At 36.6% G+C, this 144,179-nt stretch overlaps 9 protein-coding genes across 9 annotated transcripts; 1 reads left to right on the top strand and 8 right to left on the bottom strand.

Moving 5' to 3' along the window:
- Positions 1-1,634: 1,634 nt before the first annotated feature.
- LOC121431396 lies at positions 1,635-11,696 on the bottom strand. Its single transcript, XM_041628961.1, has 4 exons — positions 11,229-11,696; positions 6,550-6,654; positions 5,855-6,163; positions 1,635-5,262 (listed from the first exon to the last, which is right to left on the bottom strand). Exons 2-4 carry the CDS (start codon positions 6,611-6,613, stop codon positions 4,919-4,921), a joined length of 717 nt encoding a protein of 238 aa, XP_041484895.1. The 5' UTR covers positions 6,614-6,654; positions 11,229-11,696; the 3' UTR covers positions 1,635-4,918.
- Positions 11,697-26,014: 14,318 nt separating this feature from the next.
- LOC121431333 (lactadherin-like) lies at positions 26,015-33,769 on the bottom strand. The gene is made up of 3 exons (XM_041628870.1): positions 33,579-33,769; positions 27,083-27,247; positions 26,015-26,172 (listed from the first exon to the last, which is right to left on the bottom strand). The coding sequence occupies exons 1-3, from the start codon at positions 33,726-33,728 to the stop codon at positions 26,017-26,019; spliced, it is 471 nt and encodes a 156-aa protein (XP_041484804.1). The 5' UTR covers positions 33,729-33,769; the 3' UTR covers positions 26,015-26,016.
- A 102-nt stretch (positions 33,770-33,871) lies between these two features.
- Positions 33,872-46,056, bottom strand: LOC121431167 (EGF-like repeat and discoidin I-like domain-containing protein 3). The gene is made up of 8 exons (XM_041628674.1): positions 46,014-46,056; positions 45,200-45,217; positions 42,772-42,891; positions 41,935-42,039; positions 40,923-41,090; positions 40,153-40,326; positions 38,821-39,155; positions 33,872-33,925 (listed from the first exon to the last, which is right to left on the bottom strand). The coding sequence occupies exons 1-8, from the start codon at positions 46,054-46,056 to the stop codon at positions 33,872-33,874; spliced, it is 1,017 nt and encodes a 338-aa protein (XP_041484608.1).
- A 9,408-nt stretch (positions 46,057-55,464) lies between these two features.
- Positions 55,465-67,437, bottom strand: LOC121431404. The gene is made up of 10 exons (XM_041628969.1): positions 67,128-67,437; positions 65,002-65,151; positions 63,777-64,106; positions 63,230-63,307; positions 62,277-62,645; positions 61,502-61,782; positions 59,866-60,004; positions 59,323-59,451; positions 57,903-57,996; positions 55,465-57,404 (listed from the first exon to the last, which is right to left on the bottom strand). The coding sequence occupies exons 1-10, from the start codon at positions 67,243-67,245 to the stop codon at positions 56,327-56,329; spliced, it is 2,766 nt and encodes a 921-aa protein (XP_041484903.1). The 5' UTR covers positions 67,246-67,437; the 3' UTR covers positions 55,465-56,326.
- Positions 67,438-74,187: 6,750 nt separating this feature from the next.
- On the top strand, positions 74,188-88,640 carry LOC121431208. The gene is made up of 7 exons (XM_041628719.1): positions 74,188-74,846; positions 78,847-79,005; positions 80,523-80,803; positions 83,130-83,217; positions 84,515-84,646; positions 85,418-85,514; positions 86,586-88,640. The coding sequence occupies exons 1-7, from the start codon at positions 74,762-74,764 to the stop codon at positions 87,967-87,969; spliced, it is 2,226 nt and encodes a 741-aa protein (XP_041484653.1). The 5' UTR covers positions 74,188-74,761; the 3' UTR covers positions 87,970-88,640.
- A 290-nt stretch (positions 88,641-88,930) lies between these two features.
- Positions 88,931-91,843, bottom strand: LOC121431429 (XK-related protein 6-like). Its single transcript, XM_041628998.1, has 3 exons — positions 91,425-91,843; positions 90,775-90,959; positions 88,931-89,905 (listed from the first exon to the last, which is right to left on the bottom strand). The coding sequence occupies exons 1-3, from the start codon at positions 91,835-91,837 to the stop codon at positions 89,157-89,159; spliced, it is 1,347 nt and encodes a 448-aa protein (XP_041484932.1). The 5' UTR covers positions 91,838-91,843; the 3' UTR covers positions 88,931-89,156.
- Positions 91,844-92,942: 1,099 nt separating this feature from the next.
- On the bottom strand, positions 92,943-98,180 carry LOC121431430 (XK-related protein 4-like). Its single transcript, XM_041629000.1, has 3 exons — positions 96,892-98,180; positions 95,413-95,597; positions 92,943-93,787 (listed from the first exon to the last, which is right to left on the bottom strand). Exons 1-3 carry the CDS (start codon positions 97,617-97,619, stop codon positions 92,967-92,969), a joined length of 1,734 nt encoding a protein of 577 aa, XP_041484934.1. The 5' UTR covers positions 97,620-98,180; the 3' UTR covers positions 92,943-92,966.
- A 4,892-nt stretch (positions 98,181-103,072) lies between these two features.
- On the bottom strand, positions 103,073-114,138 carry LOC121430766 (XK-related protein 6-like). The gene is made up of 4 exons (XM_041628156.1): positions 114,041-114,138; positions 106,179-107,054; positions 105,091-105,275; positions 103,073-104,493 (listed from the first exon to the last, which is right to left on the bottom strand). The coding sequence occupies exons 2-4, from the start codon at positions 106,673-106,675 to the stop codon at positions 103,511-103,513; spliced, it is 1,665 nt and encodes a 554-aa protein (XP_041484090.1). The 5' UTR covers positions 106,676-107,054; positions 114,041-114,138; the 3' UTR covers positions 103,073-103,510.
- Positions 114,139-120,557: 6,419 nt separating this feature from the next.
- Positions 120,558-124,976, bottom strand: LOC121431428 (monocarboxylate transporter 6-like). Its single transcript, XM_041628997.1, has 3 exons — positions 124,832-124,976; positions 122,567-123,487; positions 120,558-120,721 (listed from the first exon to the last, which is right to left on the bottom strand). Exons 1-3 carry the CDS (start codon positions 124,956-124,958, stop codon positions 120,594-120,596), a joined length of 1,176 nt encoding a protein of 391 aa, XP_041484931.1. The 5' UTR covers positions 124,959-124,976; the 3' UTR covers positions 120,558-120,593.
- Between the last annotated feature and the right edge of the window lie 19,203 nt (positions 124,977-144,179).

The following is a 144,179-nucleotide window of genomic DNA, read 5'->3' as shown; positions in this document are numbered from 1 at the left end:
CACCATTTAAACAGTATAGAGAGGCAGAATGGCGAATGATAACTGAAAAAAAAAATATCGGTATGAAAACCAAGAAAGCAAAGCCAATATAGAAGAGTTTTTTACCTTCGAAAAATAAGAGTTTTCTTCTCACTTATAATAAGCTATTCAATATCAATATCATTTACTTAAATAAATCTATTGTGGTCTTCTTTGACAAATACATATATATAGCATGTATTCATCCAACTTTAATTTTATTTAATTCAGTTGATTCAATTTCTTTATTGTCCATTATACAGTGCATTGAAATTCATCTTTATACTTTGTGTACAAAGTCTATGGGAGATGAAATTCACGAAAGGTGGTTATTTTTCGTTCTAATTGGTCTGCCCTATTAATTTAGGGTTTAGTTTAGTTGTTTAATAGTCTGTAATAATTTCCATTGAAAAAATAAAAAAAATTAGAAACAAAAGTTGAAACAACAGAAAATACATAGAAATTTTAACTAAGAAATACGTAAGGAAAATAATTAGATGCTATCCATGGCAGGCTTTCATTACGTAATTATCATCTCAGCAATTTGTGGAGGATTCGTAGATTTATTGATCTTAAGACATGTCACCATGCTGTGCGAGCACTTATCCTTTCTCGGTTAGATTACTGTAATAGTTTATATACTGTTTTGTCAGCTAGAGATAGAAGAAAACTTGAGGTTATACAGAATCGTGCCGCTCGATTAATTTTTGGCTTTGGATCCCGAACTCATACTATACACCCCTAATTAAGGAACTCCACTGGTTACCTCTATTCCAACGCATTCAGTTTAAAGTCTGTTTATATGTATACAAAACTCTAAATCAATTAGCACCTGAATATCTTAATAATACCATCAAATTATACACATCCTCTCGTAATCTTCGTTCAATCACTGACACATGCAGACTTTGCATTCCCTTGTCAAAACTCTCCTCTGCCGAAAAACGGTTTGCTGTAGCAGCTGCCAAGACTTGGAATGCTATCCCTCTTTCAATAAGAAATGTTTCCAGTGTTCTTGGCTTCAAATCATCCCTTAAGACATACCTTTTTCCTCAATAATTAATATTTTCCTTTTTATCTTAAATATTGTATAGTAATCATTGCAAATATTAAATGTTTCCTACTTTTGTACGCGCTATGGTACTTTTTGTTTTTAGCGCCTCTAAATACCCATTATTATTACGTACTCTTATCAACTTTATAGGTGCAAGTTTATCTATGATGTCTTGGTATAATTCTTCCAAACGGCGACGCTTGCCTCGCTTAAACTGAGCACGACAACACACACATGAGGAAATACAAACCAAAACCAATGCAAAGTTTCTATTTTTTGGTAAACAAAAGAAACCAACTAGTCTGTAGTTTCCAAACTTATATCGTTATGGTTGTTGTTTTTATTTTTAGCCTTCCTCCTTGGAAAGGCCCTTTTCTTTCAAGGTAATGGTATACCAAAGATGAACGATAACTTGCCGGAAAAAATGATAGGCATGTGAGTCTTTTCTTCTAAGAAGTCCTGTATTTCAAATGTATTTTGCAACGCTCGCTCTCATCCCTGTTCAACGTACACACCCTCACACCCCCACGCATGCGCACACCCAACCAGTCCCCCACGCAGGTCCACCCACAAAATATCTACACCGTTCAAACAGTAAAGAGGGAAAGAATGGCGAAAATAACTGAAAAAAAATATTGGTATGAAAGCCAAGAAAGCAAAGCCAATAGAAGAGTTCTGTACCTTCGAAAAAAAAAGTTTTCTTCTCACTTATAATAAGCAATTTAATATCAATATCATTTACTAAAGCAAATCAATTGTGATCTTCTTCTACAAGTACACAGCGTTCATCCGACTTTATTTTTTTACTCAATTCAATTGATTCAATTTCTATATTGTCCATTATACAGTGCATTGAAATTCAGCTTGAACACAAGTGATCATAGTACATGATACATCACATAATATTTGTATATAATTATTATATCATATAAAACTGATGATTGTCAGTGAAAGGTGAAGGATGTAAAAATAAATAGAGTTTTATAAATATATAAATATATTATTGCATTGATGGGTATATATCTATTTAATAGCATTACCCTAATCTGTATAGTAGGTTTTCCTACATTTCATTTCCTCTCTAACCAGACAATCTCAGTGGCACTGACCAATGCGATGTTTATTCTGTTTTATCTTGTTATCCCAATTTCGTTTACAGAAACTTGCCCAAAGCTTTATCATTTTCCCATATAAATGTGAAATAATGAAACAAGTAATTTAACATTCCAGTTATGACATTGTATGAAAAGGGTTAATATAGTCATGATAGCAATAACCACAAGGAAGACATCTAACATACCTCTTATTGACATGTATAAAGAACTATGGTTACAGTAAGGTTGCTACTTAAACATTTATTATCAGTATATAACACTGATTTCATGTATACTTGTTGAAGACACTACATGGTATATTACAATATATATCAGAGCTTCATTATACATGTAAAACATATTGCAAGAGTCAGTTTACGTATAAATAACGTAAGTAAGGTAATTAAGAATACAATATTTCGTAATATTAACGTCGGGTGGCGTGCATGACGTCCGCTACATGAATCAGATATATGCCCCCCGGCATATCACCATATCATAGCTGAAAGAAAAAAAAGGGGGGGACATCATATTTTGAGTTAAAATACAGTAAACGGTATACCCAGGTAATTTCAGTCATTTCAGACATAGGTGTAATATTGTTTGAGGACCGACGAAATAATACATACACAGGCAATCAAACCACACCATAACACGTTATAAGAACGTATACATCCCATCATAGGTCCATGATCCCACACAGGCCTACCTTCACTATAATGTATCAATGTTCGGGGGAATCGACCCTCGATCTTGAGCAGATTAAAAAAACAAATGTCTAATGTATGGCAAGCTCATGTTTCAATTTTCCAATAATCAGATCGCATACGTCACTGGCAGCAATCAGCGTGGGGGGATACTTGTATGCTTGCCCACCCCACCCTCCTCGATTTTCGTGTTTCATACAGGAGCATATGGAAGATGGTGGTTTATGAAATCAAATGGATGAAATCCTCCTATGGTTTAAGTTATGAATAATGCTTTTGATGTTTTTAAGTAGTCTCACTCCAAGCACAGTGGCAGTCAAGATATTGATATCAACCGCCTCTGATTGCTGTGAAAAGGACATGGGTTTACTGAATTCACTTGTTTATAAATTTTGATTTGATTATTCGTTATAATAATGCTTGATCATCAGTATCTCGGCGACGCTGATGATAGTTACATTTGAGCATTAACTGGTGTGTGAAACTCTTTTCTATTTTTTTTAAGCCTCGAAAAAAAAAAGGAAAATCAGGGTACGAAATACTTAACTGCAGACATGTATGCTTACCTGTTTCCGTATGCCCAACATTGCAGGATCAACGTTTAAAATACTCATGTATGTAGAAAGTTTTGGTTTCATTTGTCTTCTGGGCCATAGCTCGTTAACTAGATCAGTGAACTTTGTCAAACTTAAAGATTGTCGGCCAATGATCTTAATAAGAGGATTTTCCACAGGGGGGGGGGCAAACCGTCCGCCAAAAAAAATGAAAAGCAAAAAAAAGGCTTCAAGTTCGTCGGGGAGGGGCAATAAATAAAGGTATTCAATCTCGTCGGGGGGGGGGGCAAAAAAGGTATTTTAAGCTCGTAAGCGGCGGGGGGGGGGGCAGTCTGCCCCCCGTAGGTACGCTAGTGACTGATACTAATTTTATATTAATCAAATTAAGGCTATACTTCTCCGAATACAATATACATTTTATTATAGTCTTGTTCCATTAAATAACGAACGTTTGTGTCATTTATTGGAGCATAGATTAGTAAGTTACGATTTATCACAATTAATTATATAATTCTTTGAACTTATGTTATGTAAGGTGAGATAGACATGGTACAGATTACATGCAGTAGGGATGTATTACAATACATATCAAACCTTATTTTAGATTTGATATGTATGCAACTTTACATATAACTATAGGATTGCCCTTTCTTTGTTCAAACCGAACAGGCCTAATTATAATGCGATCGTAAATGCATTTTGTTTGAAACAGATCCTAAACGAACGGTCGATTGATTGAGAACGGATGTAAAACTGATTCGCTCCGTAGGACTGACTACCTAGCGCATGCGCAAGTGATAATTGGCCATATTATCCAGCGATGTGAAAGAGAAATCTGTGTTACCATGGTTTCATATTCAGTCATTTCAATTTAATTATTCAATACTTATCTTTTGATAGCTCAGTCGGCGCTATCACATTGCATTGTGGTCTACATATTGAACAAGAAAAAAGTAGAATATACGCGTTCTCTATCCGTAACGCCCTTCCGGGTATTGATACATGGAAAATGTTGTTTTAATACAATTTCATCTGCTTTGACATTATCTCATGCGGTTATTGCCTTTGATATGACGAATTTCCCAGCATTCTACTAATTTCTTGAGAACTTGGCCATGTCTTGACCAACAGAAAAAAGAGGAAAATTTCATTGCACCTCTTGTTTATCATTGAACACGACAATGCAAAATAAAGCTTCCATCTCACTAAAAGAGAATACCGTTATCCCTAGGAAACTTTGGCATGTTTGGAGCGATAATTAGCCCTCTTAGTCTCACATACACACCTATACCTCTTCCCACAAACATGACAAAAGAAATAACACAATGGAATGATTAGTCCGAAGTATTATTTAGCGATATCACACAGACCGTTGCAGTCTTTTCATCTGAAAGTCTGTCTTAATAATCGGTTTGTAAAATTGTGAGAGGGCCTTTAGCGCTGCCGTTACGTATATTTCTTCATTTAAAATATATTATTTATAACCTAAATTCAGCATCCACCCTCTGCTCCAAGAAAATGTTCTTGGTTAGTCCCATCGTCCATGACCATCATTCCCCTATTCGACTGCCGTTCCGTGGTATCTTGGTTACTAGTGCCTTGGACATCGAATTCGTTACCGCTGTCAGATGATGTCGATGGGGACCCCCCGGGGATGGATGATTGAGACGCTGCCATCCACGAATCGACGATGAGTTCCGATGCCCTTTTGCTGTTCCTGATGACCGCGCGTCGTCTGTTGAGATGGCGGTTGTAGAGAGCGAACGGGAGTGCGATGGCGATGATGATCACGACCGTAGCGAGGAGAATAAGCATAAGCGACCACCATGGAAAACCTACATTAATAGGATTTGGATATGACAATATAAGAAGGTTTGTATTGTAGGTGAAATAGATTCAAATTAAAGAGACAATAAGCCTGGCTCCTAAAATAAGAGCTTATGGAAAACAGTTTTAATTTCCTGAAATTAATAATAATTGGAGTTTAATCATTTCGTGTATCAATAACACAGTCATAAACGTTCAGGAAAAGAAGATTCTCTTTATCATATGACAATGGTTCAGTGTAAGAATTGTGTAATTTCAAGGACTGTTTGTCTTATCGGTGATTGGCTATTCCAGCTAACTTCTGAAAGCTACTGCTGGAATCATATTGGGCTATCAAGCATGTATTTTGTTATAAAAATTTTGACGGTATGCTTTTACATGTTCTATTACCCCCCCCCCCCTCTCTCCCTCCTTCATCATGTTCATGTCCTTCATGCTTAATTCCATTAAGTGAATCATAGGCATACAGGATTTAAATGTATATCATTGGTGCTTGCAAATGAAGAGAACATATGGGGCTAATAAAGTGAATGAATAATTTTCGGAATGAATCCTTCAATATTACAAAATGAAATGTATTATTCTAATCTTAATACTTACCGTCCTGGGACGTAAAATCATTTTTGTTGCTAGGTGTGTCGTCACGGTAAATACCGGCCTGGGATAGATCCGCGACAGCCCTCCCGACATCGGAGGCATCGTCCACATCGTTCGTAGAGGCGTGATCGATGAAGTCTGTATCAAGAAACCCTGCACCGGACGTAACATCGTCGTCATCAACGAGGTTCGATATGGAGGTAGAGGACGGCGTGGCTGACGTACTACCAAGACCCTCAGATATATCCCGATTGGCTGACACTTCTATGACGTCAGCAACTGTACTTGGTGTTAGTGTGTCGTGTGGGAAGCCTGAAATTCGTCGAGAAAAAAATATCGAAGAAGGGGAGAACATATTAAATAAGAGAGTTAGATATTATGTGTTACGATGATAAAAAAATATTATCAATGAAAACCGACTACAAAGAAATTTTAAAACGTAGAAGAAGAACTAAGCCCTATAAACTTCATTAAGAGAAATAGTAGAAGTTTGCAGTGATTCAGGTCGATCAAACAATGAACATCTGTTTATATAAGTTCGAATTAAGCTGTGATAGATGCTGAGTATATCTGTATAAAGATTTAACAGAATGAACTTGAGAAACCTCAGGGGAAAAGGTTATATTTTTTCCGAAAAGGTCGACTTTTTGACAAATGCCTTATTCCCTTTATCAATATTAACGAATTATGAAATTTACCGTAATTTTCCGACGAAATCGATGAAAGAATAAACAAGAAGAGGTTTACGCACAAAGAATGCATAGTTGGTTCTAGACCTGACGTCTGCTCCAAAGAAAAGTAATCTGAAATAAGAAGAAAATTGGGGTACAAAGTAAAAATCCAGAAAATCTTAAAACTTCAAAGGATCAATACAATATCATTTAGACTCAGAAGCATAGGGGGGGGGGGGGGTGGAGGCATATAGCTTTATTTTTATGAAAGTATTGCTACCACAATTACAGTGTAAAAAGATATTGGGTAAATTCTAAATTTTCCATTCGAAAGTAATTGCTGCTTATTTTTTTTATCTCTACTGGACAATATGTTTCCCGCATTGGGTAAAATACTGCCCAAAATTGGTTGGACACAATAATTACCCTCGTGCTAGTTTGAATTTTACCCAATATTTTTTTTACAGTGTAGAACTATACTTTTAATGATTGATATACCGCTTTTCTGTCAAATCTTTAAAGACATTTTTTTTGTACTGATATCTCTTTCCTTGCTGATCAAAAAAAAAAAAAAATCTGCAAGCTATGCTTTTTTTAGTGTTTCATTTGTCATTTTTTCTACATCATGTGTAATCATACTATTGATTTTGTACATGTATCTATATAAGATTTATTGCCAATTTTTTTCAACTTTTATGTACCAATTTTGTGATGTTTTAATATTGTATTCTTTAATAATTGATACATGGGAAATAAAAACGCTTGAGCTTGAACTGAAAAAAAAACTTTATGAAAGATGGGTACAGTTTTTGAGCCTTCTATATGAAATAGGGGGTGTTCCTGGTGAATTCTGGATCTGCTCATGGGTTATCTTGTAGTAAAAACTAACAAAAACAGTCCAACAAAAAATTTTTAGTTATGTAGCTAAGTGCAATACCACTATTACCCACGCTCAGTTCTTTCTGTAAAACGTAGACCTGAAATTGAGCAAGAACAAAAACAGTCCAACAAAATTTGTTTAGTTATGTAGCTAAGTGCAATACCACTATTACCCACGCTCAGTTCTTTTTGTAAAACGTAGACCTGAAATTGAGCAAGCGAGAATCAACGCTTTGATCTTACTCTTCTCATCTTAAGAAATAAATTGTTTAAATGAATTAGATGAATGAAAATATATCAAAAATGATAAATACAATGTAACGTAACATGTTAATGCTCAACTCTTACTTTTCTTTATTTTGTGAAAAATCCTTTGTGACAGTACATTTTTAGTAAGAATTAATGCTGCTTTTGCCTTTGAATTTTCGCAATTGAATCTATGTGATATAAAAGGGATTCCCCGATTTCCAGTCCCCAGAATTAGAAAATCAAATCTATGACAGAATTCAACCACAGATAGAGAAAAGAAAAGCTATAATGTCACAATTAAACAATCTGAGAGTCATATGGAAGATAAGGTGGAAATCAGAATGGATATCCGGAATCCGGCAAACGGATGTAAGACAGTCAAGTGATCTTTTACATGACACCGGCAGTTTTCTTGAACCTTATTTAATAGTTTCAAAAGAGAGCTAAACATTGACCCGATAAAAGGGGTTCAATTTTCGGGATTTGGGGTAATTATTCGTAACCTCTTTGTACTTTATTCGTTAAAGGAGAATGAAACCATTGGAACAAGATAGCCTGTGTGGAAACAGAAAAATCAAAGAGACAGATCGTCAAAAGTTTGAGAACAATCGGACAAATAATGAGAAAGTTGTGAGCATTTGAATATTGCGATCACTAATGCTATGGAGATAGCAAATTGGCAATGCGACAAAGATGTGTGATGTCACTTGTGAACAACTCTCCCCATTACTTTAGTATATATTTCACTTGAATTGCCTCTTTTATCACATATATCCATAGATCATGTGTTCTTTCTACATGAGGGCATGTAATACATATTTTTTAAGAATACATCATGGATAGAGAGTTTGTATCATCATAAGAAAAAGCAAAAAAGAGACATTTTGAGGGTATTTTATAGTCCACCAAAGGGAAAGTTGTTCATCAGTGACATCACACATCCTTGTAGCATTGCCAATGGGAGGATCTCCATAGCATTAGTGATTGCAATATTAAAATGCTCATAACTTTCTCATTATTTGTCCGATTTTTCTCAAACTTTCTTTATTCTTATTCTTTGATTTTTCTGTTTCTACACAAGCCTATTTGTGACAAAGGTTTCATTCCCCTTTAACAGATTATTTCATATTTCGAAATTCAAAGTTATGATGTGATAAGATAGTACGGATAAGTCATTACAATATATTTTTCTAGTATCATCAACTGTAATCCTAAATGTCTTGTATTTTAATTTGCAGCTTCAGGGAGGTTGTAAATTTGAATCACTCTAAGCAAGGTATTGGGTGAATGGTTAAAGTACGTGTAAAATGAAGTCAAATGTTTAGCTAGTATGAATTGGTATTGATATCATAGTCAATGAATATGTTTAAGTGGAGATTTCTCCCATTAGCAAATAAACATTATCTATTCTCCCTAATATTCCATTGCATTTAGTGACCTTTGAAAGTGATTGGATATCTCTGCTATCTTATTCAATGACGTAAGGGGAATCGACATGTTAAACCATCATCATCATGAGGACCCATATCTATTATGTGTATGGTAGGGATAAGTCCCATAATCATGATAATGACGTCGGCTATGTTGTATATCATGTTTAGTGGGCGATTCAACGTTTAGTCGCGTTACATTATACGTGTCTTTTCTAATACTTGGTGCTGTCAGTTTTACAGGGGTGAGTCTTTTAGTCAAGTTTATACTTCGGATTCGAATTTATCTTGACAACCGAGGTTTTATACATGTAACAATACACACAGAAAGGTTGTATGCTATATATTCCGGACGCCATGACGTACCCAAAATCGGTCAGTTGCATTATACAAAAAGGACATGGAAAAGGTGTCTCATTACTTCTTAATAGTTCTTTCAGATCAAAACCTGCAAAACGTTACTATTCAACATAAATTATAGAAGTCTTAAATAAGTTATTTGAATGTGGAGAAGCAACTTCGAGTTTGTTTTGTGGATACAAAAACCCAAGTCCGTCGCATTAGTGTCCGGCATCACAAATTTGACATTTTTTAAACTCTTCCCGCAACCTATGTTTGAAAATTTTTCTTCTTATATGATGTAAAACGATGACCTTCAGATTTCTGTTAAATTGACATTAAGTAAAAAAAAAGATATAGTTCCATGTATATAATTGTTTTTATGGTTCGGATTCTCATATAAGGAGATGCGTATCAAAACATTACGCCAATTGTCACCACCCTTTGTATTTATGAACTTCCATATGAGTTTTGATAGAAAATTTTAATCCAGATTTGAAATAGAGCCAATTTGGAAAATGTCTACTTTTGCTTGAAATCGAACAGCATGTATAGTTCCCGTGCAGCCATTGCTCTACATGGTCTACTTAAGGGACATGTTCTCCAAAATTCCCCCAAATTATCTGTCCTTATTATTTAGTACTGACCAGATTTTGGGGGAATTTTAATTTTATTAGAACCAGTCGTGCGAAAATATTCCCAATAAGAACAAACTTTACCATGTTAACGGTACTTAATCATGATACACTCTTATTCAATGTTACGATGTTGGTAAAACATTGCGAATATTATATGTCCAGTCCACACCATAAGAATGTTGATTTGTATAAGAAAAATAAATAAGCATGCATATTTCTGACAATCTCATAAAAATGGATTTAAAAAAGAAAGTTATGACATTTCAAAAATTTTGCTTATTTTGTACAAAACAGTAATATGACCAACTCAGGGACATTTAAACAAGAGAGTCGATGATGCCCCTCATCCATATATATATTTTTTTTATTGTTCGAATTATGCAATATATATGTTAAAAGAAAACAAAAAAATTACCTGGTTGAAAATGAATCCAATAAAATTAACAAAATGTTGCCGGGAAGGGGGGGGGGTAGGGTTTAGGATGTCTGATTGTCTTGTTACTTCATTTACACTTGTATTTTTCAATTCCATGTGTGCCTATTACTTTTTCTATTGTTTTGTGTTTTATTTTGTATATATTTAAGAAACGTTTTATGTAAATTTTATTACCTTTGGGAATAACCCTGATAAGCCTTTATCAATTCTCACCACATTATGATTCCAAACTGAATATGTTTCATTTTATTTTTTTTATTGTATATATCTATTTGCATATGAATTTGTACTAGTGTTTTTAATCAGATGTGGAAATAAATCAACCGACTTGACTGAACAATTAGATGTTAAAACAATGATAATTCCACATGTCCAGAGAGGAATAATGTTTGAATTTCACACGAACATGAGGAGAAAATTAGAATAGTTCATAATAAGATGTAAAATAAATTATGAGTGGTCCCCTCATTATACAATTCATTTATCTATTTAATAACGGCATATCCACTGCAGTTATTCAGCGAGTTCATACAAAAAGTGGAAAATCACTAGAAACAAAGAACATAAATAAAACAAAAATTATTTCCTGCTAAACAAAAAGGAGTGCATGAAAAATAACGAAGAAAAAAATAATCAACAGCAATGAACAACACAAAATAAGGCAAAGGATCTAAAATAATCTTTCATTGAAGTTTTTCTGAGAGAATATGAATTTCAATTAAGATATATACTTACTCTAGTGACAGCCGTCTCTTATCTAATCACTGGATGAAAATCCCTGTGTGTTCAATCCCTCCTTCGCTAAAACAATCGAGTTAACTTGACAATCTCTGCTCTGTTGGTGATATATCAGGTAAGGTTTCGGCGTCAGATTCCAGATCGAAGAGTTTAGTAAATAAGATCTTTTAAATCTTACTTGGATGTGAAACTCCCCACAGGGTCCGGATGGGGTAGAGTTTTTTTAATATTCAAATATTAAAGTTAAAAGCGATTCGTCACAATAAAAGGGTCGTTCAAAAAAATTGATTTCAAATGGTACGCGTCTAATTGTTCGGGCTTATCCGACTTGGAGAAGAAAATTACGAAATGTTTGCCGAGTTCGCAAACCAGACTTAACTAAAGAGCCGACTTCTAGGTGTTACCACGGTGGTGTCATCAATCCTTTTGAAGCATTGATGATAAAGGATGTATAATTTCTATCATACCATACATGGTGTGCGATGGAAGTTAAAACTGTGGTTTTATTTGGGGACACGTGGTTGAGAGGTCCTTTCCCGTCAGCACTATTGCAACACGCTTGGATTAACCGTGAACTGTGCCTCCTCTATCGGATATAAACTTCCGCTTTCTGTTTTACATGAGGATATCGGAATGAAATGTTAGCTTAAATTTTCACTGTCCTTAAAATAATGAGTTCAAATTAATTTGAACCTGGAGTGAATTTAATGTTTGTTATCACTTTGTCATGAAGTGTCCGAGCGTGGCATTATAATTTGCTGATACTGTGAGGAGTTGTGATGGAAGTGAATAAATGAGTTTGGTGAATTCACTTGCTTGAGAGGGCCCGGGAGGGTAAAGGGTTTTTAAATTCATATGTGAAAGTTTGGAGGACTTAGAAATGACGAGACTATGAAAATATGTATCTGTAAAGTTTTTTTTAAGAAATGATAAACCTTTTAAAAAAGCTGCCCTTTTGATAATTTCTGATACTTTTTCTGCTGTTGTACTTGGATATGCCCTAGAATCAGAATGTGCCCGAAGATACATCAACCTCATTTAAACAAGGCTAAACCCCAGGCTAAACCCTTCGATGCTTTATAAGTTTAAAAAAATCTAGACACCAACGGGAAACCAACTCAATAGAAACAAAGAGAATCGTTTAAATAAAGAAATTAATCGTTTTTACAATATCAATCTCGCTTCATTTTATGAGACGTTGGTTTCCTTTATTCCCAGGCAGACAACGCTTCGTCGCAAGTCAGTTGAAAGATTCAATGTCCTACAATGTCCCCTTGTTCAGTCGGTGTCGAAAAAGTTCGAATTGAAATGCAATACAAAATATTACCACAACTATAAAAACATGACATTTTATTAAGATCTAATTTCTTATTGTATTATTGTAGAAAAGACAATTGAACTAGAATCGTCTAAACATTGACCATAATATAATCATCGACCCATGTTATAATACAACTATCAATACTGCCCCCTTGGTTTTCATCTCCCGCCGCCAAATGACTTTAACATGTCGATATATTTTTTATTATAGGGTTGGATCAAGGGAAGGATCAAGGAGTCCAGGACCCCCTCCACCCCCCCTTCCATGCCCACTTTCTTCTAACTTACAAACTTTCTTCAACGATGCCACCTGCGACCTTTTTGCCAATTTGTCCCATGCGTTAGTAACATAATTATGACCCCTTTTTTCCTCCGCGTATTTTTTGTACACCACTGTCCGTCGGCCACTCTTAGCCCCTCCCCCTGTATAGCTCCGCCCTACCTTACCATCACGTTTCCCTCTATTCTTTGTTTGATTATTGAGTCGCAATGAACCTTTCCCAACCTCTGCAAAGTTTAAACAAAGCAAAGACTTGCCTTTGTTTGAAGCATAATGAAGGCATGATGAAAATAATACCATGTTCAACAAAACAAAACGAAAGATAAAGTCCACAAGATCTATTATCCTTTTACTTTTACTTTGTTTTTGAATGAAAGAAGCTTGATTGGAGACACACGCTAACAAAAGTTGAGAGCGATGTTGGCTCAGTCGGTAACGCGTCTGCCCGTCGAACCAAAGATCGTGGGTTCGAGTCCACCCGGGCGGATGACTGAAGCCAGTGCGTTGTGTCTAAACGTCTCTCCCATGTTTCATAGATGCAGGCTATGTTACAATGGAAAACACTCCGTCCCTCGGATAGGACGTTAAATGGAGGATCCGTGTAGAGGAGAGTCACCACCTTTGCACGTTTAGAGCCCACTGCACTATTCGTAGGGGGAAACCCCGGTGTAATGGTCCACCTGCATTCCCCCCAATCAGTTATATCGGGAGGAGAGTCCTGCGGGTCATAGTGATTAAGTTCGCTTTTCGCCTCCCAGGCACAGGTGACGCCAAACAAATAATAATAATAACAAAAAAAAGTCGCGCAAAAACCTCACTGGCAAACGGTTTCCTGATATCATGCAAATAAATTCCAAGATAGGTCATTTTATAAATAATTTAAGATGATATTCATCAGCATTACTTATCTAATAACACACATTTTCTTACGAATGAATCATTCAAAATCACTATAAACCGTAATTCCGTATGACATAAATATTTGAAGAGTTTATAGTTGCAAAAGGGGTTAGGTCCACTTTGGACCATTCCAAGAAATACCATATTTTTTATTTTCACTTATTGCAATATTCTTTTGAAAATCTAGATTGTCATGATGTATTACCCAATCATGAACATGAAATTCGGTATAAAAGAAATCTACATGTCTTCCAATTTTTTTTTATATATATATTGCAATTGTCATTGTTGAACTAACCCCTTTTGCAAGCAAACTGAAATGAATCCTATCTCTTTTGATTAAAAGTGATTTTTCTTTGCTACTTTCATCCACGCTTTTATTTGAATTTCAAATGTTCTTTGGTATCATCAGAACGACTACAATTTTTGAGGTTTAGAGGCAGAAAACAAGAAAATTTATGAAAAATTGACCTAACCCCTTTTGACAAATGAGTTCTTCAGAAGATTTTGGTTGCAAAATGGGTTAGGTCCACTCCAAGAAAATCATTGTTTTAATTACCCCACAATATATTGCAATATTCTTACGCGAAACTTAATTTTCATAATACCCTACCATGAGAATATAAATTGGGTATAAAATGAATCTACCTGTCTTCATATTTTTTAAGACATTCTTTTAAAAAAAAAATCTGTGTGGAGCTAACCCCTTTTGCAACCAAACTGAAATAGACCTAACCCCTTTTGAATAAAATACCCATTTTCTTTGCCATTTTAGTTCCCCTTTTGATGGGAATTTCAAATAGAGCTTCTAAAAATCTATACTTTGAGACATAAAAATCAAATTTGATGAAAAATGGACCTTACCCTTTTGCAAGTGAGCTCTTCATTTTTAAAATAAATTTCCAATGGAAGGACTACAAACTACACATCAAAATCATTTGAAAAAGATGAAAAAAAAAATTCTTGCACTACGATTAACTAATCGTTATATTGAGCACGAGCCTAATTAAAATAACTGAACATTTCCGTTGATTAAAAAGTGAAAATAATCTGTTCTGTTAAAACAATCAGGACTGCAAGTTCCCACTAATTATATTGAAATGACCGGTCGTTTCTCTTTGTTATGCTAATAAACGTGTTGACCCAAGACATTAAAATACGCACCCATACACACACTCGCACACACCCACAGGGTTATCTGGATTCGCGCGCATACAACCCGATGAGTGAGTTTCATCGCCAAGTGACGTGACTTGACCACTTTTTCTTTTGGATTGAGCGATGGAAGCTTAAAAGTGCCACCGAGATGTTGAGATAATTATCTCGGGAAGTCGACATCTTGATAGCAAAAGATAAGATGACGAGATCCTGGATCTCATCATGACGACATCTTTTAGAAGAGATGATGAGATGACAAGATCCCGGATCTCATCATGTCAACATCTTTTAGAAGAGATGTTGAGATGACAAGATCCCGGATCTCATCATGTTGACATCTTTTAGAAGAGATGATGAGATGACAAGATCCTGGATCTCATCATGTTGACATCTTTTGGGAGAGATGATGAGATGACAAGATCCCGGATCTCATCATGTTGACATCTTTTAGAAGAGATGATGAGATGACAAGATCCTGGATCTCATCATGTTGACATCTTGTAGAAGAGATGATGAGATGACAAGATCCTGGATCTCATCATGTCAACATCTTAAGAAGAGATGATGAGATGACAAGATCATCTCATCATCTCATCATCTTTTCTACAAGATGTCAACATGATGAGATCCGGGATCTTGTCATCTCAACATCTCTTCTAAAAGATGTTGACATGATGAGATCCGGGATCTTGTCATCTCATCATCTGTTCTAAAAGATGTTGACATGATGAGATCCAGGATCTTGTCATCTCATCATCTCTTCTAAAAGATGTCGACATGATGAGATCCAGGATCTCGTCATCTCAACATCTCTTCTAAAAGATGTTGACATGATGAGATCCAGGATCTCGTCATCTCAACATCTCTTCTAAAAGATGTTGACATGATGAGATCCAGGATCTCGTCATCTCATCATCTCTTCTAAAAGATGTCAACATGATGAGATCCAGGATCTCGTCATCTTATATTTTGCTATCAAGATGTCGACTTCCCGAGATAATTATCTCAACATCTCGGTGGCACTTTTAAGCTTCCATATTGAGCGGATTCGGTTCCTTTAAAATTATAGAACGGATTCAGTACTGAAGATACCGGACCGTTTTGGTCTGGTTTATGGCACACTTTTACCGCTTCCTCCCTATAGTGGTTTGGGTATGATAGCCTAATGTTAAGCATGGGTATATCTGAGCCATTAACCATACTTTGAATCTGATCCGGGGAGCGTTTCATCATCATTTTCGTCCGACAAGTTGTCAGATCTGACATCTTTCCTTGATTCTGATTGGCCGAGAGGCAATGTTACTATGCAACTGCCGGATAAAAATGGTACTTGTCGGATAAAGCGTCCGACGAATCTTTTCATGAAACGCTACCCAGATGTCATCAGAAAGAAATGACACTGCAGGCAGCAAACGCCTATTTTTTTTTATTCTGTCGCTCTGCTTGCTTGTATTGTAATCTCAGTATTATTATCTGATGCTTTCATTCGTACCTTGCAGTGAGGGAACAACAAGAGCCACAATTGGCAGTTAACATATCCGCTCTTATAGTTTCTCCATAAAAAAAAAAATCCGCGCCCCTACTTCTCCCAAGAAAGCAGATGATCTAGAACTCCTACTCCGACATGTCCGAGGAAATGTCGTCAGCAACCGTTCTAACCCCTCTGGAGATACGATTATCAATGGACTGGTAGTATTGCCCGTTTCACGGAAACGAGGAAATAAAAGGCGTGGTAGGTGATATTCAACCCAGATTTGTATGTAGGAAATAGTTTTAACACTAAATCGATTTTGTTATATATTTGTCTGATTCCAGTTTTCGATTGGGATTGTGATGATAAAGAACAATGACAATCTGTTCTATTTTAACATGTTTACTATGGCAATTAATGCGATGACATGTGAATTAATTGTTTATAATGATAAATATTAATGATGGAATCAGTCAATAATTGTTTATATCAGGCATGAAGTCGAAAATATTATATTAGTGTTGATAGGCCTATAAGCAAATAATCTTTGTTGATGAAGGTGATGAGCAAACTATCACTTTGGAGGCGAGCTGGATGTAGCTATGGTCCAGAAGTGTATACGTATTAACCATGTTTACTGAGGAGAGATAGCGGGTTTGTGTAGCTCGCTGATGAAGTGATACTTTCGTCATTTAAAATCAAGACGTGAGTAATTGCTTTTATTTCCACGTCTTGAACCATTTTATGACTTAACCAAAGTCAAAATTTGAAATCATGAAATTTCGAAATATAAAATAGATGTATGAAATAATGCTCTCCTACTATTAAATCCGACGCTTTGTTTTACACATTTCAGGTAACTTTGGTTTAATGTTGGGTAAATTTATGTAAATGTAAATTACAAAAATGTAAATTTCTACCCCTTCCAGTGATTATTACTATGTTTCCCACGACTGAACTTTAATCCAGAGATGTACATCCGATATCAAACGAACTCCTATAGTACACCGAAGCCCTTTTATCGAATTTGCCGGAAATTGTTTCGGGCTACTCGGGTTTCAAACATTTGGCTCTCAGCAAATCTACATTTTTTTTTCGTGCCGATGTACTTACTATTAACATTAAAGACACATAGAGAGACGGGGGGGGGGGGGGGGGGTGTTATGATGAGAGGGAGGCGGGGTTTTGGGGGCGGGGTGTTCCTAATAATGTCACAGATTTTTATGTGCTTAAGTAACATCTTGAAAATAATTAATCATAACAATTATACAAGAGACAATAAAATATTCAGAGTAAAAATCAAAAGGACAATTGCAATTATATCATAACGTCTATTTCTAGCCTGCATCATTCAAACGAAATATATTATACATTACATTATAAGGGAATATTTCCAAATTGAAGGGAGGGGGGGGGGGGTCAATTACAACAGCAAATTTTGATTTATTTTAAACCCCCGGTGTGGGAGCGATATTTAACTGAATCAAAGGTAAATAAACTCGTTGGGAAAATCAAGAACACCAACATCCTCACAATCCTTTATTTCCTAAATTTACACTTTGACCAGAAAATTTAATCGGAGATGAGTTGTTTGTAAAGCCTGAGATCTCAAAACAATGATAGAGATTAACCTCCATTTGAAGACCGGTAATACCGAATCCGAAGTTATTGAGTATACAACGAACTTAGAGGGGAATGAGACCTTTGGAACAAGTGGGCCCGTGTTGAAACAGAAAAATCAAAGAATAAGATCAAAGAAAGTTTGAGAAAAATCGGACATATAATAATTCATGAGCATTTAAATATTGCTATCACTATTGCTACGGATATCCTCCTATCGGCAAAGCGACAAAGATATGTGATGTCACATGTGAACGACTTTCCCTTTGATGGACTATTAAATGCCCCCGGCTAAAATGTCCTTTTTTGTTCTTTCTTATGGTGATACAAACTCTTCACAATGTATTCTTTGAAAATCTGCATTACATGCCGCCCTATAGAAAAAATATGATCTTCTGATAGATCTGATAAAAGAGGCAGTTTAAGCGAAATATATGCAAAAGTAATGGCAAAGTTGTTCACATGTGACATCACACAACTTTATCAACTTTATTGCATGGCCAATATATACACGATCTACATTACAAAAAGGATCGTAACTTCAAATTCTCATAACTTATTATTATATATTCAAATTTTCTAAAACTTTCGTTTATCTGTTTATTGTGTTTCATTGATTTTTCTCTTTCCCCATGAGCTTTCATTCTCCTCGTTTAAGAAAGGAATGTAATCTGGACGACTATGATTTCAACAAGTCAATGTTCGAGCTCGTGTGCTTTTAGATCCAACAATTTCAAGTTTTAATACTTAATGACAGAAAAGTGTAAATGAAAATTAAAAAATATCCAATCATGAACAACCCAGATAAATGAATGCAAAAGTAATACTCGCCAAAATAGAAAAACACAGTTGAACGCATCTGGACAGTCTCTCCTGCATCACGCAATTCGATATAACAGCAGTGCTAACTTTGAAATCAGATATTCATAATCATTTTTAAAAAAATCATAAAATACTATGTCAATTGACCGAAAGTGACCTTTGACCATGATCATGTGACCTAAGATGTGTGCAAAACAATCATTTACACTGAAGATAATGAAGATGGGCAAGGTTTTATCAATGCAACTACTTATAAGAAGGAAAGGTCAATAAGAATTGAAAGGACGTTCGCACTATGAAAATCTTTGTTTTTTATCAGTATCAAATTCGTAGATGGAATAAAGTACCCTAACCAGAATTATATGACCCGCGGATAGTTCTCTTTAAAAAATGTATTGGTATTTTACTAATATCTTACTAATTGCATTAGCATTCTTATGTTATTCGCTTGATATCGAAGGAGATTATTATCACAAAAGAACACGAATTCCGTTCTGTCTCTTTCAATCCCCAATTTAGGAAGGCTAATGTTTGATTCGATTCCTTTGTACAGGAAATCATTATGTTTTGAGAGGAAACGAATGCATGGAAGAGAGAGAGAAAAAAATGAACGGTTAATTTGCCCACTAAATGAAAAAAAGTACAGTCACCTTAGAAAGGTAATAGAGAGTTTTCGCATTTACCACGGACGGAGACACTCTATAATAACGCATTGGTTCCCTTAAAGTGATTGGTTAACATTGGTTTGACTTTTAAAAAATCTGAGCTAGAAGGTTCACACTTGTCACCTGTGTCTGTGATATGTTCCAAAAATGAAGCCCAGAAAAAATTGCTTTCGAAAAATGATTATTTAGTGCTTCCAAAATTGAAATATAAAGTGACCGGAAACACCATCTTAATTTCATCCCATACACTTATGTGTACTATTTAGGTGTCTATATGACGCCTACTTACAAAATCGGGGTTTGCCTTGTAGTTTTAGCTTTTCATTCTCAATAATGGTTGTTTTCAGGGTTTATTAGTTCTAATACATGCACTTGTACACATGTTTGATCTTGGTTTGAGAATTTTTTAAATCGGCTGCTCACAAAGTTAAATACCTTTAAAAAATGCATGTGAAATCACAATGGACAGCTGAGAGGCTTTTGTCGAAAGACGGTGCACCGGGACAGCAGATCATCCGAAGATTTGCACCTGACGAACAACTGCAAATATGCCATTCTTCAGAGTAAAACAGAAAAAAAACGATGTTGTCCCGGTCAACTTTTTTTTCGACAAAAGCCACTGAGCTCTCCAATGTGATTTGGCATGCATTTTCAAAGGAATTATTGCGTTATACAGAGAGTGTCCCCGTATACTCTTTACACAAAATTGTACGTAATGTTGCGTTGAAATAGCCCAATATGGGGTAAAAAAAAAATACCCAGCAAACATGCATGTTCCCTTTCTACTCAATATTGGGTAAAATTGGCCAAATCGTGGTTTTGGGAACCACTAGATTTGTGTACGCGCACTTGTTGTGTACAAAGTGAATGGAGGTGGAATTGGGGAACCGTGCGTGGGACTGAATAACGCGCTGCTGTATGAATTTAACGGTGGTTCCCAATATCACGATAATGCCGTAAAATTTTACTTAGCGTTTTTAGAGTGAAGTAAATGCGAAAAGTCCTGATAGACTAGTTTGGTTGTAAGTAAAAAATGATTTCTGATAATGATGTGAAATGATATTCGAGTGCCTTTATCTGCAGGATGTGGTGGTATTGTAATCATTTTTTTTTCTCCTTTAAAGGACAAGTCCACCCAACAAAAAGTTGATTTGAATAAAAAGAGAAAAAAACAACAAGCACAACACCTTCATCTAAATCAGATGAAAAAAAAAATTATGAAATTTTAAAGTTTCGCTTAATTTCACAAATCCTTGTCCGTATACAAATGAGGAGACTGTCATGTTGACCCCACTTACTCACTATTTTTTTATATATTTTATTATGTGCAATATGAATTATTGAAATTTTCTCCCTGTTGTCGTGTGAAACAGCGATTAATTCCTCCCTTGAACATGTGCAGTTAGCATTGTTTAATACTATATGGTTCAATCACGTTGGTCTTTATCGTATAATTCAAACAATAAAAAACTAAAGAAATAGTGAGTGAGGGACATCATCGACTGTCTCATTTGCATGTCACTGAGTTTTGCATAATTGTTACTGTTTTGTGAAAAATAAGCGAAACTTAAAAATGTCATAACTTTCTGAATTGACATCCGATTTTGCTGGAGTTTTCAGCATAATGCTTCGTTGATTTTTCTCTATCTATTCAATTGAACATTTTCTGTGGTGGACTTGACCTTTAAAGACGATGATTGGAAGGGTAGTAGTAGTATCTATCAGATTGTGTATTGACTAACATCATTGGCAACAGGCCAATAAGTTGGAGTCCATGACTGGGTTACGTACAAATATGGTTCGAAAAGTCAGCAAAAACCTTGGAGATTGAATCATAAAAACACGTGACTATCTTTTTTCTTTCTCTTTTATTATGGGCAGAATGAAGCACAATCTAAAGACAAATATACATGTGTATAGTGCCCGAAAAGTACATGTGACCTTTGCAATTCTTTACTTGAATTGAAGGAAAGCATACAACTCTCATTTATTCATTTCAAAATACACTGTAAAAAACATTGGGCAAAATTTTAACCAGCACGAGGGTAATTATGTATCCAACCAATTTGGGGTAGTATTTTACCCATTGCGGGAAGTATATTGTCCAGTAAGGTTAAAAAATAAGCAGAAATTACTTTAGAATGAGCAAAATTTTCATCACACTGGATAAATAATAATGCCCAAAAGAAATGCCCATTTTTGGTTGGATACATAATTAACATCATGGAGCATTTTTACCCAATATTTTTAAGAGTGCTATAGGGACAACATGCACAAATATAAACAGACATGTAGCAAGACATTTACACATTTAACATCAGAGGGCATAAAATGGTAACAGAAATACAAAGAAATGGAGCTAGTTTGTGCCCCTTGAAGCCTAATGCTCGTATTCTAAATTCGGGGTGCAGGTCAACTGTGAAAAGCCAATTGCAACAGGTTTCTCTAATTCTACAAGTTCAGTTTGCCAGTGAGCTCATTTGAGCTCATCCATGGGTATGATTACTGAATTAACAATCATCATCATTAAAAAATGAAGAGAGGGCTGAGTAAAGAAAACTGTATAGGAAACATAAATAGTTAATTTAGAATGTTTTTTTTGCCTCCCATAATAACACAGGGTTAGATGAAGGGGAAGTGCACTCTGAATAAAACTTTGTTGTAAAAATAGCACATCATATAATAAAAATATTGGTGAAGGGTTGAGGAAAATCGGTGAAAGATTCTGAAAGTTATTAGAGTTCAAAGTTTTGTATTTGTGACGTCAGTAAACGAGCAGCTGCCCCATATGTTATGTAATATAAAATGCATGAATGTCAAATTTTGTATGGTTCCTGATGAGTTAATTTTGTTTTCTATTCATGATCGGGAGTAAAATGACTTGCCTACTGATATACAAAAGGTATATTAAAAATCATTTTCAATCTTCTGAGAAAATGACATATCGTTGATTTTTTTACCCTTCGCTATAATAGGAATGCGGCTCGCATATGACGTCACAAATCAAGTAATTGAAATTCTAATAACTTTTTAATTCTTTGATGAATTTTTCTCAAACATTCAGCATTATTTTTTTATTATTTCTTCTACTATTTTTACATTAAACTTTTTGTCAGGGTGAACTTCCCCTTTAACCCTAATTCTCCCGGGGGCCATAATGCCCCCCCTCGACAATTGTCGCAATATCTGCTGCGCAAAATGTTTTGACCTCGCCGCTCACTGACATTTTACTTTTAAGTCTCGCGCAAATTTTGAGACCAAATTTGTGACGCAGTTACGACATTACGCAACATTATGTAAGAGCATGTCAGACCCAAAAATGCTCATAAACGTGATTTGATGCACAAATCCAATGCAAATTGTGTATTTAGCCAAAATTCATAAATGTATCATTATTTCTACTTTTACTGATTAAACTTAATTAATTTTGCCTTGTTTATGATCAGAATTAAGTCTGGAACGATTTCCATCGAAAAAACTATAAAAAAACGAAAAGTAAAAAAAACAAAGAAACATATAAGAAAAAAAGAATAAAATACATAAGAAATCGGTCTTGGTACCAGATTTTTTTCATTCACAATTGTTAGGAATGCTATAAAGAACATTTTCACCCCAAAATAGCATTCTAGGAGCTATATTTTGTGAATCAGAGCAAAAAGTGTGATTTCATGAATAAATTAGCATTAATTAATTCATATAAAATAAAAATATATGAATTCAGTGAAATCTACCAATGCAACTACGTAGATTACATCATTCTCTACCATCATGCAAATTTTCGTCGTGATCGTGCTATCTGAGCCGAGATTTTAAGGGGGGGGGGCAATATGGCCAATGGTGAGCAACTTAACAAATTTTGACAAATTGAATATGACATTTGTAGGATTGGGACTGGAAGCGAGCGAAGCTTGTGAAAGGGGCCCCTAAAGGGGCATTTACTATAATACCGCTCGATCATTTAGTCACAATTATAGGTAAAAAAAATTCAAGTTGAAGATTACTTTTCATTTCCATCATAAACATCCTAAACTAAAGCAAATCATATATATTGTAAAGAAATGGATGAAGAGAACAATGGTAGGCGTAGCTTAAATCAAGGTTCCCCAGAGCTATCTACCCTTTGGAAAAATTGGTGATGCCGAAAAAATGTCTCTGCCGGGAATCGAACCCGGGCCCCTAGCTTTGAACGCCGGTGCCTTAACCACTAGACCACAGAGACGGGTTAGTGGCTAGGGTGAGCCCGATCCGATTGACCGTCAGATAGACCATGGACCCATTAATAGGTCCATGGATAGACAGATTTTCGACACTATACCAATTATATTTTCCTTTATCGGGTGAAGGTGAGTTTTGAACAATGACAAGCCGCCATGCCTCGGCTGGATCAAAGCTATTGCTTTAATACAGTACACGTATGAGAGAAGAAATACAAATGTCCTGCAGCTAGATTACAAGACATTTGCAGAGCAACTTGTTTGGAAACAAGATAAATACACCAATAATATTAATAAAAAAAAAACATTTACAATGATGAATTAGAGATTTAATGAATTCGAATACAAATACATCCACACACATAAACATACGCAAAAACACAAAACACGTGACTTTCCAAAATTCAATTTAAGATATTTTGTAATATCTCAAAATTATGTTCACATATACTTTTTTAGTACAGGCAGTGTTGGACTGGGACTAATGCTTTGGGGTAACTTATTCCATTATCTGTTTCAAACTACGACAAAAGAAATCATAGCAGAAATTTTAAAAATTTTCAGTGAAAACTTTTTGTTTTTTGGTAACCAAAATCACCATTTTGAGGCGAAAAGCTCTTTTCTTTTAAAGAATGTCAGGATTTTCCCGCAAACCAGCACCCGCTCTTGAAGAATCGTCACCAGCCAACTGGTATTGAAATACCGGAATGCAGGGATACCTGGACCAATGAGGCTGAGGGTGAACGTGCACCTTCCTGCTAAAACAGAGGAGTTCTAACACTGGTAAGCAAAACGAAATCTGTACCCCTTCTTCTGTTTACATCAGCTGGTCATTTTTCAAACTCTAGTTCCACCTCCCCAAGATGTCCACCCCTAATATACCAGTTTAGTTCCACCTCCCCAAGATGTGCACCCCTAATATACCACTTTAGTTCCAACTCCTAAGGATGTGCATCCCTATACCACTTAAGTTCCACCTCCCAAGGATGCGCACCCCTCATACATGTATACCACTTTAGTTCCACCTCCCCAAGATGTGAACCCCTAATATACCAGTTTAGTTTCACCTCCCAAGGATGTGCACCCCTAATATACCAGTTTAGTTCCACCTCCCCAAGATGTGCACCCCTAATATACCACTTTAGTTCCAACTCCCAAGGATGTGCATCCCTATACCACTTAAGTCCCACTTCCCCAAGATGCGCACCCCAAATATACCACTTTAGTTCCACCTCCCAAGGATGCGCACCCCTCATATACCACTTTAGTTCCACCTCCCGAAGATGTGCACCCCTAATATACCACTTTAGTTCCATCTCCCAAGGATGTGCACCCCCATGCTCAAAACCAGACTGGTTTCCGGGGTTTCTTTAAATGCATTTATCGATCCAACTTTACAATAAATTAAGTGAGGCATGATGATACTATTGTAAGGGTTATTAAATGATTGCTGAGGTATTGGAGAAACGCACCATTACAATCATGGCAATACTTCTTAAAACCTTGGTACAAACATGACTCCATAATATAGTGATCATCAACGACTTTCAGAGATCTTGCCTCCAATTGATCGGATGACCTCCTATTAATAATGGATCAACAATATCAGTGATTCTTTTACCCTTCGTTCTACATATTAAAACAAACAACTCTAAAACTTTTTAAATATACATCCACTTTCATTATTTGTTGGCAAATATACATATCTTGCACACTATCATATACATCTATGTATATCGTGACAGGAGATTAAGCAGTGTCATTAGCAAAAAGCGAATAAGTAAATAATTGTACTTATTAATTTCTTTGGGATAAATCAAGAACAAGAAGGGACGCAGGACTGAGCCTTAGGGTACACCACAGGCTACTGCATGAACATCACGACTTGTATGGTCAAGGGATTTATGACGTTCGTAGTAATATCTTAACTCCTCATAAAATCCTCCCGTTATTTAGTGTGCCCACCGATAACGACCCGTTCATAAAACAAATAAAGCACATTAATAATTTTGTGATGTTATTGACAGTGACGGCATATTGTAATTCATAGTTTGTAATTTTTGACTCATGACTTGTCAACATAGACTTTGAGTAACATATATTTTTTTATTAACCCATTTCACTTCAAACCTGATAATTTTTTTCTTGTAAAACTGCTGACTGAAGTATTAAACCATCTCGTCTTATTATTGACAAAGCGAAAAAAAATAATGGTTAACTTTCTGTTCAATTTTAACATTCCTCATCAAACTTTTTAATTGTTATGCTTGTTTTGTCCAGGGATGTGTCTGTTCAGTAATCAATGTTTTTTTTTTCTTCCTTCTATGATGATGATTTAACGTGTTGTAATATTATGACCACCAAGTACCTCAAATCTCATGGATGGGTGTTCATGATGCGTAATAGGATGTATCCTGACGTATCGTGCGTTGATTGGTCCAGGAAAGAGTAAGGTCACGTGGGAATTGAAATCAAAGTTTGCTGCGTATACCTGTAAACAATCACATATTCAAAGCATCAGAATTCGGTGGATTCACCATATGCAGGGGAGAATCCAGCCTTCGCCAATAGGGGGGGGGGGGCGAAAATTGTTTAACCAAAATTTTCCCCGATCGGCCAAAGTTGATTTTTATTTGTTTCTTTGAAGGGGTAGTCCTAACAGTCACTTGTTCGCTTTATTCTCACCTGATATATAACTGTTTGCACTTACCCATAAAAACGATACATATGTCAACAATCAATAATGCGAGCGCGAAGCGGGAGCTGATTTTTTTGACATTTTTACCTAAACATGTGACATTCTCAGCACTTTTGTAATCATAAACACGGATAGGTATATAAACAAACATTTCCTGCGAGCGCAAAGAGCGGGCGAAAAAATGGAGATTTAGACCTAAAAATGGGACACAATATTCATGTTTCGCAAATCAGGAAAAGGATGACTAATTTGGTATCTTCCTACAATAATAGTGCGAGCGCGATAATTTTTTGATATTCTGATATGAAACGTGATAATTCAAGCACGTTTTGAATGAAAAAAGAACCCAAACGTTTCTCAAACGTTTACGATTGATCCGATCAATCGTAACTCTATGGAAATCCATCAGTCATAATATTTTCTACGAATAATTTACACAATATCTTTTGAAAGAGAAGCGCAGCGAATTTTCAAGAAAACAATGAATGGATGAATATACATCACTGCTAGAAAATATTTTGAACAAACATGCATAATAGATGTTGACGTTGCTGGCCGTCCATAGTTGCGATTGATCGGATCATTCGTAACTCTTCGTACAACAGGGCCCAGATTGCGCATTTTATGAATCCTGCCCCAACTCCCGGAGGAAATGTGCTGCCGTGTCCTACTATACCGTTAATATTACAATTTTCTCGCTTACCTTTTTGGTACCACACTCCTGCTCCAAAGCAAATACCCAATCTATGTCATCCAACGAGTGTGAGATGTACACTGACGTAACCCATTGCCTATAATATGGAGATATAGGCCTATTTCTTCCTTGAACGATAACGCCGGTGACATAGGAAGGCTTTCCGAGGTCGATCTGGGTCACAATGGGAAAATTTTGTTTGGAGAATTTCTTTACAAAAAGAAATGTGACCGTTCAAAGTTTCCATATCAGGACATACTGAAACCTACCATTCTTGGGTACATAAGAATTGCAAAATCGTTACGGAAATAATGTTTGATTAATTTTGAAGTTCGATCTTTTTGCGTTCGTGCTTGTAAAACATGGTAAAGATATAGGCTGGGTCATAATATAAGAGATTGCGAAGATTGTTTTCTTTATTATTTCCAAACTTTGCTTTTGCAAACGAGAAGGCACACCATATCTACAAGAAATTTGGGGAAAAGGGATGATAATGACAAAAAAGGAAGAACGAAATCACCCACTCTTTCTTAGTTATGTAGTGGGCGTTCATGTCATCGATTTAACCATGTTTGCAATACCGTCATATAGTAGCGTACCTAGGGTTTTCCAAGGGAGGGGGGCAAAGTCGTCCGCAAAAAGATTTGACAAGTAAAAAAAAGGTCTTCAACCACAAATAAATGATTTGATACCACAAAAAAGGTCTTCAACTTCAAAGGGGGCCACTGGTGGTTCGTCAGGGATCAGTTTTGTCTCGTCAGGGGGGGGGGGGGCAGTCTGCCCCCCTATAAGTTCTTTGAACAAACATACATTTTATATGTTGACTTGGCTGGCTTTCCATAGTTGCGATTGATCGGATCAATCGCAACTCTTTGTAAGACAGGGCCCCTGATAAACCTTTTCAGAAGAACATTAATAAATCTCTTTTCATTGACAAAATCATTCAGGAGAATAAGCCATTTCGTAGTTCTACTCTGCGCATGATCAGATGAAGGTCATTGGTACTAAAGTGACATGGCGGTTTAAAACTTATAGCCTCCTTTCGCAAACCACTACAACGCGACATTAGAGTCCGGTAATACAAAAGTTTAATAACGATTTATCATAGACTCGAATTTCTAGAATGATTGTACATTAAAGTCAATACAATCGAACGTAGGAAACTGTTCTACAATCATTGCTAAGCTTTGTGTTACAGGCCCTATAGATCTTGCTTTTCGTGTGCAAAATTCTTTCATACGATACCAGCATGCATATGCCATTTGCCTGCCTGGTTACAACCGATAATGTCGCACCAACGCATAATGTCGCAGCAACGCATCATGTCGCAATCTGCGACATTATGCCAAGAGCGTCCGACGCACAATGTCGCAGTCAACGCATAATGTCGTAGTTTTTCTAACGCATAAATAATGTCACATGTCGCTACGCATAATGTCGCAGCAAATCGTTAACGCATAATGTCACATGTCGCAACGCATAATGTCACAGCGGTATTTTCTTCAGGACTTGAGCTACAGATAAGATATAAAACATGCTTTTACTTAGTATTTTGAGACACGAAAAAGAGAATGAAATTATTTTGAAATCAGGATTACTCTTTGTATGGATATTTGTCGCTTTATTGCCATTTCGTCTACTGCCTTTTCCCCACTATCGCATGGTCTGATATCATTTCGTCTACCATTAGTTAGTCAACTATCAACATAGTCCAATAACCATTTCGTCTAATAGCCAGTTGGTCTAATAGCCGTTGTGTTTATTATCATTTAGTCTAATTGTATTTTTTTCAGTTGGTCCAATATCCATTTTGTCCAATATCATTACGTCTATTACCTTTTGGTCTAATAGCCAATTGGTCTAATAACCACTTGGTGTATTCTCATTTTCGTCCATGTTCCATTTGGTCTAACTTCAGTTGGTTCGCTATCACTTTGTCTAAATCCATTTCGGCTAATACTCATTTGGTATCGTTGCCACGGGTCCAATCACCAATAGGTCCAATCATTGGTTCTAGGACAATTACCCCACGGACAATCACCCTTCCGGACAACTAATCCCTGACAATTTTACCCCCCGGACAATTACCCCCTGAGGACAATTACCCCCCGAGGACAATTACCCCCTGAGGACAATTACACCCCGGACAATTACCCCCTAGACAATTACTCCCGGACAACTACCCCCTGTAAAACTACCCCGAGGACGATTACCCCCTGAGGACAATTCCCCCCCGGACAACTACCCCTAGGGCAATTTCCCCCCGGACAATCACCCTTCCGGACAACTAATCCCTGACAATTTTACCCCGGACAATTACCCCTTGAGGACAATTACCCCCCGAGGACAATTACCCCCTGAGGACAATTACACCCCGGACAACTACCCCCTAGACAATTACTCCCGGACAACTACCCCCTGTAAAACTACCCCGAGGACGATTACCCCCTGGTCAATTACCCCCGGACAATTACCCCCTGAACAACTACCCCCGATGACAATTACCCCCGAACAATTACCCCTTAGGAAAATTACCCCCCCCAGAGGACAATTACCCCGGATAATTACCCCAGAGGACAATTGCCAACGGGAACAATTACCCTGCCCCGGGGACAATAACCCCCAAGACAAAGGGGTGCACAGAGTTAGGGCCTAAATAGTAAAATTACAAGTCGTTCTTGTGTATATTATCTTTGCATATTTTTTTTTTGCTTACTTTATTAAAACTAAAGCCACATCTTAATCTGGAATGTGCACCAATTGTTTCATAATTCTTAGCTTCTTGTTAGATGAATTGTTTTAAAATAACAGGTTTATAGGTTCTTCTTGTCAAAGTAGTGTTGATGGTTTGCGTTACCGACTTTCAATATTTCTACCTGTGAAGGAGTCTTTTTAATGTTTTATCTATTTTCCTGATTTTTTCCTGAAATTAAACACCAAATTAATCAAGAAAAAAATTAGATCGGTTGGAATTATTACGTCTAATCGTGTCTTTTCATGAATGTTCAATTGTTCTATGAAAACTTAGTATGTGGGCCAGTTTACACATTTTCTGATGTACATATGCGTAGCTATATAGCGCAAGCCCCCACCCCCATTTTTCATGATGCAGAAGGCATTGCTAAACAAAAAAAAAAGAAAAAAAAGGCGGAAAAGGAAGAAAAAAAAGAAGAAAATGAGAGAGAGGGAGCGAGAAAAAGGGAGAAAGAGCGATATAAAAGAGAAAGTTATTAACATAAGATAAAGTAGAAAATATATTGAAAACCTGTGCCACCAACCCAGACCATTATAATGGTTCACGCCCGGGGGGGGGGGGGCACTCAGTATATAATAATGTGCAGCGGAGGGGACCCCCATTTTTACACTCAAATTTCCGTTCCAAGGCATAGCATCTTTGTCTTATTGAGAAAAAGAACAAATAAAGCCGCTCCAAGGCAAAACATTTTCTTCTTATCGAGAAAAAAGAAGAAAGAAATCCGCTCCAAAGCTTGTCACATTTTTCGTTAAGCCGTTCCGGTCGCATTGATCTGCTACAATGAGCTGCAATTTTGGTGAAATGCGGCCGCAGAGCGCTGTCCGACCATCACCTCTGCGCGAGCGCACCCGGCGGACGTGCCGCCGGGCGAGCTACATCATGCACGCATGTCCGTTCAACAGGGATGCATCAGCACTGACACGCTAGCGATCCGTTCCAAGGACCCCGTTTTTTGTCTCGCCCGCGGCACACCCCTACCACTTTTTTGGTCGAGTGCCCCCTTCCCCCCTGGGGTCACGCTTGATTCGATGCCAGAGAGAAGGTGGGGGGGGGGGATTCCGGGGGTAATTGTTTGGCGGTAACTGTCTGGAGAGTCATTGTCCTCGGGGGCATTTGCTGGGGGGGGGGGTAATTGTCTGTGAAATAATTGTCCAGGGGATGATTGTCCGGGGGTAATTGTCCTCGGGGGTAATTGTCCGGGGGGTAATTGTCCTCGGAGGCTAAATGTTAAGAGGTGGTTGTCCGGAAGGTGATTTTCTGGGGGGTAATTGTCCTAGAACCGGTGATAGGACCTAATGGTGATTGGACCCATGGCAACGATACTTAGCCGAAATGGGTTTAGACAAAGTGATAGCGAACCAACTGAAGTTAGACCAAATGGAACATGGACGAAAATGAGAGTACACCAAGTGGTTATTAGACCAATTGGCCATTAGACCAAAAGGTAATAGACGTAATGATATTGGACAAAATGGATATTTGACCAATTGAAAAAAATACAATTAGACTAAATGATAATAAACACAACGGCTATTAGACCAACTGGCTATTAGACGAGATGGTAATTAGACGAAATGGTTATTGGACTATGTTGATAGTTGACTAACTAATGGTAGACGAAATGATATCAGACCATGCGATAGTGGGGAAAAGGCAGTAGACGAAATGGCAATATAGCGACAAATATCCATACAAAGAGTAATCCTGATTTCAAAATAATTTCATTCTCTTTTTCGTGTCTCAAAATACTAAGTAAAAGCATGTTTTATATCTTATCTGTAGCTCAAGTCCTGAAGAAAATACCGCTGTGACATTATGCGTTGCGACATGTGACATTATGCGTTAACGATTTGCTGCGACATTATGCGTTGCGACATGTGACATTATGCGTTAGAAAAACTACGACATTATGCGTTGACTGCGACATTATGCGTCGGACGCTCTTGGCATAATGTCGCAGATTGCGACATTATGCGTTGCTGCGACATTATGCGTTGGTGCGACATTATCGGTTGTAACAGGCCTCAGCTCGGGATTGTACTATCATTACTATCATGACTCCAGCTGGCTGGAGACATGCGGTGAAATTTGGATCGTGACATGGATAAGAAAGTGTGTTTTTTTTCCAAACAAATCGAGTACATATTGAGTGAAGAAAAACTTGCTTAATTAAGGCTTAGATATAGATCATTACACTACATCGAATCGACGTTGCATCTAATGTGGATTATTGGTGGATCACTGACAATTGATTCCAGGGGTCAGATCACCTCTCCAGCTGAACCATTTCGCATGCGCTGATATGTACAAAGCATTATGCAATAGGCTTATTCGTCTGAAACTCTCCCAACTTTGCGTTTTTTCCCCCTTTCCCTGCTCCTACACAAACGATATGCATCTAGCTCACAATGTAATGGGCATTATGTATTACTTTCCCCCGAAATGGGTGATTTGATTCAAATTTTCGGGGAACCACTTCCATTGACGAGTGGAGACCAGGCGCGACCATGGGGTTTCAAAAAGCACATTTAACAATGGAAGCAAGTCTTTTACAGATTATGAAAATACATCCCTTAACAAGAATTTGGCTTGTGAAACCTTACTGACAAGACTTGTAATAGAAATGAATCCCCTTTCCAGTAATTCAAACATTGACACCCTAAACGTTACATACAGGCCAATACATAATGTACTTGCCCACTTTATCCATTTTACGCGTGTTTGCGCCAAGTATCCACTCGTCAATGGAAGTGCCCCCCCCGGGGGAGCACTTCCATTGACGAGTGGTCACGGTCCGCCACTGGCCCCTATAATCTGATCTTTTTGGTTGGTTTTTCAGGGGGTGGTCCTAACTAAAGACTGAAGTCTTAAGTATATGTTCGTTTTTATTGTTATAAACAAGATAATGCAAGCGCGAGGCGCGAGCTAAAGTTCTTTGATATTTTATGTCCTTAGAACTGAAGATTCTGAGCAGTTTTTATAATCATGAAAAAGATATGTATCCAACTAAACAATGCGAGCGCGCAGCGTGAGCTGAAATTTTTAATATAGCAGTGTAAATCAAACGAAATAATGAAAGCTTGATGTGCGAGCTAAATTATTGTGTGCAAATTGATTTCAGAACTGGATATATGAAGTATCATTTAATCCTCTTGAAAGAGATTCATTACACAGGCAATGCGGGCGCGAAGCGCGAGCGAAAATTTTATATAAAGTCTATTTACCAATTCTTCCCGTCACATTTTTCTTCTTTCCTTTCGGGGTCGGGCCGGCCGTTACGAGGCTGTAATTTACACATCATGGGTATGATACCTCTTTCTGTTTTCCGTAAATTCTATTAAGATGAAGAGTACACTTTTTTCTGCTGGTTGTCAAAAAATAGGGAGGGGCGGGGCCGGCTCGGCCCCCTCCTGGATCCGCGCCTGCCTGGTCTATTAAATATCTTCATCCTGCTATGTAAGGCATGCTTACGTAATATCTTGCTTTGAAATCTGCCTATCGCAATGAAAGAAATTAAAGCTCATTTGACCCAAAGCGTCCATGAACTAAGGACCAACTGGTCTGTTCTGTTTCCACTTTCTTTCATGTACGTAAATCAATTGTGACAACGATTGTCGAACGAAAGCAAACGAATTGAAACGCAGCGGACATTGAAATTAAATTGAATTTGATTGAATTGAATTATGGCATTCCATGTGAATCGATGATTATTTTCTTATTTTGGAAGAGCGAAAATGGGGTGTTATTTACCTTGACCCACGGATCGGAATCGTCCTCCGCTGCTAACCAGGCTCCTGCAACTAATTCAAAATCAAGCCGCCCCATACTGACCGAATTCGATGGCCAAACAGATGAGGAGGTTAGTCTTGAGTTTGGAATACGTCCATCTTTAACTCCCATAGGTTCACCAAGGATTGGAGAGGGACATCCGGGCACTTGGTTCATAGCAACTATATCATGTATATGATAAAATGACAAATCTTTATTTTATTGTTAGAAATAGAAATCTGATAATAGAAGTATTCTGCCCCCCCCCCCCCCCATTAATCGTGGGCCCGGCAGCCACTGGGTAGCGCCAGATCGGCGAGACTCTCTCCCTGTTGAACGCCAAATAAATGTAAGGAATAATTCACACATGGTCACTGTACAAGACGTGCTGTAAGGAATAGGCCTACATAGAAAAACCTTGATTTAGGACAGATAAGTACAAACATAGTCCTTCAATTTCAGGAATTACAGTTTGGAACCAACTTGAAAGTTCCGTTAAAATGTCACCTACACTTTTTTAAACGCATTCTAAAACCTCGGTTATCTGAGATATATTAAGGTATATATACACATTCAAATTTAAAGTAAAGTACTACATATCTTATTTTTGACACGCAGTCCACATCAATATAACAATTTCAGCGGTCTTGCAAGCAATATAGCCCCCCTTTCACACGGTAAGAAATATCGTAATTTGAATGATGATTTAAGTGACGAATTTTTAGCACGTGTGAAACCAAACTAGAATCACGAGTGCTTATCATAATCACAAATCACCAATTCTACTCCGGAGGTAAATTCTTGAAAAAAAACTTGAATTCACATCCTGTATAATACAGATTTAAAATAGTAATGTGTCGTGCGGACGCAGAAAAAGTGGCTTTTTTAGAAACCTCAAGTTTGTACCCAAAAGTCTGTGAGTTGGGCAGATAAATTTCATAGAAACTGAACTCAAATTGACATTCAATTACCCAAGAACGAACACATTCATAAAAGAAAGCAAAATAAACATTCATAAATAAATAAAGCAAATTATAAATTTCGAGAACATTGTGGCGTACGGGACATTCAAAATGTGTCGTACGGGACATCTCTAAATTGAAGCCAAACTTTCTTACTTTATGTCTCTTTGACTTCTTCAATCACATTATTTGGCTGATGATAATGATAATCCTATCAAACTAAGACATTCATTAGGTTAGAAACCGCTATTAGCTGAATATTTCTGTCAATATATCATAAACAAAATAATGTGTCGTACGGGACACTTGTGTGTTGTACAGGCACTTGCGTGTTGTGCTGGGCAGCCTGAATAATAAAAAAATAACTTTTTATCAATCAGAAGGAGCATTGCCCCTAAATTCTTCCTTTTTCATGAAAAATCTTTTAATAAGTAGTCATTCAGGACAAAATAATTAAGTAACCTCAATATATACAATCGGGGGCAATATGTTATAATTTTTTTCATGATGGGAAATGTACAAGTGTACACAGCATTTCAACGAGCTGAAAAACTTGAGGTTTTGTGTGAAGTTATATTTTAGTGAATTAATAACACTATTTAAACAATGAATGAATGAAACTTTGTGTAAATTATGGGGCTAAAATGTTATATTTTTTTATATAAAATGTATATCTACATGATATATGTCACAACTGTCACTTGTAATTAACAAAAAAAAATCTAAAGAAATGCGGTTCTACTTTTTCAAACCCATCTGCATTTCATGAAACCATATGGTTTGTCTTATTTTCCAGATTTGTTTTTACAACTTGAAAAAAGGTAAGGAGTTTCATATATAAAAAATAGTGATCATCAAGGGAAGTCCAAATAGATGATCATGATGATTGATTTGTATTTACATCTTATAATAATTCCACATTAGCATGCAAGAGGAAGTCATCTTCCAGGCTAGGTTGAAATAATTATAAAGGTTTTCTTTTCATGCTCAATGAAAAGAAATTAACCTGCTCTGATCAGTGAAAATCATCAGTTGAGCTGAAGGGATTCACGAAAGAATAAGCCTACATGAAATCAATTAAAATGTTTAGAATCACCTATTTCATGTTCTATGGATATAAACAAAGTACTTTTTCAGTTCACTTTATGTTAAATCAATTAAATGAATTTAAATATGCCTACTATTTATGGTTTCTGAATCCAAATCCTGCAATTAAATGCATTATATATTGTGTGTCGTACGGGACAACTTTTAATGGGACAATAATTGAAAAATGAAGGGCAGAAATTAGATCCTTATGGGATAAATCGATCACCCATGAGTCAAAGAAAAAGAAACTGATTTTATGAAATTGCATCATCAAAAATAAAATTGTAGGAAAAACTTTTGCATTGTCATGTGTCGTACGGGACATTGCCGAAAATAGGTTCGGAAAAATCAGGGCTGCCCCTATTATGGAACATGAAAATATTGTAGATATTATTTGGAACATTCAATGATATATTATTCTATTGACCTGCAATATTTTCAGTCTTCTCGTGCTTTGCAAATAATTATTTCAGGCGGTGTTTGTACTTGACTATTCAATTAGCAAAATTATTGAAAATTTAAAACTCCATTGTTCCCCCAATTAAAACTATATCTATCTTCACTTTGGTTAAAACTCATAATTTTCATAAAATGTAGGTATCATAGTAAAATATTACACTACTTATGACTTATTGAAAGCATGTTGAAATTTATGATATTTTTTAAGTTCTAGTGTGGAATCGCCCCAAAACGTCTTTTTTGGGGGCGGAGCTTACGTTAACTTTTAAGCACTTCCGTAGATAATTCAATTGTCATGCACTCATCGTAGTTTGTATTTGCGACGCAGTGCTTTGATGGAAAAAATCACCCAGGACACATACCGCCTTCGCTCAGGAATTAGAATTCAAATCACAGTTTTCCGGCGAGTGTGTGAAAGGTCCGATGATTCTTAAGACAAATTGCCATCATCATTACAATCCGTCCTTTCCCACGGCAATTTGAATGATGATTCCGGTGAAAAATAAGGCTAATGACGAATTATTAGCACTTTTGAAACCAAACTAGAATCACGAATTCAAATTCTTTACTCCGGCGGTGAATTCCAGTTAAGTTTCGCTCAAATTACGGTACGAATTTACCGTGTGAAAGTCCGATGATTCTAAATACGAATTGCAATCATCATGATTCAGGTTTTAAAAGGCCCAGAGTGTAAAGAAAAAAATGTAAATATGTAGGCTAAAATAGAATTCGATGGTATCCCCGTGTTGAGTGGTAATCATTCTCTCATTTGTGATGTGTGTTTCGTTCAAATTTACTTTATATAATTTCCATGTTATTTTATATCCTAGATTCAAAATTAAATTTCACAAATGTGAATCATATCGTCAAATTTGATTATCAAATGGATATAATTCACAAGGATACCAATATTTTATTCTTATAACATGCTTGCATACCTTTTGTATATGAACAAAATTTTTAATACTGTAACTCGCTTATTATTATTTCTATTCGTTTTGTTATTTCTAACTTGGCCACGAAATGAAAAACCACCATGTTTATTTCATGTAACTGATATTTTGTTAACAGGGCCTCTTGGGAGACCACCATCATTGGTGGTGGTGATGAGTGAGCCTGTCAAAATATCAGAAATAAATGAAAAAACAAATACATGAAAAATAAATAAATAAATAGATGAATAAATAAATAAATAGATGAGTGTATAAATAGGTAAGTGAATAAATAGATAAATAAATAATTGTCTTGAATCGAATGAAAAGCAGGATCGTTTTAAACCACTTTGTTCACATAACGGACACCACGAGAATGACCGGTGTGACCGTTAGGCCCCCTAGTGGTAAAGGTAACCTTAACAAAAGTCTGGTATATGAATGCAGCCTGGTACATGAATTTGTTCAGCCACTGCTCAGTGTAAAAAAAATGGCACATTAGCACTGGTAATATTTTAATACTTTTAATTGAATTGAGTACACTGGATGAAATTGAATATTGAAATTGAATACACTGGATAAAAATTGAATATTTTTAATTGAATTGAATACACTGGATGGTAAAATATAAAGTGATGAAATAAAGTGCATCGAAATGCATGCAATAACGGTAAGACAGTTTCATGAGAGAAGCAATATATTCAGCGTATTCCAATAACATACCGATTGTATCACTGAGTGGACCAAAACCGATTAGCTCAAATCTAAGACCAAAACTCGTTCGAACGCTAGTAACGGGATGAAGCCTAAAGTAACGGCATAGGAGAGGCCTCTCGAAAATATGTGTCACAGAAATGGTCTTGTTAAAATTTCCTGGAAAAACCTAATAAAAAAAATAAGCATTTATTAATCACGAGGGGATGCCTATTACAGGCGAGAACACTATAATCATAATGATATAATTATAAGTGAGGATAGATTTGATAACAATATTACATCTTTGCCCCGTCTTACAAAAAGTTACGAGTGATCCAATCAATCGTAACTCCCAGCCATGGCGTAAATTCCTTCAGCAAGAAATTTATCCACACTGTGCTGCACTCGACCCAGGTGAGGTAAATGGGTACCCGGCAGGATTAATTCCTTGAATGCATGAGCGCTGAAAGGCATCTCGAGCTAAAGCCGGGCTAACAATAATAATAACAACGATATATATTTCTAGAGAGATGGCGCTATATAAATGTCTATTACTATCATTATTATTATCTATGTAAATCCATCAGTGTCATAATTTTTTTCTACAGGAAATGTGCAAAATGTAGGCTTTGTAAATAAAGGAGAACACACCGAACTGTCAAGAAATCAATGAACTTAGGATATACATTCACATCTAACAAAAAAATGAACAAACATGCATTATGTTGACTTTGCTGGCTTTCCATAGTTGCGATTGATCGGATCAATCTGAACTCTTTGTAAGACGGGCCCCAGTTATGCTGTCATTCGAGGCTTGTCTTGTGAAGCGACCGATAAAACAGAGATGCTGGGACTATTATCATTGTTTAGAAGCCTCGTGAAAGGTTCGTAACACTAATAAGATTGCTCTTTTACATCATTATTGACAAAGGGAAAAGTTGTTCTAGTCTTGAATTGCCCATCTTCCTAGATGTTTCAATCATTAAATGTTGCCAAAGTTCGAGATTAAAATCCCTCTTTGTCACAATTCATCCGTTTGAATAAAGAATAGTAAAGTTAATCAAGATATAATGACAAGATAATTACCTTCGCCGTTCCTGAACTCGTATCCAAATATTCAATCCATGTCTCACAGTCAACGCTAGACGAGACAGTGTATGACGTCACTCTTAAATCACCCGATATCTTGTTCCCATTTCCTTGTGTTATAACCGCAGTAATAAGGTAAACCGAGTCAAACTTGACTTGGATCCACATACGGTTAAGCGAACCAATATCCCCAACCCAGGCTAACAGTCCGTTCAATCGTGAAAAGGAGGGCGGAAAATCGACATGGTGGCTAAAGGCGCTGATAGCCGCATCTGGAACGTTACCGTTTTCAAGACCGACTGGGCTGCCTGGAGGGTCGCAGAACTGGTTAACTGTAGGTTTGACAGAATAATTTGTAACTTTTTTTTAATAGTTGAAACCAAAGAAGTGGAATCACTTTTTTTTTTTGGGGGGGAGGGGTGAAATACAACTATTTGACGCAAAAATAGTCAAAAGTGTTCGGGGATATAATCCATAATAATCACTTCATACATATATGAAATTACTTTCCAAGATTATTTCCTGTAAAAAGAAAAGAACACGCACACACACAAACAAAAGCAAAAAACAAAAACACAGAGACACACGTAGCGGTTGATCACATATACAAATTCATATCACATCCCCTCGTATTCATATGTCATGTAGGTGTGACTTTATGGTGTAATTTTTCGTCTGTGAAAATAAGCTCTTATTCTGTAGATGTAATGTTTAATATATATATATATATATATATATAAAACAAATGCATTTCATGTTATATTTCGCTGTTGTGATTATTTTCAGTTAACCTGTAACATATACATGCAAGACTGTTACTCCGTCTATCTCATGGTTGAAAATTCCTTGAACATGTTGAGTAAGGCTATAGAAGTCGCTTATATCATGGAATTTCATTTTTGTTATCAGTTTAAAAGCTTTGATCAAGAAGAGCCCATGTATCTTTTTATATGAATATTGAAGGAAATCCTTGAGATTTTAATTTTCATAACTAAAAAAGCGTGTAATCATGTGAGATTTGATTCTAAGAACGACTAAATTTGATTGTCTAAAAATCACGATGTTCGACAGACATTTTACTTCATGCTCAGAATTCACCCCAGTTTCATCAAGGTTAATCCCGACCTCTCTCGCCCATCTGTGTGTTGCGACGCCACATGTAGACTTCATAGAATGCTCCATAGATCTCCATTTGGAAGTTATTTCATACATTTGCATACAGGTAGATATTCATAGACTGACACATTGCAATTCCAAAGTAAAGTTCGTAATTTTTTTTAAGAATAATAACTAATGTGTACATCCAAACTGTTTTCGGCAACTACTCACTTGAGCAACAGACGACTCCGATAGATTCATTTTTCATTTGATCACCCCGAGTGTCGTTATACATGCAATCAGTGATGATGGTAGCGTTAACTGGACATTCCACAAACGCTGATTTGGTGTTGTTTTTCAAAGATGACACATTGAAGTGGTTGCTAGTCACTGTCGCATAGACACCTTGTAACCAAAAATGAAATAAATTAACAGGATCCGATCGGGGGAAATATCACATATTCATATATTGAAGGGGGCGCAGAACTGGGCAGTCGTCGTGTTGGAGCCCCCTCTATCCTTTCGAATAAACGTGTTCAAAAGCTAAACATGACCAGTTGAATGTGTATTTTCAAGGTCATCACACACACACACACTTTCTAGACCATCCTGTGTCCCCAGTATTGCATGCCTTAATATCTGAAATTGACGAGGCAGGTTCAACCGAGTAGCCGATGGCGAAGGAGATCGAAGCTAGAACAGATAATGATTGGATGAACTGTAGGAGATTTGGATGTAGGAGATTTGGATGTAGAAATATAAATTTTCCCAAACTATGCTTGGTAAAGATCGCGTCCAAATTCAAATCACCTAGAAATTTGTTATCATGCATTGAAAGCAACATATGATGATTACGTACATATTTTCAACAGGGTAAAAAAGCTAAGATAAATTAAATGCAGCCAAGTTCCTAAATCTTAAAAAAAAAAAACAATGTCGCCTAAATTGAAAGTATGACTGTCGTGTCTAACTTCCGGCATATAGCTGGCATGAAATGTTACCTTTAAAACCCAGATACTGGCAAACTAGTCTAGAGGCATTGGAATTCCACCCATCTTGGTGTATCATCATGTATTTGGTCGGACCTCCAGCATCAGAAGAAGAGGAGATGGTTATTATTCCCTCACCGCGTCTTTCTCCAATGAGCAGCACTGATTGTATGAAGGGATCTAAGGAGAACAAAACAAAATCGTGTCAGGAAAGCGGGGTGAAACTATTGTAGCGGTTGAAAGTTACGGAACAGAATTTTTGTTTGCATTGATATAATTATCATAATTCAATGAAACAAGTCAACTAATGTCTAGCCTGTATCCAGTTAGGGATATTCCGTAACCTTTCTCATGCATGTACATGCATATGCATATAAACATTTGAAAGTAATAAAAATCAATAAGTAAAGGTTAATCATGGCCTTGTCGTCTTTTAAAAAAAAAATAAAACTAGAATAACGCTAAAAATGTCATCAAAATCTGATGTAAAATAAGAAAGTTAGGACATTTCAAAGTTTCGACAAGGAGTTACCAGCTGGTAACTCGTTGGTTTCGCTTATTTTTTTTTTTTAATGCACAATTCAGTAACATGCAAATGCAGTGGCGTACCGGGGATCACAGCATTGGCGGTACCAGCAAAAATTTTGAGTCACTTAAGCGCGCTCAGTTGCCAGGACTGTATACTGACCTAATAAAGATATATTAAGGACAATGACATTAAACGGATATGTATCTCAGTGATGAAATAATGCGAGCGCGAAGCGCGAGCTGAAATTTTTTGATATTCCATGTATTCAGACCTAAAAGGGACATAATAAGTAATCATGATATTTTCCTGTCTCGCTAAACAAAGAATACTTCGTATTATTTCATCATAATCAAAATATATCTTATTTTCCCTCGGATCCTGTCTTTCAATGAAGTGCTTTTGAACAGGGTGCAACTGCCCTGACATTTCTATATCCACATTGGCGATTCTGTTTTTACGTTGGTGTAAATTAGTTGAGTCCCCTGACATACTTACCATAATCACACAGCTCACCGGTAAAGCCTTCAGGACACATACATTTAAACCCTATCTCGGCCTCCTCACACGAGCCTCCATGACGGCAAGGATTTGATTTACAAACTACAAAATGGGAAGAGACCATACGATTTTGTTTAGTCGTATTGTCCTTCAGCTTGTGATTCCTTCATTAAACACGGCCAGGGACAGCGATCCTGGGGGCCGGGTGTCACAGCGTCTCCCACTTCTCGAAACAATAAAAAGCGTCTTTTTTACCCAAGAAAAATGCCCCTCTTGATCAGGGACGTGGTTTGTGCCCCTTTACGTGAGAATGACTCGTTTTACGTGTTAATAAGGGCCCCTTTGAAACAAGAAAACAATATTCTCATTTTTAGATGTTACTACTTATGAAGGAAAAAACTTGTAAGAATAATCATACGTGGATTAAGTTTCATGAGTCATGTGAGTGGGGTACATAAGCAGTGGCGTATAGATGGTGGGGGATGGGGATATTATAGCCCCCACTGAAATATCTCACGACCAACAAAAAAAGAGAGAAGGGTGAAATATGATGTTATTTCAAAATCTATCACAAAATATGATTTTCGTGTAATATAAAACTGTCATACTTTTTGCTCTCTCGCAGCTTTTTATAAATCTTACGTAGTACAACATATCTAGCCCCCTAATATTTTTGGCTCATTGCACCACTGTACATTTTTTTGAGTGATTTTTTTAAAATTTGTTTAAGATATTACCTTTCCGAAAGAAAAAGTGCCCCTTCTCCCCTGTGCCCCTCCCCCACTTTCAAATTTGCTCCACCGCCCTTGATCTGGGCCTAGTTTTTATGCTTACCTGTGCCAATGTCACATTGATGACAACTAACTTTGCAGTGGAACAACATATATCTTGGATTGACTTCACATTCTCCCACTCCAGCCCAGTATTCGCAGAAATCACTATTGTCCCTGCAATCTGTGAGAAAAATATGTACTGAATCAGAAAAATTATGATTAAAAAGGTCATTTGAACAAAGTACACCGACCTTCAGATCTTTAAATAATGCAATCAGTACATTGCTAGAAGCAGAAACTTTACAGTCAGCTGTCCAACTGAGCAAATATGCCTGGTGGGTGTTTCATAAAGCTGTTCGTAAGATACGAATGACTTTACGCACGACTGGTGATCCTTTCTTGTGCTATCTGGTATCCCTATGTAATTGAGTTATGACCCAAGAACAGGTTCCAGTCGTTCGTAAAGTAGTTCGTAACTTTACGAACAGCTTTATGAAACACCCCCAGATTCATCAAAATTCTCTTGTGCCTAATGTCTACCTACAAACTCACGTGAATCGAATATATTTCTTTATCTTTTTTATCTTCTTTTTTATATTGTAGCAGTTTTTTAAAAAGAGTAAATTCTACTCTTTCATATTGATCATTTATTTAGTATAAACTATTTTAATAAATAAGTGAACTGCCAAAAGGTACCATCGTACACATCCGAGCCGAATACCAAGCATATTGATTATAGGGATAGCGAGATAGTGCCCACTAATGTTTGAAAATGTTTATGTTGATTCGTCCTCATTTCCTTATGCATGACAAAACCCGCGACATTTCACGGAGTTAGTTACTTCAAAATATCCCAATTTGACCTGTTTACAGAATAGTCATATGTACAAGTGGAATGCTTCTGGCTGTCTCACCTGCATCACGCGAGTCAATATAGCAGCAGTGCTGACTTTGAAAACTACTATAAAATAATTATTCACAAAAAACACCATTCATATAATGATACAATACTACGTTCATTGACATTTGACCTTGATTATGTGACCTAACACTTGTCATTGATACATGATTACCCCTATTTCAACATTTTATACACTATATCCATAAACTTTGAAAGTTATGACAGCAATCTAATAATGACCTCTAAAATGGCCAAAGTTCAATGAAATTAAATGACCTTTGACTTTGGTCATGTGACCTGAAACTCGCATGAAATTTTCAGTGATACTTGATGACTCTTATGTGCAAGTTTTATGAACTAGACCAATACACTTACGGAGATATGATGGTAATTCAACAATATATACCCCCAACATGGCCAAAGTTCATTGACCTTAAATGACCTTTGACCTTGGTCATGTAACCTGAAACTTGGACGGGATGTTCAAAGATACTTGATTACTCTTATGGCCAAGTTTCATGAATCAGATTCATAAACTATCAAAGTTATGATGGTAATTCAACAGATACCCCCACTTTGGCCAAAGTTCATTGACCCTAAATGACATTTGACCTGATGTTCAGTAATACTAAGTTGATTAACCTTATGTTTAAGTTTCATGAACTAAGTCCATATATTTTTTTAAGTTATGATGACATTTCAAAAAAAATTTAGGTATCAAATTAAAGATAAGATATTGAACTTTTCAAGAATGTGGTTTTCTTTTAGAAACCCAGATACCCCCCGACAAATGAGTTTTTGATATCCTTTCTTCAAATTGTATTTTTTCAGTCATGCGTTAATGAAAAATAATCCAAGTAATATCAGATGAAAAAGGAGATTCTAAGCTTTAAATTGGTAGGTCATTTGTCTATTTTCCTTATGATTAAGTTATGATAAATGATCGCTTAATCTCGGTTTCGTTTTTTCTGGGACGCACTGTATAACCCATTCTTAGACATCTTAGAAAGGTAGTACGATATCACTGCATTGGAGTGCGCTATCTTATCATGCTAAATACTACCTAAGTTATAACAGAAAATCTCGAGATAAATTTGTTATAACACGCGGAAGACAAAATGTATATATTATCACCAACAGAACTGTACACAATGAATATGGCAAAAGTAGGGTTCATGCAAAACATGTTATTTAAAGTTAATTGTGATAGAAATCGGTATACATAATTCCCCTCTCTCACTCTCTATCTCAGTAGTTCGTCTCCTTATACTAAGCATAGGCGTTATGCATCCACATCGTGCCCCAAAACAATCGCAATCATCGTCAACACTATTATCATTATCATCATTTTTAGATTATAACCTCTTAGATAAGGAGTTGAGAGTGTCAATACTTCTTGGGAAAGGGATTCCCTTTTGCATGAGAAATCCTGATTAATTCATATAAAGCAATAGATTCGCCCAAACATTTTTTTTTTTTTGGGGGGGGGGCTTAATTATTGAATAACTTCAGGAAAATAGACACATTTATGAATCATAAAAGGAGTGCGAAGCAACATGTCTTTCAAAATATCAATTATGACACGTACCTGACATGGATGGTAGACCTGACAAGGGATAGATTATGATAAAAATGAAAGTTTTCATTAAAAAGCAAAGTTAAAAGGTCATACGTGTATATAGCTAAAGAATTTGAAACAAGAGGTTTAACATACAGCATTGATTCAGAAAAATGGTGAGTGCATAAATTACATACTTGTAAATATCTTGGGATATGTCGTGTGTGTATGTTTGGATTTTGTTTGCCATTTCCCGCTTCGATCAGGCTTTGTTACGCTTAAAATCACGCAATTAAAAGCTATACGCTTCATTCCGCGTGCGAAAATCAGGTATGTATTTTCAAAGGAATTGGTGCGTTGTAGAGAGCGGCCCCGTAGTAAACGCGAAAATTGTACGCGAGCGATTATTTCTTTTCGTCAATTTGACGCCGTCCCGGTTCACTTTAATGTAGAGCACAATTCTTCAAATGAATGAAAAAGGACTAACTATACACATCAGCTACAGCTATAAATGTAATTGAGAAATTCAATCAATATATGAGAGACAAGAAAAAAATTAAAAAAAAAAACTGAGAGACCGGGACAGCATCGGAATCTCTTGACTCTGGACAACGACATATTTGCTATTGTTCATCCCGTGCAAATCTTCTGATGATTTGCTGTCCCAGTCCACCAAATTTTGACAAAAAGCCTTTCAGCTCCCCACTGTGATTTTAATTGCATTTTCAATGCAATCAAGGCAATGTGAAGAGTTTTCCCGTTGCCAAAACGTCTTAATGCGCTGTGGTGATAGAGGACACTTGAGGATAATGTGACAAGCACCAAAATGATTGCGTTTACATACTGCTGTGACCATCCGAGAAAACTGTATCATCAGGAATATCCATGACATCAGGAATATCAAAATGTGTATTTAATTGCTCAATAAAACGGGTCAGCAAAATAGAACAAGTTGAATGAAAATTGTATCACGATTGGATTTGCAAATAAAGAAGTGTAAGAATAAAGTGTAAGAATAGAAATATTTACATATCAAATAACTGAACAAACCATTTTTATTTATCGAGGAATTAAAATGAGTTACATTATATTGGGACTATCCTTGCTTTTCTGTATATGCACATGTATATGGTTAATAAAGGTGATATAATTCGGTATTACTAGCAAAACAGTTTTTACTCCAATCAAGAATTCGAATGAGAAACGCAAGTATAGTCCTAGAATGAAGAACCATCTATTACAAATTCAATTTACAAATGTTTTAGTACCAAGAACACGAAGAAACCATTCTGAACAAAATGATGATATAAATTGATATATCTGTTTATAAAAAAATGTGAAAACAAATAATCGTCAGACAATTTGAGAATAAAACAGACAGAGCGACTAAGTTGAAGAATTCTATGATAACGATGTTGTAATATTACGTTTCAAGTTTGGGTGACTGTGTCTATCCAAATTAAATTGATCGAATAAAGTGTTAACAAATATCAAAAGCAGAAAGATGTCAAAAGTGGGAGGGTACATGGCTAACCTGGTTTGAAGTCGGTTTCATAAAACAAAAACGAAAGAACAAGCACTTGAAGGGGATAACATTTTTTTTATTCTGTTTGATACTTTATTAGAGATCGCTTACTTTGAGAATAGCTGTTTTTTATCGAATTAATAACATTTTTTTACTGTTTTATGAAACACAATATTAGTCGTTTGAAGACGTCTATTTACTGTTTGCTCTACTGATCTTTGTTTGATGAACACCCACGCACTTTGCTAGTTGAATTTTATGAAAAAAAATTATGCGTGAGCGGATGGGTATAAGTTTATTTGTTTGTGTGAAGTTTTTAATTGGTGATAAACGCCAGATGGAGAATGAGTTCGTGCCTAAGTGACTACAGCAGTTTATGGTATGTAAGAAAACCATGGAGACGTGTAGATTCGTAACGGAATATGCAGTTCAAAGTACTCTCACACTGTACAAACTGCGGTGTTAAAACTGATACCAATTGTTGTTAATAGAGGACCACACCCTGAGGTGTTAAAATTACACCCTAGAGATTAAACATAACACCAAAGACTGTAAATGTAACAACAAAAGGTGTTGTAATAAAACCTTTAGGTGTAAAACTAACACCAATTTAACACTGGTGTAAAATAACTGGTGTGGTCCTCTATGTACACCAGTTAACACCACAGTTTTTGCTGTGTAGAATGAAGAATCATTGATTACAAATTCAATATACAAATGTTTTAGTAACAAAAACACGAAGAAACCATTCTGAACAAAATGATGATATGAATTGATATATCTGTTTATAAAAAAATGTGAAAACAAATAATCGTCAGACAATTTGAGAATAAAACAGACAGAGCGACTAAGTTGAAGTTTGGGTGACTGTGTCTATCCAAATTAAATTGATCGAATACAAAAGCAGAAACATGTCAAAAAAGGGAGGGTGCATAGCTAACCTGGTTTGAAGTCGGTTTCATAAAACAAAAAAAAAGAACAAACACTTGAAGAGGATAAAAGTTTTTTTTCATTCTGTTTGATACTTTATTAGAGATCGCTTACTTTGAGAATAGCTGCTTTTATCGATTTAATAACATTTTTTTAATTGTTTTATGAAACACAATATTAGTCGTTTGAAGACGTCTATTTACTGTTTGCTCTACTGATCTTTGTTTGATGAACACCCACGCACTTTGCTAGTTGAATTTTATGAAAAAAATTATGCATGAGCGGATGGGTATAAGTTTATTTGTTTGTGTGAATTTTTTAATTGATGATAAACACCAGATGGAGAATGAGTTCGTGCCTAAGTGACTACAGCAGTTTATGGTATGTAAGAAAACCATGGAGACGTGTAGATTCGTAACGGAATATGCAGTTCAAAGTACTCTAACACTGTACAAACTGCGGTGTTAAAACTGATACCAATTGTTGTTAATAGAGGACCACACCCTGAGGTGTTGAAATTACACCCTAGAGATAAAACGTAACACCAAAGAGTGTAAATGTAACAACAAAAGGTGTTTTAATAACACCTATAGGTGTAAAACTAACACCACCAATTTAACACCGGTGTAAAATAACTGGTGTGGTCCTCTATATGTACATCTGTTAACACCGCAGTTTTTGCTGTGCAGTTTGAAAAATATATGGTGTCTGGTGAAAAGATAATGAGTTAGAAAATTAGTCGGTCGATATTATGGAGACAGGTGTATCTAAAACAAAGCGTCAAACATGGCAAAATGGAAAAAAAAGTCCTTGACTTGTGATCATACACACTATTTTTTAGAGTCTTTTCTTCATGTAAACGAGGATGGGGCTACATTCGATGCCTATATTTAAGAAGGCAATCTAAATTCTGCGTATTACCAGTCGTTTCCAACATGTCCAATGCACGCTGAAGCAAGTTTATGGTACATGAATACAGAACGACAACATGATTATACACAGCGCTTAATCAAAACTTTGATTAATTCATGTTTAAGGGGACCTTCGGCTGGAATGGTTATGTCCAAATGAATAAAGTAAATCCAACGAACAAAACACTGAAAACATAATAAAAGTCTGGTTTTAAAATAATAACAGACTCATCGAATAATGATGCTACACACTTATAAAGTTGGGAAACATACTGTCCACTGTGTTGGGTAATGTATGTCGGTAAAAATGTACATATTTTGGGCAATTATTATGCTATTGAACAAATTTATTATCTAATTATTTGTTTTTATTACCTAAATTGGGCATATTTTAACAAATAGTTGTGTGGAGAGTATGTTGCCCAGGGTTGGTTAAAAGTTGGGCACTTTTTGCCCTCTATTTTAAAAGTGTACAGGTACACCAACGAATGTCGTTATACTTAACGTTTTTCACACTGTGGGCCGATGAACATCGGTGAGCAATGGCAAACATAACTAGTCATAGACTCCTCACACCAGCCGTTTTCACATGGCTCAAAGGAACAATCTTTTTAGTTGAATAAAGAAAAGTTAACAGGAAAACATGGTTCATAAACCGGTCCCAAGAAAAACCAACACATACATGAAAAGAGAAAGAAAAAAGGAATAACAATTATAAAAATGATTGTTAATCATTATTATTTTCATTATTGCTGTTATTATTACTATTATTATTATCATGATTATTATTATCATAATTTATATTTCTATTACTTTCGTTATTGCTATCATTATTATTATCATCATCATTTTTATTATTGTCATCATCATTTTACATTTGTTGGTAAATTATGTATTTGCATTTTTGGATGATACACCTTGAGAATTTGATGGAAAAGAAAACGGTTTTAAAATCCCCATATGTATTACCCAAATACCTAAACACATTTACAAGTTATTGGAATAAATAATTATGGCCTTTCATTGTAATAGGGGCACATTCTTATTACCAAGTTCCTTGAAAATAGTTTAGTTCATATACACTGTAAAAACTGTGGTGTTAAAACTGACACCAATTGGTGTTAATAGAGCACCACACCCTGAGGTGTTAAAATAACACCCGAGAGATTGAACATAACACTAAAAGTGTAAATGTAACAACCATAGGTGTTGTGATAACACCTATAGGTGCAAAACTAACACCACCAATTTAACACCGGTGTAAAATAATTGGTGTGGTCCTCTATGTACACCGGTTAACACCACAGTTCTTGCTGTGTATCGTACCCGGAATTCTGCAGATACGCTTCCCCTCTGGTATACCCGTTCTGTTTTGTCTGACAGAACAACCATCTTCGAATGTTGGAGAAGGGATCAGTTTGGGTATGGTTTGTATCAGACCCATTTCAGGATCCTCCTTCATTGGACACTGGTTAAACATTGGTAAGGTGTAGTTCAGTTTGTATCCATCATCGCAGCATGACAGTTTCAATCGTTCGGCAGCAGCAATAGAGTGAATTGCTGGAGATGAATCAACCAAAAAATTACCAATTTTAATTGCGAAAAAAAATACACGCAGCACCCCCCCCCCCCCCTTAAGGCCTGGTCACACCGCCCGAGCGTTGTTGGAGCGGTCGTGGAGCGGAGAGAGAGAAAAATCATCTCCGCTCGCTCCCGTTCACCATTTCGATTTCGATTGTTTCTATTTTGTTTTCGATTTTTTTTCCCCAATTTTGTGAGCGAAATTCGACCCCCTCTCCCTACCGCTCCACGACCGCTCCGACGCTCAGGCGGTGTGACCATGCCTTTAATAAAGTCTTGGGGTCCTTCAGCAACCCCACTTCCTACGGTCATGTCATGAATCCATTATTGTAAATGCAGGCCAGTATTCAATTCAATTAAGATCCGTTTTATAATGCAATACGATGCTGCTTGATACTGCAACAAAGCTAGGCCTCCATGATAACAATTGGACTAACCATCAGGAAGCCTATGTACACACATTCTGTGTTTGGTTGGGGCAAGGGTTCGATTTCATAGAGCGAAATTTCTTTTTCGATCTTGTTTGAAAAGGGGACTGGAGGACAGCTCTGGCAAAATCCCACGCCTGCCACTTTTCTCTATTCCAAATCTTTTCGCAATATGCAGGACGTCCCAATCTATAATATACATGTATATAATATATATATTCTAGAATATATATATCTCATATGATTATATATATATATATATATATATATATATATATATATATATATATATATATATATTATACAGTTATATATGATTTATAAAACATCGATGATTCTAGGTGTTTTCTGATTATTATTCTGGGAACCAATGTACAATATGTAATACTCATACACACGCACACCGCGTACCGCACCCCTCCACCCCTAAACCCACACCCTCGCGCGCAAACACCCACACACACAAACAAATACGTTAAAAAACGCTTTGTACCGCATTCACTTACCCGATAGAGAAATAATAGCGATGCAGATGAACATCAGAGACGATGTTAGGCCTAACACATAATCCTGAAGATATCAAACAGATTCGTTTATTGTGCGAGATCTCTTTCACATTCACAAGTAACCAACATCAAGTTAGATGTGCATTATGAAAATTCAGAATAATAAAAAGTATATTTTCAAGAATTTTCACTCAGCAGTGGAGAACAACGATAAGAGTATCGTCGGTCCACTGGAGCATCAGGGGGGGGGGGGAAGCCGGCCCGTGCCCTCCCCTTCCCCTTTTAGAGGCACAACTAAAATTCATAATGTTAAAATGCCGTTAAGACAGAATTGTGCCCCCCAAAAAAATAATTTGAAAATGGAGACTTTATTTTGTTATTATTATTCTTTTTTGGGCTTGTTAATTTTTTTCTCGGGAAAAAGTACCCACCCCTCTTGGAAAATCCTGGACCCGCCCCTGCTATAGTCATTAAATATTTCAGTGTAGTTATGAGAAATAAATTCTTCAGATTAAGGTATACCGAGTAACGTTTCAAACCAATTAGACGTGGCCTGGTAAGTCGCTTGACCAATGTTTTATTTTGAAATGACTTTTACTATTATTCAATTATTCTGACAATCAATTTCTGTTTTTGTTTCTCTTTAAAACCCTACCGAACATGAATAATCCCTCCGTGGCATGCTAATGCTTCCAACTTAAGCAAGTTTCACTCTCAAATTTTGATCATTCTGGATTCTGTCAAATTTTCCAGCAAAGTTACCTCACATTGTATAGTTTTGTTGAACAGGAATTGAAAGTGAATTACACAGGCTTTGCTTTTCATGGAAGTATCTCCGCTGCGGTCTACATTATTTTTAAAGCCAAGAAAATGATCGCTGCTCACTTTTAATAGATTTTGATTAAGTTAATTAATCTTCAACATTAGTAATAAAATATCACTGAACTCAAAGAACTGTCTGTGTTATTTTGAATAATTATGCATTGTTTCTTCCAGGAAGCGAAGTTGAAAGTGGGAGGGGCACAGGGAAAAGGGGCACCGTCTATTTCCAAAAGGGCACTGTCTTAAACATGGGCGTAAGCAGAAATTGTTTTGCTGGGGACAGCACGCGTAAACTTTTTGGAAAGCGAGTGAGCGAAGCGATAATTGAGGCGCTTTCGGACGACATAAAACGGATCTTTCTCGGGTGAAAGGGGCACAGGACATATTCGTGAGGGGCACTTTGGGGGTAAAAAGAGGCACTGATTCGAGAAAGGGCACTAACAAGAAGGCAAGGAAGCATCTGCTCTGAAATAAAACGGATACTTCTCAGGTGAAAGGGGCACAGAACACGTTCGTTGGGGCATTTTTTCTTGGGTTAAAAGGGCCACTGATACGAGAAAGGGCACTAATAAGATGGCAAAAGGACACTTGCTACAAAACGAGTCTTATTCAGGTGAAAAGGGCACAGAACATGTTCGTGAGGGGGATTTTTTGGCAAACTTTGGCAATGATAAGAGATATGGCACTTGTTAACGCATAAAATTGGTCCTTATTAGGTGAAAAGGGCACAGAACACGTCAGTGAGGGAGCATTTTTATGAAAAATAGCACTTATAAGATAAAGGGCTCTGGTAACACCTAAAATAGCCTACTTGATAGAAAGGCAAATATTTACCTCCATCCTTGCAATTTATAACATTGAAACGGTCATCCTAGTCAAATTGAATCATTTCAATCTGCTGGAAACTGAAATGTGATAGTTTGGAGTGGCACACGTCTGTTCTTGTAGTCACCTTTTAGTCAACTGTCGTGAAGAAGAGCAACGTGAATTGAAGATTCATTTACTAATACATCGCTTTATTTAAACTTGGTGACGAACAATACAACTCATCGCCAGACTGTCTGGCTGGTTAGGTTAATGCACATGTTTATTAACTGTAAATTTTGTTTAAAGTAAGAACAAAATTATTTCGAAAGATCATTTCATTTTTTATAGGGTACCATTAATTTGGAATACTTTATCAAAGTAAATAATAATAATAATAATGGTATTTTATTCAAAGACTGTTCGCAGCAAGAGCTGAATTGTACAGAACTTTTACATAAAAAACAGCATGAAACATAACAGTATCAAAATAGAATTATAAAAATACACAAAGCATAAAAAATCTACTATCATTAATACTTTGGGGGTTAATATGAATCAACAGAATATTTTCAAATATAGGTAACTGCAGAGGTTTCAAATTTTGCTTAAGAAATGAAGGAAAATTGCTCTCTTAATATTTTAGGAGAAATTGTAAATACCAAATCATCACTACTTATTCACTTTTAATGTAATTATTATTCTGATTGTTTGTTCAGGTTAGTTAGGTAATTCTTTCCCCTTTTCTACTTTAATTGTTCTTAATGTATTATTTTATTTGGGTCGGCCGACTGTAAGGTTAACGGGGTTTTTTTTGGCAGCTACCCTTTCAGTATAATACTTTATTTATGTCTATGTTTGATTTTTTTCATGTTTGTACTATCTATATTGTTATTTATATTGTTTTTATACTGAGAAAAATAAATTGAATTAAATTGAAAAATTGAATTTAATTTATTTTGTTCGGTTGCTTAACGTTGGTTTAACGCTTTGCCAAATGACACCAGACCGCGGTTAGATTCGAACTGACTACCCTCTGTTTACAAGAGTAAGAACCGCTACACCACGGCTCCCCCACAAATTGTAACATAAATCTCTGACAGTAAAGGTTCAATATATTATCTAATGTGTCTCACTAATTGCTTTTAAATTTCTCCGAACAATAAATAAGGTAATTGTTCTCACCAAAAAAGAATAGGGAAGGAGCACAGTATTATGGGAAACATTAACAGATTAATGTAAATGCAATTATTACATTTTGGGCTTCATATAATTTTAGCACAGAGTTAGACCTGATCTAAGAATACGGGCCTTTAATATTTAAAAATGAATCTTTAGGATTCAAACTAAATCCAGAATTCGATTGATCCTTAAACATGTTAAATACATTCCATCTAGATTTATTCTTAATCTCTGCTAGTTAGAATGAACGACGTAACGTTAAATGTATATGTAACGCCGCTTCTCAGCATATCAATATCATTAAACAACATTATAATCGAGACAAGACACTCTGGGATATGAGTAAAAAAAATGATAATAAAGGAATGTACCAATTGATTGTATTTATTAAAATAAGTAATAAATTTTATGGTATAAAATGTCCATTTATTGTCAACAGTAAATTAATTTACACCTGTGTAATGAGAGACATGATAAACACATTTAAACTCCAAATCTCAGTTTCTAACTACGTGCATGCGTGTTACTTTAAATGCAATATACAAAGTTGTGTCTATTATCACGAATATAAGTTATTGCATTAGTTTATCATAAAGCTGATATTATTGTCTCAGCGGATCATTAAAAAAACAACCAAACCTCTTTCATTTTTGACACTGTGTTTTGTACTAGGGTTTCCTGGAAACGTTTTAATGGAAATTTGAATGACTTGAGTAGAGATTGTTATATATATATATATATATATATATATATATATATATATATATATATATATATATATATATATATATATATATATATATATGAAATCAAATGCAGAAAGACAAGAATAGACTGGAGAAAACGCAAAGTAAAATAACACAAAATTTATTTTTCAAGATATGTAAACGTGTGACTAATGCTACTATTGCATTTTTTTCTAACAAAATTTATGTTAAATATTCAACTCCAACATGACCAGGATTTCCAGCTTTCCAGGAAAGCTGGAATACTTTGCATTGCTTTTTAGTGGGTCCCTCCATTTCCATCTTAATTTAATTTCTATTGAAAAATAGTTAAAACCTCCAATGTGTTGCCCAAATCGTGTAAGTTTTTTCCACAACATATGTATTATTATTTTTGTTTCTTTGCATTGGATACAAATACTTATTTTTATATATATGGTATACAATTTGTTTTTGTTTGATGGAAGTGAAATAAATAAAATTGAATTGAATTGAATTGAATTGAAAACAAAATTCCCTGATTTTTCCCTGATGAAGTTTTAAAATTCCCTGATAATCATTTAAACACATTCCCAGTTTCGCATGTTTTCTGAGTTGTTGCAGTGAATTACATGTATGTTCAGTATAAAAACAATAGTGTAAAACTAATCAGTACCACCATAACTAGTCATTCAATGGATGTTGTTTTGATATGCAAAATGAATATTTATAAATAAATATGACTGACTACCTTGCTGTCGACTTTTAGGCTGATTTTTTTCCCTGACTGGAAGAAAGTAAAACAATTTTCCCTGGGGCCCGTTGCAGAAAGAGTTGCAATCAATCGCAACTCTAAAAATCATGCGCAATTTGATTTTCGACCAATCAACAACGCGCATTCGGAACTTGCGCATGATTTTTTGAGTTGCGATTGATTGCAACTCTTTCTGCAACGGGCCCCAGATGTCCCTGATGAGCTGGGATGCCATATTATATTAGATTTAAAGAAAAATGATAATGGAAAGATATCCCTCTCGTCCGTGAAACCCATGCACCAATTCATAACAAAATGTTCTTTTTTCTCGGCGGATAAAAATGTATATACAAATTTCGTCAACTTTGATTGATTCAGAACTTGTATCACCGACATATGTTTTTAATACAGAAAGAATGTGTCCGTAAATAAATGTTTTGAAACTCTTGCAAGATTTTGCGTACAAACAATTTATTGGAACAGTCGTTTAAATGGTTGAAGCTTATACATGTATAAGAATGACAAACCCCTGACTTTGAGCTTCGACAAAAGTCTAAATTGCTTCTCGATAATGAAGTTTACAATGCAAGATGTTCACTTATGTTCGAAAGCTTTTGCTGTCCCCTTTTCGATTATATCTCGAACACTTTTTTGTAGTTTTATAATAGTGATGATGATAATAATAGTGATGTCCGTCCAGAGACGCTCATGGCGCTGGGACAGCAGCAGTTCCTTATATAAATACATATAACTACAAATATAAATGTAAATGGAGTAAAAAAAAGTGATCTTAAGTTTATACTTAAGTACAGTTTTGCACCACCCACTGGCTGCATCATGGTGGGGCCTGGTGCCCTCCAGCTTGCTGCTCCATTCACATACAATTTTCATGATTTGAGGGGCGAGCCCGGTCAGCTAAGTACTCAGAGGAATTCTAGCAAATAAGGGCTCCAGCCCCCATAGGAAGCTAGTCAGACCAGTGAGTGATGATACAAAAGTATTTTATATCATTAGCGCGATTTACGTTGCTTATCGTGAAGCTTTCCGTAACGTTCATCTGGCAAGGGGTCCTTGTGTGCACCCCTTTGTAAGTGTGAGTAGGTGACGCCCTCACCGTCTGGTTCCGTCGTTACAGAGTCTCCTAAGGTCTGATAAGTATGTCCGGCATTGGGTGTTAAATATTCGTCATCCCCAATAACTATTGAATCTTTGGCTGTTGATTGGCTATTTGAAATCCCTGTCAACGGTGTGTGTTGGAGATTGTCGTATGATTCATCATCAGGTTTGAATATTGGATCATCATACTCCGATGGGTCGGTATATAAAAATGACTGACCGTCTCCATCTCTTTTCGCTGTCTCAATCACAGGACAGTTAACGGAAAGCGGTGATTGTTCAGTTGCGTTTGAGCCTCTCAAAGGTGCGCTCTTGGTTGTTTTGGTCAATTGAGAGCCAGATTTGATGGTTAAATTCAAGGGGGTATAACCTTCTCCGTCGGTCTCATGTAAATCTTGGTAAGTGTGATCAGTTATGGTTGTGCTTTGTAATCCGAGTGAGGGGACTTTGGTTGACTCGGTAGCAGAATCGGCAGATAATTTTAAAGACATAGGATAGGGTCCATCGTTAGTGTTATCCAAATCTTGGTAGGTATTATCACATATCCTTGTATTATTACCTTTGTCATCTACAAGCTCCTGAGATTGCTTTCTATTCTCTCGACCACCACCTTTCTTGTCCATCCTGCCTGGGTTCGTATCCCCTGAATCCCTTTTTACAGAGCCTGGCATGTTGTACACATGGTAGTCCTTCGTCTCCTTGCCACCGAACAGGACGTTATATTCTTCATCCCCGACCTCGTTGTAAATCGCCCGGTTTCCAGGCTTGGAGGACCCACCGGAAGGCATCTCGGTGTATTCGTGCTGGTTAACATCGTCGAGAACCTCTGAATAGTTGGCTTGATTTGATGATCTCTTTACGGAATCCATGCTTGTGGTATATTCGTGCTCGTCATTGCTATAAGTATGAATTTCACGGACTTCCACGGATTGGTGAGCTGATGATGACTTATGGTCAGCTGATGATGACCGTCTAAAGATCAACAAAATTAAGAAAATTGACGTAATTCAAACAAAAATTAGAATCAACGTTTCCACGACAATCACGACACTCTGAGGTACATTACAAAGAAGTTTATGGCAGTAAATGATTATTAACAATCTTAATATAAGTAAATTTAGAGTACCTGTAGTAGTAGTAAATGTAGTAGAAGTAGTAGCAGTAGAAGAAGTATTAAATGTTATTGTATATACAGAACATAACATTCATTTGTTACCATTTCCTCACTCATGCATTGTCCAAATGGATTGCTCAAAATAATTGATTGATGTGTTCGTGGTGTTATTGAATATATCTGAAAGTACAGATAAAAATTGGTTACAGCTTTCTAACAGATGATTTTTTTACAACACAAACTAGAATAGCAATTGCATGTGAGCATTTGTGGATGGAGTCAGAACTTTTTCTCCAATGCATTTCTTTCCTTCGACGACCAGCCGTCATTAAGACGGTCGATTTAAATCATTTTACCTTTTCTTCACGAACCACACGGCTCCTATTATCATAAATATGAGGATGAACGCTAAAAGAAGAGGTACTGCGATGTATAATATACTGCTTGAACCTGCGATAGAGTAAAAGAAAACAGCAATGACAACCGAGGAAAAAGACACACTGTGTACATGCGATTAAAGTGCAACCAAGAATAATAACTACAGAGGAATCAGACAAAACTCAGACAATGGTATATTCTTGGTGTGTGAATTATTTATTATATTAAAGCACCTGTTTCTGTTTTAGAAATTACTGGATTATATTGAATTGTATGTCCCAAAATTGTTATGGCGTAGATGTTTGATGTGGATTTCTATTCTATGTACTCTGATTTTACACGAATATTTGTCTGACTCAACCGAAACAAGCATAACTGTTATGTGTTTTTCCTTCTTTATTTCTAACTTGGTTTGGTTGAAAATAAACTTTTAAGGTTTTAACAGGCTGACAACTTTAGAATAATTTATGTAAATGTACACATTGTTTTTCAAACCATGCAATCTCATTTTAAACATAAATGTTTCTAGTGTAGGAAGTGCGAAATGACACTCCTTTAACACTATTCGTTTGTTTCCAAACTTTAGACGGGCATTAACGAGAACCAAACATTGGTTATGGATATATAGTTCCGATCGAAAATAGAATGGAAGGGGTGTAAAAATATTGTGTAAAATTTTGAAAGTGCACTGGGGACATGCAAACTAAGGGGTATTTTTTTTTTCATTTTGATGCAATATGAAAAAAAGTCAATTTCAAATGAGCAAACCGATTGTCAGAACGGTAACAGGTGGTTTTCAAAACTGTCCCTCAAAACGCGTTCTCCATAAAGTTTTTTTTTTTTTACTTTTACTTGGGGTGGTATTCACACTATGATATTAGTAAATAATATGCTAGGGTGAAATAAAAATGAAAGTCTCCTTTTGTCAGCCGGTTGACGTCTTAATATAGTTGTAAAAGATAGTATATTCCGGTGGCTCTGACGTACGGTCGACCGCATATGACTTTAGTCATGACGTTTGCAACAAAAATCGTAAATTTTTATGACTGAAATTGTGAAGTTTCCAACGAAAATTCGCTGATTTCACGACTGAAGTCGTGCATGATCGACCATACTTCGGGGCCACCACACAGTAGTTCCAGACGTCGTTCCTATGACATCTACATGTGTTGCAATTTGTTTAAATTTCCATAGAGAAAGTGATCTTTTAATACAATAAAAACACCAAAAACTTTCTTACTGTTAATCCAATTTCGATCAAACGTTCACTTGCTTACTTCTAAGAGTTATCTTATTTGTTTTTCTTCTCTTTATTATCTATTATTTTTGGCGAATAATGATGAAATTCACTTGAAAGTCTTGGATTGTATTTCCTTTTATCGAGACCCCCAACCTCACCTTTTGGTGATACATCAACTGGACTTGCCGTAGTATGTTCGGGAGTAGACAAATTGGAAGGCATAGGACTGGTACTGTTGGTTTTTGTAGTTGATGTAGTAGGCATATTTCCATCAGGTACATCGCGACCTGTTGGTACGTATGAATAAACTTCATGTCAATTGTATTTCATTAAAAAAGATAATGATCGAGGAGAAACTTCGTTATGCTGATTTTGATGATGGTGATGACGTGTAGATGATGATGATGATTATGATGGTGATGATTGTGGTGATGATGGTGATGATGCTAATAATGACGATGATGATTAAGATGAAGATGATGATGGTAACTGAGAAAAAAAATGGCAACAAAGAAAAGAATAACAACAAGACCAAAAAGTTGTAAGGAGAATAGAATGAATTATTAAAGACGCAGAAGAAGAAGAAAGGAAATACCAGAAGTAGCAGACACAAGAAAAGGAAACAAAATATAACAACAAGAGTCATGATATTGGTGAAGATGATAAATATCATGGTTTGCAGGGAGAAGAAGGGTATTTACCGGTATAAATCCGTCTTGTCCTTGTAGTATACAACCTTGTTGAAGGCGTTGAAGAAGGAGGAGATTCTGTTTCGTTGTAGATTAGAAGCTGAAAGTCACTAATCTGGACCATTCCTGCTCCTCTTGCTTGGAATGTTACCTGTAAATAGGGTATAATCATGATAAGTGATATACATTACCTTACAATCAACTTCAGAAGAACCCCTTGCGTTGATACAAAAACGTATCAGTCTAAATAGTGGCGCCTTTTAGCATTCGCTATGAAGGGTCAATGTCTTAAAGAACGAATAAAGCAGCACCAAGAACAATAGAAATCACTTAAGACATTCTTGTTAACATTTGGTACCTTCCGCAATCCTCACGGACGCTAGTATTAGGGTCCCCTAACACAAAAGTTAACGCTTAATCATACACTTGAATTTTAAGATTGATTGTGCATTACAGTCAATAGAATCAAACGTAGAAAACTGCTCTACGATCAATGCTAAGCTTTGTGTAACAGGGGGGTTACAGGCCCTACAAATCTGCTTTTCGTGTGCAAAATCCCTTTCCGCGACACCCGCACCATACATGCATGTATATTACGACTGATGGCTGGAGATATTCAAAATGCAGGACCTAAAATAGATTATGACATGGATAAGAAAGTGGTTTTTCAAACAAATCGAGAACATATTGAGTGAGGACAAACTTACTGAATGAAGGCTTAAATATAGATCATTACAGTCCATCGAATCGATATTACATTTAATGTGGATTATTGGTGGATCACTGGCAATTGATTTCATGGATCAGATCAACCTCTCCAGCCGAACATTTCGCATGCGTTGATATGTACACATCATATGCGATACCTTTGAACTCGTTTCCTTTTGTTTCTTTGTTTCTTTTGTTTACTCCTTATACACAAACGATATGCCTCTCGCACACGATGTGAGGGGCATTATGTTTTACATTCCCCAGAAATGGGGATTAGATTCAAATTCCGGGGGACCACTTCCATTGATGAGTGGATACCAGGCACGACCACGGGGTTTCGAAAAGTACCCTAAACAAGGGAAGCAATTCTTTTCCAGATTATGAAAATGCATCTCTTAACAAGTATTTGGCTTGTGAAACCCTACAAGTATTGGATATATATCCCTTTTTTTCAGCATTTTAAACATCGTTTTGACACCCTTATAACGTTACATAGGCCTATATACGTAACGTACCTGCCCACTCTGTCCCCTTTTACGGGTGGTCGCTACTGGTATCCACTAATCAATGGAAGTGGGCCCCCGGGCGGCCTCTCGAGCTCTAGGAGGAGTCAAATGTGGCTTTGGAAAGTCGTCCTCAATCGGATAAATCGCTGTTACCATAGTAGCAACCAGAATTTTGCACACGAAACGCATATTGAATGTTTCCGTCGCAGATGCGAAACGAAAAAAAAATCTCATGTCACACAATTTGCATTGCAGGACTGAGTGTTACGACCATGATGACGGGCCCAAAAAGTCCCTTCCAAAGTCAACTACCGTTGGAAATAAGCGTCTGCGTCCTCAAACGAAAGGTCAGGATTGTTACTGCAGCATCGCGCGTAAAACAGAATGCATGCGAGGTGAAACTAAACGAAGAGGTGACGTTTAGGACTTACCGTCCAGGACCTTGATGAAGCAAAACTTGAACTGCAAGATATTTTAAGTTGAAGACCATTTTGGGACACAAATGGCTCGTTTGTTGCTTGGCAGGTAGTGACACAGTTTCCGGACGATACTGACGTAGTTCTCTGCAGTCCTGATATTGACGGCAGAACCTGGTTGGTCTTGATTGTGTAGCTGAATTTGAGTAGGATAGCGCCCTCAGCACCAATGGTCGCTGGCAGAGTACCTCCATATGAAACACAGCCTCCATCGCTCGCACTATAACCATGATAACCTAGCATATATTTTTTAGACAATAAATAATATGCTTATTTATGGAATAAGCTCACTGTTGATTACTTAGTACAAACATAGATATGGAGAAGGGTCCATGGTATAAAATAATGAGCATTATGCCTACAAGCTTGTTTTGTTTTTTAGTATACAAGCTGTGCTTACTTTTTGTGTCTCACTTCTCATGTTTTCTTCATCGTGTGTAATAAGGTAATTAATCGTTGATATTACTATAATTATCTGTCTAAAAGCTACCAAGGAGAACTAGATGTTAGATTGGATCGAGACGTTAAGGGGAACCACATCTACGTTGGGTGGAGTTTCGGACAACGGGAGAACAAAAATACATCTTAATTTTCATTCATTTTTTATCATTGCAAATATTAGTATACAAATAATTTTTTTTATGTCAAAAATGTCTTTAAAACGGGTAGATGTTATAGTTTGTCAAATTAAATCGAAACTCTTTTGATCCGAACCTTGGATCGTACTCACCTAACTCTCTTTCGCAGATAAAAGCATGTCTGTGATCACACTGATGATCTTCCCAAGCGTAGTTTTCCTGCTGGCGAATTTGGAAACAATCTCGACCCCCATCGTTGGCTCCAAAACAAGAATATGTGATGGGTGATCCATCCATCCAGACCGGATCGCCATTGGAATCCCTCTCGATACCGATCCAGTGCTCGCGTGGTGAACGAGTTACCAGAAAGGAAACCAAGAAATCCTGTTCCTCGCTGGTGGTGATGTAGACGAGATGGTATCCCATTGCTTCGCAGTTCTCCCTAGCACGTTGGAAATCCATATTATCACTGCTGAATTTGTAGCATGAGTCGTCGGAACTATGCGAGCCATCTTCACATGCTGGAGTAACATGAAGATGACAAGAGAGGAATTAGGGACCTTGATTATCAATATTTAGGCAATTGAAATATAGTCAAAATTATGGATAAATGATCCTTTTACGCCACCTTCAACCTGGACGGGTCAGACCTAGACATAGACCTACCTTAAAATATGCCCTTAGAATTAAAATAGCGTTGTGTTGGCTCATTTGGTAGAGCGTCCTTCTCACAACCGGGAGGTCGGAGGTTCAAACCTAGGCCGCGTCAGACCAATAGACGTTAAAAGATGAAAGTTGCTGCTACCTTGTTTGTTTTAAAGGGATGAAGCCTCGTCGATCTGGCGTTGCACATCGGCTGCCGGGCCAACGATCAAGTGGAAAAAACAAATTTGTCGTTGTATTTCATTTCTGATGCATATTTCGAATAATAAAATATGGATTTTCATTTTTGGATTTTAATTTCTTAATATCGTTCGAAACCATAACAGACATGTACAACCCTTCCCCCAATTTGACAATAATGCGCGTCTGGTGCAGTGAACATGCATCCCCCTCTTGTAGTGTCAAATCGGTTATAGTAAATCAGAAGCAGAAAACGTCTTACCAGTATGCCATTGATTTAGACCAGTAACAGGAGGAGAAACCACACATAGCAGGGACGTAGGGGGCGCCGTAATGGTATCTAGCAGATTCGTGAAAGGATGGAGAAAACGTCAGAAGAATATTCGTTAGATCCTATACAGAAAAATTATTAAAACACTACAAAGTCATTTTTAAAGTGCAGAGATGTGAATATTTAGAATGTATATAGATGAAAGCAACAATAACGATATACGTCTAAAATGGAAGACTTCAAACAGCTTCATAATACTTCATAATCACTGGTTATGGGCACGCTGATATACGGGCAAGCTGTGAAGCCTACGAATAAACGTCATGGAAAAGGAATTACCATATACGGGTGAGTATTGAATGTAAATTTACTTTTAAAAATCCATGTTTTAAGTCAATCGAAATGATGTAGAAAATGTTTTTTTTTCCAAGAATGTGTTGCTCCACACTGAAGACTTAATGTAGCAGCAACAAGCCTCCTTTCGATGTAATCACAGTAACGATATTGGTAAAATAATTAGTACAAGTACACCATTTACCGATGATATCGAAAGACTGAGATATGACGACAACATCTGGAGCCTGAGCAGAATTGGTGAGAATAGCTTGAAGATTTACTTCATTTGATTCGGACAAGAAATAATCTCCCTCTGCGACGAAACCGTCAGTGTTGAAGAAATAAGCATGGTCAATGTTCTGCCCATCGGTTGCTCTGATGACGTTGTAAGGGTCACCTCCACGTATCGATACAAGAACTCTTGAACCGGGAGGGCCAAGGATGCCCAAGGTGTGTTTGTACGGTGATGTTGGGTTAGGTGTCGACATGGAGCAGGCAACTTCCGTTCTGATTCCTGGCATCAGAACAATCCCTGCAAGTACAGATAATTCATGAGGATTGATTATTCAGTAGACACAGAACAATTCATCCTTTATCACGTTAATGTAAAACATGGATTTATTTTACGAAGCATTAAATAACTACAACTTCATGATACATTCCCTATTAAAGTATTGTCCGTTATTTATAAGTTTTGAATATTTTGTTAGAAAAGGTTTAGTTACAAGTCCAACCTTTTTTTTTCGTTGAGTCGTGGTTTTAAATACCCATGCATGTTTGTTTGTTTGTTATGTGTTTTCCTGTGCAAATGTGTGTTTGAATCCATGTTAATGTTAAGGTGCATGAAGACAAAAGAAAACGCTGAGAAACTGTTTCATCACCACTGAAAAAGAAAAGTGACTATCAACATCATCAATATTGCGTCATTTTGCACCTTTTGAATTTTGACCTTGCCCCACACATCAAGGCACTGTACCCCGTATGACGGTGTGAACCATAATTATATCATGTAGGGTATTATTTCAAAGAGAATAAAATGATGTATTCATTGTTATCATGCACATTAATATTAAGTAAAAATCGAGGAGGTTTATCGATCAAAGTCAGATTTCCAATTTTTTTTGAGGAGTTTAGATAGTCACATGGATGCTTCAAAAATATTGTGAATAAGTTGTTGGTGTATAAATGATTATATTTATATACACACGTATATACACACACACACACACACACAAACACCTTTATTACACTCGCGCACGCGCGCGCACGCACACACAATCACACACCCACACATATATTGTATATGTATAAACATTATACATACAGAGAACCGCACATATACATACAAACATGAATAAATAATGCACATTTATTGCACCTATACACACCATACACACACCCACACACAAATCTATCCTTCTCATTACCTCCTTCGATGATGTTATCGTTGGCACAGCAATTAGGGGTGCAGCGAATAGAAGTAACCCCATTATTTAGGCAAGCCCACAAGGTATGGTTAGATAGTATGAGATCTTCGTAATGGGTGCTGGCCTGGCAGATGTGAGTTGGTTTTGTACCTTTATGAATACGAAGCATAAATTTAGTGATATTAGACAGATAGAAAAATACAATATTGACATATTAATGAGTAAGTGCTCTAGAATTATTATCATAAGGAAAAGTATTATCAGTAATTTGTTTTTGTTTCTGTAAATAGTAGTAGTTGTAGTAGTAGTAGCAGCAGCAGCAGTAGTAGTAGTAGTAGTAGTGGTAGTAGTAGTAGTAGTAGTAGTAGTAGTAGTAGTAGTAGTAGTAGTGGTGGTGGTAGTAGTAGTAGTAGTAGTAGTTGTTGTAGTAGTAGTAGTAGTAGTAGTAGTAGTAGTAGTAGTAGTAGTAGTAGTAGTAGTAGTAGTAGTTGTAGAAGTAGTAGTAGTAGTAGTAGTAGTAGTAGTAGTAGTAGTAGTAGTAGTAGTAGTAGTAGTAGTAGTAGTAGTAGTAGTAGTAGTAGTAGTAGTAGAAGTAGTAGTAGTAGCAGTAGTAGTATTTACACAGATATGGTTTTGTACCTTTATGAATACGAAGCATAAATTTAGTGATATTAGAAAGATAGAAAAATACAATATTGACATATTAATGAGTAAGTGCTCTAGGATTATTATCATAAGGAAAAGTATTATCAGTAATTTGTTTTTGTTGCTGTAAATAGTAGTAGTAGTAGTATTTACAAAGTATTAGATGTTACTTTTACATGATTTCGAACATGATATAACAAACAAACCTAACACATCAAATATTTAGAAAGTTTCCTCCGCGTTTCTAAATATTTTAATTACCTTTATTCTTCATTAAGTAACATGACATCATAACCGTGACTACATTTTAATTATCCTTGTACTGTATTCGAAAGTATAAACGATTCATTGCTATGTAATATATCAAGATCAATGAGTAAGCTGCATTCGTGCAAAGTTTACAAGATTTACAACAGATATATCTGTACTCTAAAAACAAACGGATATTAGTCTTGAGATAACATAACAAACAACTCTATGTAATAGATTAAAAGGAAGCTCTAAACAGATCAATCAAGCTTTAGTTATTTTCGATCTACCTATGTGTTTTATATTCTAGCCAGTCATATCCTACAGCCAGGATGTTTTACTTTCAATGTTAGCAGACCTAAAGACTTGGGTTTTCTGATTTATTATGATAGAACCAATCAATACTCTGTTGCAAAAAAATCTGTACACATGTATCTTGGTCTTGGCCCGTCTCATTAATCTAACATGAATTACAATTAATGAACGTATGCTTTAATAGTTTTTTTTATACTCTTGGGATGATGATGATTACGATGATGATAATGATGATGATGATGATGATTATGGTGATGATGATGATGATGGTGATGATGATGATGACGATGGTGATAATGATAATAATGATGATGATGATAATGATGATTATGGTGATGATGATGACGATGATGATTATGGTGATGGTGATAATGATGATGATGATGATGATAATGATGATGATGCACAACGCTTGGATGATGATGAAGATGCACAGCATTTTGACGATGATGGTGATGGTGATGCAGTAGAAGTAGTTGCAGTGGAGATAGTAGTAGCAGCAGCAGTAGTAGTAGTAGTAGTAGTAGTAGTAGTAATAGTAATAGTAGTAGTACTAGTAGTAGTAGAAGTAGTTTTGTATCAGTAGCCTAACAGTATAGTTTGGTAGTTGTCAAAGAAGTGGTTAACATCCAATATTACTATTACACATTTTGATTGGCAGAAAAGCACGGGCGTCTGACGGTGGGTATTTTGGATAAATTTCGAATGAAAGCGATTTCAGCAAACACATTTGACAAGTCCCTTTGTGAAACGGTCTTCAACTGATTTATATAGCATTTGGGTAAAGCTAACCACTTTTGTGAATAAAGTTCTAAATTATAGTACGATCGCGATAATAGAATTCGAATTATTCAATGCGGTTTTGAACCGAAACAATAGAATTGATTTTGTACGTATATATTGTTTTATTTTCTTACCACATTCCCATGGCGATGTTATTCCGGTTGTTGTACTACACGCCTGGCCTTCACGTGGAATCATTATTGTAAATAAGAAAAACATCCAATCGACTCTCTTGTGATTAAAACAATCCATAGTCAATTCGTTGACAAGCCTTTGTAAAATAGACAGTAGATGTATTTATTCGGTATTACAATTCAGGGATGAATAATCTTGAGAAAATGCATGAAATGTACGACTTGTGACTTCCAGATTGAATTCGGTTACTAAAACGCTCGTCTAATGAATAGGAGACATACTCATCTTGTAACAAACACCGTCATGTTTATAAAGCGAGTGGGTATACTACACACCTCTCATCTTCCGTATACCACTTATCTACCGTTCTACTCTTCATTTCCTTTGCCTCTGACATCGGCAGATCAGGGAAATGATTAAGGGATATATTGGGTAATAAATGTGTATTCATAAGAGACAAACTCTAAGGCGGATGTGTTATTCTATATAACTTCGGAAGGATGGGCCACATGAAAGTCACGTCAATAAAAAAAAATCATAACGGTAGTCCTTTTATTCTTAATGTACGCTTTTAAAATTACCCTGATTTTACAGAAAAAAAACCCCAAAAGTTCGCCGAAAGCAATAACAGAATCATTCTGTAAATTCATCAAACATTTTTTTTCCTACAAGTTAAATAGAACAGGTCTGTTTAAAAAAGGGGAAAGGGTGTTTTATTTTTAAGGTTACATACACCAAATACAAATTTCCTGTAAGATTACGCAATCTGGTAAGAATACAGGTGTTCTAGAGACTCTGGTGCAGGAACCTCTTTAATTTTAAGGATAAATTTTCTAATAGTGGATAGAGTTAACCCATGGGAAAGGAGGAATTCATACCATTCTTGCATACTAACCATGCTAAAGAATAAAGTCAAATATGTGCTACTATGCACCCGTGACCTTCTCCCACTCCTATGAGGCGTGCAGTAATCTTAGCTTCCAGAGAGGCAGCTGAAGTCCAGCCCAAGAAAATAACAATGATTAGCATAAAATAACAAGCACTAAACTGAAAATTTGACCAAAATCGGGTGTAAAATAAGAAATTTATGCTATATCAAAGTTTTGTTTAATTTAATGAAAATAATAATCCAAACAATAAAAGACCAAATAAGTAGAGAGTGATGGGACATCATCAACTCTCTCAGGTGCATGTAACTCTTTTGTGAAAAATAAACGAAACTTTAAAATGACCAAAACTTGTTTTATTTTATATCCGATTTCGATTTACAGTGTTATGCTTGTTCAATGATTTTTGTCTACGTACTTGAGTCAAAACAACACTTTCTTTTCATGGGGTGGACTTGACCTTTAACATTTGAAATTGAAATTGAAACTTTATTTACGGCAATCTTCATAAATAACATGCAAATCAAGAAATATAAATATTTCGATAAAATACATTATATTACAGAATTACTAAAACTTAAAACCCAATCACACAGTCGAAGCCTGCGAAGTACTACAGATAAATTATTGTTTCAGATCCCATTTCACAAAAGAAAAGTCACATTTGGTGATCGTGCATTTGCACTTGCTGCCCCCAAACTATGGAATAGCCTGCCAATAGATATAAGAAGCTCTCCATCCTTGGCTCTCTTCAAATCAAAATTAAAAACATATCTCTTTAGTTAAGAAAATATGCTGTGTAGACCAAAATAAGTAAAAAGAGCTCTGAACAAGCGCAGCTGAATATATCCATATAAAAGCTGCGCTTTATAAATTATTGCTTATTATTATTATAACAAAAGTGAGTATATTAAGAATAGTGGAAGGGTCACTGGAAAGTTACACAGAACTTGTAAATTAGTGATCCTGAAATTAACACAGAACAATACAATAAAAAAAAACAAATGCAGTCAAGAAAAACAGAACAAACATGTAAGCAATTACTATTAGTATTACACTTTCTGCGATAAATGGATTTTTAAATGTCTTTTTAAACATCTAAAACAGTGAACACATTAAAAAAGGCAGCTCTTAGACTACCTGTAATCAGGGTTTTCCTTCTCTTGTTGAATATTAAACATAAACTCTTACCCTGCCAACACATTGCACAATTATTTGATCTGTGAAGACCTATCCAATGCATCATTGAGTCAGAATAGCAACTACGCCCGCTACGCCTTTTTGCGACAGAGCAGTTGATCAGCGTACTTGTCTTTACGTGATCAAACTTTTCTCATTTACTATATTATCAAGAATTTTTCAAGGATGGAGTCACATCAAACGGTTAATTAGTTGATGTAGCTTTCCATTGCAAAAGAAGTAAAGAAAAAAAAATACACGGGTGCACTGTAGCCTACCATCAGTTTCATGGGAAAACTGAAAGTGACTAGGTTGAGAAGAAGAAAATCTGGCGAAATATGGCAAACGCAAATTTTGACAATTTTTTATCAACATTTTGTCCATTAACAAAACCCAGTGCAAACGGTGCAATCATTATTTGATTTCTTGAAAAATTTCAGTTCCTTTTCTTCTTTGTGTTTCACTTGGACGGCCACTCGCAATTTTTATCAATTGTGAGGGGTTTTTTTTCTCGGGACAGTAGAGATGTGCTACGACCTAGTGGCCTAATAACGTGTATGGTTACACATCAACTACTAATCAAGAAAGTCGCTTCCAGACAGGACACTCTGTCTTTGGGTCATTGGTGGCGGAAGCCAAAAAAAAATAGGGGGTCCACCTGAAATTTTTGGATGGACACAGGTAAAAAAAAATGGACAAACAAAACAAAAATATATCGACATTTTCTTTTGGGGGGATGGGAACAGGTATCTCTGTAATGTATCTGGAATGTATCTCTTTTATCACACTAATTCAAATGAAAGAGAATGAAATACGTATTATTGATACGAACCATACCAACGCATGTATTTTTTAAAAGTCGATTGCTTAGATGGGACTGTGTGACGTCACGATAGGCTTTACAAAATCATGACAATGACGGTTAACCATGCCCTTCATATTGACATCACTCTGTCTCCATTGTGACGTCATTCGACATGTCGATGTAGACTTGAGTCCGTCATCCCGTCACCGAATTGTTTCGATCACCCATTTCCTTTTTTTGTTTTACCCGCCCCTCCTTATGCTATACGTTTTCAGAAAATAATCATTATTGTAGCATATACTGAAAAATACGAGCTTTAAAGCTGGGTGCAAAAAAAATCGCTTTGGCATGTCCCCGAATAATATGTCCTGGTCACTATTTAGTGATTATAGTGAATAGAGAATACCGTATATTGGGTGTGATCACTAAATATCACTCGTTTGGGCGTCGTGGTCTAGTGGCTATGACTCTTGTCTTCCAATCTGAGGGACATGGGTTCGGTTCCTAGCCATGGTGTGTTTTCCTTCAGCAACAAATTTACCCCCATTGTGCATGCACTCAACCCAGTGAGGTGAATGGGCAGTGATGTAGGGATGGGCTGTTGCCCCCCCCCAAAAAAAAAAAAATGAAAATGAGCAAAACAGGGGGAGGAGGTTAGAAAAAATCTCATGAAATAGCCGCGCATGCTTCTATCAACGTAATATGCTTGGAGAAATATCGAGATTGAAAGATTGAAAGAAAAGGGTCAATCTCAAGTAGTTAGTGTTGCCTGTGGTGGATTAAGTATACCATTATTTTACACGTATATTACCAGACTATCATGCCACCTTCATCTGCCTGCCACCGTGCCTAAACCAAAAAGTAACTTTCAGACCATACTGTTAAAAATAATTTAGACAACGCTGTTTACTATGTGACTCGCACAGTAGTTGTGTAAACAGTTTAAACAGTGTTTAAAATCTTGAAAAAAAATGCTTAAATTATTGATCATTAAATATTTTAATTTAAACTTTGTTGTTTAAGATTTTAAACACTTGTTTAAAATGTTTAAACATCAAGTGTAAGATCCACATGGTAAATAGCGTTGTTTAACTATTCTTAACAATGTAGGTAAATGCAGCTTAAAAGAGGAAGAGAGAATGTCACATTGACGTCATATTAACATCTGGAAATACAAACAGATTTATTGTCACATTGTATCACTTTATTCCAATTCGTTACCTGGATACGAAATAGAATCGACGGGTCCAATGTCAAACAATAGCCACGGTTACCATGGTAAATTTTACAACAGGTTCTATAGTAACCGATAGATACTGACCATAACATTATGTGATGGAGATCATTTATGTTACCTTTAAATCGGAAATTTGAGCCTCTGTTACAATGTGCATTTATATGGAAGCTACGATACCAGTTATAGCCTTTATTTGTGGTGTAATATGTACACAACAGCACAGCAACATTAGGTAGAGTTTGAAAAAAGTAGTAATAAAGATGATAGCAATTACATAGTACTATAATGATACTATAGTTATAATGACAATAATAATTATTATTATTTCGATTGTTATTATCATTATCATCATTATTATTATTATCATTATATATAATGATACTATAGTGATATAGTTATAATGATAATAATAATAATTATTATTTCAATTATTATTATCATTGTCATTATTATTATTATTATCATTATCATTATTATCATTATATATAATGATACTGTAGTAGTATAATGATGCTATAGTGATATAGTTAAAATGATAATAATAATAATTATTATTTCAATTATTATTATCATTGGCATTATTATCATTATATATAATGATACTATAATGATACTATAGTGATAAAGTTATAATGACAATAATAATAATTATTATATTAATTATTATTATCAATATTATTATTATTATTATCATCATTATGATAATGACCTGTAGGTTTGATATCTTTTAGAATCATGCAGGCATATATCACATTTCGTTCACAGGAAACAAACACGGAAATCTGGCTAGGGACCTATAAAATTTTTAGTAAATTTCGGTTTTGATTCCGTCATTACGATGAGTGATTTTGGTTTCATTGAAATAACAACTATACAAAAAGAACAAAAATCATAAAGGTCAATGGCCAACTCCGGGGGTGGAGCGGGTGTGGGAATCGGGGGATGGGGGGGGGGTGTTTTACACGCGAACCCCAGTTAGGTCCCTGTATCTCAATCGTTGTGTTTTTTTTACTAAAAGTGGGTCGTGAGTTCAATTCCCAGACAGTCATGGCAGAGAGCAATTCCAAAGAAATTGATTCGCACTCTGCTACACTCGACCCAGGTGAGGAGGTAAATGGGTACGTCAGAAGGAAGGTGTATCTCAAAATGTTGTGAGCCAGCAAATTGATAGCCTTCCTTGAACTAAGTGATGTTATTGTTTTATTCTGATGACACTATCGTTCATTTGTAATTTCCTCATCAATGTTTTGATATTATCAGGTGCGACAGCTCAGTCGGTAGAGCGGGGATTTCGGATTCCAGTGACCCGGGTTCGATTCCCAAGTGGTGCGCTATAGTGCCATTCGGTAAGGCATTTATCCTCATTACCAGGTCCCTCTGAGAGAACCTTAAGCCGTCAGTCCCCTAGTTGCTTGCTCACAGGCATTCGTGCTTTCTTAGCAGTCAGGTAGAAAAACCTCGGTAGTATGCGTATACTGTCCAACACATTGGGAAAGGTAAGGATCAGATACAATTCCGGTGGTAACACGAGACGGGAAATACGTGATTTTTTTATTATTCCAGTAGGTCTACCTGATTATTTGTACTTCACAACTATTGATACATTCGTCCAATCCCGTTAGCCATAATTTGTATTCTCAGCTTAAAGGGGAAGTTCACCCTGAAGAAAAATTTGTTGCAAAAATAGCAGAAAAAATATTTTAAAAATATTAGTGAAGGTTTAAGGAAAATCCGTTAAAGAGTAAGAAAGTTATTAGAGTTCAAAGTTTTGCATTTGTGACGTCATAAACGAGCAGCTGCCCCATGTGTTATGTAATATAAAATGCATGAATTTCAAATTTTGCATGGTTCCTGATGACTTAATTTTCTTTTCTTTTCTTTTCATGATCGGGTGTGAAATGATTTGTCTATTGATATACAAAAGGTACAGCAAAAACCATTATCAATTTTCTGAGAAAATGACATTTCATTGATTTTTTACCATTTGCTATGTAGGAATGCTGCTCGCATATGACGTCACAAATCAAATAATTGAAATTCTAATAACTTTTTAATTATTTGATGATTTTTTTCTCAAACCTTCGGCAATTTTTTTTATATTTTTTCTGCTATTTTTACAATAAAGTTTTGTCAGGGTGAACTCCCCCTTTAACTTGTCCGCGGTAATAGCTGTTACAAAGATCCCTCCTATTATTAGGGTTCCATGACATTTGCTCCGATGACAATTCAAAACAACTAGAACCCCGGACTTGAACCCTGGGTTTAACACTCTGTAAACCCCTCTGTAAAACAGCGTTGATATGTTATCAACGCTGAGTAGGGCAATCCCTCCGTCTTTTTAACGATCATTTCTTTGTAATTGTAAACATATATATCGTTGATGTAATTCTTAATTCACGGAAAATAAATACAATACAATGCGATAGTCTATCCTAAACCTAAACCCAACATAAAAACCTATTGCAACCCTAACCCTCTATCTTAGACGAAATAAAGCCCGGATCAATTGTCGCCGGAGCAAATTTAGAGTTACCGTTATAAATGGACCAAATAAATGAGTATTCAAATTGCTATAAATAAATAGTATCATTTTTCTGCTAAGAAATTGTATTTTTAATTTGTTTCCATGGTTGTTCAAACTTTAAAAACATTAAATTATACTGTCAGGTATATATGTCGTAAATGGCGTTGTATAAAATCATGAACGGTGTTTTACTGTGTAGTAGATTTGTAATTTATTATTTAGTTAGATTCAGTTTATTTGAAACAACTCAGTCATAATGTCAGTTGCATGTGAACAAATATTACACTCTTGTTTCCCCTCAAGGTCTTGAAGCTTGGGCGAAGGGCGCAAATTTGTTTTGAGCGCATGCGCACACTCGATACAACCAAACTCCCACCGACTTCCTAAACCGCACATGCCTTGCAAAACAACAAAAACAAACGTCATTCTTTGACAAGCATGACGAGTAGGCTGTTGAACAGAGGAGACGGAGGTGGTTTTAAATTTATAAAAGCTTGTAAACTCAGTCGAGCGAGGCTAACCGTTAAGACCAATTGAAATGAATTCTCCATTGGTGACTAAATATTGGTTGTTTATTGTTCAGCTAACTTAATGATATATGCCACTATTGTCGCGTGATTGATTTATTCAAACACTATAACAGCAAAATGACGTACCCCTCAAAACTCAGGATTTAGCATTCCTTTTTGTCGCGCTCTTGAATGTGGCCAGCGGTGTTAAGAAAATCACGTTGTCCAAGGATCATATGGATTTAGCATTCATATCTACTAAACTTCGAACCAGTATTGCAAGGATCACCCCATATTATTTGGAAATAATTGGAGGAGAAGTATTTACCGGCAACCTAGGAAATTACCTCAAATCGTTTCATCCTTTGTGGCAGGATGGACCTTTTCTGAGCGCTGTTTAATTATTAATATTCATCGTGGAACGACATATCAAAGAGCAAAAAAAAGAATTAAACTAATTGTAAAGGTTTAACTAACTTTCAGCATCATCGAATGGAAATCATGACATGTCAACGAATATTCCTTGTTTCGATAATGGTCTCCTCGCTACGTCTTGGATTAACTCAAGAAAATAAAGGTAAGTTCTGCATAATACTATATGGAATTCCTCCTCTTTTCAAAAGTTGATAGGTTTAGCAGTACTTAGCGTAATGATATAAACTAGCAAGCCAACCTATTTTTCCTAGCACAACTATACCCATCAAGAATCTGTTTAATACTTTTAGTTGTCATATTTTCCGATTATTGCAAAAGTACATTTATTTTTCTAATGGACAAAACAAAAACACCTTTTTTTCACTGTAATTTGTTTTCTTCCTGCCTAACTTTGTAGAAAAACAATGACCATTTAATAATTAAGATTCCATTTTAACAAAATCTAGATTTGCTCGGGAGGGGGGGGGGGGGCTCCAACGCATGAGAGCATGATAATTAATATACCACGTTAAAATGGGAGTATGCACCGTACTATTGCCCTCCGGACACTGTTTTTGCCCGCCTTTATCGATTTTTGAGTAAACCTAATTGGGCATAACAGGCAAAAGCGTAAAATGATTATCCATGTTACTCAAACATTTATAATAAGATGATCCTTTCCACTTAAATTTTCATTGAGGAGAGAGAAAAGTTCAAAGTTATCAGTAGATCAACGCTTCCTGGATGCCTTAAACGTGTGTTCCTGGTATACAATCGCGTTGTGAATGGTAAACGGATATTACCAATATCTGTACTTGAGTATCTCTCCGCTTCCATATTACAATACATCTCTCTCTCCTCTTTTCTCTTTCTTTCTTTCTTTCTTTATCTTTCTTTCTTTCACCTACACACATATAAATTTGATGTTTAAATCTCCCCACCGATTTCTTTTCTGCATATATATGTGTGTGTGTGTGCGTGTGTGCGTGTGTGAGGGTGTGCGTGTTATGGTGTGTGTAAGTGTATATATCTTTTATGGTCTTTCTGTATGTCTGGGTATCACCATGACTCCAAGATGTATCTTTATTTATCTTCCTACATTCGTCATAATCTCATTAGTTGTTTCAACATTTAAGCATGAAAAACAGTGCCCCTCCCCCTCCCTCTCTCTCTAGTACGCGAAAACGATCAAGTGATTCGATAAAATAAACAAAAACAGAACAAAGAAAATCGATTAAGTGATTTTTTTTAACATATAAAAACTAGATGTAAAAGAAGACAGTTGATGCCCTTATTAGGGGAAATGTGAATGAGAAAATTTTGTTGTCGAGAATTCATTGCTATGTGATATTATCATGATTATATAGACCAGGCCCTAAAAAATTTCTCATATGGTACACATTATCTTGTTTTACTTTTAATCTATAATGAGAATGTTAAATAACTATTATTGCAACGTTGGATGATTCAGTCAAGAGCACATATGCATTTACTATAACGTATACAGACATTGAGAAAATAATTCGATGAGGATTATTCTTTTAATAAACAACTCTTTCATATCGTACACTAGCGTGTGATAGGTACTTGGTATTTGCTAGTTCCCCTCATGAATATTCTAAATTGACTCGGATATGTTCATTCTATTGTGTTCATTATTGACGACTTCTGTTTGTTTGTTTCGTAAATTCCATTTGTACGTTTATAGTGAGATTACGAAAACAAAGAAAGAATAGTAAACAAGGAAAGGCGAGTGTGAGACATACTCGACTTTGTCATATGTTTATTTAATCACACCAGATTTGTATGAGTATTATAGGTACAATTTGTTTTTTATTTTCTGTTCTGTGGTCTAGAACTTTAACCAATATCAGAACAAGTCGTTGCACACGCTGACGGCCACTGGCCCTTATTTTAATTAGAGCAAAGGAGCAATAATTGTTGGTCTTGTGGCCATTACCTTTCTCGTATGATTGAAATTTGAAATTTCAAAATAAAAATATGCTAGTTGCCTGCATGAATATAGTGTGAACTATGCACGTTCGTGTACTCTTTAAATTCTTTTTATTTTCAAACTCAAATATGTCAAACAAGAGCGCCTAATCTTGCAATGGAATGTGTCATTTATTGATTTTTTTAAAGCGGTAAAAGTTTCACCAAAGAACATGCATATCACACCTTACCCGATCTTTGGTAAATTTGTACTCACTCGTGTTTAGATATAACGGCTTTGCCGTGGCCGAGTGGTCTAAGGCGCCTGGTTATACATGGAAAGTCCGGGGTTCGATCCCCGGCCGCGGCACCTACATGTATGCCCGTGTGCAAGGCATTTGATCTAAAATTCTCTTTCATCCTGCTTTCAAATAAATGGAAATACTATGTGCATTATTGGTACCTAGCAGTGCACCAAGAAAAAAAAAATTGTTACGGAATGCTGTGCCATCTCAGCAATCATGGCAATAATTTTATTCTTATGTTTCAAGATTCTGAAGAAAAGGTATCGACGGAGAAATCTATCCCGTTCTTTATTTATCGATGCTAAATACAATATGAATGTTTTGGCCAGAGTCCCATCTTAGTTAAGTTGTCTTGATCATGATATAGATCTTTCTCACTCTGCATCACAATCTCTCCCACGTCAATTTTCACGAGGCATCCCCCTTAACATCCCTTACCAGGGTCAGTCTTTATAAAGATTTGTTATAGTAACAAATGCAAATATTTCTATATTGCAAATTTCCCATCAGCCATGGCCAAGAGCAGAATGTTTTTTTCCTAAGGGCAAGACGCATATTTTTGTATTTTGTTTTTCCTTTTTTTGTAGAAACTTAAAAGTGAGGGAGTGAAACAACCGAGTTTTATATTTAAGGAAACTTTTACATTATTTTCTGCATACTTATGATGAATTTAGTTTAAATTTTAGGAGAAATAAAGTTAGTTTTCGAAATATCTGAGGTGCAATTATTGCCCATCTGCCCCCTGCATGTGCTGCGTACGCCGAACAAATTGAATGATATCAGAAATAAACTGACCAATGTGAGCCCTTCATCAGATATATTTTTTACCAATTGCTTCCACGAGAAAAAAAAAATGTTGATTGGTTAATTACGGATGTATTGATCGAAAAGCTGTTGCAACTGCTGAATTGATTGGCCATTACACGTTCTGGGCACTGTAAAAAAATGAAGTGCTAATACGGTGCTTGTATAGTGACTGCACTACGAGTATTTATTTTCTAGTTCAAATTTAAACTAGAAAATCAGCACTCGTAGTGTAGTCATTATACAAGCACTGTAAGTGCTAAATTAGCACTTCATTTTTTAAAGTGTGCTTGATTTTAAGAGCTCCCAGAATTGCATCTTATAAGCACTTTACCTGGTTTCCGAAAATAGCTGCAAACTCAAATCCCAGTCAAAACGTGGAAAAAGCTTGAAATGCCTCTCAACGCACAAAGAGTGCAAGCAAAGACATCAGTCTTCCTTAGGGTTCGACTAGTCTCCTGATATTTGAGAGTAAGAGAGGAACTTGTCTGATAAGCTACACGTCAATTGGGGACTACCGGCAGACCTAGTAATTGCACGACCCTACTTAAATTTGGCTAAGCGTTAGACTGTATAATAATCACAACGGTAGGCAGATTTATGTAAGACCTATATAGACGAGACAATATATATATATATGAATCTGCCTTTTTGTGTCTGTATCAAAATGTGTATTCATATTCGTATCCAGGCAGGTCGATTTATGGATGGGACGGGGAATGGTGGCATAAATGAAAGACAATGATGAAGATTGTCAGCGCCTACCGGACACCGAACTAAAATACAGAACTTTGCGCACGAAGCGCGAGGAAAAATTGACATTTCAATTTCAATGTCAAGTTTGATGGCTTAATAGTGCTTTCCACTTTACCAAAACCATAATTTGCATTGAAGGATCGTTTCACCTTAAATCTTAAAAATCATTTCGGGGTACACGTCGATACGTTTTACCCCATATTTTCATAGGGGCGACCCCTCCCCCCCCCCCGCCATCAGTAGCTCTGTTCGAATTAGTACCAGAACTACTGTCTTAGATCCCTGAATTGTATAAGAGACTGCTTGAAGGAACCATACAAATAAAACCTTAAATGAATATTGTGGCAATGTTGTTATTTATTTCAGTTCTTGCAGAATGCACATTTGACGATTCTGAGAACTGCGGATTTCAGATCATCCCTGATTTGGACGGTGTACACCATAGAGAGTTATGGACCCTCAGTTCTGGGGGCACACTGGGAAGGAATTGCCCCCCTAGTGACCACACCCCTGGTATTAACCAAGGTAAGCATGGCAAGGTTGAACAATACAAGATATGTTACGTGGCAACAATTTTCCATATTTTGCGATCTCTGGTTTTACAGCCGTCAGTATAATTAATGGCAAAATTTTAACCGCTTTGAACATCAAGCATCAATTGAAAAAAACATTGTAATTCTATGTTACATTGTACAGTTTAAAATGGCCACAAAAAAACAAGTTTCCATTCATTTCGGGCAGGGGCCGCGGAACGGTTTTGAAAGTGGGGGGGGCCTGGCCATGCAACAAATAGCAATCAAATAGTAATTTTTACGTTTTTTGTACACGCGGTTTTGGAAAAAAATGGGGGCTGAAGCCCAGCCAGCCCCCTGTTTCTGCGTCCCCTGTCGGAAACATTTTCTGGATAATTCTGAAGTAAATTGCAAATACGAAAGGGTCATGCATTAACAACTATTTTCCATGTTTAATTCGTTTTCTCATATATTTTCTGGTTAATACAAATGCATTCGTTTTGGGATGTGTTTTCAGTAGGATTTACCCGTGGCGCGGTAGCCCTGTTCACAGCTGCGTTTAGTTGACAACTACGGCTTATAATTCAATTACGGAAAGCACATGTTCATATCATATTAATTAGGGTTCGAATCCTAGTGTGGAAATAAAAGATAATTCTGGTTTCTATTTGTGTCTGGTTCGGTAAGCTAGGAACACGGAAGCCATGTAGACGAATGAAAATCTGGAAAGATCCGTAAGCTTTGCAACAAATAACGACAGGAAATGGAAAAACATATAACGAATTATGGGTCCTATAGTATGTAGAGCTGGCATCTCCTCCCATCCTGAAAATAGTAACAGAAGCTCTGTGACCGACTTACATGGAGCACATTGTATTGTGAATTGCATTCGTACTTATCTTCTCCGCCTTCTTTTAGTTTTTTGTTTATTTTTTTGCATTATTATTATTATTATTGATATCATTAATATTATTATTAGAAGTAGTAGTTACGGGAGTGGCCACTGGCGTACAGAGGAGGGATGTCCCCACTAAGCCCCCAAAGTTAAATGACTACACTCTTAAAATGTTGGGCAACATACTGTCACATAACTTTTGGTTAAAAGATTTATCGAACGCTCGGCAGTTTTCAACCAATACTGTGTAGTTTTCACCTAAAGCACACATTTAAAACTACCCAGATTTTATCAAGTTTAACCAGTCGTTGTGTGGACAGTGTGTTGCCAACATAAGAGTGTAGGAAAGAATGTAAAGGAAAAGGGTGAAAATAGCATTATTTTCTGAATAAAAGGTAAAAATCCTAAAAATTAATTTACATTTTAAAAGTCCAAGGGTTTTGCCCGCTCGTGAAATTTTCGGTTATTTTCAAAAATACTCCATGCTGTACTGCTTAAAATGTTTGCTTCATTACATCACTGGAAGTATTACAGTACAGTAGCTGTAGTAGCATCAATTTCATGAATATTTGCGTACGGATTACGATTTTTATAATTTTTAATCATTTATTTTAATCTTCCTCTTATTATTTCAGATGTATTTGCAAACAGCAAGTCCCTTGAAAGTACGCTAATACGTGATTTCCAGAATTTCACCACCAAGATCATCTCCCCCGAGATGAATTTCACTTCCGGTATGGGTCAGATCTCTTTGTATTACTTCCTGTGGATTGCAGATGACCCGGAAGGGAACGAGGACACATTTCCGTCCCTAAACGTCATAGGTTGTAATGGAGAGTTGATGTGGACCAGGATGGGTATAACAGGTGTTTGGTCATTCGTCGATATTAGATTCCATTGTCCAACACCTGGAAAGGTTAGTAATTTCTTTATTCTATACTTTTACACAGGGATACCAGTTTTCAGGAAAATGCCTGAATTCAGGCTCTGGCAATTTATTTTCACTCCATAGTTTTAGCATTTTTGTGTACAAAATATTGTATTCTAGGTGATTTTCAGGCCCTCTGATCAATTCCAAGTGGCATCCCTATTTTACAAAATTATTATTATATCGATTTAAAGAATGTTGACTGACAAGTCAACTGGATCGTGAGAAATCATCTATATATAAATATATTAAAAACTTATAAATAAATACATAAACAAAAGAATAAAACATTATTTAATCAATCAAAATTCAACGGTTTAGCTCCATTGCATTTGACTTTCTCGAGATTGCTACAATATCAAAGAATATCTCTCTGGGGGATTAAAGAGCAAGTGTTGACATCCGTACCTCTCAATTTAGAATAGACGCATCCTTTGCTTCTTTTGGGGGGGTTAAAGATTCTTTTCTCTTAAATTCTGGGCACACTCGATTGACCCTCGCTCTCGAGTTACCTCTCTATCTGCAAATACTTAACGAATTTGACCAACATCATGGAAGCAACCTCAACATTACAGGTTATAGAATATAATTAAAATCATCAATATTGACGATATGATTCATAATTATGTTAGAATTAGATCATACTCAACAAAAGGAGGCAATCATTCGTAATACATATTCCCATTTTAAAAATTATACATATACATTGGTTTATAATTGTCGCCGTCGCCGGTGATTCATACCTGTCGTTAGAATATTGCGTACACATATATATTTGAGATTCATACAGAAACCCAATGATGTGTAACCCCTGGTGCACTTTCAAGAGGTCAAAGTCTCCATTTTTTGCCAGAATTATCAGTAATGGTAAATCGAGGGGGGGGGATGAGGCAACTTTTTTTTTTTAGTTTGTATGTAGGCCTAATGTTTATACGGGTGGTGGTTGTTTTCCAATGTTTCATTACTAAACCTATCACCAGCATTCTGTACAAAACACACAACAGTTAGTTTTTGTTTGACATTGAGTGTGGGATAGGTTTCTATCTTGCGTGTGGGTGATGGGAGCGTGAATGTGAGAGTTTGTTGTCATTAAGAAACGCAAACACTCTGCATACATGACAAAGCAATGTACTACAAAAAAAATCATTTTTTAGATTAGGATAACAATAATTTCATTGAAATCGATTCAGGAAATGATTTTAATTAATCTATATGAACTACCACATTCGAATTGTCCAGTGATATATAATATGTAGATCTATGTTAGTGACGATTCATTTTCTTTTGGGAATCCTAAGATTTATTTCATATCACGCCCTAAATTCAGTGAAAAAGAGTTAAGAAAAAGTGAATCCTTAATAATCATTTTAGGATTTTAAAAAAATGAAAATTGCCCTCATTCTCTCTTGATGAAACGTCGGTAATTGAAAAAAAAGCGCCCCTTTATTTGCGGATTCGCGACAAAATATAGACCGATGGCATCAGAATAATAAAAGCGAAAACGATGAGAGCTTATACTTTCTTTTCTGATGATGGAAAATAAATCAGAGCCTATCAATGGGAGGACGAGCAGATTTGGGGATTGCTGGAAAGGAGATCGATATTAAGAGAGGAAACCAAACCGGAATTAGTATTGTTAAAAGGTTACTAACTAAGGTCACAACATGCTTATCGTTTGTTGAGTTAAGTTTTATTGTAAACGTGTTGGCGTCCACTTGATCATAACTTCAGACGTCGAACATTACGTTTTCGCTTTTGATATTGTGATCATATCAATCTATATTGTAAATATTGTGATTCTCGATGATTTACAATTAAAATATAAAGGAATAATGAGTACAAAACTAAATTGATTGATCACATAATAAGAATACTACACAGTAAAAACGCTTTTGTTTATTTGGCTAAAACGCTGTTTGATATGAGCCTTACCGCAGTAGTTTAAACAAGTGTGTAAAATCTAAACAACAAAGTTTATTTTCTAATACTGACTTCTCAATAAACTAAGTATGGTTGCTTAAACAGTAACTACTGCAAGGTTCATAAAGTAAACATCCGCAAATATTGAACAGCATTTTTACTGTGCAATCACATGGCCGAAATTTCGTTTTGATACCCTTTTTCCATTAATATGTACTTTTTTTCATTTCTCAACCTGTTTTCTTGTTGCTAATACTAATTGAAAAATTAAAGGGGGTGTCCCGTTTTTTTTTCTTCTTACGCCGCCTGTGAATAAATGGAAATGGTATGATTAGATACATATGTTTGGTAAAATATGTCGAGTTCACAGGTTCATATTATCTTTCCCCATCAGATAATGTTTGAGGCATCACATCACCGTCCAGGCTCTGGGGTGGCTATTGATGACGTCAAGATAGTGGAGATTCCATTCAACCCAGGAGGTAATGATATCGAAAGGAAGATTGATAAAGCAATCTTTACGAATCAAAACGTCGATGGAAGTAACCTTTGCACCAGGGCCTTTTTTCATCATGATGGTTATCATTGACAAGTCGCAGGACACTTTTCATAATCTACAGAAATCTATCAATATGATTGGACAATAACAAAATTGGCATGAGTTTCCAGCATTGGTTCTTGATAACTGGTTTCGTGAAACAGAGCCCGTGGTATCTTTTCTTGAAACTATAATGGGTCTATAGGTTCATTGTCATCACTATCTGATCGTCCCGATGTTGTCCTTCGGTGGGGTTCGATTTTTCTGCCTGCGATACAATCATTAGCTGTCTTAAATCGAAAGCCCCCCCTTCACTTAATCCATCTTGTAACGATTAAGTTATCTCTCGATCCATCTGTCTCTGTTTAGTATTTCCACGCAACTACAACCCCTCTCCTCAAATTCTTATCCCATATATTTCACCCTCTCCTTCATTTCTATGTTTAGAATTTCCACGCAACTACAACCCCTCTTCTCAAATTCTTATCCCATATATTTCATCCCTCTCCTTCATTTCTATGTTTAGTATTTCAACGCAACTGCAACCCCTCTTCTCAAATTCTTATCCCATATATTTCACCCCTCTCCTTCATTTCCAGGTTTCTTTTTTTCTCTTGCTCTCTTTCGTTATACCATTCTTTCAACCCTTAGTCTATTAAAAGTTGTACTTAGTCTTAAGATGTAGTTATTTCATATTATTATGTAATCGAATTGTGAAAAAAATGTGTAATCAAATTCGTAACATTACAATTGTAAACTTCATATAATTCAGGCTTTGGGCTGCGATGTTTTGTTTTTGCCAATAAATACCATTTTAACTACTACATTCTACACTGCTGTAAAATACGACTAATAGTCATAATATAAATATTATGTAAGAGATGCTGTAGTAGCCTTGTGTAAAACCCCAATAATATTACCAGATTTATTCAGTTATAATTCATGTATAGTTGTTGTATATAATTTCTTCATATCATGATCTCGATAGCCTCCGTCAACAAACTTGATGAATATAAACTGATAAAGGGTGGGTGAAGTCTATGGGCTGGCTTGTTTCATTTTAAAGTGCTACCCTTAGGGAAATAAGGGAACTAGTTAAGAATGCAAGACAGTGGATTGTCTTTTATTTGGCGATAATCCTCTACATGAAATAATTTATGTGTATATGTATCGTATTTTGTGTATCGTCTGGTTGAAAAGCCATTATCATGATATATATTTTTTTCTAAATCTGATTACAGTTGTAGATACTACAACACCAGAAGTACCTACTACAGAGATGGCTCCTGGTCCACAGACTACCAGAGGAGCATTGCCTGTAACACATAGCCAGACAACGGTAGCATTGGGTATCATGTCTTCAGGAAATGGAGGTGAGTATATGGGTAAAACTTCGTAATTCCGAAGGTTCGTAATTCCGAAACACGCAAATTGCCTATACCTCGATGTTCGTTAATCCGAAAACGTAAAAGGGTTCGTTAATCCGAACATTTGTGGCGTTATTCCGAAGGTTCGTTAGTCCGAAAACGAAATAAGGTTAGTTCATCATTTAGTTTTTGGACTAACGAACCTTCGGAATTACGAACCTCATTTCTTTTTCGGATTAACGAACCTTCGGAATTACGAATGTATGCGGAGTAGGAAGCAGCAAAAGACTCAAGATCTTTTGTAAAACAAAAATTGAATAAACACTCTTTGAGAAGGATGTGTTTTTTATCGCTATTAAACCTCATATGGCATATATGATATCATACATATTTGGGTAAAAATTACGGATAAAATATAGTTTGGCGTGGTCACCTCTACCCCCTCCCCCTGCAAAATTATTTGATGTCCCATTTCTGCATCCTATTATACACGTACTGCATTCGAGATGGAGACAGTACGTTTCCGTGATTACTTCAAATCAATGTATACTTCTTGTGAACATGCCCATTTTAATAAACGGGAAATAAAAGGGAAATAGCTGCCACCTTTTTTGGTTCTATTGTTATACTTATTGTACTTTTGAATCGTTACTTACTGGTAATCTATCCCATTTCTTAGTATTCATTAATATTCCCAATTCTCTCTCTCATTGTTCTACCAACGTTTATATTGACTGTCCATTTTTATCATTTTTCCATTTCTACGCCTGGGTTCAGATCGAATTATCATCATTGCTGTTGGCTGTTTCCTTGGAGCCTTGTTGATCTTTGCAGTCAGTATCACGATCCATTGCTACTTTTGGAGGAAACGAAAGTAAGTATTTCGTCAAATCATTGGGTGAGGATTTGCACATCATTCGTCTTCGTCTGTGTAATATTTTGCTTCTTCCTGAATATTGTCACTTTACCAATTTGATTGTTCCGCAGTATGATAACAGGGGACTATGACTTTACTCACTTGTACTATAGAGGGAGTGTTACTATAATGATTGTCGTATATTTACAGGTATCACAGGCCTAATTCATTCCCCATAGACTCATGTGTTAAATTGGCCCTTTAAAAAATTCATAAAAAATAAGGATGAAATTCGGGGATCAAATGTTTACTACCAGTGGTTAGGATATATATCTGGCAATCCATATCTGATCAGAAAAGTGTCCCTCGACCGGCTCATTTTAAAAATAAATTGGCGTGTTTGAAGACACCTTCGGGGGGAGCAGATTCATCACCTCAAACAGCAAAATAGCCCTAATCCTTCCGCCAGTGAAAATATAGTCCAAAACTGGTGATATTTCTTCCCAATTTGGGAAAATGAAGTTCAGTAATTACCAAAAATAGAATCAGTGTTAGATGGACAATCATATGCATACACTTTGTCAATCAGCCATATCAAAATTTAAAAAAAATAGCAAAGGGTTGGCTCGAATGAATATCTATGGCCTGCCTTTAGTGATTAGGCCCGTGTAGCCTAATGTTTTGTACTCTGACACCTAGAATGTCAATATCTTATTTTTACAATAAACAAAAATTACTCTTTTGAAGACACTATTGGTATTAGAACAAACATATATGAACATTACCAGTTTGATGAGTAATATTGCTCTTTGTGAACATTTTGTTTAACTGTTTAACCTTTTGGCATTTACAACAGAGTATTTGCTGAGCTACTCAAACAAGTGCAATTTGGGGTCTCAAATTATAGTATCCCTTATGATAATGTGGTAATAATGTACACTGTAGGTGGTGATAATGATTATTATCATTATATCATGATTTTCATAATTATTATCCTTACAATCATCATCATCATCATCATAACAGCCGGCTTTTGTACATGTGAGAGTTCTACTAACAAACCTGTTTTGTTTATTTTCTTTTGTCCAGGAGAGCTAATCAACGACACTTGACGGACGCCACAAATGGTCTCCATGTATCTAATACCGGTTACGACTTCCTCACCGGAATCGCCGGCGTTAACAACGGCAATGGCTCCAGCAAGAGCGGAGCGACAGAGACAAGCAATTTGTCAACTATCAGCAAGGGGTTTGGCGGACCATCCTACCAAATGGACGTGGTCTCGGAGAAGTTTAAGGGAAATGGCACATTTGAGAAAAGAGAGGAAGACTGTAAAGTACCACCAAAAGGGAAGAAACGGAGTATAGGTATCGTATCCTTCAAGCGAAGTCGTGGCAGCAAGGATAGGAGCTTTGAGTATTCTGAGATCCCAGATAGCACATCACCTACGGATGAGAACCTGTATCAGTTCCTGACGACGCCGAGGAAGCAAATTGATGGGAAAACGCCGAAGCTCGGCGAAATAGGTCGATCAGCAAAGATAAATGACAATAGTCGGATTGCGAAAATGAAGCGAAGCAACTCGTTACCCTCTAGACAGAGTATTGAAAGTACTAAAATGGAAGGCCCGTATCATGTCACAGATCTTATTGGTAACATTACCATTGACAATGCGATGTTTCCGTCTATGGAAACAGTTGCGTACGATGATCTGAAACGGAAGGAAAGTGTCAAGTATGATCAACCGATCCTTATTCCTTCTATCCATACCCTACCCAAATCGACCGATCACGAATATAGAGCTCTCGAACCGAGAAAGCGTTCCAATAGTTATGACGTCCTCAGAATAAATACCCCATCTCTGATATCTCTCAGTGACGAATCTATAGGCGATAATTCACATGTTTATAAAGAACTTGAGAAAAAAGACGACCAGGATGATTACGACCTCTTAGATCCGATCACTGTAACTGAACCGGCGCCACGTGACTTGGCAGATTATGAGAATCCTCCGCCACGGCCGCCTGTCTTACCTAAACCGACTTCGCCATTCGGTCCGCGGCCTATGTCACCTCGGTTAAAACAAAAGACAGAACCGTTCCCATCTGATGTCACTCCCGAAGGTGAATCGAGGTCTGTGGAAGGTCCCGATGGCGCCAACGTTGTACGCGACCCAAAGTACTACACGCTCGTGCCTGACCTCGTACGAGATGCCAGCTACGATTACCCAGACATGGTGGTAGGTGATGGTACTGACGATCCTGACAAGGAAAGCGATATAGACTCAAACATCTACGAGAGCTTTGACCGTCCTGTGACACCTAACGGTAAAGGACAGCGATCAACGCCAAATTCCCGCCAAGGTTCAAAAGAAACTCCTTACCTTGATAATGCTGCAAAGGATAGAAAGACATTGATCAAACAAAAACAGTTGGAAAGGTTTTTAGATGATGATTACGAAAATTTGGAATAAAGTACACAAAGAATTGTACCCCTTCGTCCAGGAGAACTTGCACGTATCCGTCAGAATAGGGCATTTCAGTTAACAGGTTTCAGGACCATTCTACTTCGAATGGATAAAGTATCATAGAACCCGCCATTGGATGACAAACGGACCATCTGTTAACTTATCATTTTATAGTTTTCTGTTAGAAATGTTTTCTTTGAACTAAGCGATGTAATTCTAAATAAGTTGGCGGATTCGGGGGGATTGCCAATGAAGCCCGCTTGATTCATTACGTCACCGCTCCAAAGGCCTCATTGATTTGATCAATATGCATTCAGTTTTATGTTTTATGTTCCCTATCCTCTATGCATATTATTACAAACCTTTGTATTGTGGCATTCCTCTGCAATCATGACAATTTATCTTTATTGTGTCATTTATCCAAATCATCGTTATTGATTATCTCTTCATGTTAATCTTTCTGTTTGTAATGTGTATTTCTTTCGTAAACAAAGTTTGCCAGTACTAAGTACTTGTGTATATATTTTAAAAGGAATTACTTGTACATAAGCATCTATTTATATTTTACAATGGCAGTTCGTAGTTACTGCGTTATGGGAACGGTAAAAACGATTTGTAGAAAGGAAAACATTAAAGGAACTTTTTACCCTCAAACATTGGTCTTGGTCTTTCATTTCCTAGACAGGGGTGTCGCTATCGTGGTGGCGAATGAGCGCTATTAGTGAAATAGAAGATAAAAGGAAGACTAGAAAAGTAGGAAGAAGAATTGAGCAAAAGGAAGGAACGAAAAATAAAGAGGACAAACATTGGCAGTGTGATTATGTGTTACTCCTGTAATTCATTTATGAATGCCCCCCCCCCCCTCCTCCAATCAAAATACGTTGGCATCAACCTGATTGAAATGTTCAGTGGGATATCGTTATTTTATTTATTTATTATTTATTTATTTGTTTTTAGTACAGAGAGGTTCCTGCAGACAAATCCGTTTCTTTTCACCCTACATTTATATAGATATTCGATTTTGAACCAAAGGAAAAACGAATGTTGATAACCTAGATATGTAGCAGGTAAATTTTATTCACTAATGGACATTAAAATAAATCTATTGAAAATACTTTGACACATGCAAGACTCCTCAAACTCTTTTGATTTTAAAAAATAATTTAATTTCAAATAATTCCAAGTGATGCTAATTACAATTCGTTTGGGACAGAATTAAGAGACTTATTAAGGATCCATTTCCGAGAAAAGAAGTATCGATGGCGTTTAGGGTCTTCTGCTTGCATCGCGTTGGATTTCGTCTCTGACGAAGCACTGCTTTGTAAACGTATGGGGGTATTGTTCATTTCTTTCTTTGGGTGATCTTTGTTCCATGGCGGTGGTATGCAACACAGTATATCATCAGTGGGATGACAAGAAGTATAGTACAGTGCCATAAAGAGGAGTCCTACGAAAAATCCACCCCAGACAAAACCAAGAGCTGGAATCGCATATATCTTTTCCCTTGACTCCTGCTTCTGATACCACAAAACAAGTAAAATGGTGTTCTCAATGAATATCACACCGTAAAAGGCAAGTGCTCTGTATCTAGTGTGTCCCTCCTTCATGTTGAAAAAGCAGAAGATGTGGATGATTCCGACCACTGCATCGAAAGGTATCTCATCCCACGTGGCGTCGTGGAATTCTGTCTTTTGCCATATCAGCCAGGCTGTCATTCCAATCCAGTGTACGGCAACAACAACGAATAACCGCCACTCGTAGATTGATGCAAAGAGCGCCATGGCAATCACTCGGGCGGTGATGGTGAACAAACGCCAAAGAATACGAAATGTCACTCCGAGGTAAGATATGTTTAGTCTGTCTATCCGTGAAACTCGTAGAACCTTGTGGTAGCTTTCGAGAGAGAAAGCAAGTGAGCCTAAGGATACCACAGTAGAAACAGCTAAAAGAAATAAGATTTAAAGAATAATCGTATAATCCCACCAAGTCATCTGCATATGCTTGAACAGCGAGCCAACTATTGCAATGAGGACGGATTCAACAACGAATTAAATCTATTGAAAAATGCCCATAAAACCATAATGAACAGCTTAGAGGTCTTTGTCGAAAATAGGTGAACCCGGACAGCAGGGTTTTTTTTTATATACAACGGCTGAAATAATATCCGTAAAAACGACTTACATATCAAAGAATTCAAAAACTTGTTCATTCTTGGCATGAGAAAAAAATCAATGATGAATTAGTCAATTTCAGGTCTTGAAAATAACGATTCCCATTTGTCAGCACGGAATTTGTCTTTTAACCATCATGCTTAATTAAATTTGTCACCGACTAGAAACTATTCAAGATTCATGTGAATGTGTACTTATTCGTCTGGTATCGGGCTCTTATGATAAGTAGAGTAAATATGAAGTTTTCGCTCCATGACGCACGGCAAATTCAAGAACACAGAAATTGTATTGCCAAATGCCCTTCATAATATTGAACAAAATTCAAGAACACAGAAATTGGATTGTCAAATGCCCTTCATAATATTGAACAACCAAGAGGTCTTTGTCGAAAATTGTTAAATCAAAACAGCAGTTTTATCCTCGACTCAAGAAAAACGACGCATTTGCAACTTTTCGGCAGCTCCGAAAATTGGGACAAAACTGTTGCTCCAGTTCACCAACTATCGACAAAGCCCTTCCAGGTGTTCATTGCTATTTGACGGGCATTTTTAACACAATTATTGTGTTATTGAATCCTTCATGCGTCGCATAGCAAAACTCCCTATCAAAGAGTGCAAAGGTGAAGAACTATGATACTTACCTGTCAGCCAGTGAAATTCTTCGCTCTCTAACATGATGTAGACTTGCAGAACTAGTTGAGGAGCCGATTCCATGAAAGCTTCTAGAAGACGTAACATACTTATATCGCGATACTCATAAATCATCATGTTGTAATATTTGATCTCCCGACGACTCCTCAGTCCATACTTGACAGTGCGCCAGTATCTGCATTGAAATTTGGTTGAATTGATAGGATGTTTAGACTAAAGGCTATCGATGGATATTGGGTTCGACTGGTTGAACAAAGGAAGACGATAACTTGGGATACATTTAATTTGGGTTTTTTTTCTCAACGTTTGAATACTGTAAATGTGTTTTTTTTTTCAACATTTTAATCCCGTTCACTTCAAAATTTAAGTTGAGAATAAACGATTATTGGAAAAGTTCTATAGATCTAAAATTAAACACTTTCCATGTTTACAAACTGGTCTACTCTTTGAACCCTGGAAAGAGGCTTGGAATGAATAATTTCATTAATCAATCCAGTTAATAAATTATTGAAAATGATAAATAAAAAGAGCCCGATTTCGTTTTCATAATAAGTATTCTTTGGTTATAAATGAATGACAGAATTTGTACTGTCTGACTATCAATCAAAAAATTGAAGTGACTTCATATTTTGTATAATACCTCTTGATGGCTCCGAGTTGCAGTGCATGTGTTATTAACCACTGGCACCGCGCCCGTAGCTGCCTCTTCAAAGCTTTGGGTTCATCTTTCTCGTTCTCTCTCGTATCTAGAACGAACCATCGTAAGCTAAAGTACTGCAAGACCAAGGACGGCACAAACACAAAGACAAACGTCATGGAGCCCCATAAAATATCGCCTCGTCTGAAATACTGGACTCCAACAACGATATCAGTGACGAGATCCGCTATGTACAGCGCCATGCCAACAATGAAGAACAACGCGTCGATGAGGGTGAAGTTCCCTTCGTCGTCAAACACTCCGTAAAAGTTGTTCTTTTCAGTTTTCTCCTGACTGATGTCCAAAACGGGGATAATTTTGCTGTCTTCTCCATCACCATGCTCCTCGGTTGACATGGTTTTGCAGCAATATTCGAAGATGTAGAAAGCCAGCAATAACACAAGTTGATATTACTGACATTCGTAGCTGGCTGTTTGAACTGCCCTAACTTGATTCACTACACGCCCCGCTTATTTCTTCCCGATTCGCAATGCGATTGTGATTCAGGAGAAGAGCAATATTTACACCATCTTTGAAAGTAGGCTTACGGTCCAAAGTCCACAATCGAGAAAACACAGCGATATCATTTAAATATTGGTTTTGATATTAATGTACATACTCTGGAAAAGCAAACAAATTCATCAGGTGTAGTAGATTTGCAAGTTCGTTTAGAATGTGAAGGTCAGAGCGGGGTCAACATAATTTAGTGCCGCTTTCCAGGTCTTTCTGCATTCAGATTATGTGTATCAACTCTATTTTCGGCATGACATTGCCTCATAATAATTTGGCGCCGCTTCCAGGTCTATCTGCAATCTGATTATGTGTATCAACTCTATTTTCGGCATGACATTGCCTCCTTAAAAAGCCACGTGATATCGCAACACTATCCTCACATCGTTTATTTGGTCTCAAAGTTTCTCGAGACTTCAAAGAAATAAGTCATAAAATTTTGTGGCGCTATCTTTGTGCGTTCCGAGAAAATCACGCGACGCGTTTCCCGGGCGCGTTTCAGGCATGATTCCCCCAGTCCTTATATGGTTAATAAGCTTCAAGCTTAATTAGTAATGTGGCAGAGATCCGACCCCTCGCTGCCATTTGATGCAGATTGTTCACTTGACAACACACTCGATATTGTGAAGAGAGAAACAGTTTTCATTTTTAGACTAAAAAGGTCATTCTTTATTTTGATATTACAGATGAATCGCTAGCATTCTAGGTCACACCTAAACATCCGCGGGGATGGTTAGATCACTGCAAAGACCCCTGGCCATGATGGTACTTTTATAACGCCACCTTGCCATATGTCAGAAGAGTGTCTTTCCCGAAGGAAACCTCATATATCAAGTTTCTGTTTGTTGTTAATCCTATTTCGTCAGAGACAGATCAATACCGGAGCGTGGTTTGAGAGTGGGTTTCCTACGAAAAGACTAGGTCAATATGCAGACCTATGAAAGGTTCGTATCTTGACTTGTAGCATTCAGTTTGTCATATCTTAGGGTGAATTCGACGCCGCCACCTGTAGGAGAAGAGGTACCGGTATCTGTCGTCTCCAGATAATGTCTCTGTCGAAGTCACTGTTCTTCCCACGTTGGACAGGGAATGTGGGTTTGCTATGTGTATACCATCAACCACTATGCTTCCGTCCGTTTCGTCCCCTGCACCTCTCTGCACATCAGCATCACTCACCTCACCTCTCTGCGCATTGGGGACATATGCGGAGGTGCCTTTGCACAGGCAGATGTGAATCTTCTCTGGATGGAAGCAGTAGTAATAGAGCAACATGAAGAAGATACCGACGAAGAAGCCGCCCCAAACGAATACCAACGCCGGTAAGCCGTACCTTTCCTCCTGGGAGTCCGTCTCGGCATACCAGAATCCAAACATTACGGTATTCTCAATGAACACAATAACGTAAAAGATGATGGCTCTGTATCTCGTCGGGCCTTCTTTCATATTAAAGAAACAGAAGATATGGACAATTCCTATGACTGCATCAAAGGGAATCTCATCGTATTTCGATTCGTGAAATGATGTATCTTGCCATATCAGCCACGCGGTCATCACTGCCCAGTGAGCTGCGGCTAGCACAAATACCCACCACTCGTAGATTGAGCCAAACAGTGCCATTGCAAGAACTCGTGAAGTGATGGTGAAGAGGCGCCATACTATAAGTAGCACCACGTGACCGTAAGAAAGCTTCCCTTTGTGGGCCTGTGGATCGCTGTACTCGAGATTGTCTCGTAAGGCTTTCTGGTATATTCCAAGGGAAAAGCAAAGGGAGAGTAGAGACACAATGGCTGATGTAGCTGGAATACGAAAAAAATACGGGAAAATAGTGGTCACGTTTTCATGGCGGACCTGCTTACATAGGTCAACGTAGATGAAAATGCAACCCGTCATTGCTTGACATTCCTCAGTTTATCTGATGAGCTTAATCGTCCGTAATTGTCCGAACGTTTGTTCTATTTCAAATTTTACGTTCTCATCATTTAATTTCAACAAAGAAAATAAGCTACATACAAATCCACAGTTTCAATCCAATTTCAACTTTGATATTTTATATATAATGGCTTATTCACATTTAGCTAAATGTTAGAAGCTACTTAGGATTTGTCAACCTGATCTTAAACATCACAGATAAAGATCTCCAGATCCAACAGAAAGTGCCGAGGGGGTTTCCAAAATTATCATTATAGTATTTAAAGGTCAAGTCCAGTCCTCAGAAAAATGTTGATTTGAATCAATAGAGAAAAATCAAACAAGCACAATGCTGAAAATTTCATCAAAATCGGATGTAAAATATTAAAGAAAGTTATGACATTTAAAAGTTTCGTTTATTTTTAACAAAAGAGTTATATGAACGAGCCAGTTACATCCAAATGAGAGAGTCAATGATGTCACTCACTCACTATTTCTTTTGTTTTTTTATTGTTTGAATTATACAATACTGCAAATTTTTCAAATTTGATGATTAGGACCTCCTTGCCTGAAGCACAAAATGTTAAAAATAATCGAATTCCACGTGTTCAGAGGAATGAATCTTCATTTCACATGACAATGATGAGAAAATCAAAATATTTCATATTTCATATAATAAAATACAAAAGAAATAGTGAGTGAGTGCTGTCATCAGTTCCCCATTTGCATACCGACCGAGATGTGCATATATAACTGTTTTGTGAAATGAACCGAAACTTTAAAATGTCATAACTTTCTTATTTTTACATCCGATTTTGATGAAATTTTCAATGTTATACTTGTTGAATTTTTCTCTTTTTATTCAAACCAAGTTTTTGTTGCGGTGGACTTGTCCTTTAAAAAACATGTGATTTAAGAGTTAAAACACACACACACAAAATGTCATCTCAGTAAAGCCCACGATAAATATAAGGATTTTTTCCCCTTAATCCAGTAAATGTCATTAAATAGTGAAGAAGCTAAAATTCAGTCTTTCGACAATTTAATCTTTCACATTTAGCATTAAAAATGCATCCCTGTGTGATCGTTTATCAACAGAAGTGCGTCTCTTTATGAAAGGAACAAAATGCTCTAATAAAGTGCAAGCGGAAAAGTAGGCCAGGGCTCCGTAACACAAAGGTTTGCGATTAATCGCAATTTATTTATATGCAAGAACCGCACTAATTGGTCCCTGGTCAGTATTTCAAAACTAATGCGCGTGTAACATTGATATTGATTGGTCAGTTCATTTAGCGATTGATCGCTAATCTATGTGTTACGGAGCCAAGGTTAGGTTATTAAACCTCGGCCATGCTTTTACATGATTCATTTTGTGGGTACCTCTTAGCATCGACTTCTTTATCAGACTCGAAGACAGTTTTTTGTGGGGGGATAAATCAAGTCGAGTTGGTTCTACATAGTTTGTTCCCCCCACCTATTACTATTAAATCTATGAAATATTTTTTTTTCTCACCAGTAAGCCAGTATAGCTCCTGTTCCTCCACCATGATGTAAACTTGTAGGACAAGCTGAGGAGCCGATTCCATGAAGGATTCCAGAAGACGCAGCATGGTGACGTCATGACGCTCACTAATCATCCGACGGTAGTATTTGGCGTCTGTTCGACTACGCATGCCGAACTTGCAAACACTACAGTATCTGAAACAAGCAAATTCACCTTATTAACAAGTGGAATGCCTCTGGCCGTCTCACCTGCATCATGCAGTTCAATAGCAGCAGTGCTGACTTTGAAAACTACTCTATAACTCGCACAAGATGTTCAGTGATACATGGGTACTCTTATGTCCACTTTTTTATGAACTAGACCAATAAACTTACAGAGATATGGTTATTCAACAAAAAAAACCAACATGGCCAAAGTTCATTGACCTTACATGACCTTTGACCTTGATCATGTGACTTGAAACTCGCACAAGATGTTCAGTGATACTTGATTACTCTTATGTCCAAGATTCATGAATCAGATCCAAAGTTATGATGGTAATTCAACAGATACACCCAATTCGGCCAAAGTTCATTGACCTTTGACCTTGGTCATGTGACCTGAAATGCGCACAGGATGTTCAGTGATACTTGATTACTCTAATGTCCAAGTTTAACGAACTAGACCAATAAACTTTCAAAGTTATGATGGTAATTCAACAGATACCCCCAATTCGGCCAAAGTTCATTGACCCTAAATGACCTTTGACCTTAATCATGAGACCTGAAACTTGCACAAAATGTTCAGTGATGCTTGATTACTATTATGTTCATGTTTCATGAATCAGATCCATAAACTTTTAAAGTTATGATGGGAATTCAACAGATACCCCCAATTCGGCCAAAGTTCATTGACCCTAAATGACCTTTGACCTTGGTCATGTGACATGAAACTCACGCAGGATGTTCAGTGATAATTGATTAACCTTATGTCCAAGTTTCATGAACTAGGTCCATATATTTTCTAAGTTATGATGTCATTTCAAAAACTTAACCTCAGGTTAAGATTTGATGTTGACGCCGCCGCCGCCGTCGGAAAAGCGGCGCCTATAGTCTCACTCTGCTATGCAGGTGAGACAAAAATCACTTATAATTTGATAGACATCATTTTAGGCAATTTGATGGTGACAGACTGGTTCGGTATTGACCAGATATCGGTATTCCAATATCTTGTGAATGTTATTGTAATAAGGATCACAGCACTATTTCCCTGCGAGTTTCGTCTACTATTTAATTGACAACGCCATTTCTTTATATTACTAAAAGTATACTTACAGACCTTTCGTTTAAGCGGATTTTTTTTGTAACAAAATCATGATGTTCTTTTTTATTTTGAGAAAGTAAAATTCCGACGAACATGACAAAGCAGTCATTAGGGGAGAATGTTTCAGTAAAAAAATAACAATCTTGGTTCTCGGTGATCATTGATAGTAAAGATAGTACGTTTTACCTTATGATGGCTGCGAGCTGTAAGACATGAGTCAGTAGCCACTCAAACCAGGCCCAAAGCTTTCCTAAGGACGAATTTGATTTGTACTTTGTGTCGTCATCAAGATCTAAGATGAACCATCGAAAGCTAAAGTACTGCAAGACCAATGACGGCACCAACACAAAGACAAAAGTCATGACACTCCACAGTATATCGCCTTGCCGCAAGTACTGCACACCAACAAGAATATCAGTTACCAGGTCCGCAATATACAGGGATATCCCAACGAAGACAAAAGTGGCGTCAATATTTGAGAAACGTCCCATGTTCGGTCTGGATTCGACAGGAGGCGAAGGCTGCGTTTCGTTTGCAATGCCAATAGCTACATGATCTTCTTGGTTATTCTGAGACTCTTCCTGATTGTCTCCTTGGAACCTTATGCTTTCTTCGGTCTGTACTTGCTCTTGGTTAATGTCACATCTACGTTCGATAGATATTGGGTTCCCTGTTGAGTCATTGATAGTAGTACTAATACCAGGATCATCTTGATTTCGTGGAAAGTGTTTCTCGTCATGAAGTTGCAGACTCTTTGGTGGTGAACACTGAGGTTGGACGTTGTCGTGTTCAGCTTTGCAAGGATGCGTTGCTAGTTCCGGCGAGGTTGGAAGGCTGTCCATATAAACACTACCATGACTTCGTTCATCTCCATTCGATTCCTGTTTACCTTCCTTGACGACGACTGATGCCATTTTGCAACGGTTCAGCTAGACTCTAAGGGCATATGTTAGGTCGATGAATGTGGATCAATTTCCGCCAGACTGAATAATAACTGGCATGGTTACCTTATACCTTTCAAGTGAATATCGTGTGTAAAAATTGTTGTAATCTATGCGTACATAACAACGGTGACGGAGCTAGATACTGTACTGGTATATCGACAACATTAAACTTTTATTCCTGTTCATGCATGAATGGAAGTGACAAAAGGTAGAATTGAAATACAACTTTGTTCTTGTTTTAATGGTTCCAATGTGTAAAGTCGTCCAAGCGAATTACCCTCGCTTGGAAGTCCAAAGTTCACATTTCCATTTCAATAATAAATGAGGAGTATATGTCATTGAAACTTTCTGAAAAGGGGGAGAACAAAATGTGAAATACAAACGAACTTCATGTTTGGCAGGCTAAAACAGTCATCTAAACTCTGTGTAAATGCAAATCTGTCCAAAAATTATCACACTCTGGATTTTTACCGGTTCTATACAAACGACTGAGCAATCGGTAGATAAGATTGAGGTGATAAATAAAGCTTACTCTTTTTTTCATTATCATTGCATTATTGATACTATTAGTTTTATTATCAATTATCACTTTACTTAATGTCATCTTCATCATTCTTACACACAGGAAAAGGCAATAAACAAAGAAGAACATGACAACAAAATATTTCCGTAACAAATCTGTCTTCTAGTTGGCATCAAACATTACAATCTTTATTAAAATACTATTGCATGCATTCATAATCATTATCTTGTGTATGTACATTACTTATTTCTTTGTATAGTAAAATCACGAACCCATTCATGTTACAAGTGTAAAGAATTCCACAAAACTATACTTCATCATTCTTTATTTTCTCAAGTACTACATAGCAGATATAATCCTGAGATTGTTCTTTCTAAACTCTGTTGATCAATGTTGTTGCTCTGTGCACGACTATTTCCAGTGTATTTCGCATTCATTCTTAGAATAAGTCAATCCGGTTCCAGAAATCTGTCACTACTGATTGTACAATGACCAGCTATACAAAGCAATCACTATATTAATTAATATCAGTATAGTTATTATCATTTTAACTATTACTATTAGTATCATTATCATCATCATTAATAAGACATGATCCACAGGGCAGATCTTCATGTAAGAAATCATCATTTATCTATGAACTACATGTATATACCAATTTATTATTCAAAATACATATATATCTACATGTATATATTCAGAACAAATTAACACACACTCATGCAGACTAAGAATGTAATTTGTAGCCAAACTTGGAGCAACCTAAAAAAATAGCAATACAAATGAATAAAAAGACATCTGACAATATCAACAAAATTTATTAAAATATAAGTGAATATACAGTTTGTAATGACCAAATAAACGTGCATATACATTTATTGATAATGGAAAAAGAAAATCATAATGATGGCAAATTTTCACAGCAAGTGTTCCCTCAAATAACGAGATGTCCTGTTTGGTCACATCACACTAGATATACACATTTTTTTTAATATTATGACAGTTCGCAATCAAATCCAACTTTATTATTCCTTACATATCATAATTAGGGATGTTTCATTAAGCTGCTTATTAAGTTACATATTTTATAACATCTGGAAGATGATTTTGGTGCTAAAATTATACTTTCAATCTCTTTTACATTTAATTCATATTATTCACAGGAATTTGATGCTGAAAAGTTTATCATTTGTTAACATTTTGATATGATTACCCTTACAAATTTAGTCACAGTAAAAAGTTTAACCCTAAATCTCCTGGGGTATTTTGATTCTTCTCATTCTTCGCATTATGCCCCCCCCTTAAGATCTCAGCTGCAGATTGCGCGATCACAACAAAAATTGGCATGATGGTAGAGAATGACTTAATCTACGCAGATGCATTGGTAAATTTCTCTGAATTCATATATTTCTATTTGATATAAATTAATTATGCTAATTTATTCAGGAAATCACACTTTTTGCTCTGATTCACTAAATAAAGCTCCTAGAATGTTATTTTTTGGTGAAAATATTATTTATCTTTGTTTTCTTACTTTTTATTTATTTCTTTTTTCGATGTAAATCGTTCCAGACTTAATTCTGATCATAAACAAGGCAAAATTAATTAAGTTTAATCAGTAAAAGTAGAAATAATGATACATTTAGGAATTTTGGCTAAATACACAATTTGCATTGGATTTGTACATGAAATCATGTTTATGAGCACTTTTGGGTCTGACATGCACTTACATAATGTTGCATGATGCCATAACCACGTACCCGGGCGTCAAAAATTTGGTCACAAAATTTGCACAAGACTTGAAAGTAAAAAGTCAGTACATCACGAAAATTGTTGACGGGGGCCCCTCCGGGAGAATCAGGGTTAAACACTAGAGAAAATTGAGATGTGTCAGCTTGTGCAAAACATTCAGCAGTTGGTTGTCAAGTCTGGATAATATATATATAATTCAAGACCCCCCCCCATTCTAGCGAGGAAATAGAGTACATGGTACATCATAATCAAAATTTTCATGTACAACTAAACATAATAAATAACAAACAAGTTGGCAATATTTCCATGACTTCGCCAGGCACCATATTAATCATTAAAGCTGGAATGCAAAAGTATGTGGAAGTAACAATTGGAGTCATAATTTATATTTTTCACCTTTTCAATTCAGCAACATCAATTGATTGTAATTGTGGCTAGACTGTACTGAAAATGCTTGGTCCACTTCTTTAATTGATTGATTTTTTTTGTCCACCTTTGACAGTAATCAGTGAATCAGGTACTATTCTTTCTTTGTAGTCTACATTTGTCCATATAGGTATATACAGTAGTATACCCAAGGAACACAACATTCCTACTTCATTCACAAATTAAAAAAAATTATATCTATGTTATCGTATATTTTACTACAAATGTATAAATTCATGCTTACAGTAACTTGAAGAAAGAGTTAAAATGGATAGAAATTTTAAGACATATTAAAATAAATTTTACAATCCGAAGTTTTCCTTACATTTTGACAGTACCTATTTTGTCCAAAATAATTGACAATTATGAAAACCTTAATCTACTGCATGTGCATGGATTAACATTGGATTCATTTTACATTCATCTTGTAATTTGTTACTTATGGACAGTACATGTTACATAACCTTGCATAATAGAGGCAACATTGCAGCTTCCTAGCTCTATCTCTTTCCTGTTCAATGTTGTTGTTTTTTTAAGCATAATTTCACAATACATGCATCATGCATGTACATGTACGTGTAGCCTTTTGCTTTGACTGATTCAACAATCAATTGACAAATTATACAAAATGTCATTTAGTATAACAAATCTAATTTGTTTTTTGTATAAATAGTAAATAATTGGACGTGTTATAAAAAAAGCCTCTCTAGTTTTAAACATCTTACAAGTACCTAAAGATTGAAATGTACTGAATTAGAAAACCCCCCCCCCAAAAAAAAAAAAAAAATGTTAATAATAATAATAATAAAAACAAAAAATGCAAAATAACATGAAATAACATGAATAAAAATGAAAAATACATAAAAAGAATAATCTCATTAAATAAATAAAATATAAATACAAATAAATGAACAATAAAAAGAAATTTAAAAACACATATGAAAAATAATTATTGGAAGTTCTTTGATGAGGCACAACAAAGTACATGTACATATACCCATTTATGAATATACATGTACTTTTTTTTCAAAGATATATTTATGAACTTTTCATCTTTTTATACTTGGAAGGTGTTCAGAATACCTTCTTCCTATTAGCAAACTACTTGAGTATACCATATACATGTAAATTTAAGATACACATCTAAATATAATAATACGCTAAAGATCAGCTGAGCAATGAAATATATATAGCACACCAAGAAATATAATAGATATACATTCATGTAGTTGATAGTTAGAATAATCACTGTACATGTAGTGATGAATCAAATCGCCATTTGATAGTCTGGCCATGAACAAGTACATACGCACTGAACGTGTGCATCCTTTCCCCCAAAATAACGTGATTGCAGATAAACGATGATAAATCATTATAATTACAGAATTTCATTTCTTATGCCATATGCGTCATGCCTCTACTGACCTACATGTAATCCAGTGGATACACATGCCCATTGAAAATCTGAACAAAATGTGGTGCACAGGCCACAAGTGTCGCTTGATTTTAAAATCAATAAAATATGCAATATGATATTTTGACCCCTAGATGACCTTTGATCTTATCCTCATGAACACACATGTGGTATTACCCAAGGTTCATTTACATGTACTGTACCAAGTTTGAATATAATTGATGCAGAAATAAAGAAATGAGAGCAAGTTGAACACCGTATGTACACTTTTGTATCAGACCAACAGACTAACAAGAAAAGGGATCACTAGGTCTGTCGAATTTCATTTAGGGGAGACAAAAATCAAAGAAATATTTTGTTGTTGAGAAAGAATCATTAATGACAAGTTCAAATGAGATCAAGAACAATTTTATGATAAGTAAATAAGTTTTATGTCAAGTAAGCTCTTTTTATATTGGAAAAATGACAGAACAATTGACTCACTTCTTTAAAAAGAATCTGACAAAATAAACTCAAACAAGAAGTTGACAGAAAAAAAATCAATGATTAACTAGAGGTACATGTACAGTCACCTCTCTTCTTGTGCACTTGTAATTTCCAACCGTATTTTTTCTTTCAGATATATGCTGTTTGAAAATCGTCATCGAAGAAGAACAAGTATCTATATGTACTACCTTTCATCATCAAATATGCATGTATACACATGCATGTAAAAATAACTTTAAAAAAAATAGGAATTCAAGTACAATGTCTATGTTAAGGGGTGGGGGTGGCAGTTTTCAAGATTTGACTGGGCACTGTTTTTTTTTCCTTCTTTCTTTTTCTTATTTGGAAGAATTTGCTATAAATAAATTGATAGCCCTAATAGCTGAATGAAAGTGAAATAATTTGTCAAATAATACAAAATGAAATAAGTAATTTGTAAAAGAAATACATGAACCTTTAAAAAAATATTTGTTTTCCTGATCTCATTTAATTCAAGGAAAAATGCCTTAATAATCAGTGTGATGTAAATTAGGGTTTCAATTATTATGTTTTAATGTACATTACACAGTACTCACAAGAGCCCAAGTTAACCCTTTATTGTGATGTCACTCATTCCCATAATCCTGAGTTTGATCAACCATAGTGTACACGTATATGTAACTATACTGAAACCATGCATTGAGCACAGGGTTTCTCTTTCAAAGTGATTACAAACCTCAATGCTTTTCCTGGGGTCTCTATTGTAGATCTACTGATGTAATCCTTGTTAAATTGAATATTTCTTTAATATTTCAATTGTCTACCCGCGCTACAAAAGTGTGATCGAACCACAAGCCTCTCGTCATAATGACTGCAATATTAATTTGTGCTTTCTGATTTCAATAAAGTGTAAATCCCACTATACTAAGATTTACATGAGAGAATATCCATCATTACTCTGAGCAATAATATATTTTCAGTGGACACAGGCACACAAACGTGTTGTTTAATATGACACATGAAGTATAACATCACCTGACTGACAGAATGAAGGAAGGAGTTGCGTGTACATTAATTCCCATCCCTACATGCCCGATGCAAGGGCGTTAAATCTTGCACGCACTAAACACTTTGAGTAGCGCATGCTTCAGCTAAAGCCCTTATGCCAGGCATACAGTATTGAGAATTTACATGATATAGGTGAATCCCGACACCTATCTGCCAATCAGGTAAGGATGTAACTACCCGTACAAACTGACATGGCACAAACTAAAATCAAAATCATAACAGGTCTTTTGCCTGCGGTTGTGTCGATACTTCATTAGCATCCACTCTGTAAACAGCTTTAGTATCTATCATTTCTGGATGCAGTGGTGACATGGGTGGGGCTGTCACTACACCATCCACATATCTTTGCAATCTGTCATTTGGAAGGAGTTCCGGATGTATGTGACGTCGCCATTTGTACGAAAAGAGGTTTGCATAGTATCGATCGCGTTCCGACATTTTCTGGTTGAGCTTGCCGTCTAAGTCTTTGGCATAAGCGCAACCATCAACTTCATCACCTCCTCCATCTACCTCATCTCCCCCCTCTACCGCCACTCCTCCATTGCTTTGATGTGACAAGCTTCTCAACGCCACAGCATGATTGGACACCGTTTCCTTCCGTGACTGCTGATCTTCCGTTTCATCATGAACTCCGCATAAACAAAATGGAAGCTTCCCCGTCGGATGGCAGAAACGGTAATAAAATGCCATGAGGAAGGCACCTATGAAGAACCCGCCCCAGACGAAAACAAGTGCCGGCAAACCGTACATCTTCTCCCTCGATTCCTGTCTGTGATACCACAACCCGAACATGATGGTATTCTCGATGAATATAATGGTGTAGAAGACTAGCGCACGGTATCGAGTCCGACCCTCCTTCATGTTGAAGAAACAGAAGATGTGAATGATTCCCATGACTGCGTCAAAGAGGACTTCCTCAAATTTTGTATCGCAGAAGTCGGTCTGTTGCCAGACCAGCCATAGAGTCATCATGACCCAATGTGCACCAACCACGACAAAGACCCACCACTCATAGATTGATGCAAACAGGGCAAGGGCAATGACGCGAGCAGTGATGGTGAAGAGTCGCCAAGTGATGCGCAGGGCCACACCGTAGTATGTGATTTTCTTCTTGTCAGCTCGCGAGTCCCGCAGAGCCTTATGGTATGCTTCAAGTGCCCATGCGAGAGAACTGAGGGACACAATAGCTGATGCAGCTAGAAAATTGAAAAAGAAAATAAAAAAGGGAAATACATGCATGCATTATTCACTTGCACAGATTGAAAAATAACTTGCCTACAGGATGTACGTACCAACTTCAGATATTTTAATTCATCATTAATTTTCAATTTATCTAGGTCTCAAAAAACAATTTCTTTAAATTCATTATGACAATTTTTTTTTTATAAAAGATACATATTGCTCCCAAAAACTTTCCACACAAAAAAGGCATATATGAATATGATACAACTACATGTACATGTACATGTATGATTGAACAAAAATATGGTCTTCACATTATTTTTTTATCTCCTTCAATTTCAACCCCACCCCTCCCCCCCTCCAATAAACTGTTTTTTTTAAGGTTTTAATGGTACTATCAACCCATTATTTGTCAGATAAGTGTCAAACAATTGTTCTAAAAATATTTCACAGTACCCACATTTGCTCTTAATGTCACATATTGTTTACAAATAATTTTGCTCATTAAAATGACACTAAATATGTCAACTCAAATATTTCTGCACCTATTAAAGGTGGTTCTTCCCACCATTGCGATGCCTTTTTAAAAATTCTAATCATCCCAAACTTACCAGTTAGCCAGTAGAGTTCTTCACTCTCCACCATGATGTACACTTGAAGAACAAGCTGAGGAGCCGATTCCATGAAGGCCTCTAGGAGACGCAGCATGGTGATATCCCGGTACTCATAGATCATCAGTTTGTAGTAACCATGGTCTCTGCGACTCCGCAACCCAAATTTTAGGGTCCGCCAATATCTGGAAAGTGAAATGTATATCAAATGGGATTAGTTTCCATCTGTTTGGCATTGTAATCAAGTCGATTATTCACCTAAAGGGAAATATTCTGCCAATTTGGAAATCCCCCAACAGGGTTCGAATTATAAAGAATTCAAAGTGTCAAGGGCATTTACAAAAAGGGGCACTTAAAGGAAGTGAAGGCAGTGCTCAATTTAGGGGGCATCTAAGGCCATTAAAAAGGTCATCAATCATTTTCAATGGGACACATGCACTGGATTACCACAGGGCACCATGGCCAGGGGCAAAAGGGGCACGTTAATTTGGCCTAAAAGTCTACAAATTTTTTTATAGAAGGGCATCAAGGTCATTTCTGAGGGAATCAGAGGCCAGTGGGGTGTTTCACAAAGATTTAAGTGTATGACTTAGAGTCGCACTTAAGTGCCTAGTTGCGCGAGGTATAAAAGGCTTGACCGCATTGGTCAGATCATGCAAAGAGGACGCGCACTACTGCGTATTGATCAATAAGATTGCGCGTTGCATTTCAGATACGCGTCGGCATTTAAGTGCGACCTAAGTCATACTTAAATCTTTGTGAAACACCCCCCTGGCCTTATTAGATGGCCTTTGAATTCGAGCCCTGCCCCAAATTCAGGAACATCGTGTGACTTTTTTGAAACTTTAGAACTTTTATTTGCTTACATTTTCCTTATTTTTTCCAGATACTTACATAATTTGAACATACCATGATAAATAACTGCTCCGTCAGAGAGAAATCTGAAAAAACTATATTGCATATATTTTTTTTCCAGATACTTACAAAATTGGAACATACTATACTATGATAAATAACTGCCCGTCGGAGAGAAATCTGAAAAACTATATTGCATATGTACATGATAAAGATATATGCTAGTAGCTTACCTTTTGACTGCTCCAAGCTGTAAAACATGAGTAAACAGCCATTGACACCAAGACCACAGTTTCGCAAACAATCCCTTCTTCTTATGCTCCGGATCCTCATCAAGATCTGACACAAACCATCGAAAGCTGAAATACTGTAGAACAAGCGAGGGCAGCAGAACAAAGATGAACGTCATGATAGCCCACAGTGCATAGCCCTCTCGGAAATACTGCACCCCGACAACGAGGTCCGTCACGAGATCGGCGATGTACATGATCATGCCGCCCAGGATGAAAAGGGCATCGACGGTGGTAAAGCGCCCTCCTTTGACGCATATTCCACAAGTAGTTGTCTCCTCTGGCTGAGTTTGGTTCAAGACATCACTCTGGATGCTTTCACGGGGCTGAGCATTGCCCGCACCTTGATGAGGTACTGTGAAGTCGAGTTCAAGTTCTCTCGATGGTGTTTTTCGTAGAGCGTTGGTGGTATCACCAATGTCAGGACTGTCTGCTGTCATGGTAACTAATCACAATTACAGAGATGAAGAAGGCTGGGGAATGATTTATAAGACATCAAAACAGCAGATTTTAAAGAATCGATCAGCTTCTGGTGAAATACAGCTCACATGTACATGTTTGATTTTCATTGTCTTGTATTATAATTCCCAAGTATTTATTTGTACATTCATTTTATGATGTAATCGTGACAGTGACTCGCCCATTAGGTCCAAAGTCCAAGATCTTGCAAAGCCTGTAGATGGTGGTGTGTGTTTTTTTTTTAAGGAAAGGTTTCATCAATTTGTTGTCTTTGGTTCTCATGTCCCAAGATTCAAAAGCGCATCCATCTGAAAACGCCTCTGTTTTTCAAAGGTTCAACTTCATAAGTGTGGCTCCAACCTGTATTAAAGATGAAAAAAGAAAATAGGAAATTAGACACTCAAGTAAATTGCTGCACAGCAGTAAACACAGTACATCACAGGTTTTCAAGTATAAAAAAATACTTTGTACGTGTATTTCATTAGGCATGTGTACATGTTCACTTTAACCCCAACATGAAACATGCCCCCTAAAATCAAGGTCTTTATTTTATTTTAAAGACCCAGACCGGACCCAAAAATGAAATTGACAAATTATATACCAATCGAAAGCTTATAAGCTACTAAATACAGCATTGTGAGCTTTATTCATTTTCACCCTTCCCAGCTGAGTATTTTGCTTAAGAATATTCCAATTATCGGGCTTCGAACCCGGCTTAGAAAATAGGCTTTATTGTGCTTTTCAAATGCCTCAAGACCGTGACGTCACGTTGTGTAAGAAGCGTCGCGATTCCATAGGTTTGTACACAGAAAAACTGGGTTATTTTTTTGCTTTCCAGATTACGCATTTCATTTTCTTCACTTCCATCACAGAGTGATATCACATATATTTTTTCCTACATGCTTAAATTATGAAATCTACAGTTTTGAACTAGTTTTTGCCATATTTTATTTCCTGCTTATTTGGCGTAGATTTCAAATCTATCTGCATTCAGATTATGTATCACAACTTTTCCTGACATAGCAATTTAGGCCCAATAAGAGCCAAACAAAGAAGTCACAAAAAAGGCAGTGAATAGTTGTAGGTTTCCATCAATTTCAACAGTGAATAATTGTGAGTGCCATTTTCATCTGAAAACGAAAAAAAAAATGGATTCATAATATAGAAATGGAAGAAAATACCCAATGCTTTTGTACACAAACATAATTATGGAATCGCGACCCTCCAGACACAACATGACGTCATCCTTTCCAGGCGACGTGGGGTGCTCAATCGAAGCGTACTTTGGAGGAGCAGTTTCTTTGATTTTTATCTAATATTTCTAAAAAATGGAAGATGTATAGAATATTTTTGGTATATTTGTATTGTATGAATCATTGCCTTTCTTTTAATATATGATTGTTTTTACACCGGTCAGGGTCTTTAAAACCAAAACCAACTTGGGCTAAGCAATACATGTACTTTTAACATGATATACATGCTGGCCTACATCGAGCCTTTATCCTTGACCCTGGACTCTTTTCTTTAAAAGACTTTTTTCTACCTTTGTCAGCAGTTTTTACAGTGCACATCCTTTAAAAACACACCAAGAGCTTCAATTGTGTGTGTCATCAGGTCAAAAGATGGGTAGATGCAATTACAGGCTTAAATGTCAATATTGCCAACAATGCCAATTGCCATAAAAAGCTACATACATGTACATGTAGTCATGTATACACACTTACTATTAGTGTCTACAAGTACATCCTGAATTAAAAACAAATCATCATTTTACACACAAGCAAGTACATTGCTGGCCTCCTTCCAATTTCCTTCCAAAAACATGTTAGTTTAAGTGTCTATTTTTGTAAATACATGTGTAATAGATGGCAAGATAAAGAAGCAAATCAAATGAAACAAGCTACAGACTGTACGCTTTTTTCCTTTGGGGGAGTGTGTCATCTCTTAACATCTCCCACAATTTCTTTATCATTTAAAAGGTGAACAGAATTACTAATGAATACAGCCTTGGGACTGCCACTGTTACATGGATTTAGCAAAATCCCTCATGCTCTTTAAAGGAAAGGTAATCTTGAATTACAAAAAGCAAAGTCCTTTTGTATTTAAAGACACCATTATGTAGGGGAAGGCGGGGTAAGTTGTGACAGTTTTTACTTTTTGCGTGTTAGAATTGATATGATTAATAATCTTGTCGAAATAAGTACCTTGCTTTGAAATTTCATTCTTCTGAAATATTTTCCACCTATATATAAATTTCTACCCCAACACTGAAAGTCATCGTGACCTTTGAAAAAACCGATGTCAAATGGCTCAACTTGCCCCATATATGGGGTAAGTTTGAGCCACCTTCTGGGGTAAGTTGAGCCACAAAAACTATGTACAAAATGTATGGGGGAGAACCAGCATATCAATTTTTTGTTTAAAGTCTTTTCACTTGCTAATTCTCTATAAATACTAACATCCTGTAAAAGGAAAAGAGCAGTCATGTAAATTTGCTCCTTTCAGCCTGCATTTCAATCGATTTTTATGGTTTGTTTGTTTTTAAGATACATTACCATAGGAATTACCATGGCTCAACTTGCCCCATGCTTTTTGGCTCAACTTACCCCAGTCCGAACTTAGTGCGATAATTTTGTATCCACACATTTATTATGCATCCATCATATAAAAGACTATGACAAGAATGAAGATCCATACCTGGACTAATAATGTTGTTATCATGTCTTTATTATATTTAAAGACGTGTGTGTTTATAAAGCACTTATCTATTTCACACTCTTTTATACTTTTTTGGCTGAAATTCACATTTTTCCCTCTAAAAAACTACTTTTTGTTTCAAAGTTGGAAACAATGTGGTGGGGTTAGGGGTTATGCTATGGGTCATCAATACATGACACCACCACAATGTCTGACTCATTCATTATTTGCCTGCGGCTGGTGGCTCAACTTGCCCCTATGCTCAACTTACCCCGCCTTCCCCTACTGTATGGAGGTTGAATGTAAACTCAAGGGGAGGTTGTTCAAACTAAGGAAGAGTGGATAATTGTTGTTGCTTTTTAAGTCTGCTTTCAACATTTTGTTGAAATTTTCAATTAGCTTTCATATGCAATTCAAGTATTAAGGATTGAAATCAATACATCACAAAAACAGGGGTGTGAGTGGTCACAAATTAAAAGATCTGAAAAAAACTGAGGAGCAGAGGTCAGAAACAGAACGAGTTCCCATTCTTTTTGTACAGAGGAAAGCCAAAACAAGCTGAAATGAAGCTGAAAATCAAAACAAAAAAATCTGAAATCCAACAAAAATCTGAACTCTCACATCCCTGCAAAAATTGAATTTGATTGAAAAGAAAAATATATTAATTTCAATCCTTCTGTTTTTACTTTTATGAAAAAACATTGTATTTCTGGCACAGGTCCAATCAGGGCTCCGTAACACAAAGGTTTGCGATGAATCGCAAATATGAAAGAACCGCACTGATTGGCCCCTGGTCAGTATTTTAAACCCAATGTGTGTGTAACATTAATATTGATTGGTCAGTTCATTTAGCGATTGATCGCTATTCTTTGTGTTACGGAGCCCTGGTGGTACAAAGGGACATTTTTTTATGCTAATCCTTCCTAATTACTCATTCTCAAGGATATTTATCTTCATTTCAAGTGTAGATTTTTTGCCTTACTCTCTACAAACGTGGCAACCTACATGTAACTTGTAGGGTTTCTCTGAAAGGGTGCACAATTAGAACATTATTAACCCTGTGAAATCTTTGTCAAGTAGCCATGTAGGTCTTCTTTTTATTATGTACAACTGAAAAAGAAAGTACATTCTACAACCTGTTGGGCCTGAGAGCCTTGCAATTAGTGTGACAATTAAGTGTCGGCTATCAATCCGTGAATTCTATTAAAAGAAAAGTACAATGGAAGTCTGGTTAATGAAAAACTAAAAAAATCAATAGAGTCCATGGTGCAGTTTTTGTTCCATGTATATTTATCACAAAGTTTCAGAAAGGAGGGGCATCATTAACAAGTGGAGCACCTCTGGCCGTCTCACCTCCATTACAAGATTCAATCAGCAGTGCTGATTAAGATTCAATCAGCAGTGCTGATTTTGAAAACTACATGTACATGTATGGTACCATACTATAAAATAATTAGCGGTATTCACAAAACACCCTTTATATAATGATGGGAAAGTCCAGGAATTTGCGTGCATTACGTAGGACATTTCAGAGGCTTTAATGACCTGAAAAATATTTGTAGTGTTAATGGGAGGGTCTAGGCTGGAGATATTTATATCTCAATAAATTCACAGAGCAAAATTATGAAAATTTGATCAATTTGATTACGGTAATTTTAAAGATTTAAAGAAACCATTCTAGGCATGTTTTTATGAATATTCATTAGGTGGGCTGATGATATATCCACACTTTTTCTTTTCTATGTTATTATATGAATTTATTTACCAAGAACTAAAACAATAGGATTGACATCTCATCAGTTATTTATTGCTGCAACTTATTTTGTCATAATGAAGACATCTATTTACACACATATGAAAAAAATCAATATTTAGGATTTCGTAATAACATAAGAAAAAGGAAAGTGGGGATGTGACATCATCAGTCTATTAAACCTCGAAATATGTGCGAGTGTCCAAATTCCAACACCAAAAAGGCAACACGCCAGCCTTGAGGGCTCCATGATGATGTTTTTTTAATATTTTGACATACTTCATCATGGAACCTTGACACTCTTCCCATAGATGCAGGAGCGAGACCTAGCCTAGACACCAGGATGGATTTCTAGATCCATAGCTAGAGGGTGAAATCGGTTTGTACAGGTGAAATCGGTTTACACGGGTGAATTTGATTGAACTTTCAAACGCTTGCTGCGTATGAAGGTAAAAAAAATGGTTAATAAAAAAGTGAAAATCTTAAGGTTTCTTACCAGACCAATCTCGTGTAGATTCCTTGATCTGTTTGTCAACAAAGAATATAGGTCTGACCCTTGAACCGCTTTGATATAACGTACATTTGATTAGCGATGTTACAAAATGCCGTTTTGAAGAAAATTCATACAACAAACACTAACATTCAAACGTGATTATAAATAATAATGTTATTTAATTATTTCTAGGGAAATCTATGCGGGTGTCTAGGTCTCGCTTTTGCGTCAATGGGAAGAGTGTCAAGGCCCCATGATCTGGATATATACACTGCTGGAGTGCTGGACCAATTGGTATGAATGCAGCGATGAAGAAGTGTATGTTAAAATATTTGGCCAAATCATAGTTTCGGGAACCACTCGTCGATTTGTATACACGCACTTGTGAGGTGGAAATAAGGAACTGTGCGTGTGACTCAGTCAGTCAAGGCCAAGGGCTGCTGTATGATGAAGTGAACGGTGGTTCCCAATATCACGATAATGCACTGGCGTAAATCCGTGTTGATGGGTGGGGGGATGACTGAAATATTTTGGCATATTTTTGCAATCATGTATTTAGATATGCAAGGAATTGTCATTGATATGTCCACAGTGGTATACCGTGGGTCACGGCATTGTGGGGGCACCAGCAAAATTTTTGAATCACTGAGTGAGCGCGCGAAGGGCGCTCATTTGACAGTTATACTGACCTAATTGAGAATTTTTAAGGACAATGTCATTAAACGGATATGTATTTCACTGATCAAATAATGCGAGCGCAAGCGCGAGCTGAATTTTTTTCTATATTCACACCTAAAAAGGGACATTATAATCAAATTTGTGTAATCACGACAGGTACCTGTCTTGCTAAATAAAGCAAGTGCGAAGCGCGAGCTGAAATTTTCGCATATTTTTACCCCAAACAGCGAGGTTTTAAGGAATATATTTTAGGAATCCATTAAGAGTATGCACATCTCACGATAGTCATCTAATTCGAGTGCCAAGCGCTTGCTGATTTTATTAGAATTACATCTGAACACATGAAACACTTTTGTAGTCATTGCAATCATGATTATCATACGCATGTTACTAATCAAATATTGCGAGCGCGAAGCGCGAGCTGAAAATTTTTGATATTCAGATCAGAAAGGACTGATTTTAGGAATTCATGAAGAGCAGACATATCTCACCAATCCACTAATGCGAACGTAATCACGGACAGGAAATGTTTCATATATACGAAGACCTTAACATGGGGCAATCACTTTTTGAGTCATGTAAAAGAAGCATGTCACTACATAAAACAATGATAACTCAAGTGCTAGGAAATATATTTGGTTTATATTGACTTGAAAACGGGATGTTTTAGTACTTCAGGATTATATATCTCGTTAAACAGACAATGCGAGCACCAGGAACAATGAAGACGTAGGCCCTGGGAAAATTATGTTTCATAAAAGTTATGATAAAAATGTTTCTTATGTAACATAAATTTTATAATATAACATTATAATGAATTTTTATTTTCTTATTTCCCACTATGTTTCTCTTCCTTTCTCCCTCTTTTCTCCTTTCCCCCCCCCTTTTTTTTGGGGGGTCAGCCGATGGAGGGGGGGGGGGGTGGGTATGTGCCCCCGTAGTTACGCCACTGTATGTCCATATGGCAAATACCCCTCCAATATATTATTTTTCTTACCCCATGATGGTTCAATGGTTTTATTAGAGATTACATTAAAAAAATTGACTTTCCATCTTAATCCCTTCCAAAAGACCCCAACATTGATGAATTGGAAGAAACGAGGGTTTCTCTTCAATAAGTATTTCGTTTGGAAATGGTGAACTGGCTCCTTATTTGCATTTTATGATTCAATAATATTGTTTTATTGGTTAAGCGGTATTTTAGGAAGAATATTTACCAATAAAGCAACTATCTCTTGTGATTTTTTTCATTTCTTTCGTAAAAAGTAGGGGGGATGTTTGTACAGGCCATCCCCCCTCCTCGAAAAGTGGGGGGATAGATCTATATCCCCCATCCCCCCCCCCCCGGGATTTACGCCAGTGCGATAATGACAAATATTTTTTTTAAAATATCATCATGCCTCATGGCATCCTCAAGGAAAGGCTATTTTACCTTAATGCGAAGTTCGTGCAGGCTCCACTCCCCTTCACTAAAAATATACGCTCGGGTAGGTGTAACCCAGGCCAGGGAGCTCCTGACCGCTTCGCAGGCGGGAGCTCCCTGGGTTAGGATAGGTGGAGCGTACCGTAGCGGCAGCGGTAGTAGTGAAGTGGAGTGGAGCCTGCACCAAATTCGCCCGAGATAACTACAGTACAAGTAACAACACCGTACACCTTCACTACTTCACCAAAAGCCTAAAGTTACTCACTATTTACAGTCCCTTTAAAATAGAATAACTGACTTACCCCAGAAAAACTTACAGGAAAAAGCTTCACAACTTATCCGAATCAGCAGATAAATGTCGAAGCTGTATGTAGAATTAGAACTGTCCGATCCCGATATACTACTCGACGCGACCCACCTTTTGTATGGTATCGGCAATGCAATATGTCATGATTGGGTTTTTTCGTTGATTGTTGTGTTTCATACTCATTACTCTCTCTCTTCTTCACAAAATATATATATGCATTCGAAATTAACTCTTCATCATATCAAGACCAGCAGCCACCCCAGCCCCTTTTCCACCCCAGGGCCTAGGATGGGCCGCTGGGGTAGATCGTGTAGATTCCTCGATCTGTTTGTCAACAAAGAATATAGGTCTGACCCTTGAACCGCTTTGATATAACGTACATTTGATTAGCGATGTTACAAAATGCCGTTTTGAAGAAAATTCATACAACAAACACTAACATTCAAACGTGATTATAAATAATAATGTTATTTAATTATTTCTAGGGAAATCTATGCGGGTGTCTAGGTCTCGCTTTTGCGTCAATGGGAAGAGTGTCAAGGCCCCATGATCTGGATATATACACTGCTGGAGTGCTGGACCAATTGGTATGAATGCAGCGATGAAGAAGTGTATGTTAAAATATTTGGCCAAATCATAGTTTCGGGAACCACTCGTCGATTTGTATACACGCACTTGTGAGGTGGAAATAAGGAACTGTGCGTGTGACTCAGTCAGTCAAGGCCAAGGGCTGCTGTATGATGAAGTGAACGGTGGTTCCCAATATCACGATAATGCACTGGCGTAAATCCGTGTTGATGGGTGGGGGGATGACTGAAATATTTTGGCATATTTTTGCAATCATGTATTTAGATATGCAAGGAATTGTCATTGATATGTCCACAGTGGTATACCGTGGGTCACGGCATTGTGGGGGCACCAGTAAAATTTTTGAATCACTGAGTGAGTGTGCGAAGGGCGCTCATTTGACAGTTATACTGACCTAATTGAGAATTTTTAAGGACAATGTCATTAAACGGATATGTATTTCACTGATCAAATAATGCGAGCGCAAGCGCGAGCTGAATTTTTTTCTATATTCACACCTAAAAAGGGACATTATAATCAAATTTGTGTAATCACGACAGGTACCTGTCTTGCTAAATAAAGCAAGTGCGAAGCGCGAGCTGAAATTTTCGCATATTTTTACCCCAAACAGCGAGGTTTTAAGGAATATATTTTAGGAATCCATTAAGAGTATGCACATCTCACGATAGTCATCTAATTCGAGTGCCAAGCGCTTGCTGATTTTATTAGAATTACATCTGAACACATGAAACACTTTTTGTAGTCATTGCAATCATGATTATCATACGCATCTTACTAATCAAATATTGCGAGCGCGAAGCGCGAGCTGAAAATTTTTGATATTCAGATCAGAAGGGACATTTTAAGGACTGATTTTAGGAATTCATGAAGAGCAGACATATCTCACCAATCCACTAATGCGAACGTAATCACGGACAGGAAATGTTTCATATATACGAAGACCTTAACATGGGGCAATCACTTTTTGAGTCATGTAAAAGAAGCATGTCACTACATAAAACAATGATAACTCAAGTGCTAGGAAATATATTGGGTTTATATTGACTTGAAAACGGGATGTTTTAGTACTTCAGGATTATATATCTCGTTAAACAGACAATGCGAGCACCAGGAACAATGAAGACGTAGGCCCTGGGAAAATTATGTTTCATAAAAGTTATGATAAAAATGTTTCTTATGTAACATAAATTTTATAATATAACATTATAATGAATTTTTATTTTCTTATTTCCCACTATGTTTCTCTTCCTTTCTCCCTCTTTTCTCCTTTCCCCCCCCCTTTTTTTGGGGGGTCAGCCGATGGAGGGGGGGGGGTGGGTATGTGCCCCCGTAGTTACGCCACTGTATGTCCATATGGCAAATACCCCTCCAATATATTATTTTTCTTACCCCATGATGGTTCAATGGTTTTATTAGAGATTACATTAAAAAAATTGACTTTCCATCTTAATCCCTTCCAAAAGACCCCAACATTGATGAATTGGAAGAAACGAGGGTTTCTCTTCAATAAGTATTTCGTTTGGAAATGGTGAACTGGCTCCTTATTTGCATTTTATGATTCAATAATATTGTTTTATTGGTTAAGCGGTATTTTAGGAAGAATATTTACCAATAAAGCAACTATCTCTTGTGATTTTTTTCATTTCTTTCGTAAAAAGTAGGGGGGATGTTTGTACAGGCCATCCCCCCTCCTCGAAAAGTGGGGGGATAGATCTATATCCCCCATCCCCCCCCCCCCGGGATTTACGCCAGTGCGATAATGACAAATATTTTTTTTAAAATATCATCATGCCTCATGGCATCCTCAAGGAAAGGCTATTTTACCTTAAGGCGAAGTTCGTGCAGGCTCCACTCCCCTTCACTAAAAATATACGCTCGGGTAGGTGTAACCCAGGCCAGGGAGCTCCTGACCGCTTCGCAGGCGGGAGCTCCCTGGGTTAGGATAGGTGGAGCGTACCGTAGCGGCAGCGGTAGTAGTGAAGTGGAGTGGAGCCTGCACCAAATTCGCCCGAGATAACTACAGTACAAGTAACAACACCGTACACCTTCACTACTTCACCAAAAGCCTAAAGTTACTCACTATTTACAGTCCCTTTAAAATAGAATAACTGACTTACCCCAGAAAAACTTACAGGAAAAAGCTTCACAACTTATCCGAATCAGCAGATAAATGTCGAAGCTGTATGTAGAATTAGAACTGTCCGATCCCGATATACTACTCGACGCGACCCACCTTTTGTATGGTATCGGCAATGCAATATGTCATGATTGGGTTTTTTCGTTGATTGTTGTGTTTCATACTCATTACTCTCTCTCTCTTCTTTACAAAATATATATATGCATTCGAAATTCACTCTTCATCATATCAACACCAGCAGCCACCCCAGCCCCTTTTCCGCCCCCAGGGCCTAGGATGGGCCGCTGGGGAGGCCGGGTACGTGTACTGCACGATTCAGGGTATACTTGCCAAGGGTACAGTTTTGTTTCCAATACAATAGGGTTTCATACCAATACTTGTTATATGGGCCAGGGTGCATTTTCAGAATATGGAAAATACGTGTTTAGGGTGCCTTTCGAGACCCCATGGTTGCGCATGGTATCCACTCGTGACTCGTGAATGTAAGTGCCCCCCCCCGTGAAATCAGTATAGGCAGGTCCAGGTGCAGGCCCGAAGTGCCCCATTGCAACCCCAATTGGTGGCGCAAAAAAGGGGGGACAAGAAAAGAAATACAAAGTAGAGGAGGAAAACGAAACAGATGATGAAGAAAGAAGAAAAGTGGGATCGAGAAACAAGGGGGATACAATTAATGAAAAAAAGGAATCATTTTCGGGTGACAAATTATGCTCAAGCTTCGCATTAGCAATACTTGTTGAACAGTCATGTAGCCAGGATTTTATATGAGGGGGTCCCTAATTATTAAGAGTGAACCTCTAGTCTTAAGTACATTATAAAGAGTTCTATCATGTAGACATCTTTACAATGTATTGACAATTTTTCATTTGATTTATCTCGCTTCATTGCGTTAGGAGTTTTTAATCCTTAATTATTTTCTTCTGGGAACCTATATGTCTACAAGCTTTGTTTTTAATAGGTTCCTCATATTTCACGTAATTGTATTTATTTCCTTGTAAATTAATACAACTATGTATTTTTTGTCATCATGTTTAAGATGTATGTTCTTGTGGAATGTGGAACAATAAATCAAAATCAAATCAAAGTTTATGTTCTGTTACTCCCGGGGCAGATCGAGCTTTACCAATAGGGGGACCAGCAAAATATGTCATGTTAAAACTTAAAAAGCGATCATCGGAAGCCTATACTCAGACCTGAGAATTCATCGCTTGGATCAATTTTTGTAATGGTGATCAATCTGTGTCGAAGTAAACAACAAATTGTTAATGCCAGCGCGAATAATTGCGAGCTGAAAATTGTTTTTATTTTGACTTGAAGACTTGAAATTCTAAGCAGCTAAGTAATTTTGAACCCATGATCAGGATGCATATTTGAATAAACAATAATAATGCGAGGGCAAAGGATACTTTGGCTATTTCGAAATGAAAAGAATAGGCCTACATGCAGGGTATTAATGAAGAATGTATCCACTAAAATGATGTAAGTGCACCTCCACATACCCAAACCAGCCTTCGCTCTTGCTCCCCCGTTCCCCACCCCTCCCCCCCACACACACACAATATCTCTCTCTCCCTCTATCTCTATTTTTCTTCTTATTTTTGTTCTCCCATAATTCCACTTTGCCTCTATAATTTGTACCCCCCCTCTCTCTCTCTCTCTTCTACTTCGCATTGTCTCACTCTTTTTCCACCCTTCTATCCCCGCCTCTTGCTTAAAAAAAATCACTTCTGACAAAAGGAAAGAAGAAGGGAAGGGGGTATGATTTTTTGATATGTCAAAATCTATCACAAAATTAGATTTTTTTTAAGAAAGGTGTCGAAATTTTCATTTACTGGCATCATCTTATCAATTTCGCCCGATGCGTCATATTTTGCCCCTCACAATTTTTTGCTCATTACGCCATTGACATTAACTATTAAGAATTTACCGTATCCGTCGTCTCACAGTAGATGTACTTTAAAGTCGCACTGACTTGATTGCTTATTTATCTCAATTTTCCAAATTTCCCAAGGTTATTTTCATAAATGGAATCACTCCCTTTGATGAATGATCTTGCAGAAAATGGAATCAACAAACTGTAGGATGAACATTTCGGTGTTTTCCTAATGATGAGTATGCAGTGGTTCTGACTTTCGTAACCTAAGAATTTAGTCTCTATATGCACAGTTCTTATATTCTAATTGCTTTTCAGCAAATAAAAGTTCATAAGTGCGTTATTAGCCTTATAACCACTTTGACATCTACTTTAGATTTCCTAATCATGGTATTCAGATCTACCAGGATGCACTCTTAGAAAAATAATTTAAACAAGTGGAGCACCTCCGGCGGTCTCGCCTGCAATTCAATATTAGCAGCAGCGCTGACTTTGATAACATAATTATTCACAAAAACATCATTCATACGATAGTAATACTAAGTACATTGACCCTAAATGATATTAGACCTCGATCGAGTGGCCTAAGACTTGTGCAAGATGGGCAATGGTATATGTTTACCCATATGTCCAAGTTGTATGAACTAATTCCACAAACTCTCAAAGTCACGCTGGTAATTCAACAATCCAAGCATGGTCAAAGTTCATTGACCTTAAATGACAATTGACCTTAGTCATGCGACCTGAAACTCTTACACTGTTTTAAAAAAACGTGATTTTACAGAAAATAAACAGAAGATTTTGCAGAAAGCAATAACAGAATCATTCTGTAAATTCATAAAACAGGAATTTTTTCTGTAATTTAACAGAACAGGTCTGTTTAAAAAGGGGAAAAGGATGTTTTATTCAAGGAAATTTGTAAGATTCCATACTCCAAATACCAATTTCTTGTAAGATTACGCAAATCGGTAAGATTACAGGTGTTCTCGAGACTCTGCTGCAGGAACTTCTTTTATTTTTTTCTAACAGTGTACGGGATGTTTATTGAAACTTGATTACTCTTATGTCTAGGTTTCATGAACTTTTCAGATTATGATGTCATAAAAAAAATCAATGTCGACACCGCTGCCGCTGTCGGAGAAGGGACCATTACGGTTAGAACCCTTTTCTGCTTCTTTGAAGAACCTTAATAGCTTTCAAATTCAAATACGGGGCAATAAAGGTTCTAAAATGTCTAAGAGAGTGTAACATTACCATCAATATATGTTTAAAAATTCCTGATTTTACAGAAAAAAGAGAAGATTTTGCAGAAAGCAATAACCATGATAACAGAATCATTCTGTAAATTCATACAACAGGAAATTTTCTGCAATTTAAAAGAACGTGTCTGTTTAAAAAGGGAAAAAGGGTGTTTTATTCAATTTGCAATTTATTTAAGGTTACATATGAAACACCCATATAAGATTACAGGTGTTCTCGAGACTCTGGTGCATGGACTTCTTTTTATTTTAAAGATAAATTTTCTTACAGTGTATGCCATCGACAATATAGACCCCCAAAAAGAGTTCCGGAATAATTCCTGGCGCTAGGAAATCTTTCGGGTGTTAAAAAGGGCCTAGCATCATGTCGCCAATAAAAAATGGTTTGGCTAGCTTTTTTTATTGAAGTTAAGGAAATGGAAATATTGACCAATTTGTTCTTCCAAATGTGAAATCAGTCACAAACGATAGAGTGTTATCTTGCTAAAATGTTTTCAGGGGCAGCGGAACTGCGGGACAGAAGGTGATCCAGCCCCCCCCCCCCGCACACACACCCTTTTTAGTTAAACGTGCGCGAAGCCATAAAAATACCATTTCCCATCTTATTTGATGTGGGGAGGAGGGTTTGGTCAGTGACCCCCCCCCAAAAAAAGCCCTGCAAAATCGTTCCGTTTGTCCTGCATAATTTTGTCGTTCAATCTGACAATCGCTTTCTCTTGATGAGGATCGCCACGATGAAGAGATGACCGACCATGAAGGCGTGGATGAAACCGTTGATGATAAAGACCTTCGTAAATGACTGGGTAATATCAAACAGGTGTCCTGTATAAACAAAGTGATATATAAGTCTTATGATAAGTATATCAGGGTCGGGTCTCAAAACTGACACCAATTGGTGGTTAATAGAGGACCAAAGCCTGAGGTGTTAGAATTACACCCTAGAGATTAAACGTAACACCAAAGAGTGTAAATGTAACAAAAAAGGTGTTGTAATAACACCTACAGGTGTAAAACTAACACCACCAATTCAACACTGGTGTAAATTAACTGGGGTGGTCCTATGTACACCGGTTTACACCACAGTTTTTGCTGTGTAGAGTTTAATATCGGCCTAATCGGCACCTGAAATTATTTATCATTGCATTAACAGACCGATCGAGTATAACTCAGGAGGTGAAGTAATGAAGAACTAAATCGGAAATCGAAACATGAAAAATAACAAGTGCCATCTTGATATTTTGCCTTTTATCAGTGTTTATGATATCACGGATGATTGTAATGCTATCACTCACAATGCCATGGAAATCAATAAATGGAACGTTTTTTGGTATCACCATTATGAATTGTATTTAGTATGGGGTGCCTGAATCGGGAGCTAATTCGTCAGCCCATCATGAGTTACTATGTTTTAAATGTGTATACATTTATACACTTTTGTTGCTTTTTTGTTCTTACTCTCTTACCTCAAATCTTTATTTTCATTATGTAATTTACGTCTGTTCAAATGTTTGTATTTATTATTTTGTTCATGATTTATAATTCATTGTTATATGTTTTTCAACTTTTATGTACGGACTTGCTGAAAAACAGCTTTGCGGCTGAATGCAGGTTTTATCTTCCCGTATTTAAATAAATAAATTAAACATACATACATATTAACCTTTATAGCGCACTGTTTAATGGGGTGTTATGGTGGTATCTATGATAGATAATCATAGAATAATTGTCTCGGTCACGGATAACAAAATCATCCCAACGCTCATTTCTAAACGCTACTGGTGCGTGACACGTCAGATATTGATTGTACATATTTTTTTCTTATAATAAGCATAAAAGATTTTACATTTTTCCACCCGAGGAAGAATAGATAAGCAAATCTTTTTCGAATACAATAAACCGTAAAAATGTAAACAAAACTCGGTCAACTGATGCACCGAGTCGCTATAGTCATGAAATCGTTGAAATGCATTGTTTGTTTTATTTTCTTTCGTCCTTGCTTCAAAAAACGAAAATAATTCGCATTCTTTTGTGTTTTCCCATAGAAATAGATATGGATATGGCGAGAAGCAAAATGATAAGCCTTATGAACTCTATTGTATTGAATGTAAGTAAACAATTTTGTATCTATCACGGGATCTATCATAAAATAATGCAATACATTCTCGAAGGTCCTGATTTACACCTTTTTCCGGAGTTTATCCGAAAATTTGAATTCAAATGCCAAATCAACTATTAAAACTTAGATGAAACAAATTGAAAGATTTGTGTTTATGAAGTTTATGAAGATGCTACAAAAACATAGTAGCTCGTAACTAGGTGGGATTTTAGTACACTCAATGCACAGTAAGGAAAAAAACGGCTCTTTAAAATGTTTAAACAACAATTTTACTATATATGAACCCTACAGTACAGTAGTTGTTTAAAGAGATTAAGTTATGGTATCTTAAACAACTAAATTTGACTTGCATTCTCAATTAAGCATGGCTGTTCGAACTGTTAACCAACTGCTGAAAAGTTGTAGTAAAGAGCGTTGCATAAAAGTTTTAAACAGCGGTTTTACTGAGCAGGCAGGTACTCTGCCATGACCCTGTCAAGATCGTTGTGGGTGATTGAAACTGGTTTTCCGTTGGCCAGGGTCCGTTGGTTAGTTTCCAATCAATTGCATACCTGTAAATGTCCCTGCAAGTGTAGCTCCTAGTCCACACATGAATATAGAAATAGCAAACGCCGTGCCGATATTCCCGTCGTCAAAGACTGCACCCTTGCACAAATTGGCAGCGATGGCATCTTCGATAAAGAAGGAAAACCCTTGGACAAAGGCCAAAGCAGCACGTGACCTGTAATCGGAACAGACGAAGTCCATCAAAAATGTTCCAGTGCAGATGCAACCTACAGAAACGTAAACAGCAAAGGCATTGACTCCTTTACTGAGGAGAATGATGAAGAGCGTCCGGCCGATGATACCACCAATGCCACCGATTGTTGAGAGGTAGACTGCTTTAGAAGATTGGATACCAAGTTGTTCAGTATGGGGGACCAGAAATAGCATCCACGAATAGATAGTGTAACTTTGCAAGAAATGAATCGGCAGGCTAAATATAAAAAGTGGTTCTTTCCATAATCCACAGGACCTTTTGCAGGCTTCAAAGAATGTTTTTCTGCAAGTTGGTTTTGATTTCAGTGATGTCTCCTGCCTGTCACAACCAGATTCAGATTGCATTAATCGCGACTGTTCACTTATTTCTTCATCAACCTCCTCTTCTCTCTTAATCTTCAATGATTTCCCTCCAGAGAAACACTTCCGCTTATCCGGTTCAACCTGATCGTTTTCCTCATTCCTGGTGGACTTACTCGGTACCGTTCGAATCGTTGCAGCGCACGCCGTCGAGTTGAAGGCGACACCTCCAAGGATAAGAAACGCCCCATAATAACCATACGCCTTGAGTGATTTTTCAATCAGAATCGGGAGCAACACCGAACCGGCGGTGTACCCATATAACGATACCGTATTCATCAAAACAAATTTATCTGGGAAGTAGTCATTCAGTGAAAGGTGAATTGGCGTGTAGACCATGGATAAGCCGGCACCTATAAAAAATAATAATACAAACATGATATTCAGATAGTGCTAATAGAAAGATAGACTGAAGATGTATCGTGACTCCAGAAAGTCTTGACTTTTGGAGGACCAGAAGGCTGGACGGACTGTATCATGATAAAATATATGACGATCAAGGAACTTCTAGAATTTTGTAAATACATTGTAAACCCCTCAATTTTTGTTTTGGAAATCTGTGTTTGGCCATTAATTTCTCCCAACTTCCAATTTTACACATCATTTTACATCATTCAAAGTCATTTAATTTTCTTTAAAATAATACTATGCTTGTTATGATCACGAAAAGAGCAGGATTCAAACGTGTTGGATAAGGTCTGAATTGAAAAGCTGCAAAACCAGCAAAATAAGTTTGGAAATCTGTTTGGCCATTAATTTCCCCCAATTTCCAATCTAACACAATGCATATTTGATATCATTCAAAAGATCATTTATTTTTCTTTAAAATGATACCATGCTTGTTATGATCATGCCATCACGAAAAGAGCAGGATTCAAAAGTGTTGGATAAGGTCTGAATTGAAAAGCTGCAAAACCAGCAAAATAAGTTTGGAAATTTGTGTTTAGCCATTAATTTCTCCCAATTTCCGATTTAACAAAATGCATATTTGATATCATTCAAAAGATCATTTATTTTTCTTTAGAATGATACCATGCTTGTTATGATCATGCCATCACGAAAAGAGCAGGATTCAAAAGTGTTGGATTTGGTCTGAATTGAAAAGCTGCAAAACGAAATAGTCATGACGGGTCTATACATAACATGATTCGTTTGTATGTGTCAATAGAGATGAAAATCCATTCAAATCGAGTCCCTGCTTCTGTACACAGTAGTGATGGTTCTGTGAATCAACGTGTTTTGAAACTTTGTGTCGTCGTTTGAAATACCCATGTATGTTTGTTAGCTATGTGTTTACTTGCGCAGGGGTACGTTTGATTCCATATTAATGTTGATGTTAAGGTGCATGAAAACAAAAGAAACCGCTGAGAAACTCACTCACCCCCCCCCCCTGAAAAAAGAACAATGACTTTCAATATTGTGTCATGTTGCAACTTTTGAAGTTTGACCTTGCCCCACATTTCAAGGCACTGCACCTCCATGTGAACCATATTCATATCATGTATGGTATCATCTTATAAAGACAATTAAATTATGATTTCATTAATATTAATTACACATTGATATTTACTAAAACCGATGAGGAATTATCGATCAAAGTCAGATTTCAAAACGAGGAGTTTATCTACACACATACAAGCGCGCACACCCTCATCCCCCACACACACATGTGTACACAAATTATTGCAATGTCTTACCCGATAAAGTCAGGCACACCCCAGTAGTCCCTAAGTTTGTAAGGAAAGCACAGGCAGCGATACAAGTTCCACACAATACTCCCCCTGACATAGCAATGACACGTGGGTTCGTCTTCGTCAGCAACATCCTTACAAATGGACCTTAGATATTGACAAAGAAACAATAAACCTGATGATTAACGAAAAACAATCAATCGTGTGAGTCATGTCAAAGCACCCCCACCAAGAAGATAAAAGTTTATAATACAGCCAAAGACATTAAACTAACACAAAAGTTTTTAAAATAAAGATGTTAAAGGTAGAATGATTTATCTGTAAAAAGACTTGTGATGGCGGGTAAGCTTAAGTCCTCCTCAAAAGGATTGATTGATTGATTGATTGATTGAATGATTGATTGATTGATTGATTGATTGAGTGAGTGAGTGAGTGAGTGAATGAGTGATTGATTGACTGATTGACTGATTGATTGATTGATTGTGTTTATGTTTTTTTTATTTAAACTTCTATCAACAAAATTCACATTCCAAGAAAAATGTAAAATATATTAAAATTCACAAAAGCCTGATAGGCAATGCCGTCATGTCCATGCACGAATCGTATTTTGGCACCCATCACGGGGTGAAACGTAGAGTAATACCGAATTGTAGTCTTTTTATAAATGTATTGTCAATAATGATAACAATATAATTATATAACATTCTACCTCTGCTACCTGATACTATACCAATTCTGAAGCAAGACTCATGAGTCCTTATACGTCAGTCACATTTTCTCTAAGCTGGCTGTACGGCGAGCCGTATAAACATTTTGTACCAGGTACATCAGATGGTTTGAATAAGAATGAATAAGACGGCTTTTTTCGGCTCGCCCTACGGCCGCCATAGAAAAAATGTGACTGAGGTATTGCTTACTTAGGAGATATGTGAGCGTTGATGGCATGCTACATATTAATCCAACTGTGGCGTAATCCGAGTGTAGACGTTCGACCATGGTAGGAATAAGAACTCCGAAAGATTTGGCGATCCCGGTATCAATAAATCCTACCACGAACTTGCTAAGAACAATCACATAACCCCAGTAGAACATCGAGGTTGGCTCAGCCATTTTCAAATAAAAAGGAGAAGGGCCTATTGGCGTTTGATACAAGCAAATAGCAAAGTTACTAGGCCCCCTCCTAGAGAAAGCAGCTATCAGTCGGAGGCTTATAACTAACTATATGTAAGAATATCATAACTTATCACAATGCAGGCTCTTTGTTCTCCAGAGTCAACTGACTGAACGAAGGGTAATCCTATTCACGTTCAACATATTATGATGTGTATAGTTATTTACTCATTCATTGGAAGAATTGTCCTCTTTTATAATTCACATACATTGCTCTGATCGTAACGTGTATGTGGATCGGGGATATTATTGTTGTGTTATAGTTTGGTAAACTTGACCACAAAAGCGAGATAAAGTAGTTTTATTTTGTGTATAACTGCATCAACAAATAGGCAACAACGTTTAAGATCCCATAAGGGGAATCCAACCCAAATAAAAAGATGTTTTTAGAGGAAAAAAGCAAAATCAGACAAGTAAATAGGTGAAAGTTTGAACAATATATGAGAAACAAAAAGAGGGCTATTAGTTTCTACAAGTTGTAAAAAATGGTAATCACTGGAGACTTCAAATTGGACGGATTGATGATGTCATAGTAATTTAGGTAAGGACTACTATTCCATTCAATCCAATATATAAAATGGGTAAAATATGATTTTTTTTCTTCCGAAATATCATTCATGAAGATATAAAACAGTACGTTCTGCCTTGTTTATAATTATTTTCACTGGTATCGAAAAAAAAAAATCCCTGATAATCAACAAGATAAGGTGCACTACATAATTAGGGGAAAGTTTTCCCAACCAATTGATATACATTACTTAGCCAGTTGCCAATTTGAGTCTTTAAGCGTGTTAAGGATCCAGATTTCAAAACGGCGATAACTTTCTCATTGCCCTTCTGATTTCTTTGAAGCTTTCAATAATATGTTTCACTTATTTTTCTCCTCTCTCTCTCTCTTTCACGAATCATTTGACCAAGGTTGGATCTACGTCCAATGACCAATACCTTAACTTGTTCTCAACATATTGCTTTGTGACTCACGGATTATTCCATTGCTTTAAAAAATTGTATTTTATTTCACAATTCAATTACATAAATCGCTGAAATTTTGGCATACTTAATGAATTCGCCAATATTACATCTAAAATTAGAAGAAAAGATGCAGATAATTGCAGTAGCATGACATGTACCTTCATTCATAATTTATACAAAATCATGATGACAATACATTTCATAATAACTTCTAAAAACCAAAGCTAAAATTCATTAATCAAAATTGCATAAAATATTTATTAGAAGTGACCACCTCTAAAGCTTAACACATCAATTAAAAAAAAACATCCTTAACGAAAATGCATAAATTACAGTAAGATAATGAAGTAAAGTTAAAGTTCTATTAAATGTTCTCTATACATGTATTTCAAAATTTTCAATTATAGTATATTCCTGTCATTCATGTGATGTAACCATTTTACCATTTTACATGAAACAAAATTTCATTTTTTGTTTGAATTTTTTGTTATTTTTTCACATTTTTACATTTAGTTTCTTAAAAGAAAGAAACAGAGGTTGAATATTCACTTGGACTACCATTAATACATTAACATGTATACCAAATACATGTGACTACGTCGTTTGACATTGCGCCAGTATGATATTTTCCGATAAGTGTAATTTGAAGCATGATTTGTTTGTGTACGTACAATACCATCTATTCTTTTTTCTATCAATAATAGTGATATAAGTAATCATGTGAATAATTATAATGAAAGTAATATGATACAATGGCGATTGTGATATTGAAACATTTCTTATTGATAATAATGAATTTAACAATAAATGGTAATACACAATATCTTATATTTTTACCTCTCAAGTATTTTTATGTATTTTGAAAATATGTTAGCGTTTTTCATTATTTTCTCTCGTGTAATTTCGGTGTTAACTTATTTTTGTAAATAAAAAAATATTATTCGGCTTTTTACCGCAGAAGACTTTCATTTCCACTTCTATTTACTGTTTATCATTTTGTAGGCCCTACTTCGTAAATAGAATTTAGTTCATAAAAGCTATTTCCATTTTATCATCCAGACTTAATGGTGTTACACCAATTGGAACTTAGAAAAAAGTGAAAGAGTTACTGAAAATTGGAAGAAGAAAAATGGTGAATGGGCTTTAGGGCAGTAATATCGGAGGTGAACTTCAATGATTGATGGGACTAAAGGGAAAATAGGCAAAGTGTGTGGAGACCGGTATTGTACCAAACCAGACGAGGATGGAGAAAATAGAAAAGTGAGAATGGATAGAAGAAAGAGGGAGAGAGAAAAAATGAGTGTGTGGGGCGAGGGGGGGGGGGCTCTGTGTGCATATGCGTGTGAGAGGGAGAATAATGCGTGATGCTTGCAATGACTATAAATAATTGAGCAAAAAACAAACGAACGGTAAAAAACGATAAAAATAAATCCAAAAAATAAGCCACACACACATCCGTATATAGGAAGTTAAGTTGAAAGAATGTTCCCCAATTTCTGCTCATAATGATAATTGGTTTCGGAGTTTTATTAATGTAAATTGTATCGAGGGTTTTAAGGTCTGTTTGCAATTAATACTATCCCTGATTTGATGTTATAATAAACACGGACATAAATGTGTATTAAACCACTTCAATGTTTACATTTCTATTGGGTTTCAATTCCGGTATAATTTTATAATTATAGTCACAGGCCCTAATTTCTCTAAGTAGTCAGTATCTTTTATATCTTAAATACCAACTTAAGTTTTCATTAATTTTTTAAACTAGTGTTTGATATAATTTAATCGTTGTTTCTTCTTGCTGAATCAAAACTAGTTAAGGATAGACTCCTTTTGAAAAAAAAATCAATATTTCAAAGAGGAACCGCATTACGAACAGTGTGCTATTCTACTATCGAGTCCAAGGCCCGAATGGATGGGAATCAGAGCCTAATATACCCTTGATCTAAAATCTGCTTTTATGAAGTTCAGCGGTGGGTGGTAAAATGTATCTAAGAAGAGTGGACATGGTTTACTTGGTTCTAATTCCATATATTGTGACGTCAGGAGGGTCAGGAATAGCTCGCACTCCGGCTTGTGATGAAATAGGTGCTGATAGAATATCTGAACGTAAGATGTTGTATTCATTTTTTTATCGTTTGATTTAATTATAGTCCATCCGAAATCTCATAGCTGGATTATTCGAACCAATGTTGCATTAAATCAACTTTGATAAATGACTAATACATTCATCTTAAACTTTGAAAACATGTTCGAATGATTCAAAGAAAAGATCTAGGTATTCAAGTTTTAATCAATGTCATCATTTTGTCTGAAAATGATTCATTCATCATTCATGTCAATGATAAGTGCCTTTTTCATGTTTAAAATAGTTTTGCCCCCCCCCCCTTCTGATCTCTCATACATTCGTTCTACTTTGAATCAAAGTCTAGCGAGTGACACTTTTCTCTATTCGCTGGGTAAAAATGCTCCATAAGGGTAATTATGTGTCCAACCAGGCCCTCTCACGTTCCTGGTCCGACCTACATTGGGCATTTCTTTGGGACATTCTTCTTTATCCAGTGTGATGAAAGTTTTGCTCATTCTAGAGTAAATGCTGCTTATTTTCTAACCTTGTTGGATATTACGCTTCCCACACTGGGTGCAATACTGCCAGAAATTGGTTTTTACCGTCGTGGTGGTAAAAGAAATTACCCAATATTTTTTCTAAAGTGTACCCTCTTTCAAAGAACTATTCATTTTGATAAATGGCTCATATTTTTCATCTGACTATTTAGGCCTATTTTCAAGTTTGTTTACTATTCATGTATCATAATTATGTACGTAGTAATGTTACTATGCCTAGTATGATTATGCTGACTGACACGGACTGGTTGAAGTGATTTCCTCTACTTGACTTTTTGGGGGTTAAAAAAAGTATGAAAGGAACGCCTAGTAAATAACTGTCCAATATGCTTTTCCGGCTAATTAGATTCTTCTTTAACTCTTTTTAATTACTACCGGTTTTTTATTAATCATTTCTATTAATCTATGTTATGTATTTTCAGATATGGAATACAGTGGTTGCTATAAACGCGCTTGTTACCGCGCTTTTACGAACTTCACCACTCATCGAATCGATGAATGTACCAAAAGTTGTAAAAATGACTCGTACGAGTTTGCAGGACTATCCGCTGGAAATAGGTGTCACTGTGGATTTCTAGCATGCAGCAGGTACGGTAAGGTTTGCGAGAGCTCATGTGGGTTTCCGTGCTTGACTTCCAGAGGGACTGCCTTGACGACATGCGGTGGCCTCGGATTTATACAAGTTTATAAAGGTTAGTGAATATTATGAGGGGAGAAGAGCTAGGGCAACCTCCAACCTCCTGCAGAAGCTGGTAGAATCCTTTTAAGGAGTTACTGTAAGCGCTTGTCCGTATTAACAGTGAACAGTTAGTGCAATCTGCGCGTCAGAATATGCGTTTAACAGTCAAGGCCCTGGGAATGATTTTCTAAGTGAGGGTGCTGCTGTAAATTTTAAAAGCAAAAGAAAAAGAAAGAAAAACAGGTTTTCACTAAGAAAATCAGTCAAAATGGTCCCGAAAAATTTGAAAATAGGAAGGTTTCATTACAAAATTAAGGTCATTTTAGTTACATTTTTACACCACTTGCTGCCTATGAAGAATATTACATGCAACACGTCAAATATTTTTTTTACTTATTCATTTATTTTATTTATTTATTTATGATCTAATTTTTTTTTTTGGGGGGGTCTTCAGCACCATCGTTTCCCTGAGCCATGATCAGTGTAAAAGAAAGAAAAGATCCTCTCAATCAAAATATAATACTTGACCCAAAACCTATAACAGCCGCAGAACAGCAGGCGCGTAGCCGGGGTGCGGTTGGGGCGGTCTCCCCCCCCCCAAAAAAAAAAAAAAAAAAAAAAAAGTCCCCAAAAAGAAAAAAAGAGAGAAGAAAAGGAAAAGGGAAGGGAGGAAATGAAAGAAAGGTACCTTTGTGTTTTTTTTCTTCTTTTCATTCTTTATTTTTTTCTCAAAAGTGAAACTCCTTCACTCTTGCTCTAAATTTTTATATGAATTTTGCGTCCGCGCTGCGCGCGGTTAAATGACAGTATTGAAGATCTCCATTGTTTCCCCTACCCTTTCTCTAAACCCTGTTTTTCCATCTCAGCTATATGTGTTTTTTGACAGTTAAATGCAATTAGAGTATGGTTAGGACGAAGTATATCAAGTAATCTTTTTTTTAATTGATCGCGCAACTTCTGGTCTGGTCGGCTCTGGGCGGGTAGTCTTATTTTTATCAATTTCTGCCGTCACCTCCATAAAGTCAACTTCTCCGCTTTTCAGCTCATTACTAAACAACCATAATTTTATGGCAAACAGGTTCCTAATTTTAAAAAAGGTATAAAATTCTTGTCGTATTAAGTAATAAAGTACAATATCTTTTTATCAAATTCTATTAAACTTCATGTCATTTCCCTACACGTTCATCTCCTGTTCCGTTTTGCGCCCTCAGTTTGAAATTTTGAATGACACGTAAGTTTCTTTATAATTCAAAATGAAGCGCTTCAGGATAAGTCAAAGAAAAAGGCATCCTTTTTTTAAATCTAATTCCAATAAATCACAGAAATTTCAATTTTTTCTTGTAATGAAGTTCAATAATCCTAGAAAATCAATTGAATCAGAGCCGATAGAGGTATTGGAGATATCTGTATTTGATGAAACGACCGCCCTTTGAAATTTCAGAAATATATTGCTCTGCGCGGGGAAGAATATCTTTCGCCCGGCATATACACTTCTTCTCCTCTGTTTTGCGAGTTAAAGATATGCACTGTCGCTAAATTGTTTGTAATAAAATTTGATCTTTCCCATGGCAAAAAATTGACAAAACGCTCTAGCTTCCACGCTTCGCGCGGGGTTATTATTATTTTAATTTCCTCCATTGTATGCCTTTTTGTGCGTTCACAATCAATGTTAAAACAAGGTTCAAAATCACAATCTAGTCAACTGAATTGGAGCTGATATACTAGAGACAAGAGAGACGGCTCCTTTTCATTTTAATGTATGAAACCTCGAACCTGTCGAAAGCTTCGCGTGGGAGGGGGAAACTCCCCTACCTGCACCCACCCCCTAGGGAGCGCGCTTCGCGCGCTCTGTAAGTTTTGGCATGCTTCGCGTTCATTTACCGCCCCCTCCAAAATGAAATCCTGGCTACGCGGTTGCAGAACAGAAACTGGAGTACAGAAAATGGGTCAGATAGATAGGGTAGGATCAAAGGACATGAAATCATGATAATGGACTCGGGGAAACATAGTACACTGTTTTAAAAAAACCCTGATTTTACATAAAAGGAGATTTTGCAGAAAGCAATAACAGAATCATTCTGTAAATTCATAAAACATGAATTTAACAGAACAGATAGATCTGTTTAAAAAGGGGAAAAGGGTGTTTTCTTTAAGAAAATTTGAAAGGTGCCATACACTTAATACCAATTACCTGTAAGATTGCGCAATCTGGTAAGATTACAGGTGTTCTCGAGATTCTGCTGCTGGAACTTCTTTTATTTTAAGGATATTTTTTCCAACAGTGTTGGAAAAAATCCCAGTATAGCTTCCAAGGAGCTGCGTTTTGGGATTATTGCGACAAGTAGGCCCTACTCTTGGTTTTTATTGACAATTTGCCTTTGTCTTCACGCCATCTATTCCTCTCACATTTCACCGTCCGCTTTATCCGTTCAACATTCCTGAACCCATTGTATCCACAGTAGCCGCAAAATTGGATGTATCGCATCAAACTAATATTACTATTTGTCTCCAAATCTGATAAGCATTGGATTCAAGAATTAGTATGATAAACGTATTGATGGACTAGTTTACGACTGTTTATAATCATGGGGTAATAGTTTAATTTGAGTTCGAATATTATATTAAACATGTATAATGACACTTCATGTGGTTTTAAGTTTGGTATCAAGTGAATTAAAGTTGTATATATGCGTACAATCTTGGAGTGCAATTCTAGACTTCTATGTTTCATTATTTCAAATTGTTCTTGTTTTATTTTTTTGTACATTATAGATGACAAATTCCAGGATGAAAACAGAGAAGGTAAGACATCAAGCAATAAAACAAAGTGGGGACGACCAAAGTCCGAATAATAAGCCTCAAAAGTCACAAAGTGTTATTAAATAGGCCTTTTCCTTCCCAATTTCAGTTTTCTTTGTCTCTTCCTTCCCCAATTGACCGAATCTTCCCTATGTATATCGTTTCAGTTTACCGACCAGTGACCTGAAGATGGTCTGAAATGATGTTCGAAATTTTGGAACTCAATCGTTATTTTTGTCATTTTAATCTGCTTTCTTCATTTACTTCTACGAATTGTAAATGAATTTTGAACAACAGATCCAATATTTTCAAGCTAATACGCCTTTATGATCCTTGATTAAACATTGAATATTGTACTCACTTAATCAGGAAACACATTGTACCAATGATAATTCAACGGTATAAAAGACGAGCTGTACGGATTTCGATAAAATAGAAATGTCTTGCTTATGCATGTATTATTAAATGTGATCGAGAATGTAATCCATTGCCACAATGATTACGATAGCCATACGAAATACGAAGCACGCAAGTAATGATGGCATTGACATTCAAGCCATTCGATTCTCCCTTTAATGTTCATCCCCGCCCCTTATTCAATCGTTTTTCTTGGTATTGAATTCTAAAATTTTCCTTCTCGTTTCCCTTCTTCTTTTCCAACTACGTTCATCTACATGTGCGTACAGGTGAAGTGCCTCTCGCGATTCCTCTTTTTGTTCCACTTGTAATTTGTCTGGTTGCCCTTGTCACCGCGGTAATGATTCATCGGTTGAAGACAAGAAGAGAGCTGCTGCAGTCGACGACCATACATACCTACATCAAAGCACCCTGGTGTTTCCCAGCAGCCCTTCAGCCACCGGGAGGTGTCCTAACCATAGTCCCAGATGAAGATCCAAAGGTTGCCGCAACGCAAAGGACACAGGAGTGCCATTCTTCGACTGTTCATCCTGCATCTCCTGCATCAACATCAGTTGGAGATACCGACTATTGTCAAGAAATCGCAGCATCACCTGCAACTCGCTTTGACTATGGTGATGCCATTGACGACATACATCAAGATTTAAACGGTAGCGAGCAATCCTCGTCCCCTTGGTATCAGCCAGTCATGGCTGTGCGGGATGGTCCTCTTAACCCTACTTGCACTTGCTGTGATTCCGAGGTATCCTCACCTTGTCTCGAACATGTGGAACGTGGTGAAGAGAATGCATACCTTGTACCTGATGCCCAATATTATCAGTGATTATTGGACTCTGTTTCATTGATGGATTCTTTGATTTATGTTCATTGAGGGGTAACGCTACAGGGGCCATGGACAGGGGTCGTGTGATTTTTTCAGAGTAGCGAACTGAAAATTGAAAGGGAAAGGAGAGAAAAGGAAGAAATAAGCCTGAAGATGAGAGGCTTGGTCGTGTTAACTAATTCGATTGAATGAAACATTACGACAACTAATACTTTTTGTCAGGTAACCAGAGTATTTGACGCAATTTAGTGAATTAACCAACCGTTAACATGACTCCCCCCCCCCCCGAATATTGTAGATCCTTTATGCCATACAACAGAATACCGTCATACTAAATCCATCAATAAATGTCAACGCCACGCCATAAGGGACAAAATAGAATCCATCTATATACATATATGATGGGTAGCCATCTCGACGTACTTTATATCCAGAGTTAGAAATGTATATTCCTGCATAGGTCCTAAATGGATAAAGATCGAAATCAAAGTTATTAAGGGGTTAAAAGGACATCTACGTCGCATTTGTTTGTAGCTATTTCGTGTCCAACTCAATGAATTTGATCATTGTAAAACCTACTTAGTTATATACAGAATCTGTCATTAACCACGGGTGGCGATACACATACCGAAAGTAGACCGAAGCCGTGCACTAACTTCAGTCTACTTAACGTCGCGGCATACGAGGCGGCTCGACTACCCCACCCCCCCCCCCCTCTTTTTTTTCCAAAGCCGGACTGACGCCGGCTCGGACTGAGTCCAACTTTTGGATGTATGTGGTTTGAAGGCGGCTTCCGCCCTGCAATTGGTATGTGTATTTGCGAAATGTCGTAAAACGTGTAAACGCACAGTTGCAGGCCTCGATCAGACCATGTGTATCACGGCGATTATGATATACTTCAATCTATCATGTCTATTATCTGCGTAGATTGTGTATATGCGTATCGCCACTCAAATTAAGGGGTGAAGGCGGCACCTGAGTAGGTATAACTTTTTTTTATTTTTTCTTCCAATCGCCGTTGCCTGTTCTATTCATAAAGAAAGAGGTGTACTGACAAGATCTGCTGACGCCAGAATAAATAAAATCAGAGACCAAACTTAGACTATCACCATGATGGTTATAAGATTATTATTGGAAAGAAATGGGCCATCGAAAACAATAGAATTCAAGTGGTTTAATTGCTTAATCAAATTTTATTCTCTAATTTCTTTTGGCACAATAGGCATTGGTATACCACTTTTGCTTTCTGTTTCCTTACCGACAAATTTGGTAATTAATGAATCGGATCGAAGTTTGCATGACTTGGTTTGATTTAAAGTGTATATAACTGCATGAATCTTTTTTTAGTATTCTGTATCGCATTTATTGAGAAAGCACAAATGACAGATTAATAGGCGTACATAATCTTTAAGATTTAAATTAAATCCTCATGAGCAAAATATTTTCAATAAAATGTGAAAACAACTGTTTTCGACTCGCCGTACGGCCGCCGTAGAGCAAAAGTGACCAAAGTAAAAGTTTAATGATATACCATCATCAATGTTAAATGCTCGTGAATGACCGTTTACATGATCTTATTTTCTAGCTACAATCTCTGTTGTGCACATCATTCATTCATTCTCGTTGCACCACATTCGATGTGTCCACTTCCTCTGTCGACGCTACAACATGTCACATTTCATCTTTGGAGATGATGCCATACATATCCTATGTAGCGGGGCAGGGACAGCTTTTTTCCTGAAAATTATGACAAAATTTGTCAAAAGCATGCACGATATCTTTCAACTTCACTTTACAGAGTGTTATAGCGCCCCAATCTCAAGCTCGGGCACTATGTCTTCGCAACATCGCTTTCAGTTTTTTCCCGAAAACGATTATGTGCCCCCCCCCCCCCCCCCTCCCCAAGCAAAAAACCGCGTATAAGGCCATGATCCCATATGAACGATCTTTTTTAAAAATCGTTGACCAGAGATGGCAAGTTCTCCTCACCGCGATGCAGGTAAAGCCTTCCAAGACACTGTTGAACGATCCCTGCACTACTTTACCATAACTTACGATACAGTTCGATAACCCATCAATATTATGACGAATATTACCATGAATATTACACCAGATGCCTGTTGCATAAAACATTTTACCTGAGAAAACTCTGGTAAAAACTGAAAACTAAGGTTAGTCTGATTTCTGCCATTGACTGTAACACAGGGTAAAAACTCCGGTAAAAACGACCTGAGTTTCCTCAGGTAAAAAGTTTTATGCAACGGGCCCCAGAAGGCTGTTTGTTATGTTCTTTTTTTAGAGGCAAAGTGTCTGATTTTTCTGTTGTTGAAAATAAACATTATATATATATATTTTTTTACTTTACACTATTTTTGTATATTAGACATGTTATATGCCAATGCCATCTTAACTTGTATATGTCATCCATTATTTCATGAATGTTTTGTTACGTATATTTTGATGAAAAGGATCAATAAAACATAAATTACCAAAACATATTACGACTAAATTTTAGTCAGACGGTATTCTGGACTACTCTACCTTTATTGTAACCAGTTTTTTTAACCTATCACTTGTCATGTTGTGTTGTATTATAATAACTGACTATGCTAAATCTATGACATCAAAAGTTCAAGGGTGTTTTGATGGGGGCGACTGCTTTGCAGTTGAATAAGAGGGGTTTACATTCCTCTCCATCCATTCTTCCCTTTTCTCTTTTTCTCTCGATATCTCCTCTCTTATGTCTAGGGAAGTCCACCCCATTTTCAGTATTTTATTTTTTTAGAACAGTATCAACAAAACGAAACGGTCGTGTAATTTATTTTTGACAAGGGAAATAAGTAGTTAGAAATGCCTCAAAATAACCCGTTGAAATTCAAAACATTTCAAGTTTTATTTTTCGAAGACCAACATGTCAGTGTTCTTCTTCATTTAATGAAAGAAGAGAAAACAAGTTATTAGAATGTATAGTGTCAATACATTACACCATTAAATTTGCCAATATTAAAGGAAAAGTCCAATGCAACAAAAAAGTTGATTTGAAAAAGACTGTCATTTGCATAGCACTGAGTTGTGCACTGTTTTGTGAATCATAAACGAACGTTTAAAATGTCATAACTTTCTTATTTTACAATTAATTTTGATAAAATTTTAGCATTAGGCTAGTTCATTTTTTTCTTTATTGATTTAAATCAACATTTTGTTAGGGGTGGACTTGACTTTGATCTCACGACGACGACAGCGAAAGCATCATTTATTGTTTTCGTTATAATTCCTGTAGTTGGAAAGAATGAAGGGTTCATCGGACTAGAAATTCTATATGGCCTATAGAGTTTTAACGCTGGGTTGATGCACAACAGAGTGGGGGAATTCGGGATTGTCATTTCCAGGATTCGGGATTATCAGTATCGTGTCAGTCTGTCTGGATCCAAACTTATATCATCATGATCAATGAGACCATTTGAGAGCAAAGTTGGCTCAGTCCGTAAAGTGTCTGCCTGTCGAACCAAAGATCGGCGGTTCGAGTCCAGTGCGTTGTGCGTAAAAATCTCTCCCCTGTTTCATAGATGTAGGCTATGTTACAGTGGAAAACACTCCGTCCCTCGGATAGGACGTTAAATCGAAGCCCCGTGTATAGGAGAGTCACCATCTTTGCTCGTTAAGAACCCACTGCACTATTCGAATAAAATTAGATGGAAACCCCGGTGTAGTGGTCCACCTGCTTTCCCCCAATCAGTTATATCGGGAGGAGAGACCTGCGGATTCTGTGTGCGCGCCCTTCATGGCGTCCCAGATTTGCTGGCTCCTCCAACATGTCCAATGCGCATTTGAATGTCAGATATGGCGCTATACAAATGCTGTGCATCATCATCATTTATTATTATTAGCCATCCCAAAACGAACAATAAGTCGCCTCAGGGTAGGTCCTCCGTATGAATAGCCAAAATTATAGTAATTCGCTATCAAAAAGCAAAAGTTACAAATTAATTTATCTGAAAGACCTATTCTTCCTCTTTACATTAAAAATTGAAGTTGTAAAGTTGAATATAAGATAAAAGAGTTTTTTTACACTATTTTTCGGACAGCTTGGAAATTTGAGTGAGCACATATCATGCTGGAGTGAACTTCAAATGATAAACCTTGTTTGCTCCTTAACTTTTTAGGCTCTCCTTGAATGTCTTCTGCATTCGATCGAGTAATTGTGCGGGTTATTGTTGATCAATTTACACAAGTTATTATTTAAAGCTTAGGATTTGGTCATATTTTAGCCGGTCTGGCCGGTGTGAAACTGTATACTGCTGAACACCATCAGCTTGCTTATGTTTCCACGGTTCTTCGAACCATAGTATCACCGGAAACTATTTTGCAGTGGAATATTTTTTGCCTTCCCCAGTGATTGCGATGTGCATGTTGTAAATAACGTCTGATTACATTTGAATACTTAGATATCGTCCTAATGACATTAAAACAAAGCTCGATTGATAATTAGAAGCACTGTTATATATTCTGTTTTGTACCATTAAAAGAATCCTTGCGCATGTTCGGTTTTAGTTTTGTTTCCCCCCGGTGTTTCCCCGATAATGATTGCTTGGATGCTCACATGACTGACAATTTTGCCTTCACTGGTCTTGCATGTGACTCGTGTTAGAGACCAAATGATATTGTCGTATCCTCTGAATACTTCATCATCAGTGGTCGAGGGGGGAGGCTTGGTTTTCGCGGTTATACTGTACAGATTGTGAAGTATCCCTATTAATGAGGACAGGGGTTTGGGGCACATCGTGGCAAAGCTTTCAAGTTTCCCCATACATGGAATTGATTTACCACGAAAAAAGACAAGCAAGCTGATTTCGACACCAAGAGGCGAGGTTATGATTTTTGCGCAACATGGCGGTTTTCGGCCTTTGGAGTAGTGGTGTCGTCGCGTTTTTGCTTCTGCAATTGATCTTTTTTGTTTCAGGAGAGACAAATGCACCCCCGGATGGCTTGGACCCTTTTTGTATTGATACTTTAGCCAATCGTACGTCCGGATGTGAGTCTCAAAAACCACTTTCTTACAGACGATCGAGATCTGTTTTAATATTATATTTATGACAATGTTATGGATTCCATTTGTAGGCTATTTTCTTTACAGCAAATGATGAATATGGAATTTAAAATCAAACGAACTGTTGGTTGATTTTAATTTTTAAATTCATTCTTCCAAGTGGACTGGCTACGACCAGAAACATGATATCCCATACAGGATATTAACAGTCTCCGCCCTGGTCCTTGCGTGGATTGATCCGCGGTCCTATGTTGTAAGCTTCAAGATTTCTAGAAATTACCACACTGTTCTCAGCGCTGTCTTTTACAGTCGCGCACTTAAAACGTAAAATAACTTTAATTTGCATGATTTATTGTGTATTAAGGGTTAAGGTGTCTTTTGTATCGTACTCTCGACGTTAAAAAGTAAAGCAACGTTGTGACAAATTACTTTAGGTCTATGCTTGTCTAGATAGATATAAATAATTTCTGCACTTGAAAAGATATAATCCTACAGATTCTTAGTCTCGTTTATTTCCTCTCCTCAGATATGGAATACATTGGCTGTTATAGCTCTACTTGTTTTGATACGGTTAGAACCTCAAATGTCATTGATATAGACGAATGTACCAGTCAATGTAAAGATGGTAACCATTCCTTCTCAGCCTTATCATATGGATAGGGGAAGGCGGGGTAAGTTGTGACAGTTTTTACTTTTTGCGTGTTAGAATTGATATGATTAATAATCTTGTCGAAATAAGTACCTTGCTTTGAAATTTCATTCTTCTGAAATATTTTCCACCTATATATAAATTTCTACCCCAACACTGAAAGTCATCGTGACCTTTGAAAAAACCGATGTCAAATGGCTCAACTTGCCCCATATATGGGGTAAGTTTGAGCCACCTTCTGGGGTAAGTTGAGCCACAAAAACTATGTACAAAATGTATGGGGGAGAACCAGCATGTCAATTTTTTGCTTATAGTCTTTTCACTTGCTAATTCCCTATAAATACTAACATCCTGTAAAAGGAAAAGAGCAGCCATGTAAATTTGCTCCTTTCAGCCTGCATTTCAATCGATTTTTATGGTTTGTTTGTTTTTTAAGATACATTACCATAGGAATTACCATGGCTCAACTTGCCCCATGCTGTTTGGCTCAACTTACCCCAGTCCGAACTTAGTGCGATAATTTTGTATCCACACATTTATTATGCATCCATCATATAAAAGACGATGACAAGAATGAAGATCCATACCTGGACTAATAATGTTGTTATCATGTGTTTATTATATTTAAAGACGTGTGTGTTTATAAAGCACTTATCTATTTCACACTCTTTTATACTTTTTTGGCTGAAATTCACATTTTTCCCTCTAAAAAACTACTTTTTGTTTCAAAGTTGGAAACAATGTGGTGGGGTTAGGGATTATGCTATGGGTCATCAATACATGACACCACTACAATGTCTGACTCATTCATTATTGGCCTGCGGCTGGTGGCTCAACTTGCCCCTATGCTCAACTTACCCCGCCTTCCCCTACTTGTGTTCCTGTGGAAACTTCACCTGTGAAAGAAAGAATCGAATGTGCGAAAGAAAATGTGGTATACCCTGTTCAGGAAGCCCCGCAGATGTCCTTTGGCCATGCGGGGGTAAAGGATTCTATCAAGTATATAGAAGCGGTAAGATCCGTCGAAATGTTTGTCGTATAGGATGAGGGGCTCAGCCTTCTCCTCGACCCCCCCCCCCCACAAAAATGAACTAAAGGAAAAGAGAAAGGATTATAAAAACGCTAAAAATGTGATATTATTTGTTGACAAATATGTAACATACATCATAAAATTAGATTTGTCGTTATTTTGTAAAAGGCCAACAAGTTTTGTTCGCTCGCAACTTGTCATACCTTTTCCACAACATGACATAACGCCATGTCGTGTCCCCTCAAATTTTATCTGATATACCATGGGATTTAACTTTTTTGACACTTCATTGGTACCCTATCGTGTTATTTAAAGAATACCAACGTAAAGTACCATCTCTCTAATTTTGTAAAAAGAATGGAATTAACTTTCCTGTTTGGAATGGAAACAACATCATCTATGCATTTTGGTACATGTAATTGAGAGAAAAGAAACCCTCAGTATTTGGTAGGCCCTCCCTTGGAACCTTTTAGATGCCTTACGCGCTATGGGGATGGCTTCTATCAAGTTTATAAAGATGTCAGCAGAAATGATATAGGATATTTATTTCTTCTTGGTTTGAGAAAAAACATTCTCATGTTACGTAATCCGATATGTCAAAACACTTGAGAAAGGTTTACATATTCATCTTTGAATCATTTTTAATGATGATTTTTTCTTGAAATACGGATATACCAGCATGTCAATTATGCTTAATGTATTTTGCCAAGAGACAAGCCTCACCCCCCCCCCCCCCCTTCCCGGGCTCATCAGTCGCAGAATGAAGATATTCCGGTTAATTTGGGGCAAAACTCCCCCCCCCTCCCGCTAGATCCATGCCTGGAATCTGTCAGAAGATGTAATCATTGTCTCTTGTTTGTGCATTTTATCCACAGAGACAAATATTGATTCAAGTACTAGTACCTCGTACACGACTTTAACCCTCATCACCGTTATCGTCTTCCTTGTCATCGTCGCAATCATTATACTCTCCTGTTGTATTCTGGAAATGAATAACGCCACAAGAAGGTCCAGATCTCAACAGGCATCCGTCAACAAGATTGCGCGTGACCATATTGCAAGTCATGACGATTCGCGAATAGATGCGAGGATTGATCTATCTGACGGTTACTCAGTATTCGCGTAAACAAGCCTCCCCCCCCCTGCGCGGGCTGCGCGTTTCCGTTTTACACCCTGGCGAAGATTTTTTTTCCGGAAAAGTAGCCAAAAAGCGACTAGTGAAGAGTCTGCACACGTCGCTGGTTGCATACCACGTGAATTCTAGCACTAAAGTAAAGCTCAAAATACCACGTGAATTCTAGCACTAAAGTAAAGCTCAAAATACCACATGAATTCTAGCACTAAAGTAAAGCTCAAAATACCACATGAATTCTAGCACTAAAGTAAAGCTCAAAATACCACGTGAATTCTAGCACTGAGGTAAAGCTCGAAATCAAAGCGATATCTTTCACAACATGAGTGCTAAATTTCTTTTGTCATTTTGTGATATCACTAATTCGAATTAGTGATATCACTAAATCAAATTAATGATATCACTAATTCGAATTAGTGATATCACTAATTCGAATTTTTGATATCACAAATTAGAATTTGTGATATCACTAGTTCGATTTAGTGATATCACTAATTCGATTTAGTGATATCACAAATTCTATTTCTTGATATCAAAAAAGGGATTTGTGTGAAAAACATATGGGAATTAGTGATATCACTAATTCGATTTGGTGATATCACTAAATCGAATTAGTGATATCACTAAATCGAATTAGTGATATCAGTAATTCAAATTAGTGATATCAGTAATTCGAATTCGTGATATCACAAAATCACAATATATATCAATACGGCTTGCCATACGTGCGACACTGGCGAGTCCACCACCGCATGAAATTTGCACAGTTACTGATCAGAGCACAGAGTTCCTCGGCACTTCATGTACAGAGAAAGCGGCAGTCAGGAGTGAAATCCGAACATGCTTTTGCAGTCGCGTTGTTTATGAAAAAATTTTTTTCTAAAAATAAATTATTAACTAAATGAATAGAATGACAGACAAAATCAAAATAAACAGATACTTATAATGGAAAGACAAATTGAAGTTTGATGGATTGATACACTTAGAAGCTGCCGAAAGATAGATATAGAAGACTGATAAATAGATAGAGACAAGATAGACAGATAGATAGATAGAAATAGAGAAAGAGAGAGAGAGAGAGAGGTGGATAGATAGAAAGAGAGAGAAAGAGGGAGAGATGGATGGATGGATAGAGAGAGGGGGAGAGACAGAGAGGTCGATATATAGAGGGAGAGGGGGAGAGAGAGAAAGAGAGAGAAGGATAGATAGATAGAGGGGGAGAGAGAGAGGGAGAGATGTTGTGATAAAAATATGGACGGACAAAGAGAAAAAGAGAAAAAAGACAGAAAGATGCTAGAGAAGGAGAGAGATAGAGAATTTGAGAGACAGATAGATAGATGTTAGATAGATAGAAAGATAAAGAATGAGAGAGACAAAGAAGATAGACAAATTAACAGATAGATACATACATAGATAGATATATAGATAGAGAGAAATAGAGAAAGAGAGACAGATGGATAGATAGAGATAGATAGATGAGAGATAGATAGATGTTAGATAGATAAAGAGGGAGAGAGACAAAGAATATTAACAGATAGATAAGTTAAAAAATAGATAGATAACTAGATAGAGAGAATAAGAGAAAGACAGACAGATGGATAGATAGATAGAGAGAGATATTAAATAGATAATTAAAGAATGAGAGAGACAGAGAAGATTATTAACAAATTAACAGATAGATAGATACTCTAGTTAAAAAATAGATAAATAGATAGAGAGAAATAGAGAAAGACAGACAAATGGATAGATAGATGGATAGAGAGATAAATAGAGAATTTGAGAGATAGATAGATGTCAGATAGATCAAGAATGAGAGAGTAGAGCGACAAATTAACAGATAGATACTGTAGTTACATAGGTAGGTAGAGAGAGAGAAATAGAGAAAGGCAGACAGATGGATGGATAGATAGAGAGAGATAGAGAATTTGAGATAGATAGATGTTAAATAAAGAATGAGAGAGACAAAGAAGATTATTAGATAGATAGATACTGCAGTTACATACATAGATAG

This window comes from Lytechinus variegatus, chromosome 17 (genome assembly GCF_018143015.1).
Source record: "Lytechinus variegatus isolate NC3 chromosome 17, Lvar_3.0, whole genome shotgun sequence".
Lineage (NCBI taxonomy): Eukaryota > Metazoa > Echinodermata > Echinoidea > Temnopleuroida > Toxopneustidae > Lytechinus > Lytechinus variegatus.
This window is presented reverse-complemented; position numbering and strand designations above follow the sequence as displayed.

Coding starts and splice junctions, on each gene's coding strand:
- LOC121431429 (XM_041628998.1), bottom strand. CDS start 91,837: ATGTCAACCGAGGAGCATGGTGATGGAGAAGACAGCAAAATTATCCCC. Junction 90,960..91,424: donor CAACTCGGAGCCATCAAGAG/GTATTATACAAA, acceptor ATTTCAATGCAG/ATACTGGCGCACTGTCAAGT. Junction 89,906..90,774: donor AGAATTTCACTGGCTGACAG/GTAAGTATCATA, acceptor TATTTCTTTTAG/CTGTTTCTACTGTGGTATCC.
- LOC121431167 (XM_041628674.1), bottom strand. CDS start 46,056: ATGGATATTCCTGATGATACAGTTTTCTCGGATGGTCACAGCA. Junction 42,040..42,771: donor TCAATGTGACATTGGCACAG/GTAAGCATAAAA, acceptor CCCATTTTGTAG/TTTGTAAATCAAATCCTTGC. Junction 40,327..40,922: donor CCAGTATCTGGGTTTTAAAG/GTAACATTTCAT, acceptor TTTGGTTACAAG/GTGTCTATGCGACAGTGACT.
- LOC121431430 (XM_041629000.1), bottom strand. CDS start 97,619: ATGGCATCAGTCGTCGTCAAGGAAGGTAAACAGGAATCGAATGGAGAT. Junction 95,598..96,891: donor CAGCTCGCAGCCATCATAAG/GTAAAACGTACT, acceptor TGCTTGTTTCAG/ATACTGTAGTGTTTGCAAGT. Junction 93,788..95,412: donor GGAGCTATACTGGCTTACTG/GTGAGAAAAAAA, acceptor TTCGTATTCCAG/CTACATCAGCCATTGTGTCT.
- LOC121431333 (XM_041628870.1), bottom strand. CDS start 33,728: ATGGGAGTTAAAGATGGACGTATTCCAAACTCAAGACTAACCTCCTCA. Junction 27,248..33,578: donor ATTCCGATCCGTGGGTCAAG/GTAAATAACACC, acceptor ATTGTGACCCAG/ATCGACCTCGGAAAGCCTTC. Junction 26,173..27,082: donor AGGAGTGTGGTACCAAAAAG/GTAAGCGAGAAA, acceptor GATTGTTTACAG/GTATACGCAGCAAACTTTGA.
- LOC121431428 (XM_041628997.1), bottom strand. CDS start 124,958: ATGTTGCTGACGAAGACGAACCCACGTGTCATTGCTATGTCAGGGGGA. Junction 123,488..124,831: donor GGTGTGCCTGACTTTATCGG/GTAAGACATTGC, acceptor TATTTTTTATAG/GTGCCGGCTTATCCATGGTC. Junction 120,722..122,566: donor ACTTGCAGGGACATTTACAG/GTATGCAATTGA, acceptor TTGTTTATACAG/GACACCTGTTTGATATTACC.
- LOC121431396 (XM_041628961.1), bottom strand. CDS start 6,613: ATGCATTCTTTGTGCGTAAACCTCTTCTTGTTTATTCTTTCATCGATT. Junction 6,164..6,549: donor GATTTCGTCGGAAAATTACG/GTAAATTTCATA, acceptor GACGAATTTCAG/GCTTCCCACACGACACACTA. Junction 5,263..5,854: donor TGATTTTACGTCCCAGGACG/GTAAGTATTAAG, acceptor CTATTAATGTAG/GTTTTCCATGGTGGTCGCTT.
- LOC121431208 (XM_041628719.1), top strand. CDS start 74,762: ATGGAAATCATGACATGTCAACGAATATTCCTTGTTTCGATAATGGTC. Junction 74,847..78,846: donor ATTAACTCAAGAAAATAAAG/GTAAGTTCTGCA, acceptor TATTTATTTCAG/TTCTTGCAGAATGCACATTT. Junction 85,515..86,585: donor TACTTTTGGAGGAAACGAAA/GTAAGTATTTCG, acceptor TCTTTTGTCCAG/GAGAGCTAATCAACGACACT.
- LOC121430766 (XM_041628156.1), bottom strand. CDS start 106,675: ATGACAGCAGACAGTCCTGACATTGGTGATACCACCAACGCTCTACGA. Junction 105,276..106,178: donor CAGCTTGGAGCAGTCAAAAG/GTAAGCTACTAG, acceptor TTCACTTTCCAG/ATATTGGCGGACCCTAAAAT. Junction 104,494..105,090: donor AGAACTCTACTGGCTAACTG/GTAAGTTTGGGA, acceptor TCAATTTTCTAG/CTGCATCAGCTATTGTGTCC.
- LOC121431404 (XM_041628969.1), bottom strand. CDS start 67,245: ATGGATTGTTTTAATCACAAGAGAGTCGATTGGATGTTTTTCTTATTT. Junction 63,308..63,776: donor TCAGTCTTTCGATATCATCG/GTAAATGGTGTA, acceptor CGAATCTGCTAG/ATACCATTACGGCGCCCCCT. Junction 60,005..61,501: donor CTTCATCAAGGTCCTGGACG/GTAAGTCCTAAA, acceptor CCCTATTTACAG/GTAACATTCCAAGCAAGAGG.